This window comes from Pectinophora gossypiella, chromosome 11 (genome assembly GCF_024362695.1).
Source record: "Pectinophora gossypiella chromosome 11, ilPecGoss1.1, whole genome shotgun sequence".
In the NCBI taxonomy this organism is placed as follows: domain Eukaryota; kingdom Metazoa; phylum Arthropoda; class Insecta; order Lepidoptera; family Gelechiidae; genus Pectinophora; species Pectinophora gossypiella.
In genome coordinates, this window is record NC_065414.1 from 16,158,489 (window position 1) to 16,289,844 (window position 131,356).

Genomic DNA, 131,356 nt, shown 5'->3' on the forward strand with positions numbered 1-131,356 from the left:
AGATTTTTAAGACTGGATTTGTTACCAACGCTTCCTTTAATGTGATGAAACTCTTCCTATGCTCATCACTAAACTCAAATTGAACATTCTTCTTTAATAAGTCTGTTAATGGCTTCGCCACAATGGCAAAATTCTCCACAAACTTCCTGAAATATGAGCATAATCCAACAAAGCTGTGCAGCTGTTTTAAATCTTTTGGCTCTGGATATCTCCTGACTACCTGCGTCTTCTCGGGCGATGGTCGTATCTCTCCACATCCAATAACATGCCCCAAGTATTCAACACTCTTCACCACAAGCTGACTCTTTTTCCAATTAATATCCAGGCCATATTCGGAAGCTCTTCTCAACACTCGTTCCAACCGCTGCACCGCTTGTTGTTCATCCTCTGCTGGAATTAAAATATCGTCAATGAATACCAGAACAATGCCCTCCTCAATCAGATCACGAAATATTATATTTATGAAGCGTGTAAACACCTTCGGACATGTGGCAATACCAAATGGTGCCTTTAGGAATTCGTACTGTCCATTCATAGTTACAAACGATGTGTACTCTATTGAATCTTCATGCACACCAAGGTGAAAATAACCATTTTTTAAATCCAAAGCACTAAAGATCGTTGCATTATGACATTTATCCAGCAAGTTATCAATCAATGGCAGAGGATATTGATCCTTGACCATTTTTTGGTTTAGTTTCCTGTAATCAACGCAGACCCTCAAGCTGCCATCTTTCTTACGTACCAACACCAATGGGCTAGAATATTCAGATGTACTTACGCGGATAATTCCATCCTGTAACCACTGTTTTACTTGAGCATCAATTTCAATCTGTTCCTTTAACGCCACACGACGCGGTCGCTGCGCTACAGGGATATCATCTTTCAGGTGTAGTTTGAGCTTGATGGGAGCTTCCCTCGTCTTTACCGGTTGATATGACGTCACCAACTCACCCACTGCTCGCTGCACTCCCGGTGACACCTCACGTCCTATAATGTCAAAATCAGACACAACACATGCAACACATTGCAACCAATTTTCGTTTTCAAGCATAAAATATACATCCGAGCCATCCATTACCATAACTGTGTGCTGTAAAAATTGTTGCCCAATGATAACAGAACAAGGTATAGCGTTATTTTGCACTATATAAAACGTAATGTCTCTATAACAGACGTCGTCCACAGACACTGATGTTATTATTTGCCCAAGCGCACGAATTCTCGTCGAGCCGAGTCCCGTCAACACCACGTCACAGTCATCGTATTTGCACCCAGTTAAGCTTTTATAGCACTGCCACGACATTAGATTAACATCACTGCCGGTATCAATAAGCGCACTCAGTTCCTTACCAGCAATTTTCATTATTTTCATAGGTTTTCTTGTACCCGTCATGCGTTTATCGACGCTCAGTACATCACCTGTTGTTGACGTGTAGTCGCCATCTTGTTTGCCATTGTCAAATGACACTTCACGGTTGCGTTCCGTTTCACAATATAAAGTTGACGTCTCGTTATCAAATGTCACTTCAGGGTTACGTTCCGCTTCGCAATATAAAGTTGACGTTCGTCTATTTCCCATTTCTGCCACCGAGAAAGAGCGATGTCGCTGCTGTGCCGCAGTACCGCCAACTTGACGATTTCGCTCACGCCCTCTCTGATTTTCAAACTTGCCCGCCGCCGCTTGGACTCCAATTCCGGTGTTTGTTGTCGCGCTCGCGCCGCCGCCATTGCTCGATTCCGCCATTTTGCACTGAGATGACAAATGTCCGAATGAACCGCATCGAAAGCACTTCGAACCCTTGTTTCTATGAGGACAATCCACTGATAAATGCCCATTATCGCCGCAATTGAAGCATTTTCTTCCATCTAGGTAGTGTCCTTGCCGGGGCTGCGCCGATGGTTGTGGTCGCATACCGCCGCCGTCACTTCTTCTGTCGTCGTGTTTTATTTTCTCCTTTATACTCTCATAAATCTTCAATTTTTCTTTCAGCTCGCCGTACGTGGAGACACCATAAAGCATCATTTTGTTGGTTTCCTTGTCAATAATGCCATCGACTATGTATTGTACAGCCACGTAATCTGCCATTTTGCCGCGCCGTCCAAGTTCTTTCATTACCAACATATAATCGAGACAGCTTTCATCTCGTCTCTTTTTCCTCGCGGTCATTATTTCATGTACTTTCTTCACGTCCATTTTATCGGGAAACTCTTTCAACAGCGCCGCCTTTAGGTTCTCCCATGATTTATGAGGTCGTTCCGATTTTATCCACAACGCCGCCGTTCCCGTTAGAGCTCGCCGCGCCACTAATAATTTCTGCAATGGTGACCACGAAAATATTTCCGCGTTATCTTCCAGGTCTTCTATGAAATTTGACACCGTATAATCTCCATCTTGGCCGTTGAATGTAGGCACAAGTTCGGCCGTCATGAAAAGCATTTTGCTCCCAAAATTGACATCCTCTTTAATGCCGTCGTCGTTAACGCGTTGCTGGTCTTTAGACATGTTGGACAAGTGATGAAAACGCCTTTTCGTCGTCGTCGTTCGTCGTAAAATCGCCTTTTCGCCGTTTTCACCCACGCCGCCACGTGCCACGCCACGCCCAACCTCAAACCGCAATACTGTTCTTCAATCCCGTACGAGCCCCCAATTTGTAGAAATTGAGGTTGGGTAAAACAAATAAAATCCGTCAAGTTCACTGAGACACTGAGTTTATTATTATTTTCCACTATTTTAAACTATTTTTAACAGAAATATTCACTATCTCACACACGTCGTCCGTCACACACCATTCGCCATTACCCCCTTCCTTCTCTCCTTTCCCCTCTCATGCCATCTCACTCACATCATCTCACTCACACACAATCTGTACCGTTCGTTCCATCGTCCCAGTCATCCTACATATATATATATGTTTTAGAGATATATATATATATATCTCTCTAAAATTATTAAAAAAATTATTATTAGATAAAAGGGATTGTAAATAAAAATAAAAATACTAGAGGAGTTTTCACTAAAATGATTAAGTCTCTTAACCTCATTAATCAGAATATAGGCGTGTGGTGTGGCGGAGTGTCCGTCCCTTTCAGGGCCACAAATAGCCCGGGGACGGACGAGTGACTTGACGAACAACATCATTAGGAAGACACCAGCTCGCTATATTTAGTACGTATACGTATACTTCCTGATTTTTCCTTGTTTTTCAAGCTGAGGTGCGGTCGTCGATGTTTGTTTAGCTATTTTTATATTACGTTACTGCTCAAACAGAAATTTCCTTTTCTTTGTGATCACTAAGACTACTGAGACAGATCCAGGTCCCAGAGCCCTCAAAATTTCCCCCTTTTTCCGGTCAAGTAAAAATCCAGTATTTGGAAACTTTACTGTAAAGGCGTGTTTTGACCACATATATAGTCTGTTTTACTTATCGTTTTTGTAAGTAGGTTACGAGCGCAATGATTACATACATAGGTACGTATATAGATATGTAACTAAGCTTTCGTTTTTGAAGACTCATTTATAAGTAAACTATTTTACATTTCAAACAGTTTGGTTCAGTCAAAATGTTTTTGACAATATATACCGGCACAATTTTCAATTAGGACGTAACATATCTATACCTACATGCTAAAATATATCATTTCTTGTTCGACATTACACTGTTTTGTTTTGACTTGTAAGTAATGAGAATTTGTGCGAATGTTACAATACGGGAACATTCTATCGAGCGTTCTTGCTCATGAAAACGTTCATAGCAATGTTTGGCTCTATGCTTGACTCGGCTCGTTGTTCAGTTCGACAAATATAAAAACGGCGAATGCTCGATGTTATGTTACAAGTGAATGCTCAAGTCTATTAGCACCTTATGGGTATTTGAATTCAGAGAGATAGCAACTTGATAGTCAGCGCCCTCTTACGCAAGTAGCTCTTACCGCGTTCATTCGCATGCCTTGTCACAAGTTACCACCGACACGGCTCTCGTCTCTTCGTGTGCTCGTAGAGCTTAACGAGTCTGTGTGGAACGCTACGTAGTTCCAGTCAGTCACACTAGATGGCAAAATATGGTTGAATATAATTTGCTTCAAGAAATAGTACAAAAATGCATAAAAGACATCAACTCGTCCATTATATTTCTCTGTAACGTTTAGGAGACTCAAGTGTTTCTGTAATAACCTTTTAGTGTTAGATTGAATTAGGTACTCTTATTATTAAGAAATTAAACCGAGTTACAAAATAGTATACCATTCGATATGGTGCTTAATAAAACAATAATGGCAGTTGAACGATCGAAAAGTTTTCAGTTTGGAAGTTGAAAGGGAAGTCGGAGCGAATAGGGTGTCTTAAAGTCAAAATAATGTCTAAAGCACCCTGAAGTCTAAAAGTACAAGTACAAAACTTTAAATAGGTTTTCAACATAAGTATTAAAATATCCCTGCGAAATATATTAAAATATTATTCATAAACTTTCTCACACTTTACTTGCCTGAGATGAAAGTTATGAGGGCGTTGGAAGACGTAAGCTGCTATAATACCTACAAAGGTAGTGAATAAGCAAGTATTACCCAATAGTCGTATTGTACGAAGAATATGTAAAATCAAGTACTTAGTGAATAAAATAAAATAACTATACCTAACCCAACATAAATATAATCTCACACCCGCAATAGTAATTAGTCTATAGTGTATTCTCAAGATCGTAAATAAGGACATTGTAAATTTTCTTTTATCGTCTCTGATCGATAGTACACAAATAAATTGTTTACAAATTGTACTTTTATGCGGTAAGTACAATAATTAAGTTCTGTGTCTATTTTTGAAATACGAATACCTTAAGTACTTCCAATTTAAATAAAGCATGTAATACATATGAATGTTCGAAGTTTTAATTTAAATTTTAAAGTGTGCGGCGTACCGATCTAGGAGAGCTTACGGCGACTTTACACTTGATTTATAGGCGCAGGTAACGGCTGAAAAATTCAAATTCCCCGCCACTAGGTAGTTCCTATTAACTTGTGGGCGGGAAACTGAACACTGCTACAGTGTATATATGTGGTTATGTAGCTTATGGTTTTATAATAGGTTAGCTTTTCATCATGTTGTCACCGGGTTGGTCTAAGATGATATCCTAGATAGATATAGACGGAGCCAAAATAGCATACAGTTCAAACAAGTTGAAGTGGCATTTAATTATCCAGATTTAAAGCACTAATTCGAACTTCACTCCATTAAACGGACTAACGAATCGAAAAAAAGCTAAACTGCTCGAGTACACCAACAATTTTTTTTTAATGTTGTATGTTGTTGTTTATGATATCGACTTGGGATTGAATCGTGTAATGATACCATTTATTGTATAATGTAAATGTGAATAAATAAATTTAATAAATAAATTAATTGACCGGGGTAATAATTGTTACAAATTTTATTTACACCCAATATTTTGCACATTAAAATATACAAATATGTTGCTTAAGGCAGTACGTATATATAAACAGAAATCATTCAATCAAATAAAAAAAAGAAAATACAATTACACTACCATTCTATTACTACTATTATACTATTTTATTTTTTAGAGGTAGATGAATAAATAAATTTCGCCATGACAGCCTACCAACTCTTTGCTGGCACACTGTTTGTATATATTTATTGTGGCGCTGCACCACACCGCACTAACGGTCGGAGGTGCATAAAAACTCTGGTAATTACGACTTCAGCGACGGTGAATGGAAACTGTAGCCATCTTATACTGAGCTCCAGGTGGTGAGCAGGTTTAAAACGCAGACCAAAGCTAATTTCAGCTCGGTCTTAATTTCCGGACACCACCCCTTGTTAAGTTTTTCACAATTTAAAAAGTTTAAAGCGCTTCATAGTTTTGTGAAAATGTGTTTTGTTTCTTTACTAAAGGAGTCTACTTTATCTATTTTGTGTGTGTGTAGTAAATATAACTACTTGAAAACTCAAATAAGTATTCAATTTAGAAAATGATTTTTTAGATTTTCAAACGTACTTATAGATTTAAATAAACGCGTTGAAAACTTACCAAGAAAAAACCTAAAGATCAAAAAATACAATTACTTAATAAAAAAAACGATGAAGCTTGACGAAGCTTTTGTGTGAATTTCATTGAAAATTACATTTTTGACGAAGGCTGTGGTGGAGAGCCAAGTGTTTTCTTTCTTTTTTAAATTCAGTGTGTTTTTACGCAGAATAAATAATAATTACAGCAAATAATTTAAGTAAGTAAGTAAGTATATATACTTCGTGTACAGTGTTTCTATTTTCAAATTATCGCATTTCCATGAAATTATACGATTTTTCGTGAAAAAAAAAACTACAATAAAAATTCATAAAAATGGCTGCACTTCTGACCCAATGCGTACTTATTTCTTTTTAGAGTCATTTTTCTTATGGTCCTGCGGAAGACAGAAGCGATGATAGAATATAGAGGCCGTGACCTAGTTATAAACTCCATTTATTTCTATTGTTGGGCTATTGATCAAAGGCGACAGCTTTTAGTTATCGATTGAATAATTACTTATTAGAAATTCATTTCTCACTGTATAACGTTAATGACCGAAAGGAAGCGTGACTCATATTATTAATATTCTAACTTCATCATCATATCCCTAGCATTATCCAGTTTTCCACGGGGTCCGCTTACCTAGCCTGAAGATTTCACAGGTCTAGTTTTTTACAGAAGCGACTGCCAATCTGGCCTTCCAACCCGCGAAGGGAAAACCAGCCCAAAACCTGTATTGGGCTGGTTTTCCCTTCGCGGAAAGCACGTCACATCCGAAAATACATTTCTCAGGAATGTGGGTTTCCTCACGATCCCTCACCGCTATTGATATTCAAACGTGTATAACGTGTATTAGGGGTAAACATACGGAGGACGTAATATACGATCCCGACGACCCGATTACTCTAGCCATAGAGGCAGCCAATCAGCTCGCGACACCAAACACTTCAGGACCCCGATACCGACCCCGCCGGCGTGGACGACGATTTCCCTCATTCAGCGCTTATCGCTATCGACCCACTAGGGTCGATTAATTCTTTCAAATATTTTTCCTCTCGGACGACGCCCTGAGCCAAGGTTCGCGCCCAACTGGGCACCCTCAGGCCTGTTGTCTTAAACGTTGTACCGGGTGAGAGCCTTCAGCGCTCCCCATTTGTCCGGCCAAGTAGTTAATGCCATCTGCGGCAAATCTACAATAAGTCACGTCAAAAAAAAAAAAAAAAGGGTAAACATACGATCAGCTCCTAAAGCGTGCTCTTAATAATGAGCAGGACGGAACATTTTGGTTGTCACGCTTTTTTTTTTGACGTGACTTATTGTAGATTTGCCGCAGATGGCATTAACTACTTGGCCGGACAAATGGGGAGCGCTGAAGGCTCTCACCCGGTACAACGTTTAAGACAACAGGCCTGAGGGTGCCCAGTTGGGCGCGAACCTCGGCTCAGGGCGTCGTCTGAGAGGAAAAATATTTGAAAGAATTAATCGACCCTAGTGGGTCGATAGCGATAAGCGCTGAATGAGGGAAATCGTCGACCACGCCGGCGGGGTCGGTATCGGGGTCCTGAAGTGTTTGATGTCGCGAGCTGATTGGCTGCCTCTATGGCTAGGGTAATCGGGTCGTCGGGATCGTATATTACGTCCTTCGGACGCCGATACTTTTCAGTACCGTCCCTAAGCGGGATGTATTCGGAAGCCGCAACTACCAGGGGATTTGGGTGGTGCGGAGCAGAATCGAAAAAACGTTTGGAAGCTAATTTGAGCCATTGGGCAATGGTTGGCCCATTGGGCAATGGTTGGCGGTTGTCACGCGTTGCCGCCACAAATGTAACACTGGCAGACTGATGTGGCGGAAGTGTGCGATATCAACCTGTGTTGACAAGCCGCTTCATTTTAATAAATAAAGAGTTTCAACAAAATGTAACAAAAATCGTGTCAACTGCTTGATTCTGCTATTTTCTTGCCTTAGGCGATTATCACACGACACCACGCACCGACGTGGTTGGCGGCGAAGCGGTTCTAATGTCGCTGTCGTCGCATTGACTTGTTTATAATCCGCTGATGATTATAATTAATATCATCCGCGCAGCGACGCGGCTTTCGTGTGATAATCGCTTTATACTAAGAAGAAAAAAAAGATAACGAAAAACTTAATATCAATGCATGCAGAGGCGCTACTGGGAGCGTCATGATACCATCTTATATTAGAGGTATATCACTATAGTATATTTGTGATTAGGTAGTATAAGTAATATGAGTGGGCCCAGATTGCAGTGTGCAGTAATTTATGTGTGGCAGCTCACACGGGCTGTCTGCATGCTGAGGCTGTATCGCCAACTTTGTTGCCGACAAGCCTGAGACGATGTCTTAGAGGCCCTAGATGTGGCTTCCTAGTACAGTTCAAGCACTAACTTAAGTAGACAGACTTTAGGACAAGTGGATGCTTAGGTGGCACTAGCTATTCCTTGCTGGTTTATTAAGCTTTGAATCCGAATATGGCGTAGTTCGCAGTCGAACTTTATTAACTCCAGAAGTTAACTGACACTTGAACATTTTGTTCATTATTCACCGCTTCATAGTTCACACATCGCCAGCATTATACGGTTTAACATGTCATGGAAAGTAGATCTACCCAGATCTTCGTATGCAAAAATCAAACAATTTATCATCCCCGCGTCAATTCTGATGTAAGATACTAATATACGTAAGTATTCCGAAAATGTCCTTAAATGTCGTCGTCGATCTAATTGAAACCTTAAAACAAATCTTAATAAAATTTAAATTATTTTTAATTAATTACTCTATTTGTAACTGGATAATTTAAACCTAAGTAACAATGGAAACGGGCCGCGTGGATAAAAATGAAACAAGGTGCATCGTTGATGTTTCTTTTTTCCATTTATCCAAAGTGACAATTTAAGCGGCAACAACGACCTCCGTGGTCCAGTAGTTGAGCGTTGAGCTTACGATCTGGAGGTCCCGGGTTCGATTCCCGGTGGGGACATATCAAAAAAATTACTTTGTGGTCCCTAGTTTGGTTAGGAAATTACAGGCTGATCACCTGATTGTCCAAAAGTAACATGATTCATGCTTCGGAAAGCACATTAAGCTGCTGGTCCCGGTTACTACTTACTGATGTAAGTAAGTAGTCGTTACATAAGCCATGTTAGGGGCCTTTAGCGGCTCAATAGTAACCCTGACACCAGGGTTGATGAGGGTGGTACTCCTTACAACTCACACGATAGAAGAAGAAGCGGCAACAGTGCATCTAATAAATATGATCGTAGATTACCAGATGTTAAAATCAATCTGATTCTCAATCGTGACAAGTGTTGGTTGCATTTCTCCTTGCCACTTCCATTGCATCCAGTTATATCTTTGTATTTCTTAGCTTACTGTTATGCAGCGGGCTACTTATTAACTTATACATTCATATTACGTAACCAACAGGTGCCTCGTGTCACAGAACAACTTCCACTTCCTACAGGATAACTTGTATGGGGATGTCGGCTTTTCATTAGTTTGAACCCATAATGTTGTTTTCTAGAGCAATACAACAGAATAGATACCTATTGGCTATATAATTTATTCTCGGTTCCCTTTAATCAAACCTCGTTAGACAATCCTGATCGAAGAATGGTGCATTTATTATTTTATGCATTTCGTTATACGGACAAACAGTTGTTTTTTTTTGACGTGACTTATTGACTATTGTAGATTTGCCGCAGATGGCATTAACTACTTGGCCGAAACAAACAGATGCAGCACGGAATGATTAATATGGGTTACACCATTATTGACATAGGCCCGAGATATGACAAAGACATACAAATAATAATAAACAGCCTATACATACGACCCATTGCTGGGCACAGGCCTCCCCTCAATCAACTCACGCTTCTCCAATGCGGGTTGGTGGAGGTGTTTTTACGGCTAATAGCCGGGACCAACGGTTTAACGTGCCCTCCGAAACACGGAATCATCTTACTTTTTCGGACAATCAGGTGATTCAAGCATGAAAAGTACTTACCAAACAAAGGACAGTCTCACGAAGTGATTTCGACAATGTCCCCATCGGGAATCGAGCTCGGACCACTGGACCACGGAGGCTGTATTTTCTTACTGTATTGACATAAATATAAGATATAAAATGATTTAATACGACAAACAGCCTGCTCTAGAATGATGTATAAAAATAAACTATTCTCTCTGTTCAAAGACGGGCGGTGTAAAAACTAGTAAAAATCCGAATAGCATCGCTTCTCTCGACACAAAGCTGGCTAGATTTTCACTTCCGATACTCTCAGGTTTAAGTTTAAAACTGCACACAAAGAGAAGCTTTCGTTCCTGATTACTTAGGTAGAACCTTATTTGTCTTTTAGATTCGTTTAGCGAGGTAGTCACAAGTAATTGAGATTTTATATTCAGATTCATGTGCTGTCCAGGATTTGTGCCCGGTTAGTAGCAGTAGGCTCGCCCTATACATGTGGGTTAGTGTACTAAGGTCATAGTGAAAAAAGGTCACACGTAAAATGAGTGTATTTTGGTCACAACCGAATAATTAATTAATTTTTGAACCAAATTAAATAGTGAAATTTGGTCATAAGCCTATTTGGTTATTATTTTAAAGTGCAAATTGGTCACAAGTCGTAATATGTAAGAAAAAGATCTGTGATTATTATTCCCTTATTATATTTTTGTTATCATCATCATCATCAGCCGTACATTTTTGTTATATGTTGTAAAAATATCTATAAATAAAATAAACGAATGACATAAACCTGTGATTGACTTAAACATAGCTTACGAGAAGTGGGTGTAGTATATATCTCTGCCTACTTCTTTGTGGATATAGGCATGATGGTATGTTATATTATATCTGATTGGGTAAAAAACTCTGTTATTTGTTTAAGTTAGAATAGTAGAGAGTAGAAAGGCGTCTAGAGAATTGACACGTTTTATTGCAATACATTGGAGGAAAAACACGTTTCATAGTGAGATATAGGATGAGCCAGCGGATCCTGTAATAGTATAACATGGAAGCGTGCCCCCGGGAGACCGGACGAACATGACTTGTCCTTTACGTGAGACGTATCCTGGATATGGACTATGACGTCACATGTATTTTCTACGATACGTTTTTAAACGTAAACTGACATCAAATAGTTTTATTGTCATAAAGTAACAGTAGAGCATTATTATGGTTAAATAAACAGCAAGTCTCAAGTTTAGATCAAGAGACTACATCTCTTGTTACAATCAGAAACTGTCGATCGTGTGAACTATGTTAATGGAACATAAAAACCTTAATGAAGACAGTGCAGTATAGTTACTTAGATTGCTGATTCAAGTCCACATACCCACATGAAGTCTAAACTGAGTGTCTAGTAGCTTCAGACTACAGCTAATTAAGATTGTCACCTACCGTCGGTTTAAGAATAGAATAAGAATAAGAATAAAATAAATTTATTGCCAGTAACAATTTACATTTGCTATATAAACTAAGTAATTATGAATATTGCGAATACGGGCAAAAGGAAATGGCTCAGCTTGTGCTGCGATGGAGCCATGCTATGGCGCCATCCAGCGCTGGTTTTCAGTCATTTCCTCTTCCTGAGATATTGTGCGGAAGTAATTGTCAACGAGGGCTAGAGGATATTAAATAGAATTATACAGTAGCTTTAGGTAGAAAAAAGAAACAATAAAAAGACAATCAATTAAAATTATAAGTAGGTACTCTTGAGTGTGTGTGTGTATGTGTATGCGTGTGTGTGTGTGTGTGTGTGTGTGTGTGTGTGTGTGTGTGTGTGTGTGTGTGTGTGTGTGTGTGTGTGTGTGTGTGTGTGTGTGTGTGTGTGTGTGTGTGTGTGTGTGTGTGTGTGTGTGTGTGTGTGTGTGCGTGCGTGCGTGTGTAAGCGTGTTTGTTGGGTTAGATTGTGTTTGAATGAATATATATGTCAGAAGTAAACTATTTTAACAGTAATATAATGAATGGGGTTAGTATTTTATCAAAAATGATCTTTTAACTTGAGCATTTTCCAGTAGGAATGTTTCAATTTTTCTGCAGTTAATTGTTTTTTTAGTAAGGCTGATTTATATTTAGTTTTAAAACAATTTATGCTCATTTTATTCCTCATTGGAGGGGGGAGATCATTCCAGATTTTTGCTGCATTAAATTTGAAACATCCCGTGTAACGTGCGGATTTGTGTTTTGCGGTTTTAATGAGATTTTGTTTACGGTTTAATGTAAGGAGAGCTAATCCTGGAGTCTCAAGAGACAGTCGCACTCGATTTTCTCCAAAGCAAACTAGCCCGGGAATACGAAGCGACAGATAAAACGTAGAATCGGAAAAACTGCTTATTTTATTACCAGGGTGAGCTGCGGATAGGTTGCCCGGGGCGGATGGCCCAACCTCAATTAGGGGCCGACTATATCTAGGAACTCATTGGAACAATGGGACACTTTGTTTTGTTCCCACGGTACACTTTCTTCTACGCCTTTTCCACGCATTTTCTATGCTAGTTACGTTGGTACGTAGTTAGGACTAGTAATATAGTAGATCTCGGGAACGCTGAGAACCAAAATCGGTCGCATGCATAATATACTTACACGTTAACACTATTTGCAAGTTTATCTCTAGGTAACTTACCCACAATACCGAAAGAATACCCTACTCAGTTTATAGGTTTTTTCTCAAGTAATCAAGCTTCAGTAACCTTTCATGGATTGCGTCGACATCTCGGGAGGCAGTAGACTAAGCCGACTGTTGGATTCTAGTTCGTAATCACTGCTAATTATATTATCTTTCTGCTGTAACTAATAGTTGGGTCGTCTGTAGTTGATAAGTAGGTATTCTCGTAAAGGTAAAAAAAAGTTATAGCTTACTTACCTACTTATCCTCAAGCGGAGAATTTGGCGAAAACTGCCAACATTTGTCTCCGACTGACTAAATACTACATTTACTTAAACAAAAGATGATGACGATTTCTTGTTTCCTGGCTTATTATATACTGAGAAGATGTCTGAATTTTCATATTCTCACATAAAATACGGGAGAAAAGAAAATGATTTTTATATTTTTGTATTTGAATAGTATTTTCCGGGTAATTGAGGTCGTTTGTACCCTTTCGCGGGCTGTGGGCGCCTCGGGAGGTGGCGCTTGATTATCAGATTGTGGCTCGTTACGACCACAACACTTGCTTTTGTTTTTCTTATCTCCTTCGTTACTGCCAATGCCCAAAGCGGATTTGCTGCTGAAGTTTTGTTGACGCTGTAGTTAGGCGTTATCTTATTGGGTGTTCTAGCGAAGTTTGCGAGAGAAAAATCAGCGGCAAGCACAGCAGTGGGACCTCACAGAATAGGTAAGATAAATCTATGCTTAATGCTGTTTGTTTTCATTAATACAGTTGGCTTGACCACTCAGACGGCGATACGTCTCACCATTTAACATGTTGATCTAACAGAAAGCTCGGTGAGGTGTGGGTACTTAGTTCATTTTGCGATGAATGTACCTCTAACTTCCCCAATTGGGACGTAGTCGTGAGAATTTAACATTCCCTGCAGACATTCATTGCAGAAAACATAAATGTCTAAATACCTAAGGATAAGACTACATATAATACGGTGCTTTCTAATAGGTTTACAAAATGCAAGTACGATAAGGTGCAAAAGTCCAATCAGTTCCATGCAAAGTAATAAATTAACTGGTTGCACTTGAGACCGCCTGGTTACATTTCGTTTCTATAATATACCAAAAACCTGGTAGGCTCCTTTCTATCACTTCCAATGCCGTGGGCGATGATAAAATATGTTTGCAGATGATACGTCTGATTATAGACGAAGTGCTGCCTGTCATCACTCATCTGCTGGAGCATTCTTTGACTTCGTGCTCGTTTCCTACGGCGTGGAAAAAAGCCCTTCTTATTCCACTTCCTAAAACCTCTAATCCTTTGTCGTTTTCCCAATTCCGTCCTATTTCCATTTTACCCGTCCTATCCAAAGCCTTAGAGAGCATAGTTCATGGTCAACTTAGCTCATATCTGGTCAAAAACAACCTGCTTAACCCCTTTCAGTCTGGTTTTCGTCCTGGCCACAGTACAGTTACGGCACTGGTTAAAGTTACAGATGACATCCGACATGCTATGGAGCAGAGGCAGCTCACTCTGTTAACCCTTCTTGACTTTAGCAGTGCCTTCAACTCAGTTGACTTTGATGTGCTTCTAGGTATCCTCCAGTCTCTTAACATATCTCCTCTGGTAATAGAATGGTTTGATTCTTATTTGAGAGGTCGCTGGCAGTGCGTTTGCATCGATGGCATAATGTCTGACTGGTGTAAGCTATCTGCTGGAGTTCCTCAAGGTGGCGTGCTATCTCCCTTACTTTTTTCCATTTTCATAAACTCAATCACTAAGGTCATATCATCTCACTACCATCTATATGCTGATGATCTGCAGCTTTACTCTCATTTTATGGTTGACGAAGTTGCTACCGCTGTTGCTGCCATGAATGATGACCTGTGCTGTATTGGCAAGTGGGCTGAATCTTTTGGACTGATTGTTAATCCGACTAAATCACAGGTCATTATTATTGGTAGTAGACAGATGTACAAGCGTCTTCGCAATTTGGATCTACCACCTGTTATATTTAATGGTACACCACTACAATACACTGAGACTGTCAAAAATCTCGGCCTGCTGCTGGATTGTAATTTGTCGTGGACCTCCCACATCAATCAAGTCAGCAGAAAAATGCATGGCGCATTCCACTCGTTGAAGTGTCTTCAGAGTTATCTTCCCCTTAAAACTAAAATATCTCTTGCTCAAACCCTCTTGCTTCCTATCGTTGACTACGCAGACTCCTGTTTCCTTGATGCTACTGAAGAGCTTGTCAATAAGCTTGAAAGACTTCAGAATCTGTGCATTCGTTTCATCTTTGGTCTCCGCAAGTATGATCATGTCTCGGAACACAGAAAACTGTTGAAATGGCTCCCGATCAGGTATCGACGGCGATATCATATCCTTGTTCTCTTGTTTAATATTTTAAATAATCCCTTGACGCCTCAATACATGCGGGAGCGTTTCACATATTTCTCAGCATCTGGTCATACTCACCGTCCCTTTTACAACTTGCAGCTAAAAACTCCCACCTATACTACACAAATGTACGGTGACTCATTCACCGTGCAGGCTGTCAGGTTGTGGAATGCATTACCAAAGGGCATTCGAGAATGTGTCACTGTAGGTAGTTTCAAAAAAAGTTTAAAGAACCATTATTTAAGTCTGATCTGAGTTGCATTAGTTGTATATATATATATATATATATATATTAGGCATATATATTGATTGTTGTAGTATTTTTATATAATATGTACCTAAGTCTACTTAAATTTATTGTTTATATTTTTATTGTTATTATTATTATTATTTTGTCTTTATATTAGTAGGTATAATTGTTCTTGTAATTTCATAAGATTTGTACGCGTATGTAGGTATGTCTATCTGTAGTATTATACACTGCATGTATCCTTATCGTAGTAGGTCTGCTGGAAGAAATCTCTTTTTTAGAGATAAGCTTACCTGTACTGTCTGATTTCTTTGTGTGTTTCTTTCTGTGTTCTATTGTGTACAAATAAATAAATAAATAAATAAATAAACCTCTATAAAAACATACATTTTATAATTATCACAACTAATAGTTTATAATTTCACCACTGTTTACAAATAATTCGGTGGGCCCAGTGACTGCACTTGTACTCTTTGATTGTACCTAATTATGCTGACAAAGTGATTATGCTAATGTTCATTTTTATTTTTACATTTAAGTATATTAAACTTTTCTCTTGGTAAGTTTTTTTTAACTGTAATAAAACCAATTTAATAAGTATTTTAAAAAACGGCCTCCGTGGTCCAGTGGTTGAGCGTCGGGCTCACGATCCGGAGGTCCTGGGTTAGAATCCCGGTAGGGACATACCACAAAAATCACTTTGTGATCCCTAGTTTGGTTAGGACATTACAGGCTGATCACCTGATTGTCCGAAAGGAAGACGATGTGTGCTTCGGAAGGCACGTTGAGCCGTTGGTCCCGGTTACAACTTACTAATTATGTACGTAGTCGTTACATGAGTCATGTCAGGCCTTTGGCGGCTCAATAGTAACCCTGACACCAGGGTTGATGAGGTTGGTAATTCACCTCACAACCCACATGATAGAAGAAGAAGAAGTATTTAGAATAGGTATAAATAAAAAATGTATGAGTAGGTATCCTGTACACGATTGGAGCAATATTGCGCGTGGGTATGATAAGTGGGGATATTTCACGGTGTGGGAGGCCGGCAAATAGGATGTCCAATGCAGGCGGATGGAGAGCTCGTCACGGTAACAGCACCGGCTTTACATTTGCCGGCACGATATCGTTATCGGACGAGAGCATTATTATAGTAAGTAAATAAATAAATACATACGAAACTTAAGTGTAAACAATAAACAGTGAAACCTGGTTAAGTGAGATATCAAGGGACCTGCAATGTCGTTTCACTTATAGAGGTATTCCACTTACCCAGTGTCTCAGATATACAGGTATAAATAAATATCTGACTCATTTACAGAGGGTTCCATTAATAGAGGTGAGAATGCAGGTTATTTCAGTTATACAGGTGCGATCATTAAATAAAATAACGTGTTATGTATTTTCCAAATAAACATCTGTATGATAGTAAAGCGAAACTAAAAATGAAGGTAATTGAAGCTTAAAATTTGTACTTACGTACTTGGAATTACGTGTGGAATTTGTAGGTAGAATAAGAATGAGTAAACAAACAATGTTATCTCAGTTACAGAGGTTTATGCATATAAAATTTACTCGCTGTCTCAGTTATAGAGGTAACTATGATGATAAATCGAAAGAACGAATCCCAGATATAGAGGCTTACCTCGTCCCACTAACAGAGGTAATTCAGTGCCAAAGTGTTGGGACCGCAGCATGAGTTCCAGTTATGGAGGTTTCTCACTTATCCAGGTCCCACTTAACGAAGTTTCACTGTAAAAACATATTTAATTTTCACACATTCATCATCTCACAGAACCTCAGACACTCGCGACACACATACGTCCACTCAGTTACAAACAGATCACACTCTGGCGCTGTATTATCCCGTTGTTCACAGGGTCCGCTTACCTAACCTAAAGATTTGTCAGGTAAGGTATTTTACAGAAGCGAATGCCTGTCTGACCTTACAACTTGAAGGAAAAGCCAGCCCAGTACAGGTTAGGTCACATACCTCCAAAAATGAATTTCTCGGGAATGTGAATGGAATAGGAATTCGAAAACAAATTCGACAATCATTGGTTTAGGCCTGTGCTGGATTCCGACCTGCGACCTAAGAGAGAGGATACCAAAGAGAGATAACAAAGCGAGAGGCAAGCGTTGTACCAACTGTGCTACCACAAATCTATGGGACCTTGAATATTATATATAGTTATCGGACGATATGAGCGAGAATCTTCTTCTAGTGCGTCCTATTTGTCTAGTCACACATTGAATTCCGATTTCCGGCGAAGTAGTTAATGCCATCGGCGGCAAATCTACATAGGTAATAAATCGCGTCAAAAATAAATGAATGCCTGTTTGGTGCAAATCTATATTGGAAATGGATATCGAATTGCGATGTGTGATTAAAAATCACCTAATAAGTACTGCGTGTTCATCTAGACACGCGGGAGTGTGTCAAGCCAAGTTCAAGTGACAAATACCTTGTTTACTTATTACGTATTGCAAAACATTGTACTTGCTCCGTCATATTATGGGAACGTCATAATATCGGTCCGATATCGTATCCGGAAACGTGAAAGCGCTCTAAGATGGTGAGACGTGTCGGGGATTTATTGTACAATCGTCTTTTTCTGCTCTATGGTCTCTACAATGATTATTAAATCTGCTGGTTGTTTCGTTTTATTGATAACTTGCCATAAGTCAACCACCACCATGATAATTTAGGTACGAGGGTTTTCTTTTTGGATTCCGAAGTGTCAATTGGTTAATATAATTTTATTGCATATTCACTTTTGAACCATCACAGTTAGAATCTTTTTTTGCGAATTCAAATTTTAAACTTGTCTACCTAAAATATTTTATGAAATTAAATTATTATTCTAGGCAGCCAAACACGCAAAAACGACTAAAATACAATGAATTAATTTCATAACGTAAACCTAATTTCTTAATTAGGCTGTCTGAATAAATAAGGGACACACACAATTCGTTTTACCTTTATAACGAAGAGGTTAAATTTAATTTTCTATTGAAATTACATCTCAACATAAGCGTTTTACTGAAATAATACACCTTTACCTTTACACGATTGTGTAATCGTAATATCGTATAGCTCTATTTTATTTACTCGGTCACTTAGTGACTAGTAATATAATAATCGAGTGCAATAGGAAAGTTATAATTCTGATAAGCACACACTAAAAGTCGATTAAATCTAATCTCGCTAAAATGGCCTAAGTCACTAAAATACAAAATATGAAGACAGGAATCAAATGTTGTTGCAAATCTACGTAATTTATTAACTGATTTTCAGCGCTATGGAAACGATTCTGTGGTACAGTCATGAGCAAAATCATGTACCAACTTTAGAACCCTGTCGCACTATCATATTTGACATTTTAATGAGACTTACGGTTTAATTTGTAAAAAAGTATATGTGACATGGTTTCAGAGTGTATACATATTAGTACTCGTGACCGTACGATGTGGCGTTAGATCTGAGTTTAGTACTTATTTATTTTATCTAAAGGACTTGAATTAAGTAATCAGGTACTTTAGTACCCGGGGATTTCGGTACTCGTGACAGACTCTGTGGGCGTCGAGGAGGGTCGCCACTTGAAACTTAGTTCGCATAGACATGCAAATCACATCGCATTAACCTATATAAGGTTCTCGTATATACAAGTACAAACTTAATGTTAAGTGTCTTCACGGAATTGTGGAGTTGGTTATAGACTCGTCAATGTGTCCTAACATAATCCTTACTTATTTGGAGAAAACTTGCTTTTTTGACGTTACTTATTGCAGATTTGTGGCTTACTGTAAGATTAAAATTTGGTTCCAGAAATGCAAATTTCAGTTAGATAGTTAATAAAACTCCCAAAAGCGAACGAACTGAAAAGTTGATTCTCTATTACAATTGGAAAGTATTTCTGAATAAGACGTAAAGTTATCTTCTCACAGAACAAAAAAATGGCATCCAGTATTAAATAAACTTTTACAACTCCCGCAATAATTTCTGAATATCTTCCTTGGTGCTCTAACTCCTTTAATGATGCAAAATTCGTCACGTCGTCGCCGAGTCTCTTAAGGAAATTGTCTAACTTCGCTGCTACCTGGAGTTGCTAACTTGGAGATTTGGGGAGATTTCTTTACGTTTGTTATTGTTGTGAATAATTTGCGAGGCTATGATGCCGAGGTGTAGATTGGCCGGGGTAAACACGCCTGAGGGAAATTTCCCCGGGCGGGCCTCGCCGCTGAGCTAGCGACTTCAGTCCATTCTCATCGCCATATTCGCCTACTTTACTTTGCCAGCTTTCTTTTCGAGTTCCCCAATTTTTGTATTTCAAATGAACTCGTCGGAGGAAACTTTCAGGCGTAGGTAATAATAGCTGTCTGTGGGACTGTAGCTACGTAAGACAAGTGTACCTTGTATTTGAACGTTACATTCTTGTGGAATACTAAATTAGATATTTCCTCTTTGTTTAACGTTTGACGAACATGACTTGAATTTATAGATCAAATATAAGAATATGTTGAGCAGGATGCGCGCCATATAATGCGCGCAACATAGTATTTCTAATGTCGGTTTCAAACGTCGTAGTTGACAGGACGTGAGAATTCAGAACAAGACAAAACGTACTCCAGAACATGGTTCATCTAGTAGCAAACTACGCCCAAAAAAGCATGCTGCGGTGGATGTTCGAGGACTCGGTCTACTAACGATGCGTGTACGATGACCTGGTGGTCCCCGTCCTGACAAATATAATATAATATATATATAATCACTAATTTAAGAGCCACGCTCTTGTCGGAGTAGCATTCCTCTCCATGCTATTTTTTAGGGAAAAATACTTCAGTGGTTTCCCTCTTGCCTTCTATCCGCAGTACTCTTTCTGACGCGAGTGGGATGGCGCCCAGAAAAAATATACTACAAAAAATAAAAATAAACTTAAAAATAGAATAAAACAAACTATCAAAATACACGTTATTAATATTCGTTCTCCGTTAAATCTAATTTATTGTCAATTTTCGCAAAAACCATTTACAGGAGCTTATATGAAATTGTACCCACATTTTCTGGTATCAAGTGTTGTAAATCAATTTCGATTCATAAAAATATCAGGAGGCGATTTAGTAGATATCTTGGCGGGCCCTTGCCGTGGGAAATATGAAAATTGGAAATGCGCTGGGTTGCCAATAAATTCCATTCCTATTTGCGAACCTCAATATCCGATGTACTGGCTCTGCCGACGTGTTTGATTGGAACAACAAAGGATTGAGGAAACAATTTTGTTTCACTCTCTGTCTCGTCAATAAAACCCGCCGGCTTAAAAACTTTTGTCTGCTACAGATAGGTTTTTATTGCAACTGTCAAAACTCTTACTATTCTTGAAAATACACATTTTTGCAAATAAATTACACCTACATAAAAGTAAAATAATTCATTAAATTGCTTCGAAAATCAATTAAATACTTACCTAATTTATTTTAAGTGGGTTAAATTAAGGTGTCCCTAATTCGTGGAAAAACCTTGTTATTTTGATTGTGGAACGGGATTAAAATAAAACAGAAGACCTTGAGTAAGAGCTCTCTGTGGCGAGGGTAAACTGGGTAAATGGTAAGGGGTTAGGGTCGAGTGGGGTCAACCAGTCCAATGTTTTGCCGCGCCTAGTTTAATGTGTTCTGACCCGGGTTGCCATCGAAATTCAACTAATTACGATCTTAAACCTATTTACTCTTTGTACTTAATTCGCAAATCATTGTTAGTTATATTTATAGGGGTTAGTAGGGCGGTGTTTAAATTTAATACTCTTAACTTTAAGAATATGTAATAAAACATATAAGTAACTAATTAAATACGTGAATAAATTCAGAAAGTTTACAGCTAAGCTAAAGTTTGCAGCTATAATTTTACCAACGAATATGTGAATTATAATACGTACTTCACTGTCCCAGTTTGAAATAGAGGTCTCTGAGAAAAAAAAGCAATGCCTATTTGGTATTCCACACCCACCCGCCGCTTGGTCGCGGAATGACAGCTGTCTGCAATGGCCACACTTTTATTTACACCACATACCTACATGTGGATATAACACAGAGATTTTATAGTTCGAGGTCTACTTCTTCATCATGTCGATGGAATATTATCAAGATCTGTAGAGTTGCATGTGCCATTGCCTTGCCTTGGGCATAGGTATTTAGTGTGCCGCTTGTAATAGATATGTATTTTCTCAGAACAGAATATAAAGTACACTTTATGAAAATGGAATGACTAAAATACATTTTAGTCATTCCATTTCGTAATCCATATCAAAAGTGCTTGTTTAAGTACTTAAGTTGCTTAGAAGTGAAGTATGCACATAGACACACACACATACACAAACATCTACACCTTCCCCCCCCACACACACACACATACACAAAGACACGCGCGCGCGCACATACACACACACACACACACACAAACGTATATAAACGTAGGTACCTACTTTAGGTGAAAGTGAAGTGTTTTGTTTTTGGGTGTTAAAAGCAAACATGACCTAGGAATTATAAAGAAATAAAAAAATATGAATATTATAATTATTATCTTTTTCAGGATGGGACTTGTCAAATCTTCCGATTATGTAAGTGAACCCTGCGAAACTAAGATAACGCTAGGGAGATGATTAGGGAAGGATATTTTGCTTTCAAAATATTATCAGAGTAGCTAGCATGGCAATAACTAAGTACAGTAGTGCCGTTAATTATAGTATAAACGGAAATTCCTGTTCCGAAAAAACAGGTGACCTCGAAACAAGGAAACCTCGTTGATACGCAACTCCCTGTTTTTCACCGGGTAAGAAGTCACGTCAAAAAAAAAGCAACTCCCTGTCAATAGATGTTAATACGCACGGGTTATTTAACAGCGCCGATACGCTGAGAGGTGGGACAGCTTTTAAAAAGCACTGGGCTCATCAGCGTCTAAGCATGTATTATCATTATGTTGTATTGTGCCTTTTAAGTAAGTATTTTTCTTTTTTTTCCTAGCTGATGTGTACGTAAAATTGTCAGAAATAAAGTATTTTTCATTTTTTATTTTTATATTTTTATAGGTACTACTTTTTTATCATAATTCGTAGCGTGGCGTGAAACTCCAATTTGTCATCATTGGATGAATAGCAGTCTTAATTAGAAGAAAAAACTGTACTTACATGTTAATTGGGAGAGCGCTCTAATATTCAGAACTTCTGAAACAAGTGTCGGGTTCCAAAAAATAAAAAAAATAGTAATTTAATTTAAAAATTTCGCACGCCTGAACTTTTACGTGAGGAAACTTTTTTATTTTGTCATGTTTTGTGAGTACGTGTAAAAACTTGTTTCTGTTTATGGTTCAACATAGTTTTTCATAAACGTTTTAAATAAATAATATAGTATGAGATTTCTGTATGAAGTGTCCGGTGTGAGACGGTAGTCTAAAATTCGAACTCTTGAAATAAAATGCAACTTTTGCTACACATTGACCTAAATAGAATAGAACAGACTTTATTCCCAAAACAGTGAAGGTTACAAAAGTACTTACATAAATTAAGATTAATAATTTATGAGTAGTAGCTTACGTTGCCCAGGGGAATGGGATTGACTCAGCATATTGTTGCTAAGAGTATGGTAGGTACAAGTACCAACTTTTAGCAACATTGATATTGTGTCAGTACCCAAGCTACGCTTATTAATTGGTAATAAGTGTAGAATTAAATGTGCCAACAAAAACTGTGTCGTGACTTGTTTAAAAAAGAAAAAAAAAGTTTACAAAGTATAATATGAGCCGTGGTAGCCCAGTTGGTAGAACCCTTGCCTCTCACTTTGAGGTCGCAGGTTCGAATCCAATTATTGTCGAATTTGTTTTCGAATTCATGTTTGGATCATAAATGATTATCACGTGCTCAGCGGTGAAGGAAAACATCGTGACAAAACTCACATTCCCGAGAAATGCATTTCGGAGGTATGTGACCTTACCTGTATTGGGCTGGTTTTCCCTTTGCGGGTTGGAAGGTCAGACAGGCAGTCGCTTCTGTAAAAAACCGGACCTGTCAAATCTTTAGGTTAGGTAAGGGGACCCTGTGAAAACGGGATAATGCTGGTGATGATGATGAACAAAGTATAATGTGAAAATCGGTAGTATGCCAAGGGTATCATAACTGATACGATAAATAGAAATAGAGTCAATCGTCTGGGGAGGCATCGCTATAAGTGAGTACTTCCCTACAGTTTGAGGGGATCACAAGTAAGAACAGTTCTGAAGTAAATTGACTGTAGGTCGCTGCCTGAATGACAACACGCCACTTGTTCGACACGGCAAGGTAAATCAAATCATTGTCACTGATGCAACTTTTACGGAATTTGCCTTGCTAAGTTGCTAGAATGATTGAATCGAAATTCAAGGCACGTGTGCTTACACGCCTATATTTGGGTGTACGTCTTTTTTTACTATATTTTATAGAAGCGACTGCCTTCTGACTTTCCAACCCGAAAGGAAAACCACACCAATTACACGTTACTTTAGGTCACATACCTCCGAAAACAATTTTCTCGGTGATTTCCTTTATCGCTCCAAACATTAAATAAAAAACAAATATTTTCGAAAATCTTTAGTTTTGAACTTGAAACCTCACAATGAGAATCAAAAGTTCTACCAATTAGGTTACGGTTTTAGTATATTTTACGGACTGATTTTTTTATATTTGTCACGTTAATTGGAATACTGAATGGCACTGCTAAAAACATTTACGTGCCATAATTTACTGTCCGATTCGACTTATACATGTAAGTAATTCAATATATTTTTAAAATTTGTTTTTCTTCGTTACTTTAGGGATTATCGACTACTCTAAGTGATTTGGCGGTCTATTATTTCAATATAAACGGTTCTGTTATTTGGATGTAAACGTTACATGCAGTCAACATTATTTATTTCACGTAAGTAGCTCTAATTACAAGGACTAAAGTGAGTCCATAAATTAAACGCGTGGCAAAGCGGCGGCGTAGCTCAGGTGCGGGCCGGTTGCTACCAATTTTCATTGCACCGCCAGTTCTGGACGGAAAATTAACATTAGACGTTACACACATAATATATTATGGCGTCTGGCATCCGTAATACTATTGGAATAAGCAGCAAATCGTTCCAAGACGATCAGCAACTACGGTCAGTTCAGTGCCTTACAAAGAGAATAAAAATCATTTCTTACTTACTACCTTTTAATCGATTTTACAATAATCCTTAGATTTCGATCGTTAATTTGAAAAATTAAATTTGGAATCTAAGCATCCTGCCTAGATTCCAAATTGAATCCTACCGAATAATATGCTAAAAAAGGTCGTCAAGTCAATAAAACCTTTTTCTTATAATATTATTAAAATAAGGAAAAAACATAACATGCCCTTTATTTTTGCAAAAGAGTTCATTATTCATTATTTTTATTGTTGCATTTGCAGCATGGTTGATAGCTTCCAGTCAACAAAAACACAAAAAAGTAAAATATATTTTATACTTAGGGTAATTACAGTGCAAACTCAGAAGTAAAACTACTAAGTAATAAAAATCGCTAAGTATGGGCTGGGCTCGAGCTAGCGATACCCAAAGGGACAGAAATTGCTTACAAAAAGGCATCTTTTTTTTTTTTCATTTCGGGAGCTCAAACCCGACTCATACTTGACCAGTAATCCTAAAGTCAAATATAAAAAATAATAATAAAGTTTCGTCATATCACTTTCAATCACACCAGACACGTAATACTTATGTTACCGTATTTTCGATTATTTATGATATCAACCTGTTGAAATAAGTTTTTCTTTTTGACTAATAAGCAGTAATAGTTACTTACCGACAAATAAATTACACAGAGTCAATATTGTATGATGATAATAAATTCAGCTCAGTTATTAGGAAGTGGTTCCATAATCCAAATATCCAACATGTTTTGCTAACGTAAATTAATTTACGATCTCAGCAGTACTTATTTCCAGTCATTAAATCGAATTGCTAAATACGCAAAACCAATGGGCGGCGTAGTAATGCAGGCGGATTAACGTCTCAGCAAGAAATGTGAGCTACTATGAGCGGCAGGTCTGTACTCTGCAGTGCTTTGCAGGTTCTCGCCTTGCACGACTCGCAACGATCCGCAATGATCCGCAGCGGTCCGCAACGACCCGCAGCGGTCCACAGCGGCCGCCGCCTACCCGTTGCACGTCCCGCGATATGAAATGGGAATTAAATTGTCTGTGAAGAATACAACAGGATTACCATCTATTCACAATTTCCGCCGACCCGTTCTTTCAACTTTGCGTCTCGTACATCGAATGTTTTGTTACTAGTTACAAATTCTCGTCCTCACTGAACCGGCGATGGAGGGAGTGAACTTTGTGAAGGTCGCTCGCACTGCAGATATCTGCCAACGTAATCCTCAGTGGATATTCAGCGCAGGCACTGCAGCCGCCGGAGTTGGCACGCCAGCCTGTTTGCCCTAAACACTTGCCGGATTACTTCCATATGCAAAATGAATTTATACGATGAAAAGGAAATAACAAAAATGTACACATTTTTTTAATACTTATATAATTTACTTATTTTTTATGGATTTACTTATCAAAGAAGTCAAAGTGCTGAAGTTCGTGATGGAAATACGATGGTGCGACCTTGAGGTGGGTGGGTTTGATTTGTACTCGTATTGGAACAGGAATACCCTTGTGATGTGAATGGCGGTTGGTATTATCAACGTAATACCTGGGTTTGAAGTTATTCTTGTTGTTACGATGATTTTGGTATTTTAAATTGACTTGTTGCGGTAACAATTGTTGAGGTAACAATTGTTGCGTTAGCAATTGTTCAGGCAACATAGAATTTTTCTGATTTTCAATCAAGCTAGCAATTTTGGGCGCCAGCCATGGTACTCTAGGCAAACGGTTCCGAGAATTAGCAGCTTCACTCTTCAATTTAGCATCGACCATTTTTTGCAGATTTGCTATATTCGCGATATTGAAATTCCTATTATTATGATAATATGTCATGTTCCTTCTCTGTATGGCATTTATTTGATTTTGGTTAATATTTCTGTAGTCGACGGTAGGTGCATTTCTGAAATTGTGCATTAGAACTCCGCGCAATTGATTTTGAGTATTTTTCAGGTTTGGTGCAATAAAATTGTTAATATTATTGCTATTATAAACGGCAGTTTCGTATCGGTTGATAGCATGTGTGTTATTTTTTACTACGTCACCCGTTGTCCCTGTAAGAAATTCAAATAGTTTCTGTTGTACCTTTGGATTGTAGTTTCGAGGCAACAAGTTTATATTTAAGTTATCATCTTCATATCCATTAGTCGTTGTAGATGATATATGGTTTATAATTGGTTGACTTTGGAGTCGAGCTTTAGATTTGTCTATAAGGAAAACAACGTTTTCTAGTTCGTTTAAACTTAAAGGTTTAACCGTGCTCGCAATAGTCTCGATTTTAGACTCAAGATTAAATAAATTTTCTTCGTAGTTTCTCTGACCATAATATTCATCGGCACTTGGACTGAAACGTTTTAAAAGAGACCTTACAGATCTTTCCCAATACGAACGTGGCGCGTGACTGTTTTCACTGAAGACAGGTTGAGGCTGTGGTTGTGGTGATCCCTCTGGATTATCTCGATGATCTCCTCCGTCTATTCTACGTATGAGAGTAGCAATCTGGTGACCTAATTTTGAGTAGTACGTTTCATCAGGTGCTTCCAAAAATCGACGGTTGTTGAAATTCCTCCGAGTCGGCTCTTCTGCCACTGGCATTGTAAATAATTGGTTCACGAGGTTAGCTTGTTTTCTATGAGACTTGTTTGCTTCCGAAGTTACGGTCTTTTTATGTCCTTTATTGTCCATTTTGTGTATGAGCTGAGCTAAATATTTAAAATCGACATCTTCTGCTGGGGGCTCTCTGACGACGGGTGTCGGTTGAACCTGCGGCAATGGGAATGCTGAGTCCAATAAGGGACTCTCATAATCCGTGTCTATGTCAGGTAAATTATCTCTTGGTTTCATCCGTATTTTCTTCGAGATAGATTTTTTTGGAAATTTCATGTGTTCTTGTATTTGTCGAAGCTGTAATATTTAAAAAAGTAATTAGTTTTTGCAACTAGGCACCATTATTATAACGTAACATAACATAACATCACGCCTGTATCCCCGAAGGGGTAGGCAAAGATGTATAGTATATAATATCCTCTGTAAAAGTAGGCAAGCTTACTGCCATAAACCAGACATGCTGGGAACCACGCGATATCAATTATCTATCATCCGAACATGAATTCAAATACATAAAGTGGAATTCAGTGGTTTAGAGCCCGAGTCGGGATTCGAACCCGTGACACTACGATGAAAGTCACGCGTCCGGAATTGAGGCCTCAGAAAGCGAAAAGAGGTTCGTAAACTTACAATTTTTTTTTGCTGTCCATGCTTGCCTGATCTGAGAAACGACCTGAAAACGAAATAATAGTTTATTATTTGTTATGGAAGAGTGGAAAGGTATATTTTAAATTTCGAAATAGCGAAGTAATGTAGAATTAGTACAACATACAACTTCTTTTCAACCAGCGAGAAAAGTTTTATAGGTTCGATTATTAACTAAATGCAGCATTACAAGCCAGTCATATTTGACTTTTGATTCAGGCCTTTTTTTGTACGTGTATTTTTAGATATTTTACGAGTAACGTTTTTGTGTACAGCAAACATGATATTATAGTTGATTATGTGACAATTTTAATAAAGGAACAATAAATAGAATAATTTATAAAATTACATTTAAACAGATATCATGCAAAATATAAAATTGCGCGAGTTTCAGACATCGAAGATCACTCTGTATAATATTCCCTTCCCTTCAACGGAAAAATCTGAGTGAAGTATAAAATTAAGAAACTACTTTATCTCGGTAGTTGATAAAACGCAATTTTACATACTGATTTTACGTGGAAAAAGAGATGTGAAAACATACACAATTACGCAAGTATTTTTAGAAGTTCCTTTTGGACGGAGAACATAGAATTTGTACAATTATTTGTCACTCGGGAGATGCGGTAAAAGTGATATCAAGTGCGACTGAAAATTGTTTTTGACTTATTGCTTTGCCTACCCTTATCATGATAATCCGAAAGGTGTGCTGTTATTTGTTCAAACATTTTCATAACTGTTGCAATTATGTAATAATGTCTAAGATATGGGTCATCTCATTCGCATAATATTTGCCTGTGCTAGCCAATGTTTGCAAAATGGATCACAAATATAATAATATGTATTATTAGCTCTAAGCGGAGCATCACTTGCCACCTATTTCCCGATGTGGATCAGTTTTATACATCGTAATTTCGTTTTTTATCGTCCAATAATTGTCTTTAACCTTAAAAGCATAGTGTTGTTTGCTGGCACGTTGTTGTCCACTTGCGTGCTGTTATCCGGGGGTAAGTTGTTGTCCGATGGTGGGTTGTTGCCACCAGTGTCATTCTGCGCAGTCTCATTATGCGCCTCTGTTGCATTTTTAGCTGTATCACCATTTGGTTTTTGGGTAGTATTCTCATTAGGCTTATCCGAGCAATTTTTAGGCACTGTAAAACAACAAATTAACAAAAAAATAAAGAAATTACTTACTAGTATCCATGACATTAAGATTTGAATTATTTTTTTACTTACATGGAAGAGGAAATATTGGTGGAATTGGCATTGGTGGAACTGGCACCATTGGATACATTGGTACGGGTGGAGGAGGAAGTCCTATCGGAGGAAAGAAAGGTGTGTGGAACGCATGTGGCATGAAAATAAAAGATGGTAGAGGTGGCTTCGGCTTCTTGTTAAACATTAAAATTTTCCTATGACCGTGTTCCTTATCGTCCTTTTCCTTGTCTTTTGTGTCATCTTTCTCGTGTGAAGCGGAGGTGCCACTGCTGCTATCATCTGAAGAACTGCCAGAGTAGCTTGATCCTCCTGAGCTTCCACTGCTTGAGTCGTCGAACAAGCTGTCATCTTCGGTGATACGCAATAACTTTCGCCTGAGATCGCCTTTCTTTTTATTTTTTTTATTTTCAATATTTTTACCTTTCTTTTTCTTCCTTTTGGGTTTCTTTGACGGGAACTTAGGGCCGCCAAAGCCGCTTCTGCGCGTCGGTGGTTTGGTGCTAGCTGCAGTATCATCCGTGTTGTTAATGACTTGGCTTTCGATAGTCTTGAAGAACTGGTTATATAGCCAGTCACCGAGGTCGTCTGATTCTTTTGCTATTTTATCAACGTGAGCGTCGATCGGGTTAACAGTGGTGACATTTCCATACAAGAAATTCGATGGATCATGTTGGCCGAACAAGTCTGGCACCCGGGTGGGTTCCACGCCGGAAAAAAGACGTCTGTATTCATGGACGAGTTTAGCGCTAGAAAGTTAAATAAAAATTATGTTAGAAATCATTTCATGTTTGATTCATGCCTGCTACAGGTGAAGGTAGAAAGAATAACGATAGTCATTTGTTCTTACTATTATCAAGTTATGGGTACTAATCTAATAATAATATTTATGATGTTTATAAATATATACTTGGGTTCGCATATTTTAGATTCGGTATCGAAGTAGTATCCGGGGTGGCAGTGGCAGCCGACGATGCAGCCGGGGATGCCATCGATGCAGTATTCGAACCTTCCGTGTTCTCCGCACTCTGCAACCAAATTTTCTCTAACATTACCATTAGTTTTAGAGCCGATGCAACATTAGGGGTTACAGATGGATGTTTACCGTAGTGAGGCTGTCCTATCCCATACACGCACGCCGGCAGGAACAAAATTTTTAATATCCAGAACATTGGAGAGCTCTTGATTTCAATCACGTTACATCACGATCATAGCACTATGTTTAATGTTTACTTGTCAGGTCACTTTGTAAACGTTGCGCCCACCGGTTATGTCACATAGTGTTACCATTTATTTCATATTAATAATTATATTTTTCTCTTAATAATAACAATATTATTTTATAATCAATATTTTCCACTACACCTTCAAATTCACTGTGAGTACTGGGAAGGAAAACTTTTGTTAGAACAAGATCGCAGTTTTCTTTTTGTGTTACGTTCAATACAATGGGTGCATTCAAATGATAAAAGCGCTATTAGTGCCTCCAATTCGATTGTTCGCTGCGAAAGCGTTTAGATGTGTGTGATTCTGTTAGCTCTCAAGCCTTTTATTTTCAGAGATGGTTTTCAATGGGGACTCATATAAGTACAAAACGAGTGTGTCAAACACCCAAACATCGGATTACGTAATCTGTTACCTGCGGGTGGTGTTTGAATTAGACTGAACTTGTCTTAACTATGTTATGTTAGATTTAATAATTATGTATTAAATATAGTTTATATTTTAAAGCTATACCCATAATTATATTATAATTACAATCTTTATTTTGGTACTTAAGTATAGTTATAAATGTCTTAATCCATTTTTCAATCTATTCTCTCTATATTATAATATTAAGATAATTCTCTTATACTAAACAGTTCAATTTTTACTTTCTACATAGTTCATCGTAAATTATTGTCGTATTGTTTACTATGGCTATGATTTTAAAGTTTATCTTGCTGGATATGATTGCATCCATCGTATTTATGACTTGTTTATATCATCTTCTATGATTCGTCGCCCAGATCTGGTATTCCTTTGAGGCCTCTGCAAAAAAGAAACTCTGTAAAGAAAGCAAAATAAAGACAGATCTAAAACTAACGAAAACCATTTTCCTTTGTCTATTTAAGTTATTTATGAATTTTAATCGAGATAAACGTAATAATATGCTTTTTCATAAAAAACACCATAGTAATTTCGTGTTACTAAAAAGTTACTGATTTGACTAGTTGGAAACTAGCTTATTGCGATAGTCTCTTGTTTTAACTACTTGTATTATTAAATTATGTGTAAGTAATAATTATAAGTACTTCTCTTTGTATACTTGGGTTGGCATATTTTTAATTTATACCCATGAAATATAAATATTCTTACTTGGTGCAGTCGTCGGGTAGCACGCACTTGTGCGTCCTGTCGTCCCGGACATAAGGCGAGACGCACACGCAACCGGACTCGCAGAAGGGGTAGCAGGGGCGCAACCTGTCGCGCGGGTTGTCGCACGACACAGACGCGCACCCCGCGAAGCACGCCTCGTACCTTCGACAGAATACTCCGACATTGTTATTGTCTACCACAGACAAACGAAGATTAAATAGGCGAATCATGGTCTGAATCATCCCCCTCAGTATTTGTTACGATATCACTAACGCCCTGTATAATAATACGGCCTCCGTGGTTCAGTGACTGAGCGTAGGGCTCACGTTCCGGAGGTTCAGGGTTCGAATCCCGGTGGGGACATATCATAAAAATCACTTAGTGATGCCTAGTTTGGTTAGGACTAATGTCCAACACATATATATGTCATCTGTAATCAGGCTGATCACCTGAATGACCGAAAGTAAGATGATCCGTCGGTAGGCACGTTAACCCGTTGGTCCCGGTTACTACTTACTGATGTAAGCATGTAATCGTTACATGAACCATGTCAGGGGCTTTTGGCGGTAATAACCCTGACACCAGAGTTGATGAGGACGGTCATTGATCTCATAACCCACATTATAGAGTAAGGTACAATTGCAGCTACATTGATATTGAAGTGAACCATATAGTGACAGGATCCCGTAGTCGGTATTCACGACTACATGCCCGGGATTATTAGTAGCTCGACGCATTTCTTGTGACCTACTCCTTTATGCCTAGTTCAGCAGAGAAAAACACAGACACAGAGAGTGAGATATATATAGAGATTATATTTTGAATCGCATTGCTAGGTATCAATATAGCGAAAGAAGATAACGATATTATAATAATTATAGGTTACCTTTCATGTGGTCTGTCGCAGTTCATGACTAGCGCTGGTTTCTTGTCGAGTTCTTTGTCTCTGTAAATCACACGCACATTTTGATAATTTACAGTAATTATGATAAATAATAATGACATAAGAGTGGTCATAAAGTTATTACACGTAAGGGGAGTGTCCCATTCCCATTCCGATTTCATTGCTCTTGGTACCGGAGAGCGCCGCGTTGAGTTTGTCGATGTCCTCGTACCGGCGGCGGTACATGTCAGGCTCCCGCGGCTCGCGGGGCTCACGAGGCTCACGGGCCTCGCGCGCCCGCTCCGGCTCGAAGTTCTTGCTGTCCAGCTCGTCGAAGTACCTCGCTTTCTCGTAGTCGTGCCGCCTCCTTTCCTCCCACTCTTTGTGCTCCAGCCTCTCCTCAGGCTTCATCATAGCCTTCCTCCTCCACCCTCTCTCTTGCTGTCTCTTGTCATCCAACATCTGGTGTCGTTTCCCCATGTCTATGCCCATATCGTCGTAATCATAATTGCTCGGTCTCGTCGCTAAAGCAACGATGTCATCTGTAATATAATTGCGGCCTGTGCTGTCAGTTTTTTCTTGCAAATCAATTTTAAACTCTATATAAGCTAAACACTTACATAGGAGGAGTGCCAACAACAACAATTTGCGCATTTTGCTATGGTCGACTCAGTCCATTGTTTCCAAAATGGCAACCAAAACCATTCCGTTTCACGTTCCACCTCAAACCACACTATAAGAGTACGTAAAAACTTTGTTTGTTAAAAAAATTCACCGTTAACGGATGTGATTGCTTACAAAGCTTATCAAAGCTAATTAAAAAGCAAGAACCTAGTTGTTCAACAACAAATGTTTTACAGTTCGTTTTATGGAGCACGCGAGTTGAATTTAGAATTAACCTTCTTTATTCTTTTTTGTAACTGTTTTTATTTGAACTCATCAAAAAGCTTCGAGTGTAGCGTTAACGTATATGCGTCAGATGATACTTTTGTAGATATGAACCAAAATGTTTCCTGATGTCATCTACCAGCCGCAGATTCTGAATAAGACTCAGAAACAGATAGATCAGATTAATGTCTTGGATGCTTTTGAAAGTGAGCAGATGGAAATCACACAGGACAGAAAGGATTGAAAAAGCGACAGGATGCTTGTGTCCAGCAGTGGGATAGCACAGGCAGATTAATTAATTAATATTTTAAGTTTTTAGATTAGTTTAATATTTAAATAGGAGAAATTTTATCTTGTGACATTGATACTCCATATATTCGTATATGTATATCTGTTGAACAATTATTGTACTATTATAAAAGGCTTTTCTATTTTCATTTACAAAACCTTTGGAATCGTCAATATTATTCGACAATACTTGTAACAGTTTGTTAGGAAATTAAACAAAACACGTTCAATAAAACAAAATATACTTATTTGAAACTTTATTTATTTACGATAATCTTTTTGGTGAGTTTCTAAATATGTCGTTAGTTAAGAGTTTCCTAGGTTGCAGAGCCTTGATTGGTGGTGGTGCGATAACTATGTTGAAGTAGTTGCCCATTCGAGATATTTCTGAAGCTCGCTTGAAGTCGTTGCCAGACTGGGGCAGGTCGTTGTCACTCATGTTTTCTGGAGGGGAGAGCATCTCTGACCGCTTGTTGTGATTACGAGGTGGTCTGCTGTCGTACTTGAGGAGCGGCGCCGGCGCAGGCGGGGGCGCCGCGGCCGATGACAGCCCACTTGCCAGAGACGCCTTGCTCCCTCTCCTACTCGGCACCGGGATCCCCATTTGCGTACTGAAACTCAAAAAGAATATTATAGTTTACTTGCGAGTAAAAACTTTATGGGAAAATCATAGTCGATTGTGTGTGCAATAATAATAAGTTTCTTTGAATGTGTCTGTCACATTATCAATTCCCACCCTGAAGTAGCTTAAAATGATTGCTACTCGGCTGATCAGACGCACATCCAATATTTATTATATAAAATGTATATTGGATGTACACTATTGTACACGCCTCATTATTACCTTCCAGTGTGTTTCTTCTTTATAAGTAATTAGCACGATTGTTTCGTTCTCTGTAATGATCTGATATCAAAAATATATGTTTTGTATATATATTTATCCATATATTTATCCAAAAGTATCCAAAAGCATATGTTATTCACACCGTACCGAATACTTTGATTCACACCATGATGCCGAGTTGATATCAAGTGTTTTTAGTATTTCTTTTTTAATTATTTTCAGTTTCATACTTTCGTCACGGAAAAATCCACTTGAGACTCATGTTTTAGTAAATAAATTATCATTCTTTCTTTTTTTGATATCGACTCAGAATCGTAATCTGTATCGTCCCTCAAAATTTTTGTTACGGTGTCATTAACACCCTGTATGTTTTATGTTAGATATGTTTATTTTTAATTTAAAAATATTTATTGATACATACGGTGAGCAGTCTTGAGGCAACACACACTGGTGTGTGCGGTCGTCGCGGACGTAAGGGTCCTCGCACACACACCCCGGTTCGCAGTAAGGGTAGCATGGACGCAGGTGGTTGCGCGGGTTGTCGCACGAAACCTCCGCGCAACCACCGAAACAGGGCTCGTATAGCTCGTTCGGCCAGTAACATGCTAGAAAGGAGAAACAAAGGATTTAGGTAATCATATTCAAGGACGACCGACTCTCTTTAGTCCTCGCGGGATGCAGTAGCCAAATATTACGACTTCGTGTCGGCGGTATGTATAATCACAAGTGTGATTTCGATATGCTACTAAGTAGGTTCTTAGTAGTAACCTGACGACCTCTGTGGTCCAGTGATTGAGAGTTGGGCTCACGATCCGGAGGTCCTGGGTTCGATTCCCGGTGGGGACATATCACAAAAATTACTTTGTGGTCCCTAGTTTGGTTAGGACATTACAGGCTGATCACCTGATTGTCCAAAAGTAAGAGGAGCCGTGCTTCGGAAGGCACGTTAAGCTGTTGGTCCCGGTTAATACTTACTGATGTAAGTAAGTAGTCGTTACTTGAGCTATGTCAGGGGCATTTGGCGGCTCAATAGTAACCCTGACACCAGGTTTGATGAGGTTGATAGGTACTCCACCTCACAACCCACACGATAGAAGAAGTAGTAACCTTATTAGCCTCCTTCGTTCTAGTTCTATATTGATGATATTCATTTTTTTCATCATATTATTTCCCACCGGGGTAAGCAGAGGCTATGGAATTTCATTTGCTTCGATCCTCACATATTTCCCTTGCTTCCTCCACATTCATCAATCGTTTCATATGTATATGCGCGCTGAATCATAATTTTTACTTAATCTATCTTTAAAATACCACTTTAAATTCTCACTACAAAAGATTCATGGAAAGTTACAAAGTTTATATGAAGTCATAACTCTCGACTGTCGTCGGGACCGACGTTTAAAAATCCCAAGAAAATAAAGCGGGTGTTCTTACCACCTCTTAAATTTGGTGTAAACTTAGCTCTAGCTGGACATTATTGGGTGTCAGGGCACTAAATCTAGTTGCGGCCAGTTTTATCCTCTTTTTTTCCTTAGCCCCTAGACCTTTAGAGCTCCCAAAGGGGTTCTAGCCTAGACTTACAGTTCCAGAGGCGCCTGCATTTCCAACTTAGGTTTAAAGACTAAAATCTATTGTTCTAGGGTTTCGTGTACGTTATCAATGGCAGTCTCGGGGGTTTTTAGACTTTTATTGTAACATAGACTGTTTGTAGAGATTTTATTTTAAAAATGTTACTTTTGGAAGTAATAGTAACGCTTAAGTTCCCATTACTTTGATAAAAAGGAGTTGATACTTTACTTATTTTATGTGATAATGTAAGTTACCTTTCATAATTTTCTCCTCATCTCGACACAGAGCGTTGTTCAGCCAGCTCACCACTACTAGAGCAACTACAGTCCTCATTTCTAAATATAACCCTATCAACACAAGTCTGTATTCTACCTTAATAGTCCACTTAGCACTCAGTAGCTTTTAAAATCAGGCGTGTAATAAAACGGCACAAGAAGACGTCTTAATGCGGGCAGGATGATGTCGCTATTGCGCTCTGTAGTGTTTGGTAAACATCAAAAGCTGGGTTAAGCCTCCTCTGATTGAATTATTACCGCGGTAATTTCGAAGGTGCCATCGGGTCACGTTCCGAAGGTATTAACTATATTATGATACATTTCTCTAACGAATTTTGGACCGGAATTATGGGATATGTGGTACAAGTAAAGCCCATGTAATGAGAGATAAAATGTTAATTAAAATCGTAAGCGCGATAAATTTCTAAGTCTATAATTAAAATTACAAATATTAATGTTCTAAAACATATTTCTGTTCAAAAGTACTCGAGGTTAAAAAGGCCACATCAAAGCAATTCGTGAACAGTAATATTGGTATATGACATTTGTTTCCATTGCGCACTTACTTTTATATATGAGCAAATGTCAAATTGCAATATTATTATTAATAAGAGTCAATAAAATGCGTAATTACCATGCAGATTGATGAATCCTTCTACTAGAAACGTAGTCTTAGAAGTATGTTATAATGTCATCAAGAGGAAGAAGATAGCTAAGCTCGTTGTGACTTTTCAGTACACTTAAATCTTTGTATATAACATTGTTCTGATGTTTGGAAATTCCTAAATGGCTTCAAAAAAGGAACGTAAAACCTATCGTTAGTCATCTTATCGAATAGGGTTAGTTTACAAGTAACTATTCGGCGTATCACGAAGTCGTGGGGTATGCGACACGTGTGGAGGATCACCTCAATAAATTCGAACCCGGCCCGGGATCAAACCGGAAAATAAAACAACAACGCACTACGCACTCACTTACCTACTTACCTTACCTGGCCTGTAATTCTCATAACTGTTTAGAGTACGACGTCTTGTAGTTGACATAAATGAACAATGCTGCAAAGTGAGAGTATGCATAAAATAAATGAAAAATATAATAGCAGTAAGGAAGATCTTATAATGAGATAGGCATAATTTTATATATATTATAGTACTAGTTTTTTACACCTGGAATTAGCATCGTCGTAATTATTGACAGTCAATAAAACAATTATAAAGTAGATACCTAGGTATCTATATAAGAATACAAAAGAGGTCAGCTGGCAGAAATATATTCCTGAGAGGTAAGCTTACCAGGGGGGTTAAAAAGCTACATAGAAGCAGTTCATCTAATAAACCAATTTGACATTTGGTCATATAAAAGTAAGTGCGCAATGCAGACAAATGACAAATAGAAATATTGCTTTTTTAGGTGAATTGCTTGATTGTTGATTGAATGTGGCTTTTTTACAAATTGGGACCCAAGATGTCACTTAGAAATAAATTTAAAGAAATTAATATTTTAACTTTGGCATCACAATATATCTTTGAAAACTTAATATATGTAAAAAAACATATAGGATTATTTGCAAAAAATAGCGATCGGCACATTGTTAATACCCGGAATAAAAATAAACTTGCTTTACAAGTCAGTCGATTACATAAGATTACTAAATCTTTTAAGGGGCAATGTATACGTTTTTACAATAAGATTCCCATTGACATTCAGAATTTGCCTTTCAACTGCTTTAAGACAGTAGTTAAACAAAAACTTTACAAAAAAGGTTATTATAAAGTTAGTGATTATTTAGAAGATATGAATGCATGGGATTAACTGTCTGAGAACTGATATTAGGCAGCTAAATTACTCAATTGTATATCAATATTTTATGTTTATTTTTATTTTTTTTAAAGAACGTCTAGGGCCCTGTGCCACGGTTTTTCTTGCAGCTTCTTTTCCCCGGCTATACAGGTTGTGAGAAGCTGCAGTAGTTTTAGGCGGATGAGACGTTCGTTATGTAAAAATTGACGATTCAAAGTGTAACTATGTTACCTACTGAATAAAGATATTTTTGAATTTGAATTTGAATTTGAATTTAACCTCGGCCTAGTATGCCATCTGCGGCAAATCTACAATAAGTCACGTATCAAAAATAAAAAAAATAAAAAAAAAACTCTTTTTAACTCCCTGAACTCTCTGTATTCTTTGTCTGTTCTATTGTATACAAACAAATGAATAGTATAAATTAAATAAGAATATATAGAGTGTATAAATGCATAAATTGGTGAAGAGCCCTTCATTCTTTTTCCGTAGTCAGGTAAAAACAAAACACAACAGACAGTGTAAAGCCGTCAATGTATACATCAGTCACGCGACACACCTCGCTACCCGTAGGTGTAGCAGCATAAGTTCCGACAGTTGCTTCTGTCGGCAATTTATGTGCCGATGCCGCCCGTGCTGATACGTCCGTGTATTGTGCTGCGTTTGTTGTGTTATTCACCAACAAATAAACCGAGCTCCGGTTTTGTGAGGAAAACTGACTCAGAGTCAATATGAGAGGCAAAAAAATCGGCTTCGGTATAATAGTGTAGGCAACGAAGCAATTTTTTGTATGAAGACCGCAATATTAAATCCTGCGTCCCTGAAATTTTGCTAAGTCCATTCTATAGTATAGCATTAGGTAAACTTGTATAAAAAAAAAACAAAAAATATATATGCGGAAGTTAGGTATTTATGCCTAAAAAACTACAAATACCGCGGAATAATTTCTCGGTCCACATTATTTTACCAAAAGGGTTATTGGATTACTTGTATGACACATCATAAAAATCGAAAACTTTCTTCAAAAAAAACTTATTTTTTATAGATAAGTATGCCTGTTTTACCGTCATTTCTTTCGGAAAATTTCTGTCAAGTTGGTTACTCCTGGCGAAGAAAATTTTGACTGAGAATTTTTCCGAATCAAGATCTTATAAACGATTTATGAATTTACGTAAAAATATCTAACATCCGGTATCTATTTTTTTTAGATATCTATAAATGATGTCTATTTCACAATACTTTATCATGCTGCAAAGCTTCGTCGCCTGAGGAATCAATGTTGGGGTCCCTACTTCCCTTTCCTACACCATAAAGTATGTCAGTTGGACATCTGTAGTTTGGTCGATAACGATGTATTTTGAAAGATAAAATTAAATATCTAAAGAATCTCATTGAAGCTCACTAAAGTAAGTATGTTTATAACAAGATTAAACATATTAATAGACTTAGCGCTGGTAAATAATATTTATCAATCTTACCTTCCGATACAAATATACCTAAATAAGTAGAACTCTAACGGCCTTCGTAGTTGAGCGTCATGCTCACGATCCGGAGGTCCTGGGTTCGAATTCCGGTGGGGCAAATCACAAAAATCTCCTTGTGATCCCTAGTTTAGTTAGGACATTGCAGGCTGACCACCTGACTGTCCAGAAGTAAGATGATCCGTGCTTCGGAAGGTACGTTAAGTCGTTGGTCCCGGTTACTACTTACTAATGTAAGTACGTAGTCGTTACTTGAGTCACGTCAGGGCCCTTTGGCGGCTCAATAACAATCCTGACACCATGGTTGATGAGGTTAATTGGTATTCCACTTGTCAACCCACACGATAAGAAGAAGAAGAATTAGAACTCTATCTATTCGTTACAGTTAACAATGATATTCTTGTAGCTACTCAGTAACGCAATTCTAGGTATATTGGAGAACTCGCAAACAGAATAGTACGCTCATCTTTTTATCCAAGACCAACTTTGTCCCGAGTTCCGATTGACAGATATTGATGCCGTGATAAACAAATCGGCAAAGTTTAGTTCGCTGAAACGAGAGTTTTCAGTAAAATGTTACAGTTTCCAGGGAAACATGGCAACTCGATATGTATAAATGATGGAAACCCGAGGATAGGCATTTTTGGCTGTTCTAAAAACCTATACAGGGTGCTAGTGACATCGTAACGAGTACTGAGGGGAATGATTCAGCACATGATTCTGAGTTAATATCAAGTGAAATTTTTCGTCGCAAAATTCATGAATAATTTTGTGGTTTTTTAAATTATTTTCAATTCTATAGTTTTGCGAGGGAAAATTCCACTTGATATTAACTCAGAATAGTGAGCTAAACCATTCCTCTCAGTATTCGTTACGACGTCATTTACACTTAGCCATAGGAGTACGTATGGGTGTTAATGACACCATAACGCAAAATGAAGAGGATGATTCAGACCACGATTATGAGTATTCATAAATATTCATAAAAAAATAGTGCTTTTTATTATTAATTGCACTTGATAATAACTCAGAATCAAAATTATAGTTTTCGTTACGATAGCACTAACACCCTGTATCAGGCTACCTTTGAGATCTGAAATTTAGATTCCATTTTGAATTACGAGAGGCCTTTACTCGGCGGAGAATTATTATTTGTAGGCTTTCGTATTTCTATTAGTTTTTTGATACTAAAGGGAGGAATGAGACCTGAAAAATGTTTTTTAATATCACAATTCCTGCTTTATGTAATATTGGTTTGTGAAACTGAAAGAATTTTGGCGCAAAATGGTCACTGAAATTGAACAAAATGCTAACGATGCCGTTTCTATAGTTACCTCTCATTTAAAAAATATATACCTATGGAATATTAATGAAATACTCATGGGATGACGTAGGCGATTCGGAATCCACCCGCGTACTTCACAAATTACAAGTAAAACGATCTGTTGCCCTTAAATAGACGTCATTCGATGGTCCAGCCCTTTCCTATCAAAACCTTTCCAGCCGTCGCTTACCTTGCACCCTTTGCTATGACAATAGAGTTGCGATTCAGTCACTATCATACAAGTGCTATCAAGAGGCCGTTCAGTCTCTTGGGCCCAGGGTCCAATATGTTTGGAGACCTGTCGTGAGATTGGCCGTAGCGTCAGCAAATAAGACACATACGTGCTCTGAAAAGTAGATGCAGAATCTTCAGTGCTTTGTTGACCTTACGACGGAGTGTCCTATGTGGGTTAGGTAATAATAATGTTCCCTTTGAGGCTTCTCTGTTACTACTGAGTCTTTGTGTCGGAGGCAAGTTGCCTTGTATTGTTTTGTAAGAACTAGATCCAATATAATAGGACCAGGAATATAACAAGGATAAGCCGAAGTTGCAAACTGAGGTAGTAAGGTTGTTTGCTTAGCTCACTCCACTTTAATGAGTATTTTGATTGCTCTCCAAATTATATTTGATTGGATCATAATATTATTTATCCCTACTAATATTATAAATGGGAAAGTGTATGTGTGTGTCTATTTTTTATCCATCCTTCACGGCAAAACGGAGCGATGAATTGACGTGATTTTTTAAGTGGAGATAGTTGAAGGGATGGAGAGTGATATAGGCTAGTTTTTGTCTCTTTATAATCCCCCAATTCCCTAAAATAGGGGGTGGAAGTTTGTATAGAGCATTCTGCAATTTTCAAGGTAGAAATATAAAACTTGGTATGTGGACTATTTTGTAACTAACAAAAAAATTGTGTATATTTTATTTGGAAATCTGCGTAAAAAGTCTCCCTAGCATTATCTCGATTTTCTCACTGGGTCCGCTTACCTAACCTGAAGACTTGACAGGTCCGGTTTTTTACAGAAGCGACTGCCTGTCTGACATTCCAACCCGCGAAAACCAGCCCAATACAGGTTAGGTCACATACCTCCGAAAATTCATTTCTCGGGAATGTGGGTTTCCTCACGATGTTTTCCATCACCACTGAGCACGTGATAATCATTTATGATCCAAACATGAATTCGAAAACAAATGCGACAATCATTGGTTTAGGCCTGTGCTGGATTCGAACCTGCAACTTCATCGTGAGAGGCAAGCGGTCTACCATCTAACCTACGACGGCTTTACGTATACACGTATGATCTATTAAAATAAGTTTGAATTTCGAAGACAATGTAAGTTCCGAATAAACACTTGTACTAAGATTATTCTCACGTAGAATCGTTAATTAAGTCGAAGTGTGAATACAACAGCAGTAACAATGCAATAATCGTGAACCAGCGAGCATGGCAGTGCACGTAACGACAACAACGTGCACTCAGTGCACGCGCTACGTGCAACTTTGCACATTCGTGTAATTGGTCTAATCGCATCCTATTTATTCGCTGCGGTTGTACATTTATTGGAGTTTCGAACTGAGGGCTGAACAGTTTCGGGTACCGCAGGATTTGAATGTACCTATAGCTATACCTATATAAAGGTTAAAGGGGTAAAATATAAACTACTGTTTTACTGGTAAAATTAATTAAAAACGTTTAAAAATATATCAAATCAACATCAAATCATATATACTTTATTGCACAGAACTAAATTTCAACAATCAGACATAACATATGAGTACAGTACAATTTGGGCGGCCTTATTGCTCTAGAGCAATTTCTTCCAGGCAACCACCAAAAGGAAACAAAAATTTACAAACAACTTGGATGCGGGATGGTGCAACAAAAAATAAATACCTAAAAGTAAAACTAAAGTCTAAAGTTAAAAAATATATCTGTCTATGCCTGTCGGTTTTTTATAGGATACACTTCGGTGAGTGTGCGCATGAACTTGCGAGTTAATTCTACCCACTTCATTCCATCTACGGACAACTAGATGTCGGCAGGCAGTTCATACTTATGTTGTGGATATACCACCAATCCGCACTAAACGTTTTGCCTCTTCCTTTTTGATGCGAACAGCAAAGGACTGGAACTGTCTGCCGTTGTCTGTGGCTAACTCGTCATAATCTGAGAGCATTCAAGGCTAGATAAGCGTATTTGCTAGATAAGCGTGATCCACGTTAGACCACATCGTTAATTACCATCAGGTGAGACCGTGAGATTGTGGTCAGCCTATATTATATATAAAAAATAAATAAGTATATCTCTAAATGGTAAATGTATGTAACTTTCTTGAGGAGCTTGGTGGCGCAGCGGTTAACGCGCTCGGTCTGCGATTGTTGAAGTTAAGCAACTTTCGCAAAGGCCGGTCATAGGATGGGTGACCACAAAAAAAAAGTTTTCATCTCGAGCTCCTCCGTGCTTCGGAATGCACGTTAAGTCGTTGGTCCCGGCTGCATTAGCAGTCGTTAATAACCATCAATCCGCACTGGGCCCGCGTGATGGTTTAAGGCCCGATCTCCCTCTCCCTATCCATCTATAGGGAAGGCCCGTGCCCCAGCAGCGGGGACGTTAATGGGCTGATGATGATGTAACTTTCGTTTCGTTTTGTTTTTAATAATATGTGTGTTGTTATAATTGTAGTTGGATGGAATGTACTTGTTTATGTATTTATTATTTAATAAATAATATTTACTCTCACTTAAAAATTTGTTTAAAATAAAAATATATGTCTATTTTTCTCACATAAACACGATAATTGGTAATTAACATAAAACAAGATTAAGATACAGTTGTTGGTGACAGAGACTGGGGTCTGTGAGAAGCGTTAGCTTGTAGTACTTCTAACTGCGAGGATGCCCTGTTCACCACCAAGTGTAGCGTGCGTGTCCTGAAAATACTTAAATATCTCTAAATGGTAATGGCATATTTTTAATTTTTGAAACGATATGCAAATTGCACACCTGCTACAACATCCGTTATTATTATTTAGATGTACATCAATACTGAGCGTGTTAATCTTACTTTACAGAGACATCTAAACAAACACGAAAACGAAGGTACAAAAACAAATAGACGCTCTTTATCAACACGCCAAAGGAAAGATAATTACAGCACACTTCACCAATGAAAATAGGGTAGATAATGTGAGTTGGAGTAATACCTGGTTGCTGGTTCGTATGTGTAATTGAAAGCCGCGATGCGAGTCCCAATAACAATGCGCGTGAACACGCCGCGTATAAATTAGGGAATTATATTAATCGCGGATAACAGCGATGGTAACGGGCGACTCGTGTTCCCGCCGCCCGGGAAATTGCTCCTTACCCCGGCTTAAACACCAGAATCTGATCTCTCCCTCAGACATTCAAATTAAAACTGATTTGTTTGGATAATGAGAGCCACCGGAGTTATAATAAGCTATTTTTATGGTTATTGTTTCATTTTATATCACACCAAGCCACCTAAAGCACGAAGCACGTTTGCGCCGCTAGAATATAAATAGATCGAAAAAAATAGAATACGGTCAACGCGGGTTTATGTGACCGCGTGGGCGAATAAAAAGGGAAGCACATTTTTTTCACGACCATTAACGCGGGGAAAATATTTTTTAATTCAATTTCCAGTGATGCTGCGCCGGAGCCAGAACAATCAATTTGCGGGCCGACTATACGAGGGAAATTAACGCAAGATAACACGGAATTAGCGCCCCACCTGGGGAAGGATTAAGCGCCCCAGATAAGTGAATATATTACCGCAATTACGGGTAAAAAGAATTTAAATTTACACGAAAACACCCGACGGAAATTGCCTGCACAATCTCAAGCAGCAACGATCCCCGAGGATACATCTCGCAGGCTTTATCTGGGTAACGTACTGAAGGCTTTTGTTCGTCACCGACTCGATACAATGCTTAACATATTTTAATCTCATCGTCTTTGTTCGTCGGATGTCAGCGACAAATTAGCTGTGACTTTAACAAAGTTATCCGAGTTAGGAATATAATACGTTAGTAAGAAGTTAAGAGGATTTGAGGGGGTGTGATTAAACAGATATGAATTAAAAATACTGACACAGAATTTGGCACACTATCTTTATAGAAGCAATTCTACATATAACTCATGAAAGACTAAAGTGTACCTACGCAATTGTGTCTTTATAATAATAATGAAAAAATAAGTATTTAGCGTTGTTACGTACTGAACAGTCTTTCATTGATTATTTTAAGCAAAGTACAAAAATAATTATAAAACGTTACATGATTTTAATGTCTATCAATGTTTCCTCCATCACCAAGCAACAACCCACAGTCGATGACGTAACAGCTTCCCGTAACACAGTGCGCTCTCTCACTCGCCAGGAAGCAAACCAGTTCAGCCACATCTTGTCCCAGAGCCACCTTCTTCAGTGGAGCAGCTGCTTTCAGACCTTCAAATAACTTCTCATTCTCTTCCTCATTCATTCCAGCCCTTCTAAATATTTCAGTTTTCACAGGACCAGGATCCACCGAATTTACTCGAACGCCTTTCGTTGCAAATTCTAACGCGACACATTTTGTGAACATGTCCAAAGCGGCTTTGCTCATACAATATGGAGTCATGAAAGTTATCGCTTTAGTCGATAGTATACTAGATATATTAACGATGTTTCCTTTCGTTTCTATCAAGTACGGTAGCACCATTTTAGTAAGTAGGTAAGTGCCGCGAACGTTCGTAGACATTATTGAATCATAAGCCGACATGTCGCCGTGAATACCAGTTAGTTTGGAAATTCCAGCGTTGTTCACTAAAACATCGATCCTTTCATAATGTTTTATTGTTTCACTTACAATTCTTTGTAGATCTTCCTCAATAGTAACATCAGCAATAACGCTTAGAGGCGGGAAACCGTGGATGAGTTGACATTTTTCAGCGATTTTCTTTAAATTATTTTGGTTTCTTCCCACGAGGGATAGTTTTGCTGATAATTTCGCGAAGTGCAATGCACATGCAGCACCAACACCCGAACTCGCTCCAGTAATTATTACGACTTTGTTGGAGAACTCCATACTGTACCAGTGGAAATCCAACACTGAGTCAGTCTGAGGTAACGTAACTAGGAACCTAACCACGAATAATGAAAACATGTAGAAATAGAATGTTGGCGAGGAATAAATATTTTTTAAGATTTTTACCAATATTATCTACTAATTTTACCCACTCAATCATTACTAAAATATTTAAAGGACTTTGTTTATGATGCGTATAAATATATTTATTTGTAAAATAAGTAATAAGTAATTTTATGTAACTTCATAAACAAAGCTCTTATTTGATCTTTTACGAAATGTATTAATATTATTTTAATATTCGTGTATTGTAAAGATAAAGAGTACATTTCTATATCATTGTATTATCTTCTTTAACGTTCGTGAAGTGATCAGTGACTGTAGCATAATGTAATAGAATCGGTTGGTAATCCAATATTGCGTGCGGTTACACTCACTGGGTTTTGCCATATTCTGAGACTGGTGATGCCTCGTTTTCACGTAAACTGTATGTAATCCTTGCAATAATTAAATTAATATCTAAGTACATGAAATCCACAGTGTTATTTAAAAAAGATGAGTGTTTTGAGTTGTGATTACACAAAATGACAATAATTTTATCTGTACTGCAACATACAAATAATAACGCGTTTTTTCGATTATATGTTCTATTTCAATTTACACAGATTTTTATTTAACGTGATATATTTAACATCTCGATGACTTAAAAATTTAATAAGTATACTTACTTACTAAATAATGTATGTGTGTAATATAATTATGTAGTTTTGTTGTGTAAGTAAGTGGTATTTATTTTTATTAGAGCATTTCATTATTATTACGTCTGCATGTTGTACACTATGTGAAGAAAAACAGCGTGAAGAAACCCCCATACACTCCCGTAGATTGCCCCTAGAATACGTCGTATGTAAACTGAGAATCAGACCCGGAATTAGCAAATATGCACTCGCTTTACTAACATAGTTAAACGGTTGTCAAGTCCAGTCGGTCCACCTAATGGCTTGTCTCTGTCCACATTGCGTCTTGTCAATCAACCTCTATTGTGTCTAGTAGTGTATACAGACTATGATATAGTATGTCATATATTCTTTTGAATGGTTCATTAGACGGCCTCTGTAGTCCAGTGGTTGAGTGATGTGCTCACGATCCAGAGGTCCCAGGTTCGATTCCCGGTGGGGACAAATCACAAACAATATTTTGTGGTCCCTAGTTTGGTTAGGACATTACAGGCTGATCACCTGATTGTCCAAAACGTAAGATGATTCGTGCTTCGGAAGGCACGCTAAGCCATTGGTCGCGGTTACTACTTACTGATGTAAGTACGTAGTCGTTACAAGAGTCATGTCAGGGGCCTATGGCGGCACAATAATAACCCTGACACCAGGGTTGACGGGGTTGGTAATCCACCTCACAACCCACACGACAGAAGAAGATTAGACGTAAGTACTTAACATAAACAGGCTGTGTACGTCTCTCTGCTGGGCACAGGCCTTCCCGCAATCAACCGGAGGGGGTACGGAGCATACGCCACTACTGCGGGTTATGTTAGGGTGATGTTTTAGGGCTAGTAGTTGGGACTATTGGGTTACCATAACTTCCGAAGCACATCAATTACAGTTTCTATAATGTTCTTTCCAATAATATCGCAATAAACTGTTTAAAAGAATAAATATATTTATGAATGGGTTCTTTTGTATATTGTGAATTAGGGCGTGTAGGTACTAGGTTCAAGATAAATTATGAAATTCTGATTACTTACTAAATAAAGAAAACAAAATTTGGGTTTTTTTAATTATTTTCAGTACCACACTTTTGCGACGGAAAATTTCACTTGATATGAACTCAGAATCATGGCCTGAGACATCCCTTAAAGTTTTCGTTACGATATCACTGACACCCTGTATAACATAAGCTCCCGACTATATCCCAGTTGGGGTAAACATAGGTACATCCATCGCATGATGAAGTACCCACAGTCCCACACCTCACCGAGCTATCTGTTAAACCAACGATTACGTTGGTTACGCCTATTAAGGCGGCCTTTCTTGATGTTAGTTCCAGTTATAGATGTAAAACAACCGATTTAAAACGTTTTAAACCAAATACTGCCGTTTTAAACCCCAAATAAATCGTTTTAAACCGTTGAAAACTCGCCTACAACAATACTGTGTGTTTTAAATTTCATTATGGGCAATTTTTGGTCACTTGACGTCATGTTTCGTATTATTAGTTTATAGAATATCAATAAAAAGTATCTATAGAACTAAACACGCTAAGTATATTATTATCAATAACAGCATACTTATTATACATTCAAAATTCTTTACACAGTTTATAGGTACTCCGTTATATCCCTACCTCGGTAAAAACAAGAAAATGTAGTTATAATTAAGAAAAACATAGTCATCAACAGCAGCCGTTTTAAACCGAAATAAATGGTTGATTTCAAAAAGGTTTTTTTCGTTTTAAACGGATTGTTTTAAATAGTTTTAAAGCGACCTTAAATCTATAGTTTTAGTACTTACTCCACGAGTGCATGCTAGAGTCGCTGTGTAAATATTTGCTCTAATGTGTAAGCATAAGACCTAATTCGTCATGTACACAATATATGTATTAAGGTTGGTATACAACGTACGCATACATTGTTATGACATTTAGGCAAACATTGTTTCGACTGTAATCTACAGGTTGCGTGTATACCTCAAAGGTAATTATCATTAGGACAATCAGATATCTGGATTGGGGGATTGTTTTTTTTTACGACAGCTAATATGGGTGGTATGGGAATGTACGTAGCTATTAATCAATATTCAAGTCGGAATTGATATTTTAAACCGACTTCAAAAAAGAAGGAGGTTTTAAACTTTACCCGTATCTGTGTAATATTGTTGGAATTGCATAATATTCGTATATGTTAGTCTAAGGCTTCTTAACGCGCGTGCCAAATTTCATAGGTGTATGTGTGTACAGTCATGAGCAATATAATGTACCCACTTTAGGACTCTGTCGCACTAACATATTTGACATTTAGTGACACTTACAGTTCAATTTGTCAAAAAAGTTAATGTGACATGGTACCAAAGTGTATACATATTAATGCTCGTGATCGTATGTATCAGAATTTAGATTTTCATTGTACTTATTTAACAAAATATTATTTCTTACATTTTATTTGACAGATTTTAAATTCGGTTATTTTTTTAAAAATTACATACTTTCTTCTTATTTTCTAGCCAACGTGACGAATATTGTATATCTATCTATTTATAGAAGTGTTTGGGATCCATCATACCACAGGGGCTACGGCCAGTTGTACGAGTGTGGTCGGTCCGCTATGTTTAAATCTCATTAAGACACAATTTGAACCTGTTCAATGTGTTGTGTTTCTCATTGGAATTCACAGGCTGTGAATTGACATTACAGGCTGATCACCTGATTGTCCGAAAGTAAGATGAGTGCTTCGGAAGGCACGTTAAGCCGTTGGTCCCGGTTATTACTTACTGATGTAATGTACTCGTTACATGGTTTTTGGCGGCTCAATAGTAACCCTGACATCAGGGTTGGTGAGGTTGGTCTTCACCTTACAACCCACACGATAGAAGAACAGGCTGTGACTTGCTTACTGATTACTAGAGCCACTGCTTATAAATACAATGTAAATCATGAATAGCGGGCAAACGGTAAGAATGAGCTTTTTGTATGGTGTGCCCGGGGTGTGACATAATCATGGAATAGAAGAAAGAGGTTGGTATTGCATTTTTTTTTAACGTGAGTTATTGTAGATTTGCCGCAGATGGCATTAACTACTTGGCCGGACAAATGGGGAGCGCTGAAGGCTCTCACCCGGTACAACGTTTAAGACAACAGGCCTGAGGGTGCTCAGTTGGGCGCGAACCTCGGCTCAGGGCGTCGTCTGGTTGGAAGTGCTCTAATGCGCATTTTGTATGAGAACCGCTGTCGCCGCCGGTGCAACCCTACTCTCTTTTACTACTACTCTTGCAAACAGATAACTACGACAACTCTACTGCTTCTCAAATTCCATAGCTACTGATACTGATATGAAGGCTGCATAACATAACAAAACACTAACCGGCCAAGTAGTTAATGCCATCTGTGGCAAATCTACAACAAGTCACGTAAAAAAAAACTAACACTGTTATTATAACTTTTCGTAAGATATTGCATACTAAGGTTTTTAGCTTTCCTGTGAAGTTTGACTTATTGTCCTGCAGGTTATAATACACAAGACGTCCTTCTAATATACTATCGCGGAGCTTCGTGTGTCGTAAAGTTTGCGTACGAGTGGAGTGCAAAGTTGAAGTATGTTTGCTCATACTTGTATGCCGCGCGTTTCGCCTCTCTTCTCTTTCTTCCATTCCATGGATACAATACAGGTAAGTAAATAAAAACACTTTTATTTTCGTACAATTTATTCGAGTCGCCCCGAAATACGAAAGACAACATTAAAATTTGAAGCGATTTTATGTACAACATCACCTTATCACGTACGTCGATAATTGAAACTTACAATATGAAGCTCCCTAAGTCGTCTTTGGCACTTGCTTTATTATAACTACGGTAATACTGGTGCCTTGTGGTGGTTACAATAAAGAATTATTGTATTGTATTTTGTACAAATAAACATACTTGTGTATTACGAGTTACTACTCACTTGAGCGGTAATTAAGTTTATCATTACAACAGATCTAGAGGGTTAAAAAGCCTTATTCAAGCAAATTGGCTACTTAACGGTTTTCAGAGAAGTATTTAAAAAATTACAAACGCTCATTTTATACCTCTTAAAATAATTTATTTAAAATTTCGCGCGGAAACGGTTGGTCACGTGATATTTTGCCCGGTGACGTCACATTTCAGTAAACACAGACTCTGTCAAACAGAAGTGTATAACTTGAAACCTGACAGATAGTTCTTGTTTATTTTGTGACATGTGACGTTAAAGGAAACTCAATCATGGCCGCCCGTGTTTCGGCTCTTGTAATACACAGATAAAAAATCGCATATTTATATTGTAAAAATAAAATATTTAAAAATGACCTTACTAAGAACAAACTATTGGATAATTATCGTTAAATGATAAACTACCATGTCATGTCCGAAATATTACATATTTTATTGTTACAACTGTCAAGTAGCCAATTATCTAAAAAAAGCAATATTGCTATTTGAAATTTTGTTGACATTGCGCACTCCTTCGCTTACATGCGCAAATAGCAAATTGCAATATTGCTATACTTAAAAATAAATTGTTTCTTTGTTTAGACCCCCTGAATGGTGTTAATATTACATTTTGGCAATTTGGAAATAAAGACTTCAAAATCCCACTGACAAATTATTATTAAGTACTATTTAGTTTTCATTACAAAGGCAAAGGAACCTTGATTTATGAAAATAATTGAGTTTGTGTCTTCCAGCAGGGTTTTGTTTTTTTTTTTTATATATTACTACGACAGATTTAAACTACAAAATTATACTTTACAGATACTCTAACGACAATTTTTATTGTTTAAGAAACTCCATACTCTGGCAAAGATTTTCACGATAAAGAGTCAAGAGATAATAATACTCAACCAGAGGAAGATATAACTTCTGCATCGATTATTGTAAAATGATTTTTATATTTAAGCAAAGAAAAAAGAGAAGAGAAAAAGCTTTTCGCTAATTTTTAAACAGAATGCGGAGCTTCCTAAAAGCGTTTAAGTATTATGACTAGTAATATGAAATTCTTACAGCCGTATAGGAGCATTAAGATATCGTAACTTTGTACAAAACTCGTGTGGACACACTGGAGGGAGCGCGATTCTGGACGTTTGTTACACCCTTTACAAGTAACTTACCTACCTTACACCTAACATCTACTTACTATAATACTTTCCTCTGTAGGCGAAGATCACGAAAATTGATAGAATACTGAACAATGCACTGAACGAGATTTTAAAATGATTAGAAGAAGCCCAAATTATAAAGAAATGACTCCGAAATCCTCCCCAGAGATGAAAAAGAACACGTTTTTAATTCGCGTATCAATTTATATTAAAAACCCCATCGACAAAGATCTGAAGAAAAATTGTTATGCATGAAATTTTGGTATGAGGTAAAAAATGTATGTGGGGCAGGTTATGTGGGGATCAATATGGGACGCTCACCAATATATTATTATTTTGTCCGGCCAACCGTGAACACTCCAACAGACTGCTCACAGCCATTTTTAAAACGAATTTAAATTTTGTTTATCGAACATTACCGATGAACAGGAAAATACCATTATTGGGAAAATAAATACACTTTACACTCTAACGAGCTTAAACAAAACTGCTCAGGTACATCCGACTCTGTTATATCCATGTACAAAAAGGGTCTTTCAACCTCTAACTTACGTACTATTCTAGGTGAATTCACAACTACACATTCAAAATGGCAAAATCTACGAGAGGAAAATTTGCTCGTAAATATAAAAATAATGATGTACCTACTTCTAACGTGTACTATACTACTAAGCGATTCCTGTACATTGAAATAATAATATTTACATCTAGTCTAACACAGCTCGACAATACTGGAAAGGAATTTCAACTTCCGACACAAATATCGAGATCACAATATCGCTTGGCAATATATTCTTAAAGCTAATTACATTAACGACTAGCAATTATCTGAGATCTTTCACAATATTCCTACATTTTAAGTAAATATTTACTAATAATAAGCACAATATCAGCTCTGCTATTCGTCGACAAAAATATTCCCAAATTCTTTATACGATCAATATTTCCAAATGTGTCTTATAACCACCTACTTGTTGACATTTATAAGTTTTCTGGAAATTGCCAATAAGGCTTTTACAAATATTTCTACGTTGATGTGAAATCGTCGTTCTGATAAGTATAATAATTCATTATGAGTAGGTACCTATGTCACATACAATTTCGATCTTTAGAAAACAACCTCTTATTTACGTCACCGTACCATTGATTTACCACTACCGTAGATACAGCGCTTGATACAAAAATGCGGCGAAAAATTGGCGCTTGTTTAGCTATACATTCGTACACAGCGGTATATACATTCAATAAAATCGTGTCAAATTAATAAAGTAAGTACGCATAATTTTATTACGTATATTACCGCGTGGTGCTTTGTAACGCGGTCGGGTCATACTGCGATTCGGAGACCGATATCGGATTGACCGAGAGTACTTGTTTTAGTGTATTTAAAAATAAAATAATAATTTTGGTGGGTTGTACTGCGAAAATTAAAATGTTTATACTAAGATAACATGCACAATGTCATTACTTATTAGAAATATGATGTTCCATCCGTCTCTTTTCGCTATGAGCTTCTATTTTTGCAAGTTTTTACCGCGGACTTCTCCGTGTTGCCAGTTCGGCGCCTAATCGTGCACTGAGTTAAAGTACTGTCAACGTTGCTATATTAACAGTAACTTTGCGTCCCACTTTTTGAGCGCTGGTGTTCAATCTACGGTAATAGTAAATCTATGCACCGTACCCATTATTTTCTGTAGAAACTTGTTTCTTACAATGAGATGTACTGCTAATGGCACATGTCCTGTGTATCGTGTTCGTATCCATCAATTAAGCTAGCCTAGCTAGGTTTCTAAATCAATTAGGAACAACCTAAATCGAGCGAGACGTCCTTATGTATATGTATAATAATAGCACTAGTAATCTATCAATCCATATATTGATTGATAGATTATATTAGGTACTATTACATTGTATAGTAAAATACGTAACATTTATTTACTCAGCCTGCATTTGAATGTAAAGCAAAAATAGTCTGACATAACTTTGTTTTCAATGGAAAGATAATTTGCGGTTACACTGTTATACTAGGTAAGTTATGTTCTTCATGGTTAAACAAAAATGTAGCTATTTTATTTAGTTAAAAAAAAAAAAAAGGGCCCGGTGAGACCTGCAGGGCTAATATGCGCAACGTGATAAAATTATCGATCGATTAAATAAATTTTGTCGAAATCGATAAATTCGTTTTTTCCCTAATATGCCTGCCACGTGATTTTGTCCGTATTTTGACAGAACGACATGACTTATTTGGGTTCACATATATAGGAGTTCATATATAGAATCATATATAGGAGTGGATTCACATAGGAGCAATCAATAAAACGGTATAATTATATCGTCAGAATCGATAAAATTATCGTGACACAATTTTATCACGCTGCGCATGTCAGCTCTACTGGCGACGCTCGTTTGACAGGGAATTAAATACTGTCGGAGCAAGCTACGGCAATAGCAAAAGATCGCGAGGAGTGGAAATCTGCTATTCGAGCCGTATATCCCAACAGGGGATAAAAGGATTAGAATAAGAGAGCTCACTCGAGCTGTGATCGCGTGCTATCTTTGTTCGTTATTGTTTTTTACACTGTTGCGGTTTTCTTTCCACTGGTTGCCTGGAAGAAACTGCTGCTTAACAATAAGGTCGCCAGATTGTACTGCATCTTTCGTCCATGCGCGTAAAACTTGTTTTGTATATTGTGTGCAATAAAGTATATTTGTATTTGTTTTCAAATAAAATTACTAGGTAAGCGGACCCTGTGAAAAACGGGATAATGCTAGGGTGATGATGTTTTCAAATGCAATTACTAGGAACACTACATCATTGTTATAAAATGTTTCGCGTTTACATGGTAACGTCTAGGAGTTCTTGAGATGATGTGCGTCGTGGTCGCACCGGCGGAGTACTGCGAAGTGCGTCATCTGGAAGGTGTTGGTGGACTTGCAGCCGCGCTCCAGGGTCCCCGTCATCGTGTACCCCATGTTGAAGTCCGCCTGTGTCACGTTCGTCGTCAGGTATAGCTGGGAACAACATATAAAACGTACGTTACTATGTGGTTTCAGGTTTACGCGGTTATTTATAAAGAAAAAAGAAGTAAATAAAGTCTTATAAAGTTCGGTGAGTACTTAGATCCTTACGACGGATGTACCTCTGTCTACCCCATTGGGATATAGCCATGACACGTTGGACGTCCAAATAGGAGATGTCCTTAGAAAAGGTTTAATACGATCTACTCTGAACCGGCGTGCGTGTATGAAGCGATTGATGTATGTGGAGGAAGCAAGAGAAGTGTGTCAGGATCGAAGCATTGGAATTCTATAGTCTCTAGCTCTCTGCTTACCCCGGTGGGAAATAGACGTGAGTTTATGTATGTATGTATGTACCACAGTCTCACACCTGCATTGTGATTCTCTAGGACACTGTCATCATCATCAATTTAAGAGCCACGCTTTTGTCGGTGCAGCATTTTCCCATGCTACTTTTTAGGGAAAAATAGGGCAGTGGTTTCCCTCTTGTCTTCCGCCCCAAGACACTGTCATCAGGCATCATTTAAGGAATCGACACCAAGCACTCTCAGCGCCATGAGCTGAAACTAAAAGGTGAGGTAGTTTTCTTTGATGACATAGACAAGCTTTTATTGCTGAGGCTGAGCGTTAGTCGAGGAGCGGACGGTGATAAAGTTGCTTTTAGAGGAGTACTTATATCAAAATGCTGTACCGATCAATACAAAACTAACGCATCTTTCTATTGTGTGTTTTTTTTTGTTAAATCAAAATGGATCGTGTACTAGGTTCAAGATAAATTATGAAATTCTGATCACTAAGTAAAGACAGATGTAAAACTAACGAAAAACATTTTCTCTTTTCTATTTAACTTATTTATGAATTTTAATCAAGAAAAACATAACAATAAGTCCGACATTTTATCACATTTTTCTAAGACATCACCGCGTGCTTTTTCATACAAATTCCGTAGTAATTTTGTGTTTTGACGTTTAGTAAAAAGTAACTGATTTAACTAGTTGGAAACTAGCAATTTGTATATTTTTACACAATAGAGCAGCGTGGTGGAACTCTATTCTCCGGTTGATTGAGGGAGGTCAATGTACGCCCAAAAGTTGGATATATACTTTTTGTCTTTAACTAGTTTTCCTATGAGGCAGATAAGCCAATATGTTACTAGCCTATCAATAAGATCAATTAGGCTAATAAAATAATCATCATCAGCCGTACGACGCCCACTGCTGGGCATAGACCTCCCCCAAGGATCTCCACGACGATCGGTCCTGCGCTGCCCGCATCCAGCGGCTTCCCGCGACCTTCACCAGATCGTCGAAAATAATGACTGATCTTTAAATCAGCCTATCTGCACTATAATCTTGCTGCTCCCATAGCTGTCTTAGTTGATTCCGAACAGTGTCCGTGTTCTATTTGTTTTTATTTATCAGTATCAGTTTTCAGTGTCCGCGTTTTCATACTTAAGGGACATAAAGTATGAAATGTACTTAACTAGAAAAAAACTTGTGATACTTGTCTACTTCACCGTGTAAGAGGAACAAGTTTTGCAATCTCCATTAATGTAGTCCCCAAAGTAGTTTGTAAAACAATTAATAAATAATGAAGGTAAATTAGAAATGCATTCTCAACAGGAATAATTTTGTACCAAAATTATTATAATGAGGAAGTGAAGGTGAAATTAAAGACTTATGAATAATTAACACAGAAATAGGTCAGTTAATTACGTCGGAACAAGCTGCGAGACAGGTTGGAATTCTTGGAAATTGTAAACGCGGTGTGCACGAAACCCCCTTGACCTCCTGCGCTCAATATAGAGCTGAGCAATATAGAGTAGAATAGCGTAGAATACAGTAGCGTAGAGTAGAGTAGTGTAGAGTAGCGTGTACGTATACGGACGGGCGTGGTTATATTGTCTACAATATACACAGATTTCATAAACAGTGGTAGAACACTGGTACAGTTCCTATAGGAATGTCGAAAGTTAGTATATAAATATAGTGGTGGGTCAGTTAAACATCAATGAATGAACTCACACTGTTGTAAACAATTAAAAGGAAACATACTGAAACTAGTGTTGTGCGCATTGGCAGCCCTTCAGACGTTCTTAGTACCTAAGTTTTTATTTTTTTTGGCGTGACTTCTTGTAGGTTTTCCTCAGACGGCATTAACTACTTGGCTAGACAAGTGGGACAACAGGCTTGAAGGTCACCACCTGAGAGGATTATAGAATCTTGACTTTTAATAAGGCAAAGGAGGTTTCACGACTCCACCCACTGGTGGAGCGTAAGCACCTATACTATACATCTCGGCCTACCCCTTCGGGGATATGGGCGTGATGCTATGTTATGACTATAAGTGTTCTTGGATAATTCTACATAGAAAATTTACGAATTTTATTTTCTGTTTTGACTCGATTACTTTAGCCATAGAGGTAGCCAATCAGCTCGCGACACCAAACACTTCAGGACTCCGATACCGACCCCGCCGGCGTGGTCTACGATTTCCCTCAATCAGCGCTTATCGCTATCGACCCACTAGGGTCGATTAATTCTTTCAAATATTTTTCCTCTCAGATGACGCCCTGAGCCGAGGTTCGCGCCCAACTGGGCACCCTCAGACCTGTTGTCTTAAACGTTGTACCGGGTGAGAGCCTTCAGCGCTCCCCATTTGTCCGGCCAAGTAGTTAATGCCATCTGCGGCAAATCTACATAATTTCTGTTATGATTGGCTACACTCTGTTTGTCAACGACCTTCCTCAAATTTCAAATATAACATACGTCCAAAAAGCCAGAAAAAGAAAACTTGATAAGCAAAAAGATTGCGCTGCAGCAAAATTTACGCTGCAGTAGGTACCTACTAGTTTTAATGTAAGTGTGAGTGAGTACAGTATAATGATAATAAGTGTTTACCTTAAAATCAGCATCAGCGCCGAGGTGTTTGAAGGTGCCCACGATGTGCACTGCGTTGCCGCCGCTCACCACCATCTTCGCGTGCGTACTGTGTCTGGACAAAATAAAAAAATAATATGACATTTTTCTTATAATTATCATGTGGGTGGGGTGCGCTCGTGAAGAATTTCCATTGTGCGATGATATGGGGCTCTTTAAAAATGCATTCGGGCCTCTCTTAGGCCGGCGACGCATAGACAGCACTTTTGTTGTTGCAAATATCAACACCCATGAAGTGGCGCATCTGATCGTATACACGTTTGTCTTCTTACACATCCATACGTAAACAACCTAAATACGTCCCACTGCTGGGCCAGGCCTCCCCTCAATGTAAAATTCTCAATCTGTCTTCTTATACTTAATTAAAAACAAAATCCCCATTACCTTTTATTATAGCAAATCGAATTATAGAAACAGAACTATTGAGAAAGTCTATGTTATCGGCAGCTAGTGTTCAAAATTACATACCTATAAACAAATCTATCTAAACTGCAGGGTAAGTACCTATCGGTAAAGTTTGATTGGTTCGTACTGTCCATGTATGGTCTGATAAAATATAGAAACTTGAGTAAACTCGACAAGTTCATACAACTCAATATTATCGGATGAAGGCAATATCGCGGAGATACTCAACGGCTTAAAAACTTTATACTCATACGGATGCATTCTAAAAACAACTCCTTTTTAAGTAGTTTCAGTTACGTATACATTCAAGTGTAGAATAAGAGTAAACATAACATAACGTGAACTGCCTAGAGGCATATATTATACCTAATATACCTATCCACATCCCACAGCTAAGCACAGGCCAAATACATTATTGAAACTTGTATTTACTTAGATTACTTACATTTTATCCTACTTAAACCCAAATTATTGCTTGAATTACCTACTGAATAAGGCCGTATATTTATATTGAAGTGTATATTATATATTTTTTTATATATCTCTTCTGGAAATGATACTTTCAGAAATTTTCATTGTTTTAGGTATTTCTTTTTGTCATCATCATCATCAACAGCCCATTAACGTCCCCACTGCTGGGGCACGGGCCTTCCCTATGGATGGATAGGGAGATCGGGCCTTAAACCATCACGCGGGCCCAGTGCGGATTGATGGTTATTAACGACTGTTAATGCAGCCGGGACCAACGGCTTAACGTGCCTTCCGAAGCACGGAGGAGCTCGAGATGAAAACTTTTTTTTTTGTGGTCACCCATCCTATCACCGGCCTTTGCGAAAGTTGCTTTACTTCAACAATCGCAGACCGAGCGCGCTAACCGCTGCGCCACCGAGCTCCTCATCATTACGAAAAACATCGTAATAAGTTATCATGAACGCTGCAGTTTGAAACCCTGGTAAAGCTATGAAAACTGATTTCGCGAAGTTATGCGGCGCAAACCGGCGGTCAGTGAAAATAAAGTGAGTTGCAGAGTTGCTCTAGCCCGCGGCAAATTGTTTGTAAAGCCACAAGAACTCTATACCTGGGTACATCACCATTACCGGATACCCAGACATGGAAAAATTGCGACAAAAACGCACTTTAGAGACGTGACAGCTACCGCTGCTAATGGGCTGCCTAGCTGTCTTCTTATTTCAAAATTGTTAGGTATTTTAAATTACAAAATTAAAAAGCATAAATTAATATTATAAATATATTCAAAATATACATGGAAAAATGCAGAAAATATTTTATTGTAGACTTGAAAATGTATTTGGAATGCGTGTATCTTTGTCTCATTTTAATTAATGTAAAAATATTTTCTTTTTTGTAATTCCTTAATAACATTTACAAACTTTATTCACATGTCTACTGGACACTCGTACGAGTAATACACTCACCTCGTTAATTACATTGTCGAAATTAAAGTAAATATTTATTCTCCAAAACGAGGGAAAACATTTTAAACAATTTATTTTAGAACTCATTCGATGTTTCCCAACAGAAATAAAATGTCACAGCCATTGCGGGGAGACGAACTCATCCCGTTTTTTTCTTCAATGCGCATGTTCTCAGGCTACATTGAGAGTCCAGACACGTATACCAGTTTGTAGGGCGCGAGCCTCTTGCCCTAACTGCCGGCGGAATGGCCCCACTCCGTTATAGCCCAAACATTCACGTCCTGCCCCCTACTACTTCGCGAACAAATTAAAAACCTTTATGCGTACTTTTACACTACATAGTAGAACATAATCGTTGTGTTTAAACGGTCGAACGGTCTTCGATGGGTAAATAAACGCGGCCTGAAAAGGTTGGTTACCCGGGGAATTGGTATTTTGTGGAACTATTCAAGTTGTATTTTTTTTCTCCTGTTTATTATTATTAGTGTTTTAATAATGTGTTGATTTTTCAGAGAAAATGTATTTTATGTGTACTTTTAGTAACTATAAAGGAAACCTATAATGCTATTTACAGTGTAGTGCGCTTTATGTACTCTTAAAGCAGCTTCATTAGCATTATACAATAAGTCCTTAGTTTAATTAAATAGAGCCTTATTATTGTACCAAAATTATCTATTCTCACATAAATATTCTTCCCGAACCAAAGTACGTAGATTTTAGACATTCCAGTAACTAAAACAAGTAACTATCGCAGATAAAGAAAATGGAGTGAGTCGCAGTAGAGTTGTGCAACTTCAATAGGTACTACTAAAACACATATATACATATACATAAGCTAACGCCCGTTATTTCTAATCGGGTGGACAGAGACACAAGTAAGGAATTAGAAGACAACTTGCAGTTACTGGGGTTCAAAAGGCCACATCGAAGCAATTCATCGAAGCAAAATTACTATTTGACATTTGCCCATATAAAAATAAGTGCGCAAGTCAACAAATGCCAAATAGCAATATTGCTTTTTAGATAAATTGCTTCAATGTGGCCTATTGGCCCCCCCAGCCCATATGATTATATTAGAAAGAACCTAAAGAACAAGGCTTTTGATAAGCAGCAGCTATTCTATTATACGCCTAGTAAAAATAGAAATAAGAGCTAGAAAGAGATCTCCCGGTGTTATCATGAAATACGAGACATTTAGGCAAAATAGTGGGGCGGGAGGCAATAATCGTTAACGTAACGGCCGCCGTTTAGCCGCGTCCAGGATTCGACGTTTTTCCAAGCGGAATCCTTTTTAATACCTTCGTTTTACAGGAGAAACTTTAATACTGCGAGTTTAGGAGACTTCAGTACCAGCTGGACTTCTGGTACAATGTTACATTTTGTAACTTTCTATTCGATTAGAATGTAATCGAAGTTTTTTTATGTAACGATTTTTTACAAGCTATTATTATCTAATCTTAAGCATTTGCGAAACCTAAACTGCATTATTTTATAATTATCACGGGTAAGATCCAACTTATACAACTTTTATTGCCATATATGTACCACATTTTTTGCAATAAACGAATTTGAATTTGAATTTATCGTCGGTTACTACTTACTGATATAGGTATGTAAGTTTTCTTTTTTAATCTATTATTTTATAGAGGGTTTTTTTTTCTATACAGAATATGCCACCCTCATAGTTTTTACAATATTATAGATTTAACCTTTGTTTTTCCGCTATGTTAAATAACTTATAAAGTGCCTTAGCGTTGTCCGAAGTAGGGGAGGCCAAGACACTATAACATATACCAAGCTCGCAGTTGTAATTGGTTGACATAAAAAAAATTATCTCAGCTTCATTCTGAGTACGTAAGTACGTATTAGTTACATGAGCCATGTCAGAGGCTTTTGGCGGATCAATAATAACGCTGACACCAGGGTTGATGAGGTTGATTATCTACCTCACAACCCAGACTATAGAAGAGAAGCTGATAACATTGTTGTTTTCTGACGACGTGTATTTTTACACACAAGTAGTAAGTCACAACTTTAAAATAGATATGAAGTCGACGACTATCACGTACAAGGTAGGAAATACATAAGGCTCGTAAATAAAGTATTCTGGGTCGTGCATTAGAGGTGTTGGAGTAATAAATAGCCTTCATTCGTGTTAAGCTGGGCGCCATCTTTATTTCCCGCACGTCTGAGATCGCAGATAGCGGCGCCATCTAGTTCTTCCGGGCTTGGAGATTACGAGAAAAATGCACTTGTTCCTTTTTTTTTAGATCCGGTGTGATACCCCCGAATTATTCAGACATGTGAATAAAGCACAACATACAACATGAAAATATAATAAAAAATATAGAATATAATTTTGCTACTATGTTACATTGTCCATAGCAGTTCGATACAGTTTTTTTTTTAAAGATTTAAACGTATTTTCACGTCTTATTCTCAGATAGACCGCAACAGCAGAAAACAATTTATGTATTTTAGTAAATGCTTATCATTTAATCCTTTTTTTAAGGGATTAAAATCACTTTGTGACACTGCAGAACGCAATATTAGTATTTTAGTAAGTAAGTCTTCCTATAAATGGAATATCATTTAGTCCGATTTTTTGGGTGCTCAGATTTGTATTTGAGTTTGCGTTTATAAACTCAAGTTGGATGCGTGTTCACACACAGTGGATTTACTCAGCTCGTGGTAACCATTTCGGGCGTTTCTAACGTTTTGAGAGCTTACATTCGACCATAGACAGGGCCGGAGTTCCTAACTCGGCGTGAGGGGTTTAGCGGTGTTATTTTTATTGTTTTGTTAATTTTTCGTTATATTCAATAATAATAATAATAAAAAACTAGTTTTGAAAGGGGGGGGGGGAGCATTCTAGGTATAGTGGTACTATACGGATCGAACAATTCATACAATTCAAAATATATTAGATGAATAGCGACAAACTATCGTCTATAAAGGATTTTTTCGTCTTCATAGCAACTTTCTCACAGAGAAAAATAACTCAAAAATAATTCTGACTCGGACGCTATTTGAACCCTCAGTTCTTGTCAAGCCGGGACGAGCGTGTCAACCATTACACCACCGGGTTCTCCTCCTGTCGATGCGAAATTAATTGCATGGTTGACAAGAGCTGCGGAATCAAGTCCCGTCTGAGTCAGATTTTTTTATCGATTCAATTTTCTCTTTATCACGTATAAATACTTGTATAAGTAACAACACGAAAGATGGTTTAGCAAATTTATATAAGGACAAAATCACAAGCTACCAGAAGAAATATTGCAGCTACTCTTGCTGTTCTAAGATGGGTACAATGAATCAAAGGATCTTTTTTTTTTTTTTTTTTTTTTTTTTTGACGTGACTTATTGTAGATTTGCCGCAGATGGCATTAACTACTTGGCCGGACAAATGGGGAGCGCTGAAGGCTCTCACCCGGTACAACGTTTAAGACAACAGGCCTGAGGGTGCCCAGTTGGGCGCGAACCTCGGCTCAGGGCGTCGTCTGAGAGGAAAATATTTGAAAGAATTAATCGACCCTAGTGGGTCGATAGCGATAAGCGCTGAATGAGGGAAATCGTCGACCACGCCGGCGGGGTCGATATCGGGGACCTGAAGTGTTTGGTGTCGCGAGCTGATTGGCTGCCTCTATGGCTAGAGTAATCGGGTCGTCGGGATCGTATATTACGTCCTTCGGACGCCGATACTTTTCAGTACCGTCCCTAAGCGGAATGTACTCGGAAGCCGCAACTACCAGGGGATAATCAAAGGATCCCAACCTATCGCTCATGCTGTTAGTCCATAATGTTGGGGAGAGCATACTTTCTAAGTCAGTTTTCATGACTTTCCCGAGATAATATGCCTTAAGGAAGAATATAGTTTGTACTATAGGTGTAGTACCTTACAACGGCCCTGGCAGTAATGGCGGCCCAGTGGACAGAGAGGGACTTGTACTCCGTCCATATAACAATACTACCATGCGGTTATAACTCGCGGTTAACATCCATTAACATTGGTTTCTATAGCTTAGAAGTACGACGAATACTGGACACTGTACTAATATTTCTCGTGTTGGCAATACGTGAAATATACAGTGTTAGTGACATCGTAACGAATACTAGGGGGGATGAGTCAGACCACGATTCTGAGTTAATATCAAGTGGAATTTTCCGCTACAAAATTCATGTTTTTTTTAGTTTATTTAAATTATTTTCAATTCTATACTTTTGCGATGGAAAATTCCACTTGATATTAACTCAGAATAAAGAGATGAATCATCCCTCAAAGTTTTCGTTACGATATCATTAACACCCTGTATTTCGTTCATGTTGAATTGCCACAAGGACTATAAATCTAATATTATTTTGTACAAAGTTTACTTTAATAAAGTAGACAGTCTCTAAGAAATAACTTCAACCCCTAGATAAAGAAAAATATTTTATGAGGTTGAAATGAAATGAAATTCTTTTTTCTTGTCGCGAATAACAGGTAATCAAGCTGGTAGCAGCTAGTGCTGGTAATAAATATAAATAAATAATGTACAAACAAGAGACTTCAGCTAAATATAATTTTATAGAAATAAGATCGTTTGTTTGTTTTGTGTGTAATGAACTTGTTTTTATGTCTTTGTTTTATGTACCAGTTTATTGTACAAATATACTTCATTACTTACATCAATTGAAAAATTACAAAAGTAAATGAGGCTTTTCTACGAATATCTCGTAAATATTAAACGTTCATCCTTTCAACATTCATACCTTTTTGGTTCTAATTATAGATTTGCTACATATGTCATTAACTATTTGGTCGGACAAATGGAAGGCACTGAGGGTTTCCACCCATTACAATAATGTAACAACGTATGTACCCTATCCATATTATATTCTCTCTCCTTTTCTTAATAAACAGGACAGCGATCTTTTTTATTAAGTATTCATCTTATAAGCGAGTGTTTATCGACGAATACTGTAGACGAATTTTTAAATGATAAATTTTAATTTCGCGGACACACTTCCTCTCTTCCCTTCAACGTTGCTGTGCCCACTAGGGTCCATGTAACACCCCATTGTACTACATGGAATGCAATAAATAATTGAGTATGAGTAATATCGCCGTCGTCTTAAGCCTCGTCACACCCCGGACACTTCATTCTAAACACCTCGTTTTACACAGATCCTAAATATTGACGGTATCGTACACGCGCATCTACGTATTTCTGTAACGTCTGACGCCCATACGATTGAAGACTAAAGTAAGACCGAGGGGGTGAGTTAAATAAACCTAAGCTCGGCCGCTGGTGGGGAGCGGTAGCCGTTCTTTAGGTAGTAGTATTATTCCTTATTCTATGGCCACGTGTTAAATATTAAGACGGCACTATCTCGGGTCCTTCCGGCCGTTACTCACAAAGTCACCTGAGCAGCGGTTAATTGCCCCGTTGCGTCCGCCATGATGAACCGTTTCCGCTACAACGCTCATTTCGTGGCCCGCCACCGGCGAAAACCAAATTATGCATGGCTTTTCTAGGCGAAATTAGCGGTAATTTATTTTCCTCCTAGATAGCTTTTTTATGGTTGTTTAAATAAATTGTGAGGAAAGGTAACATTTTTCAGTCACTTTCAGCGCTTCAAGTTAGATGGCGTTAACCATATTTTTTTTTATTTTTTATTTATTAATTATCATAATCTAAGCTCACGACTATATGCCAGTTGGGTTAGTCAGAGGTACATCCATTGCAAGATGAACTAAATATGTACGCACACCTGACCGAAGTTTCTGTTAGACCAACATGATAGGTGGTAAGCCGTATCGCCGTGTATAATAATGTTTGTGCCAACTGTGTCAGTGAAAATGCATTTAAGAGGAAGTAATAACTAATTAGTGCAAGTCCGATGACAGGATTTGAACCGGCGCTCCCCGATTGAGAAGCAAGCTGGTGTACCACAGGACCTTAGTGACTATTTTTTTTTATTTATTCCAAAAAAGGTACAATTTTTCTTAAAAAAATAATTTCGGCTGTCTATTTAAATTGAGAAATTAAGTGACTAACCTTTGGTCACGTGGAAGAAGGGGAGAATTTTTTGATAGATTGATTGTGCTTCTCTTGTCACTTTTGTAATTGTTTTTAGTGTTGTTTATATGTTTAATAAAGATGGAAGAATCTGATTCTAACTTCTCCATTTACCTCGAAAGAGATAGAAAGACAAAGTTTGCAAATAAATATAAGTAGGTACTTAACTATAAACCTGGGGATTAATCCACTTTAGAACGGACTTCATGTAAACTTACATTGTATGTTTCTCAGCAAAAATTGTAAACAGGTGAACATTGTTAGATTTGGAGCTATATTTATGAAACAAGTTTTTATTAATTTAGTCTACATGTTTAAAGCAATGTTTCGATTTAACATTTCTTTTTCAAGAACGTAAATAAAGGATATGCCGATGTTATGGTAAAAAAATTGTAAGAGCCTTTTTAAAAAATACGTAGTAGTAAGTATATAAATATGATTTTTGTTTAAAAATTGCGCAATATACGAGCTAGTTTCATTGCAATAAGGGTAAAAATGTGGTTTAAATTTTTACCCGGAATGAAACGAATTAAAATAAATTGAGGTTTTGTTTCAGAAAATGTCATATAAGTAAATGTAATTTTTCATAGAGGCTCTTACCAGGTTATTACTATAAGCATAGAATAAGGAATAATACTACGTCTATAAGGTGAAGATGAGTTGATTCGTATAATTTTGACCGTGTAGTTATCTTCGAATTATTTTCGTCAGTTTATCCCGCATCTTTTGTCCGGCCAAGTAGTTTATCTCATTTGCGGAATCTACAATAAGTCACGTTAAAAAAAAACCCGGATCTCCTCCCAACATTCGACCCAACAAATCCACTTTCAACCCAACAAATTGACCAGTGATATTGTAATTAAGTTTGACGTATAAAGGACCTTCCGACATGGAAGTGCTGGGCTCTGATTGGCTGAACACCGGTGCATTCTCATCGCTACACTAATCCCCTTATTCAATTACTGTGTTATTGTCCAACATCCAATTAGTATAGAATCGGTTAATCTAGTTTATAATAGGTGTATTGTGTTATGTACAGTCATGAGCAATATATCACGACCCACTTTAGAACCCTGTCGCACTATCATATTTGACATTTAATGAGACTTTCGGTTTAATTTGTCAAAAAATTTAATGTGACATGGTTTCAAAGTGTATACATATTAGTACTCGTGACCGTAACTTACGATGAGCCATGAAATACCTAGGTATAATAAAAAAATATCATTATCATTGTAATCTTATAATAAGGAATAAGAGCTCTCAGTGCTTCCCATTTGGCCGGTTAAGTAGTGTATGCCGCCTGTAGCAAATGTACTCAAAAGCGAAATAGAAAACTTAAAAAATAAAGTCGATTTTTCATAACGTAGACAGTATTTTTTTACGACTGGTTTACTACTTTTTTAAGAAGGTTATTTTTCTATTTTAAAAAGAAAGTAGTTTATGTTTTAAAAGTCAGTTTCCGTTGAAACAAAAGTAACGGTGCAACATCAAAGCTCTAAGCTTTGAAAACCTACGGTTACGAGTCATCAAAATTTGAACTAGGTAAAGCTCTCTAACGAATGTGTCTGATATTATAAAAGTTTATATGAAACAACTCCTTTGTAAAAGCCAATTCTCATAAACATGCCTTTATTTCCTTTGCACATAAGAGTACATTATTGTTCCGTGCATATTTTTTTGTGACGTAGCGTTGTTGCCAACATGCGGCTTTGGGCACAGCACAAATAAAATACTAGGTATCTAGTAGGACGCTGTCTCGGATGGACGATCGCATTTTGTTTATAACTTGATGGATACTCAAGTGTTACACAAATGTTTCAGTTGTTGAGCGTTGGGATCGCGGTCCGGAGGTCCTGAGTTCGATTCCCGGTGGGGACATATCATAAAAATTACTTTGTGATCCCTAGTTTGGTTAGGACATTGCAGGCTGATTACCTGATTGTCCTAAAGTAAGATGAACCGTGCTTCGGAAGGCACGTTTAGCCGTTGGTCTCGGTTACTACTTACTGATGTAAGTATGTCAGGGGCCTTTAGCGGCTCAATAATAACCCTGACACCAGGGTTGATGAGGTTGGTACTCCACCTCACAACACACACGATAGAAGAAGACTGCAAATGTTAAACTATTGTATCTCTATGGGCGATGGGCTAATGTCCAGAACCCTGTTACAATGCGGTTTCTCATGTACATTTTGGAACGAATATCAGAAGTGACTGTGAATGGATGACTTGTGATTCTGTCCACAATGAGAAACTTTTTAGGGTACGTTCCCCAAAAATAATATAGCTGGGGCTGTCAAGATTTAACGCGGTAATTACCCATTTTCTCATTACGCGGATACTTACATAATTATTACAAAATATAATGTAACTATTTAATGTAAATATTTGGATCACATTATATATATAATTATATTGCTACCTATATTGCTTTTCTTTATTTTGATCAGAATAGTAAAGGGTGAAAAATGTATTTGTGCCTGGGTGTAATGCAATAAAAAGGGTCATCATTTATACCTTAAAACAAAGACAAAAGATGCATGGTGTTATCTATGAAATTAGAAGGTTAAACGAAGGAAAGTCTTTACAACGCCATCTATATTGTTATTGTGGAACTTATCCTGGGAAGTATCTCATTATAGAGCAAGCTGACTTTACGTGTACATAACATACATCGAAGGATGTTCATGGACGTAACCTGAGGAACTGTAATAGGCTGAGAGGTGTTCAACACAGACTTGCCAAGTCTGACCCGCTGACCCACGTCATGGGTCCGGAGGTGTACAACAAACTACCGACACATATCACTGACGCAACGTCATTGCCCTGTTTTAAAACTCGACTCAAACGCTGGCTTCTTGAGCATACGTTCTATAGTTATAACGAATTTATTTCATTTATCTCATAATTTTATTTTAATATTTAAGAATGATTTCTTTATTACTGTATTGTATTCATTTTTTTTTTAATGTGTAATGAATGATACCTGATGAATTATTCTACTAGTAGAATGTAACCTAGATTATATACGACATATGACATGTAATACGAACTATTACGAATAAACCTATATACATTCCACTACTGGACATAAGCCTCCTCCAATCAACCGGAGCAGGTACCGGGGGGATACTTAACGTACTTATGTGTTTATTTATTTAACAGTTTACTGTTCACGCCGCAGAACAAATTACATTTAAGAAAGATTGTTCATTTCTCACAAAAATCTGTTCTAGCAGAGCGGGAAAAAGGTTAAACTATGTTGAGTACCTTCTAGTGCCGGCGACCTCAACGACTTTGCATCGCGACCTCTTCCACCAGCACGGCTGCAGCGTCCAGTAGGAGGAGGACGCACTGCGGGCCCAGCCCTCCTCCGGGAACAACAGCACCTGCAACAAACCATAACCACCGTCATTCCTCAAGTCAAATGAGAAACTTTTTACAAACCGTCAAACACAGTTATGACGTCATCAATAGATGTAATCAAACATCTAACTCTTAATAAAAATTGATTGATTGATGAATGTAGTGGATGCAAGAGAAATGTGTTAGGATTGAAGCAAAAATAATTCCATAGTCTGTGCTTACCATGGTGGGAAATACGAGAGATTATGTAGTCTTGAGCAATATAATGTACCCACTTTAGGACTCTGTCGCACTGTCGGATGAGACGTTCGTTATGTAAAAATTGACGATTCAAAGTGTAACTTTGTTACCTACTCAATAAAGATATTTTTGAATTTGAATTTGAAACTAACACATTTGACATTTAGTGAGACTTACAGTTCAATTTGTCAAAAAAGTTAATGTGACATGGTACTAAAGTGTATACATATTAATGCTCGTGACCGTACCTATGTGAATATGTACTTTACTTAATAAAAAATCGTAAGGAAGTCAAAAGGCGAAATACAATTGCTTTTCGATAATTTTATTAGACTTGCTTCATAACACCAAGTTACTCTTACACGTCCGAATCAACCCCTTGATGCGGAGTACCAAGTTAATTTGCACGGAATATATACCAACGATTTTAATCCACAAAATATATGAAAATTCACCATCATAAATTCTCATTTCCATTAGCGGGTAGAACTTCAACGACCCCTCCGCCCATAACCATACTACGGCCGCACAATTTGCATCGATGTTATCTTAGCAATCGCAGCCAAAATTCACAAGGCAATATTTTACCAACTGCTATCTTCAATCTAACGGAAACTGGAGCGCGCTTCGAAACGTCGAGTATGAATTAACTAAATTAGAAAACTTTACAAGCCTTTCGACGGGCGCCGGTTGAAAAATAGCTTTTTGACTAAAACTAATATTGCAGGCCAGAAACAAAACAGCCGAGTTGTAACGAAGTTGTTTCAGCGAGTTCAGTGCCGCGGGCGGCGCGTTTACGTTCCCGGCCGAGACACTTCCGGCTGCAACGTCATCGATAACGTAAACGCGGGGCTCGAGCGGCGCGGGACTCGCTCGATTGCCTGCTGGCATTCCGATCTCATTTTCTTCCGTCGCCGCTTCTTGAGCAATATTTTTTTTCTCGTAAAGAGTTTTCCTGCCTTCGACAATATTGCGCCAGTTTCAAAGAGGCGGAGTCGTCGGGGACTGAAATCGCTTTCACATTGAGTGAGCACACTAATGATCGAGTTCCGCACACGGCGGCGGTGCGGTGACGGGCTGAGGGCGGAGCACCCGCGCGTAGCACCGTGCGACGCCGGCGGGGGCGCCCACGCCGCCCGGCCCGCGTCCGCTCACTCATCCGCCGACGACCCTTTGACGACTCTAACTACTGTTTAATGGATTTAAAAGCATTGTACTGTTACTCATTTTCATTTAAAATTGATATGGACTTCGGTGCGTTTGGTTCGTTATAATCGATTGCTTTCTGATTCGATAAATTCTATACTCTACATATTTGATTAGGTACAATACACAAACTGGTCGTAAGGCGACTAGACTACATATTATATTGATAGTTATTCTCATCCATTTTTGTTGGCTTTTGTTCAAAATTGTAAAGAAAAGAAACAGCGCTGAAATCGTAACTACAGCATAAATCATTATTGCTCTTGACGTTTTCAGATTCCTCAATGATTTATATTCTGGTGTGCAATAGAGGATTGAGAAAATTTGTGCCAGTGGAATTAAGAGTGATGGGGCTATAAAGGGTTGCATCGTAGTGTAGAAGTTTAAAACTTTTGTTAGTTGTAAAGGGGCAGTATAAAGTGTTTCGGCTTGCTAGTAAACTTGAGCACTTAAAATTTGTGAAGGTTCTAAGTACACTTAGTGAAAATTAATAAGGTCACACATAAGGTGTCCATAATAAAACTTTGTAGTTAATTTGGTGGTTTGATCATCACCATCTTGCGTTTGCCGCTGCAAAACATAACATAGCATCACGCCTGTATTCTCGAAGGGGTTAGCAGAGGTGTATTTAATATAGTACACCCACTCCTTGCCACCTATGTTCAAGTCCCATGTAATAGGGGTCCCCCCCGGCCCGGCCTCCCGGCTATTGCCATTAACCGGGCAAAAATCCTGAAACCCATATGATATCTATTATCTACTGTACCTTATTTATTGTTTGGTGATAATAAATTAGATTGATGGAAAGCATTACATTTTTAAGCTTCACTAAAATAATAACATCCTTACATCTTAAAGTTTGGCAGATCAGAATACTAGCAGAGGTATTGTCACAAAGCAATATAATTTTGTGGCAAATTATTGGAGAGCATTTGGTTGGAGCCCACCGAGGAATTGTCGGATTCTGGAGTCACGTGCTTCCCCAGGGTGCGTCCGGGATGTCCACTTTGCGTTCCAACTACATATTTCCATTCCAGTCCGTAGCTACAGGCGAAGTGGCATTAAGCTACCACTTTGCCTTTGTTCGGAGAAAAGTTCGGGACTTTATTTAAAGTTTTATGTGTTTGAAAATAGTAGACATTTATAATTTAAAGCGATAACAAGCCTTTATAAAACTGAAAATTACGACGATTTTATGACCAAATATCTGATAAAGTTATAATGATATCTCGATATACAGCCAGAAATGTCAGGAAGGCAGAAGCTGGTGCCGCAACTTTTTGCCACAAAGTCGAGGGTCACTTTACCTATATTAGCTGGCACTGAAAACTGAATTTTAAAGCCAGTAGCCAGACAGGTACGTTATAATTACATGCTCGATGTGTATGGTGGTCGGGGTTGAAGCATTAATATTCAACGGCCCTCGTGGTCGACGCGTCAACACCTTTTAACGTGCAATCAATCGTGTGTTGAGGGCCTGTCTGTGGGAGACTATTCTGTTCTATTGCGGTGAAAATATGATTCGTTTTTGAGGTTTTGAGTAAGTTCGTTTGTTTTATGTTATTTGAGTAAGTTCGTTTGTTTTATTTTATTTGAGTAAGTTCGCTTGTTTTAGTTTGGTAATATTAGGCAAGGAAATTTTCCGTCATCCTCTTTGACTTTAGATCTTCTTCTATCGTGTAGGTTGTGAGGTGGATTACCAATCCCATCAACCCTGGTTTCAGGGTTACTATTGAGCCGCCAAAGGCCCCTGACATGGCTCATGTAACGACTACTAACTTACATCAGTAAGTAGTAACCGGGACCAACGGCTTAACGTGCCTTCCGAAGCACGGATCATCTTACTTTCGGACTTTAAGTGGAATTTAGCAAGAAAGTACGCCACATGGCTTTAAAAAGAACAACTATGTAACTAGAATACAAAAGACAATTCAGTACTCTAAACATTCCGGCACAGTCGATTGATCAGAGGTGGCGGGAACAGAAACAGTCGCAAATTCTTGTGTTAGAGGGCAAGTTTCATTGAGCCAGCCCAGTAATTAAGTAAATATTTCCACCCGACCATCCGAGGAGAAACTCAAGCCCAGTTGGCGAAATATTCGAATAAACGCGAAATATTCGGATAAACACAGAATCGCGCGCGGGTCGAGAGTCGCCGTCCAATTACCAGCTTCGTAAACGTTCGTCGTCATTAATTACTCCGTAAACGCACCCGATGCAATCCGACAGGTATTTTGAATTCAAATACCGAATGACGGCTAACTGAATTTACTGGTCCTGTCAGCTTAGCAGAGGGTGTGCGGGATACACTGAACATTGATACGTGCCGAAGCGAGTTGTTGAACTGTAAAGTCGAATATATGAGCAGATAAAACGAGGAGACTGATTATAAATTACTTATTAAATTTGTGAATATATTCATTAAATCACGTGGCTAAATTGTAATAAGACAGGTGGATTCAAAAACCTTTAGTAAAAACGTAAATTTCCCGTCTATTACTTACTTGTAAATGCGTCCTTCATGTTTCATGATTCTGAGTTGATATCAAGTGGAATTTTCCGTGGCTAAAGTATGGAACAGAAAATAATTAAAAAAGAAACACAAAAAAATATCATGAATTTTCCGACAGGAGATTCCACTTGATATCAATTCAGAATCATGGTCTGAACCATCCCCTTCAGTATTCCTTACGATGTCACTAACACCCATATGTACTTGTATGGTTATTTGTATGTACTTGTCCAGGGTCAAAGTGACATCGTAAAGAATACTGAGAGGGATGATTCTGCTCATTATTCTGAGTTAATATCAAGTGGAATTTTGCATCGCAAAAGTATAGAATTGAAAATAATTTATGAAAACTAAAAAAAAACATTAATTTTGCAACGCAAAATTCCACTTGATATTAACTCAGAATCACGGTCTGAATCATCCCCCTTAGTATTCGTTACGATGTCACTAACACCCTGTATAATCAACTCATAAATATAGAAAACTGCAATGGAAAAGCAATGCAACGTCTGGCCCGGGAAGGTGTAGTGTAGAGTCAACAGAAATCAGATGAGAAACAAGTTAGTCTGCTGTGAAACATGTGGAGAGCTGAAATGACAAGACAGTTTACAAATTACATATTTACGCTGCAAAGCTGAACTCGAATCGAAAATTTTTGCGAAAATAAACCGTTCCATCATACAGAAAATAAATATACTATGAAAACAATTTTATGTTAACTACACATTAAAATAATAAAATCTAATAACTAAATCATTTTTTTTGCTCTAAGTGTACTTATGTCAAAACACACTTTACGGGAAACTAAAGCAGTAACGATGGGAAATATACGTCTTGATGCTAGGTGTAAAGTAAACCTCGGATGTAATGTGACACGTGACCAGTGAACCGTAAAACTTTTAATATGAAGAGATAAATCCTTGACACTGTTTACAAGTTGCACATATTGTAATAATGTAAAGTATCTTCGAAGGTATTTTTTTATATTTTTAATTAAAATGCTGTTATGAAAAACTAATTTGAATATTTTTGCTTTTCATGCAGTAGTTTTTTTTTAATATCTCCTAAAGTACGCTGAATGACGTTTATACCTTTGCCTTCGTTAGAGTTACGCGTTCAAACTGTGGGCGGTCCTTAAGAGTACTCAGGCTCAATAAGGTAGATACAAAAAAACATTAATTATTATATGTTTGTATATATACTTCTAATAATATTTTTATAAATATGTTGTGTTGGTGACCCTCATTATTATAGAAGTTATTTTATTACGCTTGTTATATTACATTTTATTTATTATAAATCGCATTTGGCAACGACAATTTCGGTAAACAGGCTACCTATAGAAGTCACATAAAGAACAAATAAATACACGATATAGCCGTTGGTCCCGGTTATTACTTACTGATGTAAGTACGTAGTCGTTACATGAGTCATGTCAGGGGCCTGTGGCGGTTTAGTTATTACCCTGACACCAGGGTTCATGGGGTTGGTAATTCGCCTCACAATCCACACGATAGAAGAAGAAGAAGAGTACACGATTATTGCTAAAATAACCACCATAAAGCTTTATAAAGATTTGTACCTCTATTTTTAACTCTCAAATCAGCTGGTTGGATTAATTAGCTAATTAAGACGTAATCTCGAAATGGTTTTAGAATTAGCGTATTTTTTTTTCCTTTACATACCGAATTAGTCATAGGTTTCGTATACATTGATGTATACTATGTTACTATAGTAACGCAAAATGTATATAAGTAGCATAAGACTCTTGTCGTATTTTTGTCGCGAACATCTTGGTCGAAGCCACAGTCGCGTGGTGGAGTATGCTCCATACCCACTCCAGTTAATGAGGACTAGGCCTTTGCTTTGTCTGGACATATATAAAGTTCGTGTTATTATTACATGCCCATTACATTACTTTCTAAGATAAGTAAGTAAGTAAGTAAGTAAAATCTTTATTTCCTCTACAAATTATAAAACACATGGATACATAATTACATACAAAAATACAATATTTGTAGAGGCTGGAGCCTAAACTAGGATACCCTGTGTTTTAGGACTCCAGGCCTCCACCCCCAAAAAGTCATGGTCAAGAAAAAATAACAAAATATAAAAAAATTAAGAAAAATTAAGTTAAAGAAAAAAAAAAGAAATAAAGAAAAACATGATGTAATAAGCGATGTAAAGAAATAAGACATAGACGTTGAGAAGCATTATAATCTACTCATCTGTTCTTTCTTATCATTTGTCCGGCTAAGTACCAAATACTTAAAAAAAAAACATAATGTAGGAGCACAATATAAATCAATAGGTTGATGCCATCTGCGGCTAAGGACAATAGGTCACGTCAAAACAAAAAAAGGTTAGATTCTGTAAACTCAATAAAGTTTTATAAAATTCTGGGCGTAAATTAATTCTTTGTTGACATCGAAAATACTATTTAAAGGAAACAGATATCCCCGTTGCCTTCTCAAATATTAAAAAGGACCAAATCAAAAGCATAAAAAAAATGCAATTTGATATTTTCCATTGAAGTAAATGCAGATGTGGAGTGCAGTCGATAGTCACGTCCCGACTCTTGCTGGCACTTCACAGCGCAGCATTTAGTGTGCTGGAAGCGACTGCCGACTACGCCCGGCCTCTCGTAGCCCGTGCCAACCACTTTATACACGAACCTAACTTCGTTGGTACAATATATAAATAGGGATTTTATGACTAGTGCTTATCCCTGTCGAGCCACTAGGGTCGATTAATTATTTCAAATATTTTTCCTCTCAGACGACGCCCTGAGCCGAGGTTCGCGCCCAACTGGGCACCCTCAGGCCTGTTTTCTTAAACGTTGTACCGGGTGAGAGCCTTCAGCGCTCCCCATTTGTCCGGCCAAGTAGTTAAAGCCATCTGCGGCAAATCTACAATAAGTCACGTCAAAAAAAAAATAAAGGATTTATGTCAGTTTTGCTGTTGGTTGTAAGTATGAACAAGTATTTATTTATTTATTTAATGGATCACATACAGCTATGCACCTTATAACATTTAGTTAGGACATAATTAAACAAAGTGAAACTGTACTAATGTGTAAGCCAATTACAAGTGAACACAACATTAATCATCAAAAACAACATCGAGTCTGTTGAGACTAACTTCTCAGCAGCTAAAATCTCACTATAAAATACAAAAGCAAATAAATTATACTAATATACGTATAATTATTTTTTAATGGAAATAGTGTCTTGGGTGAATTTCAACAAGTCTCATTTTTTTATCATTTCGGTGAGATTTTTTATTTCAATACTTTTCTTCACATATTTGACGACAAATTAAACTTTAACCTATTTTAAATTATGTGCGTGAGTGGGCATCAAATACGATCGAAACTTACTGAGATATTTAAAATTGAATTTTTATGAGTCCACTGAAATGATAAGTACCCACTGAAATGATATAAATGTACACCGAAATGATATAAATGTACACTGAAATGATAATGAGTCCACTGAAATGAATTTAACCCACCGAAATGATACAGTCAAGAAAAATTGTGCTGCTTAGCTAGGGTTCCGTACAATGTGAAGTTCGATTTATACATAAATAGCCTATACATATATGTCCCACTGCTGGGCCATGGCCTACTCCCAATTAACCTTAGGGTATGGAACATACTCCATCACGCTGCTCCACTGCGGGTTGGTGGAGATCGATTTATACATTCTTAGATAAATAGTTCATTACTTGCTAAATAAAAAATAGTGTAATACTATTTACTAATTGTAATAGATTGTTGTTCGTTTCTTTCATCGTGCAATAAAAAATGCATTTAGTTGTTGTCAATATGTGGAGCCGTGGTAGCCTAGTTGGTAGAACGCTTGCCTCTCACTTTGAGGTCGCAGGTTCGAATCCAGCACAGGCCTAAACCAGTGATTGTCGAATTTATTTTCAAATTCATGTTTAGATCAGAAATGATTGTCACATGCTCAGCGGTGAAGAAAAACATCGTGAGGAAACCCACATTCCCGAGAATTCCATTTTCGTAGGTAAGTGACCTAATGTGTATTGGGCTGGTTTCCCCTTCGTGGGTTGGAAGGTGAGACAGGCAGTCGCTTCTGTAAAATATTGGACCTGTCAAATCTTCAAGTTAGGTAAGCGGACCCTGTGAAAAATCGGGATAATGCTAGGGGGATGATGCTTATTGTCAATATGTCTTTTTTGTGACTATTGTCATTGCTTCTTTATTACTTACCTACAATTTTTTTTAAAGAATATAGGTTCACGTAGGACCACAATCTCACCTGATGGTAAATGACGATGTGGTATAGGGTGGATCACACTTACCTAGCAAATGCCTATTCACCATAGTCTTGAAGTCTCCTAGATTATAACGAGTTGGAAGTTATATCCATACCCAAGAGCTCGAGATAGTTCGTAATTCACTCCGGAAAGTCCCAGTCAGGAGGAAGGGACTCCGTTTTGCGGTGAACAGACACGCCTGGGTCTTGGAAGCGTTGAGTCCAATCTACTTGTTATCACCCCAGTCTGAGACGGACTTAAGGGGCAGTTTCACACGATTCACAAGATCCTCTCTGAGGGCACTATCATCTCTGGTGCTTACGCGTGCATTGGACATATATCTCTCCGTCACTGTGCTATCGTCTGCATGCCTAAAAATACCGATCATAATCAGCAGATCATTGATAGAAAGAACGTGGCGGAGAGAACAGATCCCTGAGGGACTCCGGCATTAATAGCATGTAGATCAGACAAGCACTCATCAACTACTACCCGAATCAATCTATACCTATCTATCCAATTACATTCGCCTTGATTCTAGATTGCCTCACTCCATAAGCGTGTAGCATACACAAGAAGAACATCAGTTGACCTATCTCTGAGTAAATTGTTGGCTTCAAGGTACGCCAGGAGGCGGTTGTTCAGGAGGTTACCAAGATGGGGCGGTAGTTAGCAGGGTTGGTACGAGTGCCTTTTTTGGGCATACACTGTACATTGGCAAGGTTCCATGGTTTCGGGAATTGTCCTGAACCCAGAGAGAGCAGGTAGAGGCGTGTCAGTAGGAGACTATTCAGGTCAACAGTTCCGCAGTACTATTGCTGGGATATCATCAGGACTACTGACCGTATTCACGTCTAGAGTGCGAAGCATTTTTAGACGGCAGAAGTTTGCTTCGACCGATTTGGCAAGCAGCTAAAAGGTTTTACTACCAGCTCAGTCAGTTTGACATCAATTTGGCCAATATGGTCGAAACGTGCCCTGCGCATTGTCTTCTTGCAAGACTTTGCAGCGGTATTCAGGGATTTTTTCAGAGCCCGCATGTTAGGAGCTTTGCGAGTACTAACTTCAGCCCACATCCGGTATGCGGATTGATTAGAGCTTCTGCACTAGCATACTCCGCGATATACCATGAGCGAGCCTTATCGTCAGATGATATGTCAGAAAATGGGATAGAGTATTCCATTGCCTGACAACTAATATGGCATCTCCGCAGCTCGTCGAGTCTTCTGAAGAAAAGCAAACCTCACGCTAAGGATAGGATGCGAAGAAGTGCCGCATCTCATCCCGGTCTGCTAACGTGTGTCACCATATTTGCCTCGATCCTCTGGGGCTATAATCAGGTGGGGAATAGACAGACACATATCTCACCAGACAATGGTCGGATGTTCCCAAGGGGGAAGTCACTGATAGAGATTGATATCGGTCCGGACCAGTTATCAGCAAAAGGTCCAAGCAGTTGGCGGTATAGTTGGCAACGTCAGGTACCTTTGTAACGCAATTCACCAGATGTGAGAGATTTTGCCACACATGGCAAAAACCTGCGCCTCTTTGCCAGCATGGTTGGTCTTCTGAAATGGGAACAACCACTCTTGCTGGTGGGCGTTGGAGTCCCGGAGAAGAACAAGTTGCGCTGAGAGATACCTCCGCCGTGCCAACTCCACTGTCCTACTGAGGTAGGTGAATAACCTGGTTGTCTCAGAGTTACCGCTGTGCGATCGGTAGACACTGGTGTAAACTATTTTATCCAGGCCAGTGGCCACCAGAATCCAAAGAATGGATAAGTCTGGGTATTCAAGGTTACCGAGAAAAGCAGAAAGAGGAGTTTGATAGAAGGTTATAATTATGACGTTTTCCAATCACCCAAAATGGTTTTGGAAAAACCATGAGATCAGCTTGAGGAAAAATAAAATAGCTCCACAGAACTGTTAAAAAGGCCCTTAAAACAATACTTAATTCTAAACTAAAATTTAACACACGGATCTCTAAAACTTAACGGTTTTATCATTTCAGTGTTACATATCATTCCCATGGACTGTTATTGGCATTTCAGTCCACCGAATCCACCGGAATGATAACACCGAGATGATAAAAAAACAGGTTATTTTTGTATAAACTGTGAATTTAAATAACTATCGAAAAATCGACACTTCTCAAACAAAACAGTACTTGCAGCCGATTTAACACATCAATATGAAATAAATTGAACTACTCTAACACGAGTTATAATGGCTACCGAAATGATTTTTTACTGATTTTTTTTTGTCCCCCTATCACCGAAATGATAAATTATTTTTTTTTGCGGGAAACCATTACACGCTGTGACGGGTATGTCCACGTCTAGCAGTCGAGCCGAACCAATGCGAGATGTCTGCAGGTAAGGAGGCGTCATAGACGCAATGTTGACGGAGTTATTTTACCAAAACTTACTGTCCTCTGAAATGATAACTTTTTTTCGGACAAAATTTAACTGCCTGTCAAATGTATGAGAAGGAAGGTAAACAGACAGAAATAGTTTTTGTTGTTAGATTATTTAATAATTTAACGAAATTCTATCAATTTAAATCCCAATAATAGAAAATAATTGTAGAGCAAGACATTTTATAAGCGAAAATGGGTTACGGACAAGCTACCGAAATGATAAAATGACACTTTAAAAATTTTTTTCAGCGTGTTACAGTTGCTGAAACTCAATGATTTTTTTTGCCAAGGTAGAGGACTACTTACTTTACCCAGAAAAAATATTCAAAATCATTTAGCAGAACTTTGCACTACCGTTCTCAGCCAAGACAAGTTTTTTTTTCACTTTTGCAATTCACCCTCTTGTCAGCTTGCTCTTCAGAGCTCGTTGCGAATCGAAAAATATCCAAGAAAAGTATTAATAATGTGTTGCGGTTCCTGTTCTGTCGTAAATTTAGTAGTTTAAAGTTTCATGAGATTTTAAATTCTGATGCGATTATCGCTGTAAAGTCCTTGTTTATCTCAAAATGTAATGTTACATTGTCACCAGGTGGTCGTGATCATCGTGGCCACCATGACGGTCACAAAATATGACTCAATGTGACATTTTAAATCGTTTTAAAGAGCTTTATTATCATTAAAAAAAACTATACATAGAAAAAAAATAACTAAACTATAAATATCTATTCATATTTCACGCACGATCTTGCGAAGCGCACCAACGACACAAATCAAATCAAATTATTTATTTCATCCCATCAGTCTGTATAGAGTGTTAGTGACATCGTAACGAATACTGAGAGAGATGATTCAGCTTATGATTCTAAGTTAATATAAAGTAGAATTTTCCGTCGAGTAGAATAATAGAAAGAGATAGATCTCTTTCTAGCCTGTCAAACTAAAGTACATACCATAACGTAAAAAAAAAACAATGTACATTAACTTTGTCCGCTAGAATCGGCATCAAATATCTTAGGCGGCCTTATTTAGACACCTCTTGGCTCCTCGCCGGGGCCTCATTCAGCGAGTTAGCTCCGCGGCATGCTCCGACGACGGTACTCATCGTAATTGGATTTAGTCTGGACTATGAATACGACGTGAGGATTACCGCCTAAGGGATTCTACTAATACCTTTTAGAACTTAGAAAGTTTTGATTTCTGAAATATTACGAGAAACGTTTTCGGTATAAATTGACTAGTTCCCTAAATGCTTATAATTATTAAGTGACCACATTAGAAATATCGTAGTATTTTGAGCCGTGGTAGCCCAGTTGGAAGAACGCTTGACTCTCTCTATGAGGTCGCAGGTTTAAATCCCAGCACGGGCCTACCAATGATATTAGAATTTGTTTTCGAATTCATGTTTGGATTGTAAATGACTATAACGTGTTCAGCGGTGAAGGAAAACATCGCAAGGAAACCCACATTCCTGAGAAATGCATTTCGGAGGTATGTGACCTAATCTGTTTTAGACTGGTTTTCCCTTCGCGGGTTGGAGCATCAGACAGGCAGTAGCTTCCGTAAAAAAGTCGGACCTGTCAAATTTCCAGGTCCATTAAGCGGACTCCGTGAGAAACTGGATAACGCTAGGGGGTTTAATGTAGTTTTTTAGTCCATCTCTAGAGCAATAAGCAGCTTATTATTTTCACTTTGTAAAGTTTTCTTCAGACAGAATTAGGACAAGTTAACTTGGCATAGTCAGTCAGCAGAGGGATAATCGGTCAGCGTACAATACGCATTCATGAATTAATACGATTTAAGCGGATTTCAATCGAGGCTTATTTATTTTACACGTTCGTAATGCCAGCTATTTATTCTATGACCACGAAAGCTGAAATGCTGGGAACGGATTAAAACAAACGGGATTATAATCCATTTAAATTGTTGCAATATGCTAATAATTGGCTACAGTTCGTAAGTTCAGCGTGTTAGTTATTTAAATAATGTGTATTGCTTTGCGGCTTCGATGATATTATGAGAGGGAATAAAAAACAGACTTTACAGCTACTTCCCGGGAATTTCCTTTCTAACAATCATGTTAGAAAGGAAATTCCCGGGAAGTAGCAGTAGGAAACTAGTAGTAGTAGTAGTAGTAGTAGTAGGAAACTATCCAATTATCCATCAGGATAATTGGATAGTTTCCTAAGTCAAAGACAAATTACTAAAGGTTAGAGAAATTCTGATTACTAAATAAAGACAGATTTAAAACTGTCGAACAACATTTTCTTTTTATTTTAATCAAATAAAACGTAATAATAAGTCCGACATATTATCACGTTTTTCTATGACGTCACAGTGTGCTTTTTCATACAAATTCGTTTTGACGTATAGTAACAAGTACTTAACTGATTTGACTAGTTGCAAACTAGCCTTTTGTGTTTGGCGATAAGCTGATCCCTTGTCATCGTAAGATTTACCATCATAGGATTTCGTATCAACAGTGGCTGCAGGTTGTCCTTGATTACTTGTGGCTCTAGCTGTCACTAGATATAAAACATAAAGTAAGTAGTAAATGTCATTATGTCTATCTTCGGAGATCTATATCAAAATTACACGCACAATATATATTTCTTTCTTTGTAAATAGGTAATTAAGATGTTTCTATTGGGTTTAGTTCTAAAACAATTCAATTCTACCAATTAAATAAGTACTTATGAAGCAAAAAAGTATAGAGTACTAACAAGTCAATATAAAGCTTTATTTTAAATTATACTTGTGTAAATTAAGTTACACCTGTCATCATCTCCGTAGCATTATCCCGTTTTTCACAGGGTCCACTTACCTAACCTGAAGATTTAGACAGGTCCGGTTTTTTACAGAAGCGACTGCCTGTCTGACCTTCCAACCCGCGAAGGGAAAACCAGCCTAATACAGGTTAGGTCATATACCTCCATAGGGTGTAATTAAGTTACACGTGTATACAAATAATTTCGCTCTTTTATTTCTGGATGACTTTCGTCAGGTAATTAATTATTTAATAACGGGCGATGTCGCGTGGGAACGTTAGCACGTGGCTCGAACTAACTCGGACATTGAAATGAGGCATTCAAGATGATTTTCATCAAACCCTCGTAATATAATTTTGTTAAATTTGCCCCGAGAAGGAGCAGGCAAAGGAACATAGCCATACAGCCTGGTCATAGTATAAACCATAGAGCAACACGAATCTTCGCGGTATAAACACAACTACAACTGTACAATTGTTTCGATTTAAGACTTTTTTTTAATATAGGATACCAACAAAGGATACCAATGACTCGACATCCCCGACATAATGTCATAGAGGAAGAACATTATTTCCACGCTTCTTTACTGTAAGTAAGTCGAGTTCAAGTTTCATCTTAAAATACCAAGCATTACTTAATACATTGGCTTGCAAAACTCAGTAAACTCTAGAAGTCTCTAAATTCTAGAGTTTTTTCTTAACTCTAGTAGTTAGAACATTTAAAATAAAAAATAACGTTTTATAGATAAGTTTATCAGCTTTCTTTGTAATCGTTAATCTACATTAGTACCATTTCGAGACCTTTACATTTCGAAAGTTTATCTTGTGTAAGTACTTAAAAAAGTAATTAGATATAATTTTAAAAGTGTAGTACAATACAATACACTTTATTGCACCAAAATAAAAATAAATAATTACAAAAAGTCTCTTAACATGGCAAATGGCAGCCTTATCGCTTAAAGCACTTACTTACTACTTACTTAGTTTTGCAAACCAATGTACTTATAATGTAATGAATCTGTAGCTACTTATTCCAGGTTTATGCGCATATTACGCAAAAACAACTGAATATATTAAAATGAAATATTGTACGTTATTACATTAGAAGAAGCTTGATCAACATCCTCGCTGTAGACTTATCCTAGGTTCACGGAGTCACAAAGAATAACTTGTGAATGAAACGCTGATGCGTAGTGTCTACTGGGACTTCAAAAACTGAAGAATAAAAAGCAATATTCTTTCATCAAAACAATGAAGTTGGCTGGTAAATGAATCCTGTACAAAGGAGTAGGCATTAATAATGCAGGACTCGTATATTATACCATGTATGTATATTTACGTCACATATTTCTACGTCAGACACGAGGACTGTACTACGAGAACAAAAAAATAGCCTATATACGCCCCACTGCTGGGCATAGGCTTCCCCTTAATCAACCTTTGGAGGGAGATTACGAGGAAAGGTCAGCAAATTACGGAAACGGAAGTAGGTTCGGTAGGAAGGGCAAAGAAACGAAGTTCACGTCAGATAACAATAAAACGGATTTAGAAACGGATTTTTTTACTTCTAGAGTTAAATAAGTACTGATGTTTATTATTAATTGTATTTGGAGTTGGGATTTTTGTACCTAATGTTCGCGTATGTACGAAGACGTTTACACAGATAGGATCTATCGTCTAATGTTGGAGTTGTATAGTTCTTTTTCGTGACTTATTGCGATTTATGCGGTAAATCATGAAATTAACTATTTGGCCGAAACTAAAGTAGAGCAACTTCCGATTTAGTAACGTCAGCTAGGATGACAGCGGGGTGTTCGGAATTATGACTTTTGCACGTTGCATTGAGAGATTAGGCTCTAGACGAAAACAAAACTGAAAAAAATGTCGACAACAGTAAGTTAAACGCTGAAAAAAGTACATCATATACATTAATAAGATCATGAATATATGCCAATTGAGGTAGACAGAACATCCATCGCAAGAAGAAGTAAGACAGTGCTCACGTTTCAGCGAGCTTTCTGTTAGGCCAACTTGATAAGTAAAAAAAAAACCAGAGAAATTTACATCACTTTGTTAAATTGTCCTCCGTTCTACACTACACTCAAGACGTGAGTCAATGTACTGGTAGAGTAAACATATTCTCATCGCTGTCCATTTTAATCCTGGACGTTGAGGGAAGTTTGTCCGGACATTATCATTCTTTATATCGAGATCCTGTTTGTTCGATTAAACGCGTTTGCTTAGGACACCGACCAAATTGATTTATGATGAGTACTTGACCGAAATATGGACGTGCTCCTTTATATTTATCGCTTCGAATTAATATAGAATTATTGCGTTCGGAAAATTTTGATAGGTCAGTAAATATACAAATGGTTTAATTGATCTAAAATCATGTGACATAATTGGGCCGTGTACTAGGTTCAATATAAATTGTGAAATTCTGATTACTTAATAAACACAGGTCTAAAACTAACATAAACCATTTTTCTTTTTAACTTATTTATTATATACTAATTTTAGTCAAGAAAAACGTATTCGTAAACGTAAAGGAAATAAGTCCGACATATTATCACGTTTTTCTGTGACGTCACAGTGTGCTTTTTCATACTATCCTATTGATCTACTTATTTGTCTTATGTATCGCATAATCAGAATTGAACTTACAACTAGTATATACCTACTAGTATTGGTAGACGAAAATGTAGGTAATTATCTAAGCATGCATGTGCATCAGTACCCATATCAGCCTGTCTAACGAACCATTGAGCCCTGTTATTGAATAGGGCGATTAAATTACGACATACGTTATTATTTTACTCACTACCCGAATTTTGTTTATAAGCACAGACTTGTCGGACGTGTGTACCCAAGTTCGAATCTAGGTGGGGCCACATCACAAAATTCACTTTGTGGTGTGGCATATTTGGTTAAAGTAACATGATCTGTGCTTCGAAGGGCACGATAAGCTCATTTACTTAAGTGAGTAAGTAGTTGTTACATGACCAATGTGAGAGGCCTTTGGCCGCCCAACAGTAACCTTAACATCAGGGTTGATGAGGTCACACGAGTGAAGTACAGAAGAAGAAGCGCAAAACTCTAGTTACTTACTTAATTAATATTTATTTTAAACTGGATGGAATCAGTAACTTGGACACTGACACAGAAAGACAGAGAGAGACTCGAGGCCTTGGAAATGTGGTGTTGGAGGAGGATCGAAAGAATAAGTTGGCTTTGTGTCCAACTATGGTTACTAATGAGGTAGTACTAGTAAGGGAAAAGAGGCAAATATTGAGAGTTATTGAGGACAGAAGAGGCAAGATGATTGAACACTTTATAAGACACGACGAATTTATTAAAAACTTCATGTAAGGGAAGCTACAAGGGAAGAGAGGAAGGGGGAGCTTACGTGGGACAGATTAAAGAGAAGGTGAACGTCGTGTCGTATAAGGAAATGAAAGTATTGGCCTTTGATAGCCAAGCATGGAGAACGCTGCATCGACAAGAGCGTGGCTCAAATTAATGATGATGAGAATATTATCAGTATATTTCGCGATTTTACTGTTTACGTATATTGTTTGCTTTGTTTATTCCTTTCACGGGCAGAGACCATGGGTCATTGATGGTTCATAACAGATAGTATGACACCTTGGAATCGGAACGTCATTAGACGTTCTGTTCTGTCCTTGAAAGTGTTATATTATGTTTTTTGTTTCACAAAGCCACGGAATACGTTATTAGAGACTATAGCGCAGAATAATTATAAACCGATACAGTTGTATCACTGAGAGTTGTCGCCGTCCGCGAGCGTGAATATCGGATCGCAATACATATAAACAAACAATCGTACATATTGTTATTGGAAACTTGTTGGAGCAAATTGCATTAATTTCTCATTTGGCAATTCAATCGAATAGATGAAAATTTCACAGATGCGACATGCATACATAATATCTAGATGAAGGGGAGGCCTTTGCCCAGCAAACAAACAAACAATACAATATAGTACAAACATATATATTGCACAATTAAAAACGCCGCATCGAAATAATTCATCTAAAAAAGCAATATTGGAATTGACATTTGTACATATAAAAGTAAGTGCGCAATGCAAACAAATGCCAAATAGCAATATTGCTTTCTTAGATGAATTGGGTCGTGTACCAGGTTCAAGATAAATTATGAAATTCTGATTACTAAATAAACACAAATGTGAAACTAACTAAAAGCATTTTCTTTATTTTATTTAACTTAGTTATGAATTTTAATCAAGAAAAACGTAATAATAAATTCGACATTTTATTACGTTTTTCTATGACGTCACAGTGTGCGTTTTCATACAAATTCCATAGTAATTTCGTGTTTTGACGTTTAGTAAAAAGTAACTGATTTGACTAGTTGGAAAAAGCCTATTGCTTCGATGTGGCCTTTTTAACCTCCCAGAACGTGTTAGACACTATTGTGCATTTCAACGATATGTCCGTGAAGATATGGCCCATTCACTATGTGTACAATATTATGTAGGTACATTTGTTGTATGTCGCTGTTTCCGGGTAGCAGGCGCTGTGATAGCCGGGTAGCTCACCTCGAAATTTAATTAACCTGCGCCACCGGCCGGTAATGCGTCGATCACTACATTCGTTAGTCTCTATTTTGCAACATATACCCTAGACAGAGTTGACATAATTGTTGTTTAAATTTCCATAATTACACAACAGCCTATGTGGTCTAGTGGTTTGACCGTAAGGCTCACGATCTGGAGGTCCGGGTTCGATTCCCGATGGGGACATTGTCAAAATCACTTTGTGAGACTGTCCTTTGTTTGGTAAGAACTTTTCAGGCTTGAATCACCTGATTGTCCGAAAAAGTAAGATGATTCCGTGCTTCGGAGGGCACGTTAAGCCGTTGGTCCCGGCTATTAGCCGTAAAAACAACTCTACCAACCCGCATTGGAGCAGCGTGGTGGAGTATGCTCCATACCCCCTCCGGCTGATTGAGGGGAGGCCTGTGCCCAGCAGTGGGACGTATATAGGCTGTTTATGTATGTATGTATGTACACACATACGGTAGCTGGTTGGTTTGTTTGTAAACGTCACCTTGTTTAAATGTCAGTTAAATAAGTTCATATTTACTTTATGATGGTTATAAACTAATACAGGCGGGTTAAAATGGCCACGTCGAAGCAATTCATCTAAAAAAGCAATATTGCAATTTGACATTTGTTTGCATTACGCAATTACTTTTATATGCGCAAATGTCAAATTGCAACATTGCTTTCTTAGATGAATTGCTTCGATGTGGCTATTTTAACCACCGTAGTTAATAAAATGTACGTAAGACGCTCTTTTGCACCGATAGAGCGAATACAACATTATTAAAATGAGTTTCAATAAAACGTGATCTAACTTCCGGTTCTTCTTCTATCGTGTGGGTTGTGAAGTAGAGTACCAACCTCATCAACCCTGGTGTCAGGATTACTATTGAGCCGCCAAAGGCACCTGACATGGCTCATGTAACGACTACTTACTTACATCAGTAAGTAGTAACCGGGACCAACGGCTTAACGTGCCTTCCGAAGCACGGATCATCTTACTTTTTGGACAATGAGGTGATCAGCCTGTAATGTCCTAACCAAACTAGGGATCACAAAGTGATCTTTGTGATATGTCCCCACCGGGATTCGAACCCGGGATCTCCGTATCGTGAGCCCAACGCTCAACCACTGGACCACGGAGGCCGTTAAACTTCCGGTAGTACTCTTTCAATCTACATGTCTTACCATCGACAAAGCACTCATCTACTCGTTTACCTAAAAAGGCATGCAAAACCCAAAAACAGGATAAAACCAGTTCTTTTTTTGAATTCTCCGTGTACAGTTCACCCGCAGCATCGTTGATGGAACTAAACTGCCAATTTACCGGCCGCACAAAGGTGTTCTGTTCCAACCGGCGAACGCCACCGGACGCCCGTATCGCCGGACCGACACCCGTAGATACACTATTGTGCATTTGATGGTAACTGAAACAAAGGACCTCGCCTACCTAAACATCCATTAGTTTGTATGGGGTCGTTTTTGATAGTAGTCTGTAGTGTGATGGCTGAAAATTATTTGATATTTTCTAGGTCTGCACGGTCCATTGCTGATTCGTTAAGATATATTTCAGTCGTAAATAGATAATTTAATAGATATAAAAGGAAATGTTCTAAAATGAGGACACCTTAATTTAATATAGGATTTATAGTAATAATATTATTTTAATCGGGTTTGAATGCCGGCTGGGACTTTTTGAGTTTAAATTCTTGTTTGGATCACATGTAATTGATGTCAGGTGGTTCCAGGATTTATACCGGGACCACGACTTAGTCTTGAAAATACAGACAGACACAAATCGATTATCGTTATATTTCGGTTCATTTATACAATATATTCATATTTTTTTCCCATATATTATATTATTCTGATGTATGAACTAGATTATTGAAAAGTTTCGAAAAAATATTTAAATGATTAATTAATTATTCTTTATTTGTGTGGTTTTATAATAATTATGTTATTTTATTTTTATTACTTTTAGCAGTGTGTAAGGAATGTTATATGGACTATGATGTCTGAATTAGATTTTTTTATTTAATTTTAAAATCAATAATGAGTAACGAACATCAAGATATACTGACTCCCACACGGACATACATCCTCACAAACTTTCGCGTTTATAAATCTTGCATCCTTTCCGTTTTCCGCACTTACTCAGATGAGTAAGTGACTATCACCCTCTATCTACTGGTCCCAGTAGATCTAACCACGATCGGACGCCAGCGAGGCTATCAACGTGTTATCAAATCCAAATCTAAACGTAATATACTCAAATCTAATGCTTCATCTTTTAAAATAAGTTAAGAGTAAGTACATAATATAAGAGAAGAAACAGTCACAGAAACCATTTCATATTCATTTTATATCATTGTTTCGTTACTTTATACTTCCCCTGTGTATATTTGTGTACGCTTCCTGTACACGAATACACAGAAGAGAAATAAATGAAATACATTTTTTATGATTGTTTTTTAATATAACAAGAGGCGAAATGGTAAATCGTAATGTACCTGTACGTTACTCCACATCGCAACATTCTTATATAGCCTTTTACGTGGAGATTAGTAAATGGAGCAAGAATATATTGGAAAAGTCGATTTGATTTCTTCTGTACCACGCGCGATGGCAAATTCTATTATTCGTCAAACGTTGTAGCCAGACAATTGTGTTACAAGCTCCAGATTTAGACAACAAATCAATTTCCTTTACTTTAATTGGAATGAAAGCGAAATAAATTGCCTGTAATGATTTTATTTTCGGTTTGGTAAGGGGTATTTTTCTTGATGTCACGTTGTCATGGTTACCGAGTGGCAACACTGGACAAGAGGGCTCAAAGGGTCTCAGTGAAAGGGAGTCTCTTGAGAGTAGCGCTCTGGCTCTGCGGCCCTCACGCAGAGCCCAATGTAACTTTACAAAATTGATGTTCAAGTAAATTAGTGCTCTCTTTCTTGATTGAAAAATATATGAAATACTTAGGCGTGTTCTGACTTTATTCGTTTAGTTTTGACCGCGTCGATAATATTTGATGCTTTGAAAAATTGTATTCACTGGTACAAAAACGAGCCGTGCAAGTAGATTGAGTAAGTTTTAGAGAACTTACGGTTAGAAATCTATTCATTTATTAAAATTATTTACATATTATAAAACTGTATATTTATGAATTTAGTTATTTTACTTAGCGCCAGAATTCGCTTGTATCTCTAGGGATTTCATCCGTAATCCAGTTCTGTAAAACTACCTACATCTATACAGCCACACGTCTCGTAGGGTAGCTTATCAGATAATTGACTGCAACAGCGACACGCCAGGAATGCATTGACGGATCCCCAGTGCCGATTACTGGCCGCGCTACCTGATCGCACGACCCTGGCATACTAAGTCGACGACGTTTGCTATGGAAATTGGAGTATTAAGCAATCTATTGGAAGTAATGGGATTTGATGTCAGGGAGATAGAACTTTACGAAAAAAGAAATACATTTTAATTAACAATTAACTTTAAAAAACTATATTTTTGTTATAAACCTAAATTAAAAATATTTAGTATACCTATTTGACCCATACCTATGGGAACCTTTGCTTAGGGATACGGGTGAAGATCTCAACGGTTTGTTTTTAAAAGCGGACATGGGAATCATCGGTACGGCAATGCAGGACGGAAGGAGCAGGTTACAGAGACTATAACCAGGGCACCTGACAGAGAGCAGCAGTAACTGTCAGTACTATTCAGAGCCGGATGACAGGAGTCGTAGTACGGCTTTGAAATAGACTACTCTGGGCTCCTTCTCAGTCACGTCTGACAGAAAACTGCGAGGCGGAAGGCAATTGGAAAACCACTGCTCTATTTTTCCTTAGAAAAGTAGCATGAAGAATGCTACACCGACAAGAGCGTGGCTCTTAAATTTGTGATGATGGTCTATTTGGGATAAAAGTATCAGTTTCAGAGGGAGCTTCAGAAATTAGTTAATGCCTTAACATTTTATTGTCTACGAGTAGTTATAACAGGCGCAGTCATAGTGCAGATTGTCCATTCACTCACAGTCCTATCAAAGCCCACTTTCAGTTCAACATCGAAAATTAAAGTTTACCTAGTGCCGAACCGCAAACAAGCGATGCGGACTTGGTAATTCCAGCAAACGTTTTCATAGGTTAGCTTTAAAATTGCACTGTTTGTTATGATTCCACAAGTTTCGGAAACACGTACCCCCTCGTGAAATTCAAATTTACCCGCTTATTATGCGCACTATCATCTTCATTCAAATACCAAACGCATGATGATACGTTATAATATTCTCATTTAAAGTTGTTCGGTTGTTCGGCACATCAGAGATATTGTAATGACAGTACAAAGATATGGTAACAAGCCGTCGCGAACTAATATCGACTCATCATGCATGCATAAACTTGGAGGGCGAACACAGGAGTATACACCCTCCCTCGAGTGTTGTCGACTTTAAGCGACTATTAAAGGTGGATTTACCCTGTCGAACCCTTTTTAAATGACTTATTATAGCAGCGGTTAGTTGGAGGGCGAAGGTAGTTTCCAGTTTACGCATGTGTAGCAGCATATCGCTTATTTTAATTTAGAAAACTATTTGAGGCCTTCGTAACATTTTCTCAGGCGACGGGCTGGTCGCCTATTGTCACCACAATCATGGCGCATAATAATATCCAGGTTTAGCACAAAAATGTTACATAGAATAGCATTACGCCTGTATCCCCGAAGGGGTAGGCAGAGGTGTATATACTAATATACACCTACTTCTCGCCAGCAATTATTAAGTCCAATGTAATAGGGGCTATTATCCAGGCACAAATCCTGGAAACCACATGATATCAATTTTATCTATGAATCAAACATGTATTTAAACTCACAGAATCGAGTCCAGTGGTTCAACGGGTCTAGCACCGTAGGCGCGCGACTCTTTCTCGCCTCGACATACGTCACCCGTCACTCTCTCACAGTACTGCACAGAAAGAGACAGACGATCTCTGTCGCAGCAAGAACGAGTCGCGTGCTTCCGTTGCTAGGCCCGCAGAGCCCGAGTCGAGATTCGAACCCGTAACACTAAGAACGGAACAGAACTGCGCAGCAAAAATAGCTATAAGTCGTTTTCTGATTACTCGTGGCTCTTCCAACCCTATTACGAATTGTAGGAGTTCGTTTAATGTATATAGTAAAATAAGATTTTACAAATGTTTATCCTTTTTTTTTTGACGTGACTTATTGTAGATTTGCCGCAGATGGCATTAACTACTTGGCCGGAAAATGTTCATCCGAATGTTAAAACTTAGTAAGATACCTACTAAAATATTTGTAATCGCAACCATTGAAGCAGATAATCCAGAATCCGGACATAGCCGGTGTGGATTCACCCGGTATTCCCGGGTGTCAATCGCCCGGAGCCGAGCCGGGTAATGCACAAAGGCACCGCTCCACAAAGGCGGCATTAGCTCAGTCCGGGAAAAATTCAATCATATTTCCACATTCGTACAGTTCGTTTGCGATGCAAAAAAATCAGCATTTTTTGTTTGTCTCGAGTCTCCTTGGATATAAATGCGGTGATGTTCTATAGGAATTACTCACCTCGAAGTAACGGCCACCGTGGTCCAGTAGTTAGAAGGTTGAGCTCACGACCCGAAGGTCCCGGGTTCAAATCCCGGTGGGGACATATCACAAAAATCATTTCGTGATCCTTAGTTTGGTTAGGATATTACTGGCTCATCACCTGATTGAATCCGAAAGTAAAACGATCCGTGCTTCGGAAGGCACGTTAAGCCGTTGGTCCCGGTTATTACTTACTGATGTAAGTATGTAGTCGTTACATGAGTCATGTCAGGAGCCTTTGGCGGCTCAATAGTAACCCTGACACCAGGGTTGATGGGGTTGGTATTCCACCTCACAACCCACACGACAGAAGAAGAAGACCTCGAAGTCATACTCGGTTTTGTTCGTATCTTGGTTGATGTCAAATTTCGATGTCTCGACTAGATTTATTTTTTTGACGTGACTACTTGGTCGAACTACTACTAGATAGTTGACGATCAAAATCCATTGAGTAACCTTGAATCCATTCACTTACTACGGTCATTATTTATTTATTAAAACATTTTGTCCATTTATAATGATTCGTTAATTGATACCATTAACATATGCCCAATGCTATGCAACAATACATTAGCATATATGGATGTTTGATTACAATTCATCTGCATTGAACTATTGTTTTATTCTATTACCGGCTTTCAAATGGAAATTCCCTAATGTATAAAATATTTCGTCATCGACGATATAATTAGTGCCTAATGTCCAAATTAAGCCTACGGGATTAATGCAATATAATATTGTTTAAATTACACATTCATTAGGGATTGATATTTTGTGGCGGATAAATAGAAATGAAATTAGCCTAATTCTTTAAAAAAATATTTTATTTTGAGTTCTGTTTATTTGTTTTAGTTTTATTTTAATTTTATTTTTGTTTTGATTCATATTTTTCAAATATTTTTGTTCTGTAACTGTTTTGTTTATGGTGTAAGTAAATAAAGTTTTTTTTGTTTATTCTTTAAAATAAAGTTAAATTCCAGTAAACTTCTCGTGCGCTTGCACTTCTTAAAAAAGAATCACAGCTCATATATAGCGCTCATTGGCTACTCTCATTTTCGGAAGAAGTATAAATTAAGTGAATAATTTTGAATTTAGAGCCTCCGTGGTCTAGTGGTTAGAGCGTTAGGCTCACGATCTGGAGGTCCGGGTTCGATTCCCGACGGGGACATTGTCGAAATCACTTTGTGAGACTGTCCTTTGTTTGGTAAGGACTTTTCAGGCTTGAATCACCTGATTGTCCGAAAAAGTAAGATGATTCCGTGCTTCGGAGGGCACGTTAAGCCGTTGGTCCCGGCTATTAGCCGTAAAAACACCTCCACCAACCCGCAGTGGAGCAGCGTGGTGGAGTATGCTCCATACCCCCTCCGGTTGATTGAGGGGAGGCCTGTGCCCAGCAGTGGGACGTATATAGGCTGTTTATGTTATGTTATGTTATGTTAGAGCTTAAAGTGTGGACAGAAATGGTCAATGGTCATCCTATAATCTGCAAGCACAACGTCGACAATAACCTATTGTATGTGTATAGAATAATATCAGCGACCTTTGTGTACAAAGAACTAAGTTCTATTTTAAACTACGTTGTGTAGGCAAGGCATACAAAACACGTTTGCATAGGACTTCAGCTGGAAACCAATACGGGACTATTTTTATTTGAGACTGATTTCCTCGATGCAGTTTCTAGAGTATTGGAAAATGGGTTGAGGGGACGCGGATTGCTTATTACAATCCCTATTCCGCTGAAAAATCTAACAATACAAGCTTTTCCAATATCTAGGTACAGTATCTATTTATTATTGTTATTTTCCACTGTTAAAAGTCATGGAACTGAGTTGCAATTTCGTTGGACTTTTGCTGCACAGCAATTTAGTCATATTAAGCTTAAAATAAACTCTCATTATTAAATTTTGCAGGGTTATTGATTTCAAAGACAAAAGAAACAGGGAACTGAGAAATAAATAAACTAAATTATATTGCAGATTTTGAAGAGATTTTTTATTCCTTAGTTCTTTCAGTTTATTGATTTTAGCAAGGTTTTTTGTGTTATGTTAAAATCACATAAGGTTCAAGGACAGCTGCAACACCTTTATATCAACAATGTGTTAATTTAATGTAATAGTCTTCGACATTATATTTGACTTGCAGCATCTTCTTTACTTTACTACAGTCTCAAGACTATTGATATTCTCTACAGAATATCGCAGTTTAATACAACTTAAGATGTCAGACAATAAGATAATACTAATAGGTATTGGAGAAGTTAGAAACTTCTAGTCTTCAATAGACTGCAGCCGTTTTTGGTATTTATTATATTCAGTATAATAGTAATAGTATTGTATTCAGTTGGATATAATGAACTGTATTCAGATAGGTGGAGTCCCATCATGTTAGATGCGACCAGATCGATTAACCAACCTCCACGTTAGGTACGGCTGACTCATAAAAATATAGAAAGTTCCCTATGTACACTATTTGCAAAATATGTGCCTGTGAACCAGTTATACAATACAAGAATTATCCAGGCACTATCTACCAAGATACTTATTAAATATTTTCACCAAACCACAGAAAGGATAGTAGAGATGCTGAAGTTACAAATAGCAATTTTCCTACTCTAAGTACGTGTAAATTGCTGCACTAACAATGGAATCTAAAATTGTGAAGCGTGCACGGGTTGAACTAACAACATAATTCAATTGTAACCAGTCGTTGGAACTCAACATCGTGTTGGCACCCGGCTGGCACGCCTCTGGTCTCATTCGTCGCTTCAAACATGTAAGTACATAGTTCTGATGCATTATTCTCCCCTTATGAGAGTTCAACTTTAATTAAGACTAAACAACCACGCTTTTCGGCTTTTCGCGCTAAACTTTGAGATGCAAATGTTGGAAGTTTTGTTCTGTTAATAATTTTAATTGGTTATTTATCTAATACGAGTAGAGTTGCTAGCTTAGACTTTATTTTAGTGGTGGGATATGTTATAGTAGGAAACGACGTGCGATGTGAAATTTAAATACTTATTCCACGTACTTAGATGTTTTTGAAGCAATTTTACAATACAATATAAAAACTCTTTACTGAACTTAAAAGAAATATCAAAAATATACAATTATAAACAGTTAGGTAGCAATTTTACCGCTTTGATATGAAAGTATCATTTTATCTGTATTTTCGGCTAGTTTTCTACTACGGTACACTTAAAGTTCGTTTGATTTCAAATATTCACTGAAAAAACTAAATTTATTTATTATTCTCATGTATCAATATCATATTAACCTTCCATAAGCCACAAAATGATACGACTACCCAATATCTACGGAAAGCAAAACAAACAATAATACATAACGACCAAACGATACCGTCTTAAATTAGCTTCGGCCGGAGAGGAATCACGTCTCATTTTCCCGTCCTCACAATATCATTAGAGCAGTCATCAAAACGAAATTGGGAATGAATGGGCCTCTTGTGGCGGCGATATCGAAAATATTGGACCAAGTGGGGACGAAACAAATAACCAACGGGGATATTGCCGAAGTGAAAGACGCGCCAGATGAGATAAACCGAGTGGAGTCTTGTTGACATAGTATACACGCAAGTGGATGTGGCCGTGTCCGTGATTACGTGGATTGTAAAACAATATTGTGTATCGTAACATAACATAAGCTCACAACTATATCCCAATTGGGTATGTAAGTACGGTATTTTTGAAGTTTTAAATGAAACGTTACGCAATTATGAAAACATTGAATAGTTGTGCTTTTCATGCAGTTGTTAATTTTTTACTATTTAAAAAAAATATCTCTAAAAAGTAGGCTGAATGACGTTATACCTTTGCCTTTGCTTAGTTTGTATTAAAATTTTAATATTGACAGTTTGTTAGGGTAACGGTGGGCGGTCCTTAAGAGTGCTTAAGCCCAATAAGATCGCAAAACGAACTAAGCGTGGTATTAATAAATTAATCTCAGCTTTGAGACTGCCCTCAAGATCATGTCATTGTGACAGTTCTAATATAAAAACAAAGTCTTGAGCATGGTCTTGAGGGCAGTCTCAGCTGAGATTAGTTTATTAATACCACCCTAAGTACCCACCCTCACCGAGCTTTGTGTTAGACCAACGTGATGATGAGCTGTATCGCCGTCTATAATGGCCGAGACAACTGTGTTAGTAAAAACTGCAATTAAGATAAATGAATAGCTCATTGGTGAAAATCCGGTACCGCGGTTTGAAAGCGGCGCTTCGCGTTTGGGAAGCAAGCCGGTGGTGTTCTTTATCTTAGTGATGTGTTTTATGGTATTTTATTGACTATAGAAGTGTCAACTGCTCAACCGGATTCTTCTTCTATCGTGTGGGTTGTGAGGTGAATTACCAACCCCATCAACTCTGGTGTCAGGGTTATTATTGAGCCGCCATAGGCCCCTGACATGACTCATGTAACGACTAGGTACTTACATCAGTAAGTAATAACCGGGACCAACGGCTTAACGTGCCTTCCGAAGCACGGATCTTTTTACTTTTTGGACAATCGGGTGATCAGCCTGTAATGTCCTAACCAAACTAGGGATCACAATGTGATTTTTGTGATTTGTCCCCACCGGGATTCGAACCCGGGACCTCCGGATCGTGAGCACAACGCTCAACCACTGGACCACGGAGGCCGTTACCGGACCGGATTTATCATGATAGAAAACGCACCCCCTACATACAGTCTGATATTAATCAATTTTCTATCAGCAAGTTTTTATAATCGGATTCTTAGATATTTTCGTAGATTATCCGCCTTTATAGACTAGTATAATAAGGAGGTGTGTAAGTATTCAGTGCAAACACACATGTCTTGGGATCTAGGGGGTTAAAATGGCCACATAGAAGCAATTCATCTAAGAAAGCAATATTGCTATTTGACATTTGTTTGCATTGCGCACTTACTTTTATATGCGCAAATGTCAAATTGCAATATTGCTTTCTTAGATGAAGTTCAAAACAATTATTTTGTACCTATTTTTCGTGTTGTAATCCCACCTTGTTGAGTGAGCCTAAATAAATGAATAAACATCTCTTGCCAAAAATAAAACACTGTAGTAGTGGCTAAGGGACCGCATTTTCGTCTCGTAGGTATCTTATTCGTATCATAAGCGTTGGCCTGGCAAATAACCTGTCACTATGCAATTCATATGATTTATCTCGAGTATCTCGACCTTAGATCTCGACATATAGTCTAGTAATACCTGCACGATCGGGGTTACTACTGTTGTTTAGATAAAATAATCACTCGTTTAGAGTTTCTTTTTCGCTTTTACGCCCTGATAAAATGTTCTTTCTTTGTATTTAACTAGTGAGATACAGATAGCTAGTAAGTATGTATTAAAAAAACAAGAAAGATTAACGTGACGTAAGGCAGCATTGGGTTGTCTAGATAGCAATATGACTAACTACATTAAAAACTATATCGCAAAATAACTAGAGATATCTAGAAACATTGGGGTACAAATTAATTAATTTATTTATTTATTCAAGTAACAAGACTCATTAGGGTTAGGGTTAGGATAGTGTATAGGGTTAGTTAGGGGTAGTAAATGGGGTACTCTGAGGACATAAAGACCTAAAGAGAATAGGGTAGTTTCCAGCTAGTCAAATCAGTTACTTTTTACTAAACGTCAAAACACGAAATTACTATGGAATTTGTATGAAAAAGTAACCTCGTCATAGAAAAACGTGACGAAATGTCGCACTTATTATTACATATTTCTTTATTAAAATTCATAAATAAGTTAAACAGAAATAAATAAAACGTTTTTTGATACCTTTACATCTGTTTTTATTTAGTAATCAGAATTTCATAATCTTTGACCTAGGGAAGTTATCAATTATAATTAATAGTCAATGGGTGTTTAGGTATGCAGGTCAACCTTACTCGATGTTGTTGTTCGTGTTACGTCCTTCATTACTACGTATTCATAATTCACCGCAGGAATAACGGGTGGGTTGTTGACAGTGTACAACAAGCCAACGTGCATGGATGGCGGTATTCATTTTAGAACACATGAATAACTTTATAATTTGAAAATGTTCTAAAAAATGCGACAATTTATATTCCAAAATATAACTTAATAAAATATTTTATGCGTTACTTATGACAGAGTTTTACTTTAGTTTACCCGGCGGCTAGTAAACTTTTATTTTTAAAAAACAATAAATTACGCAACGTCAAAGATGTCAAATAGCAATATTTTTTTTTTTATAATGGCTTCGCAACGCATTTAGCCAAATATAAGAAATGAAAGTTAGGGAAACGTGGATATGGAAAGGAAATACGGTAATAAAATGGAGGGAAACAGGATTGGAATTTGGGATATTCTAGTTAGATATATACATGTTATTTACAATTACAGATTTACAAATACATACTTTTATAAATTAATATCATTTTTATCAATATATAGGGCGATAGTTTTATATACAATAGAACAATTTAAATAAAGTAAACAAGAAATAGAAGTAGGGAGCGGAACTTGGATATGGAGCAATTGGGTAATAAAACTGGAACGGTCATTTAAGGGACAGGAGAAGAAAATATGATTGACATCTCCATATTCACCGCAGGAACAAGATGGGTCGGATATAATATTACATTTATATAGATGTGCTGGAGTGCAGACGTGCCCTAGGCGAAGTCTGCATATGACAGAGGTTGCTCTTTTATCAACAATTAAGCCCGATTTAAAAAACCAAGGTTTACTTGGGATCGATTCTTGGATAACACGGTAGTATTAAATAGCAATATTGTTTTTGGAATAAACAGGATCGTAGAGTCTACACTAAAAAGTTTGAATACTTAGTAGTTTTGATCGAACTGCCGGTATGTATGTTCAATATTCGTGGTTTGATTAAAAAAAAATAAACTAAGGGAGGGTATTCGGAACATCACCGGACAATCATTCTCGTTAGGGCCCCCAGTTGGGCGCCAATTACCACCAGACTCGGTTTGATTGCACGGAAAATAACTGTTTGCGAATACCAATACCGCTATTTTGAGGCTTATTTTGTATTTGCAATACGGGGATTATTTAATATACGTACTACATTATGTACCAACAAAAAAAATATTAAATAAAAAAAAATACGTAAGAACCTATTTTCCTCAATTAGTTGAAGATATTTTCCTGTAGTTTAGTTTCGCGGTGTTAAATAGCTGGATTAATTGGATAATCCGTATTTAGATAAAAATTTTGTCATTTATTTAGTGTTTTTTTTCGTTAATTTTATTTTCGCGCTAATTCTAAGTAATTATGTAGGTACTTCGGTATTTTTAAAATCCCAAAATAACCTTAATTGAATTAGCTTTTTTGTATTTGTATAAACACTTTAAGTTATTCTTTATTCGTCTATGTTTTTATTTAGTTTTAAATTCTTAAATAATTTCCACTTTACCATTTTCGTAGATACTTTATTTTTTAGGAATATGTATCGAAAATGCGAAATGAAAATGCAGCTCTAGTAATTTATTTAATTAGAATCATAAAGTAACTTTTTATTTAAGCGGTTAGACCAAAATTCGTCGCATATAATAAAACAATTTATATTCTGACATCAAACATATAAAACAAAGGCACAATTGTACATTTTTTCGCTCCACTCCACAGTGGGGTGAGCATCCACATTACGAACCACATATATTGGACCAGGGTCGGATTAAGTAGTGATAATGTGTTAAATTAAAAAAAAATAACTAGGTAATTAGTTTAAAAGTAAATCACAACAACTTTTAGGAGCAATATGTAATGATAGACTGGGAGAAATCAGAACGGAGGCGACATATATTATGTACTTACATTAGATTCAACACATACATACATAAACAGCCTATATACGTCCCACTGCTGGGCACAGGCCTCCCCCAATCAACCGGAGGGGGTATGGAGCATACTCCACCACACTGCTCCACTGCGGGTAGGTGAAGGTGCTTTTACGGCTAATAGCCGGGACCAACAGCTTAACGTGCCCTCCGAAGCACGGAATCATCTTACTTTTTCAGACAATTAGGTGATTCAAGCCTGAAAAGTTCTTACCAAACAAAGGACAGTCTCACAAAGTGATTTCGACCATGTCCCCATCGGGAATCGAACCCGGACCTCCAGATCGTGAGCCTGACGCTCTAACCACTAGATTCAACACAAAGACGCCTAAATCACACAAGCGCTTTATTGAAAAATCACATTATCTGATTTCCTTCAACATAACCTAGATTTCGTTAAATTAATTTCAGATAGGAACCTTTGGGCAGAGCGCGCTCAGCGGAGGTCTTTTTTAGTTATAGATGGACAAGGGGCGTAGACCTGGATATATTAAAATAATGTGAAAAAAGAAATGTAAATTGAATATTAAGTAACAATAAAATAGAATCGAAAATAAATCTATGTAAATGTAAATTGTTACTGGCAATAAATTTATTTTATTCTTATTCTTAAAATCTGACTCGGACGGGACTTCAACCCGCGGCTCTTGTCAAGCCGGGACGAGCGTGTTAACCGTTACACCACCTGGTCCTCCTGTCTCTGCGAAATTCTTCCGATCTATTGTATCGTCATTAAGCCGACGCTGCCGGCGCCATCTATCTAGAATATTGTTTACTAATATCTTTGTGAGTTTCCCTAAGTGTAAACAGGTAAATGTTACAAAAACTAGGACCCCAATACCGACCCCGAAATATTTTCCTCTCAGACGACGCCTTGAGCCGAGGTTCGCGCCCAACTGGGTACTCTCAGGCCTGTTGTCTTAAACGTTGTACCGGGTGAGAGCCTTTAGCGTTCCCCATTTGTCCGGCTAAGTAGTTAATGTCATCTGCGGCAAATCTACAATAAGTCACGTCAAAAAAAGCTATAAAAACAAAGATCATATAATGGTTATAGATAAAAAAGTACCTGTATTGAAACTAACGCGTCTATTGCGAGGTTTTGTTAACAAAAATCACATCCGAATGTAATTTTTCAAAAAGCTACTTATGAGGTTTTCTCTGTAAGGCGACGATAAATAGCATATTAGTTTTTCTATGAGCACTGTTTTCATACACCTAAAAAGATACATTTAAATAAAATATGACTTTCCATCGTCGTTGGTAAATCCGGCCCTGATGTGGCCCCAACACGCAGAGGTGTAGCGAGTAATGTCCAATTTACAATTCACGCGTTCCGTAATGTGATTTATCCAACCCTTTGTGAGCGAGTCCTTCGCCCCACGCTCCTAGGGCTACATAGTGTGGACAGTAGTGCAGACAATAAAACTATTGAGTAGATTACATTAATTATTTTCGATAATAAAGGTAAATACCAAAAACATTTTTTTTTTCAAGGTTCATTAAAAAAGAAATTAATTTCAACTTCAATCAATTGGTTGTATTGTATATCTCGCTCACATAGGGAAGGCACACTGCATCTATGGAGTGTCGGAGTAAAAGAACGATTTTTGTATGGACTGACCGGGCTGCGCTTCATACAAATATAAGTAGGTATATTCCCTAGCTGAAGATATGTTTATTCTTTGTAAATTTCTCAGACTTTCACATCTTTATATCATTCTTATTTTAAAACTTGCGCATAGTTTTCTAAATCCGTATCTTTCACAAACCAACTATCAATCAGCAGGTCCCAGGGCATCCGTGGATAAATTACCGTGACAAAGTATGGAAAATTCATGCCGGGACCGTGCGTCTGCCCAGACATAAATCGCAGGCGGCCTCTTGTCAACAACTTTACCTACTTGACATGTCTTGTATTATTTTGTTGATTGTTACAAAATTGTAGTTGAAGGTAAGCAGAGTTTGGTGGTGCAAAAGAAAAACGGCAGAATGACGTTTTATTTTAACATTATAAGCAGTATTATAGTATGGGTGATTGGTGGGTCACCTTTATCTGCTTTAAGAATCATTATACTATTATACTAATAGCTGTAAGAAATATATAGCACATTTCTTTCTTTGATACGCGAAGCGTTCAAAAACGCTATTGGTTTTGTTCCAGTATTTGATTGCCTCCAAGGATCGCCTAATTATACGTGTAGCCCGTAGTAACGTCAAAACATCAACATAAGAAAAAGATCGTGATTCTATTTCAAAGCCAGTTTTCTAGATCCATGCGCGTCTGAACTGAAGTCAATTGAGCAATACGCCGGGAGAAAGCACATTATGCTTCGTCAACAGAGTTTCTGCAGATAAAAAGAGACGAATATATTTTGCCACGCTAACGAAATAAGTATTCAATCCTCGAAAACAAAACAGAATCTACCAGGAGAATTCAATAAATATTGCTAGGAGAAAATTGTAATACATTACAGAGATGGGATCCAGACGGCAACGTGGTACTTTTCGTAAAAAGAACAAAGTCACTTTATCTGAATCGGCAAATGGATCCCAACGAGCATTCCTATTCGTTATCTCAAGAATGAGCTGTTGAATCGGATTACGTAAAAGTCTTTGCAAATTCCTGCCATCCCCGAAGTTTCGTACACGCCTTGATCTCTTGTAAATAAGTAAACCGAGGGATAAAACAAACTACTTGAATGACCATCTTACAATAAGATTAGGGAAGTTTTTAGCGAAAATGGGCGTGTAAGGTACCCCGTACTTATGTAAAAGAAACGCGAAGAATTCGATTTGACCCGGCCCACCGTCCTTCCTGAATGTAAATCGAGGGTAAATTCTCCTTCCACTAAATTTTCCCCTAACATTTTTAAATTATAGCAAAAATTGGTACTGTCTCATCGTTTCGCGAAGTTCATTTCGTAAATAAAATTATGGCGCGTTCGAGGGACAATTCTGTTACAGTGTCATGTCGGGGTTACCGAAAAATAAAATGAAAACATCAGCGTATTAAAAAGTAAAAAAAGTTTTGCTCCATCTGTGCGACCAGTGGTGCGGAAATAGTCGAGTAAAACGATCAAGCTGTGCTCCGGAAAAATCTGCGATATTTCGTCGCATGGTGGATCGCTCCTGTGAGCGTCGTTTCGGGAAAGGTGTCGTAAAAATGACCTAAAAACTTGTGGAGTAGCAAGCCATGTAATTGAACGATAAAATTATAGCTTACATTGGTAACACACGGCGCTGAAAACTGATATCCTTGGGCTTAGCTTATAAATATATACTGTATTCATGCTGTATAATTACTTCGGTCTCTGTGATTGCGTTTCCGTGTAATTTGTATGTTACTACTCACAACCGCTCTATAATTACCACCAAAACCCCAGGCCACAACCGTGTCAATTACGATTTGATTATTACCACCCTCAGTGTGTCACAATATTCTTCTATGCTATACGTAATTAATATCATATTATTACTGTTTCAATTTGTACTTCGGATCAATAAAGTAATTGGTACCTCTCGATATTATAGTACTTATATATTATTGATGAGACCTAATATATTATTAAACAGATAACAAAATTAAATTATACTTACCGAACCATCACGTTCCGATTGGAGTTTGAAAATCAAAGAAACATTTTGGTTAAATTGCTGCGATTTATATTCTATTCGTTGCTCATACTTTTAGGAAGACACAAACATGTTTACAAAATGTTTGTTTTCGTATGAAATTCAAGTGAAATCAAATTGTTATTGTGCGGGTTCTATTGTTGCGAGTTTCTATCCGTATTATTTGGAAGTCTTCGGTTTGAATACGCCAAATAAACTGACTTCAATGTTTTGCTTCGTACTTATTTACGTATATTCGCGTAATTTAAGTTATACGTCTGACTACGTCTGCTGTAGCATTGCTACGCGCTACGGTTTTCGTAGCAACGCTGCGTTCATAAAGTTTTAAACTGTTTGTTTCTTTATGAATATTAAATAACAAACTAATAGTGTTGGAAAGTTTATTTGATTTAAAACTTAAATTTACACAACATATCACCAAAAACTTGTGTGAGTTGTTAAAAGTGTTTTTGTCTCTTTCCACATACAAATGCGCACACGTTGTTAAAACGACAACGAACGTGCTAAAACGAGGTAAGTTTCATCGTGGGTTTTGCAGCGAGGACAATGTTTTCATTTGTTCCGTGGCTGCGGCCGTGTAATAGCGTTCTTTGTCGCGGAATTAGTAATCAGCAGACGACGGCCGGCGGCGCTGAAAAAACAGCCTCCGAGGTTTTCCTAATTGCCCCACAGATAAGCTCACAGCACAGCCCTCGCCACCACAAATTACTATTATTTATCTAACGACTCGACCAAATGAAAATAAGAAATATGCTCTCCCCTTTCTGACACAACGACCTAAAGGGTCAACTAAAATTAAGAAATATCACAAGCAAAAAACTCCTCAAAATTATTAAAGACTTCCCTGGAAAATTTAACCACTGTATCTCATTATAAAAGACGTAAAACTTTACATTTCTTTCGTAAAAATGAGGAAGGCCGAAGTTTTCCACTTTGCCGCCGTCAAAATGAACTTCGTTTAAGGACCGAATTGTATTTGGAACTTGTTAATTCCCGTCTTAGCGCAGTTACTTAAGTAAGTCTTTCATTAGCGGTCGTCACGTGCGCTGAATTATAAGCCGCAGTTTAAGGTTTGGAAAAATTGTAAGACAATGTCGGCGGCCGCGATTGGTAAACCCTTCTGCGGGCGCCCTGCATACCAAGCGCGGTCCCGATACCTATATTTTTTATTAACCCGACATTTTTGGAAAAAAGTTATGCGGGCTATTACGGCATGTGAGTGCGCCGCCGGTAGTCGTTTAGTCGCCCATACCAATAGTAATTTCGTTTTATTTACATATTCAAAAAGATTTTATTGACGTATCGTACATTTAGGTCAGCAGTAAAAGCAAATTACAATAGCGAACTTTATTTCTACTGGGTCTAAAGTTGTGTAACATTCTGTGTTTCGATGTAGAGAATTAGGTGTTCAAAGAAAGAAATTCAAACTTGGTGGGCCAATTACAATAGTTTCTAAAAAAGCTGTCCCGGGAAGGTTGAGTGAATACGGGCATTGAGTGGCAGGCGGCGGGCGCCGGGCGGCAACAAAAAGGAACGCACGTCACTCACGGCCGACGGGCAACGCAGAGGACAATGAAAAACACTTTCACCCCGCCGCGCGTGAATGCAAAATAGGGTGAAGTACAAGAAAACGAAATCGCTGGCTTTTACTACCGAATAGCCCTTGGCGCGCACTTGTCGCACAGTTCATAAAATGGATAGCTTTCCCGCGCAGGGTGCAAATTAAAATGTATTTTTATTCTTAGTGTGTCTCGTACGTAAAGGAGTACTCACAGGGTAGCTTGGAAAAGAAACTGACAACAATTTCTTGGCCTACAAGAAAATCGGTGCTTATTTAAAACAACGAATAAGAGTTGAAATTTTCAGAAGCGAAAATGTTGTGAAGTGAAAATAAACACTACATCCTTTCCTTGAAAACGGTATCCAAATTTTCCTTGCAAAGAGGACAAATTCTGAGAACCGCAATTCCATTTTCCTTAGGGGCAAAGTTATGCGCACGCTACGAATTTTTATTACACATGTAAAGATTTTATCGAGGGCCACACTTGTTTATTAAATAAAGGAAGTTGTGCACGAAGCGCTTTGTGGCAGTACCAACACTAACAAAGGAATATAATGTTATTGAGTCGATCGCTGCAATGAAAGGGACCTTTATAAATTTCAGGAAATATTGCTACGAAACATTTTTATTGGAAAGTTGGTAACACCCTGCGTCCTACGCGGGTTTTTTTAAGCTTTCTCACAGAAAGCGTTGTTAATTTTGACTTTTTTTTTGGTGCGTAGTTTCAGCTTTTTGCAGTACTGTGAAAGCTTTGATGTAGGGCAAACACTCAGTGTAACTAGAGTGCTCAAATAAGTTGGACTTCATAACAGGATTAACTTTTTGTGAGAGTTATTATTTCTCGCTTTCATAACGTATTGCGCAAAGTCCTAATGGGTTTCCTTTGAATAAGGTAGCAGGTACTTGACTTAAAACTTTGAGTGAAGTGCGCGTCTATACATGGTTTATACATATTTTACGTTTAGTCTCGCTCAAACACGCGAGTTAATCTCAGCAGTATGTACTTCTAAGCTGGCAATAATCTATCTGAGTGCTCATCTGCCATTATTCAGATTGCCAGAGCCACTTCTCTTGCATTAATTATCGTCTTCTCAGCTCTCAACCGCTTCATCTATTCCACTATGTAAATACATTCATTACCATGGAAAAACTATTTGTTTTGTCTTTAAACTGCTACTTTTATTTATGTTTGTTTCCAACGGGATTAGGGGTTAGATGGAAAACTGATAATTTTCAGTGTAAGTATTGGTTATTTGTAAACTGTTTCATAATATATCGTTATGGAACAAAATAGAGACAGAATTCGGAATGTTTTGTTGTGGCTTAACATAGACATACGGAACAATAAATGGATTTATAGCTCAATTTCTTTTGGGTGACCAGTACAATAGACTTTTTAACGTTATTTATTGTAACTATAAAATTTGTTTTATATGGAATTCACTATTTGGTCAGATTGTGGAATTGACGATACTCTAGGTAAATTCCTGGAATTCGATGCTACGCATCGTTACGAAATCAAACAAGTACATTTCCTAAACTTTTAGCCGCTCCCATTATTATGATTCAGCTATTTAATGTACATAACAACGCCGGATTTCCTTACAGTATCATGCAAACACAAACTCGGGGAGAATTTCAGGAAGTTTAGAAGGTTCTACATCCAAACAATATATGACAGGTCGGCATAACACGGGCTGTTTCATATAACACAGGTAGCGAATAGTTGCGAACTGTGTCGGATGAATGAAATCACAGTTCATTTGAGAAGAAGATGAGCATGAACGTACGAGGAAAATACGTGCTTCAGTGCATTTTCCTGTCATAGCAAAATACCAACATTTGAAAGGATTTATAACAGTAATACGGGTCTGTATATTACATATTGAACGCTTAGTATTTCAGTGTAATTTATGCTGTTCTAAAACAGTGTTAATAACATTCATCCTCTGAATGTAATAAATAACGAATTTTTCAAACTTCTATTAGTAAAAAGACCATACGAAAATAGATGTTATGAGATAACAGTTTAATGTTACTCATGGTTGATGAAGTTGGTATGCCACCTCACAACCCACACGATAAGAAGAATGTTACTCACAAAAAGTGATAAAGTAAGTTATTGAGTATTGAGTAATTCGGTTATTTCCCAAACACAAAAGATAAATTTTATTGGTCGTTGAAAAGACAGGCAGATTATAATGGGTAAGTAGGTACTAATATGTGGGTTTTACATATATGCATATATCTAAAATAGTAAAGCACGACTAGGTATAAGCCCTGTCAAATTAAATCACTGTTCGGAGGCTGGATAAGAGATTAGCTTCCCGTTTGTGTGGGTTGGCATGACGATTTTTTTTTTTGACGTGACTTATTGTAGATTTGCCGCAGATGGCATTAACTACTTGGCCGGACAAATGGGGAGCGCTGAAGGCTCTCACCCGGATTGGCATGACGTGTTACTCATATCTGCTGTACAAAAAATGGCTTTACAGATGATTTTAATTACCGCAACACCTTCGTACACTACGTTCACATGCAAACAGCGGTGTTCATTCCAGTACGCACCGTATTTCCTAAGTTATACCTGTCTTTTTTTTTATACACTGAAAAGGAAAGCGACGGGCAATCGACAGGCATAAAATTTATGGAATACGTCAATTTTAGGCAGAAATATAAAAAACCTCCCAAAATTTTATATTGGCCAATAACCCGACAGAATTAAATTGACACAGCACGTCAAACAGGTTGAATTTCAGCTGGTTGCCTATTTTACTCACGCGTGTTATTCCTTCATTAATTTAAAGAAATATACGGTCCAATTGAGAACCTCCTCCTTTTTTGAAGTCGGTAAAAATTATCACTTGTCAATCATCCGTCCCTTTCCTTTTCGGCGGATAAGAAAATGACGGATATAACTTAAAATAAAATTAGGAGGTGTCTGAAGGAATCGGGACCATTGCAATGTTGTAAATAAGTTTAAATGGATTGGATACAAAAACTGACACATTAAATGTTCATGCTGCTTTATCTGACTAGTCTACGCCTACGTTTCGTCTTATTAAGTTTTCGCATTTTATTATATTAAGTAAGTAATATCTTAAGGCGAAAATACCAAAAGTTAAGCTTATCTCAATAGGGATTATAGGCGTGAGTTTATTAAGAGTTTGTAATTAACTTGGTAAGTCCGAGATGAGAATGGATAAGAATAAGGTTTCTTTCATCCTAAACTTAAAGACAACCAAATACTTACTGAAATTCAAACTTAAATGACTAAATATGATTTACTGTTTTGTTTTTTTCTATTATAATTTATATTTTTTGTGTGATAGTTTACTTTTTAATTTTTAAAATGCTATTTTTTTTTTAGTGTTTTTCATGTTTTTTATAGTTTTATTTTTCAATCAATCAATCAATCAATCAATCATTTATTCTTTTTGTTTATTTTTCCATTCATTGTATATTTTTTTGTATATTAGTTTTTATATTTTTTCTCGTTATACAACGCATTGGGTTACACTGTAATGTTGTATGTACCTTTATAAATAAATAAAATAAAATAAATAAAGGTACAGGAAATAATGTCAAGACAGCGGCAGTTCGTTACGCACAAAAATCAAGTTTATTGTTATTGTGTTATACATTATTCATCCAATTCCGTGGAGGTAGTAAAACACAAGATTTTGCTTCTCGTAAATCAGAGAAACATCGATAAGTTGAAAGAGAAATTCAAGTCATCGCGCACAATAGGGAAAAGTTCTGTATTAGATTGTTTGTAACTTGGAAGATCTTACACCGAGAATATCAGTCCTTTTCAATTTGTAGAAAAGAAATCAACGTGGAATTAGAGATCTTCATTTCAGGAAGTTCAATTCTCTGCTAGATTAATTTGGAATCTGAACATTTAACAGTTGTTTCTGGTGGGTTGCCTTTACTAAATTGCAATCAGTCGCAGTAAGTGGAATTCCGTGAGCTCTGCCTACTCCAAGAGGAAATAGGAGTGAGATTATGTACGTACCTATGTGTATTACACCTAGGGAATGCAATCCCGATCTCGCGAGATCTCGTCTAATTTTTCGGGATCTATCCCGAGTCATAATATGATGAGATCCCATTCGAAATTGACGGGATTGGGCGAATCTCCTTGAGTTATACTTTTTGTTTTGATTATGCTGAATTCCAAACAAAACGTAAGTAATTATTTAGTTAGTAATATTTAAGAATAGAGGTTTTGTTTGTTTGTTTGTTTGTATACTCTTAATTGCTCTAAAATAAAAAGGAAATTTACATATAATTTTATCGTTAATTAAAGCATAGGCAAGCTTATCCCTAATTGGGATTTCTTTTAGCTAACCTAAGCTGGTTTTTGTTTTCTTTCAAAAAATATTTTCTTTTAATTAACCTCACTATCACAAAACAAGCAGTTTTCATCGTTTTCAGCCATCCTAACTTTATTTTTTTATGAACTAGACGAGATCCCGAAAATTTTGGGATCTCGCAGGATTTATATTTTTGATCCCGCGGTATCTCGAATTTGCGATCTCGAGTCAGGATTGCATTCCCTAATTACACCGTTACATATCTCTATCTATTAGAACTAAGAGATAGGGAAAGGAAACACGGAATGGTATCTAGAATCCATGATAAATAAATAAATAAATAAAATAAAATAAATCCTTTCTGATTTCTCCGTAAGGGAAATTATATACATGTAAATTCATGTAGGTAACGTTATCAAGGTACTTACCTGTTAATGTATGACGTCTACTATTTCACAGCGTATTCATTATGAGATAAGGAAACCCCGGGAGGGAAACAACCATTAATTATACATGTTAAAAATAGTTGCGTAGTAAGCAACAGGTCATAAATTTCTTTATCCATCGTATCATTGTCCGTACTAAAAGAAACTGTTTATATACGAAAAATAATGTAAATATGAGATTATATAGACAAAACTATTGAAAATATGGAAAGTGTTGATAGAAATTACTTCCTAAAAAACTCAAATAAATATTTCTGGTCAAAAGAATTAATGTTCTTTTTCCTTTCACTTTTCGTATTTGAGTTTTTAGCAACGTTTACATTTCACTTACATAATATATTGTATTTGCATTGATTTGGTGTTTTTTATTTCGTAACATATTTCAATGTAATTCTAGTGCAATGCATCATTCAGCCATATGCTATGTAAGTTTTGGTTGTGTGACCTCATTTATAATCTAGATACATACGTACATACAAAATTCACGCCTATTTCCCACTGGAGTAAGCAGGACTATGTAATTCCATTTGCTTCGATCGTGACATACCTACATCTCCTACTTTCTCCACATTTAACAATCGCTTCCCATATACCTTTATGTTTTCCAACTAAATATTAATGTTAATGTGTGTATATTTTAATATTCTAAATGTATATGTGTGTCGTAGATTTTACCTAAATAAACTTTTTTATTATTATTATTATTTTCATACACACACGCCGGCGTCGGTTCAGAGTAAATCGTTGATAACATTTACCTAATTTGTCAATGGTTTTGATCTATAATCTATCATCATCATGTCATCATCATCACTTATTTAAGAGCCACGCTCTTGTCGGTGTAGCATTCTCCATGCTACTTTTTTGGATAAAATAGGGCAGTGGTCTCCCTCTTGCCTTCACCCTTATAATACAATACAAATACAATTTATTACACCAAAATAAAAAGGAATAAACTGTATCTTAAAAAAAAACAGGTACAAAATTAGAAATACGAGTATTTAATACTAGCGATGTTAGGGAGCTCCGTAACCGTAACCGAAATTATCGGATATCCGATACTAAAAATCATCCGTAACCGTAACCGAATCCAAAATAAAAGTTTCGGATAATATCGGATAGAGGCGGAGTCTAATTGAGACACGTTATGGCGAGTTGTTTTGATCGACTGGCCGCTGCTGCCATTGCCGACACACAAGCCGCGCGCATTGTTTGTTTTTTTCTTCTTTTGTCGTCATAACATTATATTATAACTTGTCGTTATAAATAAAACCACTTTATTACCTATTTGTATTTTACTTTTGAAATTCATTAAAAAAATAATATCCGTGACCGAAATTAATTTATTAATTAATAAACGTTTCTTTCTTTCTTCTTTCTTTAAATTATCCAAAACTAACGGATAATCCGAAATAATTTATTATCCGTATCCGTAACCGTATCCGGTATAAAAATCATTCTTAAATCCGTATCCAATCCGTATCCGAAATTTCATATCCATAAGATACCTGTCTGATACTCAGTAAGCTCATTCGCAACCCATTTGGACAAGCAATAACGCGATGTCTGGTACCCTGCCTCCAAGAGGGTATATCGAGCCTGAGTGTTTGCCGTCGCCCGTCCACGTCCGATGGGATAATGGCTTCGGGGTGACACTCACTCGAGTGCCAGTTCGATTCCCCGGTAGGTAATGAATTTCTCGCTGTATACCTATATTGAGGCTCGATTTGCAAGGCAGATTTTGTGGTTATTGGAGAGTCAATAACGTGAAATGAAAACGGTTAAGAGCGCTCTGACTTTTAGAGTGTTGTGCCCGAATCTTTTTAGAGTAAACACTTTCAATTTACTGCTGCAAATGTTTCACTGCTGTGGTAGTCCGGGTGAGGTCACAGGTTCTAATCACAGCCTTAAACCAATGATTTTCGAATTCAGTTTCGAATTTATGTTTGGATCATAAATGATTAAGTATCATGGCTTCAGTTGTGAAGTACATTGCGAGGAAACCTCGAAGGTGTGTAGTATTGGTCATAAAATTATAACAATTTATCCTTTTTCTTTTCACTGGAGCTAGCCTAATCTGTCCTGGATCCTTTAATTAGGGGAGCCTTGCAAATAATTTTTAATTTGATAAATATGTTGTAAATTTTAAAACATAAATTAATCCCTTGAAAATTTATAATTACGAAGTTAGTTCTTCGTATTGTAAATTTATGTTAGGGAAGTTTTCTAATAAGGACTTCAGATTGTTTATTAATTAAACCGTCCATCAAGTGTTTTTCTCCTGTAGACATTTTGTATATTTACAAATAGCTAGTTTACTTTTAGAATGGAAATCGGTATATGCTTATTCAATTTATATAAAAGCTATATTTGATATTTATTGGATAGACATAATTAAAGCACATAATAACGGATTCTTACCGCGTTTAAATGGGGATATGAGACTCCCCATTTAAACGCGGTAAGAACCCGTTATTATGTGCTTTAATTATGATAATAACCGCGTAAACTTAAAACAATGGATAGACATAGAAAAATATATAACATGGGACTTAAATATATCTGGCAAGGAGTGGGTATTTATACACCTACTCGTCGTGGATACAGATGTGCCACTATGTTACTTATGTTAAAAGACAAGCTTATCAAAATGGCTCTCATATAGCTAGAAAACTAACGGGGGAATAAACAACAATTTTCACCTCAAAGCATCTATCTGTACCGCCCGCGTCCGTTGCAGATGCCAAAGTAAATATTATTTGGGATTTCCTTGAACAGATCGGTTTTAAAGTCACGTACATGCCAGTGATTTTCAATTTGGTGCGAACAGAACGATTCTCAAGGAAGAACCTCCCTGGAGGAAAGCGAAAGGTAAAACCTACGAAAATAGCTTTCGTTTCGTGTGCGTATAGCACAGGGAGTTTTATTTAACAGCCACTTAATGCGCTTACTGAAAAGGGAATCGATGCATTAGGCGGGGATGTCTACTCTTGTCTTGCTAGAGTGGGAGTTTGAGTCTGCGGCTGGCTGAGACGTGGTTGCCTAGTTGGTGCGATTTGGGCAGGGATTATGTTCTGTGGATAATGTTATACTGAAGTATGAGTATCGCTAAGTAGCTTAGTGACTTTACAATACTTATAAGAACAAGAACCAAAGGGAAAAAAAACGAATGTAGAGTTTCCATTTCAATGAGTGATTTCTATTCCTTATTTGTTATTCTATACAAGAATACAGCATAAAATACACAGAAAAGGAATATTTTGACGTCCATAAAAATAAATATACTATGATGAGAAAAGAATGGCGACTATACGCTTCAGTGAGAAGAATTTAAATTGAAATATTGCAAAAGAAAGTTGCAAAGTTATTGGGCTTTAAAATGCTAAACAGAAATATACCACCAACGGTTATCCGCAGGACGATCGAACAAGTGCTCGTTTAAAACTCTATTTACCTGTTCTTTTAGCATCTATCCACTTCGAAGAAAAGGAACGGTAAGTTCTAGTACGTACTTGTGTGCTCTCAATACATAGGGGTGGGGCAAAGTTGGGATTAAATGATAGGGTGCATAGAGGTGGTGTTATTATACGTAGGTACGTAGTTAGATTTTTAATCTGACGTTACGTTTTCCTTTTGTATCTGTTTCAAAAAAACACTCGTCTTTTTATTGAAGTAAAAGTGTCCATTTGAAACAACAGGGAATGAGTGCATTGCGGCCGTATTTAACTCGCAATGTCTGTTCACTGTCTCCGCTCTGTCTCGATTTGAAATCTTATTGAACTCTTAGTTCAATTGAATAACCCTTTTTGAATTCTGATATTGAAATAGTTGAAGAAGCATAGCCCATACTACAATATCCCTGTTCATATCCCGACATCAACCAAAGCTAGTACCGACTCGTATCGCTGGATCTCTGCGCACGTCGCAAGGGAATGCACTCGAGGCGTATTAACCCGCGCTTATCTTCGCGAACGCGAGTAATATCGCGCGAGTCTTGAAATCTTACGCGCCTAACTTGCCATCGGATGCGGAAACGCTTGAGAATTGAAATTCTTCGAGGTTTTGAATGCAGTTCTGTTTGAAACAGTCACCACTTGTATTCGAAATTAAAGCTGTTTTACAATTGTGTTTCATTTTATTTTATTAAAAAATATCATTCCCTTTAGTTTTCGTTACGATGTCACTTACACCCCGTACAAGTACGTACAGGTAGCGATACAAGTAGGTATGGGTGTTAGTGACACCGTAACGAATACTGAAGGGAATGATTCAGACCACGATTCTGAGTTGATATCAAGTGGAATTTCCTCTCAGGAAATTCATGAAATTGTTTTTTTTTTAGTTTTGGTTTTGCGACGGAAAAATCCACTTGAAATCAAGTCAGAATCATGGGCTCAATCATCCCTTAACGTTTTTGTTACGATGTCACTAACACATAGGGCTAGGTGTACTTACCTACTAGCTCAAGTAAAGGATTTCAAAGTTCGTTACATCCTGTAAGAGAGCCGTTAAATTAAAGATGTAATGGCAAGAGTTATCGCAACTGTATCGACAGGTCTACTCAGGAATTGCCAGCTAACAACCAGTCTGGTAGCCAGTGATATACAGCAAAGGTTATACGCTATACGAGTGGCATTTTATAGGGGCCAGAGCAGAGGCCTCTATAAATGACATACGCTAAGCCCGCTTGAGCGTGTTCCGTATATTGACATATGTCAAACACGTTAAGCGTCGCCATGGAAACGGCTCATGACGTCCTCTCTGTATGTCAAAACGCGAGCTCAACTCGGCTTAACGCTTGTCATTTGAAAAAGGCTTTTTATCTTCATAACTACGTCCGTTCTCAGTGTTCCCTATTCACATTTTCATTTCCAATACTCGTACCATTACACATAAAAACACACACATACATAAATGTGTTTCTATTGGGGTAGACTGAGTCTAACTCTGAGAAAAAAAAAGTCTAATGAGGAGCGGGTACTAGTTCATATTGCGATGGATGTACCTCTGACTACCCCAATTGGGATATAGTTGTGAGCTTATGTTATGTTATTAGGCTAAATTAGAATTAATAAGTAAGAATCATGAAAATACACTATCTGCAACGTAGTTTTTTTTCTAGTGAATTTTTAATTCATACCCAAGAATGAAAAGCGTTATTTATTCAGATTTCCCTTATACAGCGTTTTGTTTCATCGTAACATAGCCATTTGGTAACGAATAATATGTTGTTATCAAATTGAAATGCTGTACGTTTATTAAATTGGGGAGTCAATAAGTTTTATGGCTTTGGCACGATGCCAAAATTGGTGAGCCAGTACCAGCTTAGCGAAGGTCTACAAAATCTGAAATTGATGAATTTTTTGCGCTAGGTATGGTCGTTTTGTTATATAGTTTTCTTTTCTTTATACATTTTATTTGTATAAGTGTTAAAAAGTGTATCGATATAAATGGCTAAATCTATATGGAATCTGTGATCCTAGCCCTGTTTTTCCTCATCAAGCAATATCAAGAGTAAGTCTCACAAAAAGCTGAACAGCTGGCGGAACCGATCGCGCCAAAAGAACTTGCCAAGAAAGAACTTGCTAAGTAGTTAGCAATAAGTTCCATGTTTGAACTTGCATCGAACTTGCATCAGGGCTGCTACGCTGCGATGCATTTTAAAACGGTCAACTTTCGATACAGTAAAAATAAAAAGACAAAAATGAAACTCGATGCTCGGTGATCCGAATATCAAACATGGAACGTGTCACTGGCAGTTTTAATTTTTATTGGAGTGTTGCTGAAACTCTTACTACGGAATACGAAACTTGCTCGTAAAACTGCAATCAGGGTTCAGAAAATAGAAGCTTAATTCTGAATCGTGGGGCGTAAATACGAATAGCATAAACCTGAACACAGTCCAATCGCTGCCGATTCTTTGGGTCTTTTAATGTTCCCTTTCCGACTTAAATGAATTGAGGAATCTAAAAACGTCTTTTATCCCGGGATAACTGTAGTAGTGGAATTATATGTTTTAATTATGGGGCGCTTCCCATTTATTGTCAAGACTATTAGTGACTGCCGTCCGAGACAATTCTACAAAAAGTCACATCTAAAAGACAATAAAATAATGTAGTAACTGAAAGGCCCATATAATGTACCTATACATAACCGAAGAAGACCTAACGTAACAGATGTTGTTTATATTATGAAACAGTCATTTTAAAACTTTTTATGCTAAAATACAATGCCACGCTCTTTGAAATTATTTTCTTATTCCACATTTTCTTCTCAAATTACGCGAATTACGAATCCAAAAGCATTTGTGGGTCAGGCTCAGTATTTCGCGAATCCAGCGCTTGAAGCGTAAAATCTTTATATCCCAGTGGCTTTCAGCCGACGCGAATTAACACTCGTTCAAATACACGGAGCATAAATATTTTGTTAGGGAGGAGAAATGTATCTTTATAAATTTCTATATGCGATGCCAATGCTAATTAATAGGCACTTTATTTAAATTGAAAGATTCTTCACTAGATTTCTAGATCCTAGTTTTAGGAGGTAGTCATCAAAACTTGAGTAAAACTGTCTGAAACACAGAGTAGTTAAATATAAATACCCTCAAAGAAAGTAAACAAAACCCTCTTTTTGTGTAACTTAATAAAATAATGATTGAAACGTTTAGAACTCATTTATTCAAAGAAAATATGTGTATATATGTCATAGGATAAAACAAATTGTGTTTAGTTCAGTCACGTTTAAATCCTTTAAAACTTGAAGAAAAGTTAATATATATCTCTCTGCACCGTAGCCGCATCTTCGCAACGTCTTGAAGCCCCGACCTCTCCTCGTTCACTAGGATAAACTGTGAACGGATCGTTTAAATGCCGCTCAGGAACGTAAATTATTACTCTTCCCGTTGTTTCCCGCAATTTATAACGCTAAGACACACCGGATACGAGGCGAGCACCTATATATCCGCGGCTGCGGGCTCACTCGAACACTAATTTTCTCTAGGTATTTCTCATACGATGCTCACCCGGTGTTATCTCACACCTGTACGGAATATAACGCTTCTCTAGTGCCTTGTCAGACCCAGAATTGTTCTCATCTCCTCTTAATTTTCACTTTGTAGCTAGCTCTACACCACATAGCTTCAAGCACGCCATTTTATATTAAAAATAATAAATGCGCAACTGAATAAAATGTTCGACTGTTTCACCGTAGTGTTTCGAACCAAAACAGAATGGAACAAAATAATTTGTTTTCGACGACAAATGCAAAGTCGTTGACCTGACTAGAAGTCGCAAGATTTGTAGACAAAGAATTTACGGGCTCTATAACTTGTTACTTTGATATTTACTTACTTACTTGTTATTTTTGCAAAATACTTTCACGTACTTACTTACAAAAAGCTTTTTCATGGAAACAAACTTGGTTCACGTAGAGTAACTAGTTAGTTAACAAGCTTTTATCGGAGATAAGAAAAGGGATTTAATCTTAATAGAGTCCAGAAAGTTCTAAGCTGAAAACTACTGTTCCTCTATTAACTTTGGTAAACATAACGACAAAGCAGGATAATCCGGTGATTATGATAATACGACACAAATTATTCAGGGACTTTCGAGTTTAAATCGGAAAAAGTATGCTAAGTGGAACAGTTAATGGCTCAACTTGTGCCGAATATTGTACCCGAAAGGTGAAGGTTCAATTTAATAATAATGGGGTTCGATTTTATGTCGCTCTCGACCACTCACGAGTTACAATATGGCTTGTCACGCGATTAGTAACGTTTTTTACTTGTACTATATACACGCCGTCGACAGACGACAGAAGACACTTCTATCAACTTATAGCTCCACTTTAACTCCTTACTCTCCTTACTCCTTTAATAATAAACGCCTACCAAAATAGAGTCCCGGACTCCTTAAGCCTGAGATATGGAAACGACATACAAATAATAATAAAAAAGTTTATTTAGGTAAAACCTACGACACACATTTTCATTATGCCTTTAACTCCATTAAACCATAAGTCCACATCACACCTGCACTATACACACACATACACATTACATCTTCACTTACCATCAGGTGAGGTTGTAATTAATCTCAAACTTACCTTATAATAAAAAAATATACTAACGAAATGTATCTTTAAAAGTACCTACTTTTAACATAAATCCCAACCTCATATGTTGTGTATAAAGCAGTGTTTAATAGCTGTTTCTTTTTAACGTAACTTATTGTAGATTTGCCTCATGTGATTACTACTGGCCAGGTTAATGGGGAGCGTTGCGTTGAGGATAAAACTTAATTAACAAAATCAAAGAAAAAGACAATTAATTTATTCAAAATGTAACCAGTAAGTCGTCAGCAACTTTACAAAGGATTTCAGCTTCTTCATAAAAAATTGGGATAGTCAGCAATTTTTAGGTAGCTAACAGTATTTTTTTCGCAATCATTATGCAAAGCTTAATTAACTGAACGCAAATGAATTTTACCGACAAAGAAAATTCGGCAGTTTACGTTTTAATACATTTTCTTAGGGATTTTGCTAATTCATAATTGGACGGGTGACATTTCCCAACGTTTTGGATTAAATAATTTTTCCGCCTGCGAATAAGTACAAAACAAAAATGCGGCAAAACGTAGCTAATTATGTTTCACGAAATTATGGGAACAAAACCTTTGATGTGAAATTTTTGTTGCTTTATTTTTAAACAAGTAAATGTTTATGCTGAAATATAAAGTGGGGTTACTACTGGCGGTTATAAATTAGACTGCCATTTCTAAAAGAATTTAACGTTAAATATGATTCCAGTTGTTGAAAAGAGGTCTAGATACTTATCTCATTACAAGGATTAGGTATACAATGGCGCTTACGCATTTAAACACCAAAAAGAAAGGGACGATGATTCAGTACGTGAATGAATGAATAACCCGGGCGCATCAAATTCTCCAACAGGTATAAATGACTTAAAAAGAAAATTAGATGGTGTCTATAGGAGTTAGCACCAATGTGAATGCATTTAAAATTGTAATATTTGCACGTCTGTTAACGAGCCAGGACAAGATGAATCACATGTAACATGTCTGTATGTTACTTTGTTCATCATGATCACTAATTTAAGAGCAACGCTCTTGTCGGTGTAGCATTCTCCATGCTACTTTTTAGGGAAAAATAGGGCAGTGGTTTTCCTCTTGCCTTCCGCCCAAAAATTAAAAGAAAAAAATTTGGCATTTGTCCATAAATGAGAGATTTCTGATTCTAGATAACTAAAAGTGAGTACGCCATATAGCCGAATAACTCTCATAATATTCAAACGCGTGCATGAAACTCATATCAATGCACTAGTTTCAATTTGCATAGCTAGTAAATCGAGTGGAACATGGAAATACTCTGCATTGCCAGTATCAATACCACACTAGTACATATCCCCTATGTCATAGAGTATATATAACTAGCATAGAGTAGATAGTAGCGGACACATTACACGGATTGCAACCTCTTTGCCAAACTTAGAATTGCAAAGTGCGAGTGACTGAAAGCACTCTCGAATGCCGTTTGGTTCTGTGAAAAACGTATCGAGTACTTTTGTTCAATATAAACAAGAGCGACTACAGGCTATTTGTTAAAACAAGTATTGTAACAATCCTCTTTCTTGAAAAATAAATAAATGGAAATGGGAATTCACCCGTGTGGTTTATACTTTATGTTTTGTTCAGTTACACTAGACTAGTAAGGTATGTCTCCAGTAGTTTATATAATGCATATTAATAAAGAAGTTATAGCTGTTGTTAGTTTTTGATTAAGTACTTGTCTTTGAGAATATTATATACAGGGTGTTAGTGACATCGTACCGAATGCTCAGGCATTTAAACCATGACTCTGAGAAATTGTTTTTTAGTTTTTTTAATTATTTTCAATTATATACTTTGGGACTGAAAATTCCACTTGATATTAACTCAGAATAATGAGCTGAACCACCCCTCTCAGTATTCGTTACGATGTCACAAACACCCCATACGTACTGGTAGCCATACAAGTACAAATATGGTTGTTAGTGACACCGTAACGAATACTGAGTGGAATGATTCAGGCCATGATTCTTAGTTGATATCAAGTGGAATTTCCTTTCGGAAAACTCATGAAAATTTTAGTGTTTTTTTTTATTATTTTCAGCTCCATACTTTTCCACTTGATATCAACTCAGAATCATGGTCTGAATCATCCCTCAAAGTTTTCGTTACGATATCACTAACACCCTGTATAATATCGTGGGATTTATAACAATCTAACTCAATTAGCGTTACTAACAATAAGCGCAGCAATTTAAATAGGAACAGAGAGTCTTACGAAGGTGATTTCTCACAAAGGCTCCCTTTGACAAAGTTCCGCTTTCCCTCTAATTTCAATTTGCAGATGGCATGATGACGGTGGCAATTCAAATACATATTTCTGTGTCTAATTATGTCTGTCGTTTCGTTTGTTTTCCCTGAGGGTAGTTCATCAAAGTCGGAGAAGCGACGTCAGCGCCAACTAATTTGATCTAAAGTTGGCGGCTTCGCGGGCAACTTATTTGCCATAGTAGTTACGATCCTTAACACAATGTACATAATATTGTCTTCCATCGTCTCCAACTTCGGTAATAAGACTGGATATGTCCTGGAACTAGTGCAATGTATACTTATGATGTATTCAGGGCGCCAGCGAGTCAACCGCCGTGGCGCAAACTTGTTTCAAACTTCGATTATATTGAGCTTAAGCGCGCTCTACCTTGAAATATGAGGATACCTTTTGAATGGCCGCATTCCGTCTTGATGGCTGACGGTGATATTGAAGCCCACCTTTAATCATGGCCTTCTTGAATTGAAGTCGTCAGGCGTAACAACGATTATTAATCGAAAAGGTGGTTAAGTGGCATTTTGTAGGGCTATATAAAGGCGTTCGGGGCATTGTGCCAGAATATTCCATGTAGATTGACGAATCCATTACCACGACAGCATGTGATGATAGAAGAATCATAGTAGTGAACTCACCTTCTTCGGCTTGCCGTTCTTCCGGAGCAGCTTGGCACAGCAGAGGCCGCGCGTGTCGGCTGGCGGCGCGGGCGGCCGGCGCGGCCAGCACAGCCGCCGCGGGCTCGGGCTCGCCGAGCCCCGCACCTCCTCCTTGTCCTCACACATCCCCCGCCCCCGCCTCACGACCACCCCACGACTACCCACGAAAAATCACAACCTCAAGATACCGATGCTTTATGAGAACCTCCGGCATTGTTTTCGCCTATAAAACTACGAACACCCGTCGATAACGCTATCTCCCTCTAATATATTACAGTAAATAGTGGCGATTTTCCCTTTACTCGCTAGACTAAGCTATTTTAAGAGGTTCTAAAAATAAACTCATCTGCTTAAGCGTGTAAGTTCGACTTTTTGTACTATTTTTACTTTGAAATTAAAGTTGAGAATCTGTATTTCTACACTTAGCCCTCGCAACGTCCGATTTAGCATCTGAAACAAGATTAGAAATAAATTCACGTTATAATTTTACTTATATTTTGTATGTGAAGCAAACAAGTGAGCGAAACGTGTGCGGAATGTTTGACTTGTAAAGAAAACAGGGGATTTGCGTGTGCAGATATTTATTCTGGCTTTGAATCTGAAGTCACATGGAGGACTGATTTAACTTCACTCATCTACTGTGAAATGTTTACGTGTAACCCTTTCTGTATGAGAAGCATTAAATGCTATTTAGGTGGCAGTACTTGAGAGGAAGCTCATACCGACTTTACCCAGGTGAGGCGCGAGGTCTTTGAAAATCAAAGCTCTTGGAAGTTGGACGACTCTTTGTTGGAGCTCTCAAAACGAACTTTGTCTAATTTCCATGTAATTTGTGTTCGCAGGGATTTAGCAAAGTGTCACCAAGTAAAAATGTTGGTGTGCGGTGCTTGTACCTACATATAGGTAGCGTAGGTTCCGTCGGTATTTTAAGTAAGAATTGTTTTAAATTAACATAACATAGCGCACGATTATATCCCAATTGGGGATTCACCTTCGACTAGGTGAATCCATCGCAAGATGCAGTAAGTACCCACACCTCACCGAGCATTCTGTTAGACCAATGAAATAGATGGTAAACCGTATAGCCGTTGTTTTAAATTAAAAAAAAAACATTAATACAGAAAATTAAAAATTTACACTTAACATAAAGTACTTACATCACATACATACACACACATTGATGATTTTAGCTACACGAAATATAAGATAAGTACCTTCTGTGCACGACAACCTTTATTTTAACTTAATTTTGTAAAATCAGGGTACTTGAAATAGGGGAGCAAAATCTTAATCATTCCTTAAGAATTTTCAAAGTTTGATTGGCTAATAAATAAGATTATGTTCATTAACCTTGTTACAATTTTGCAGCGGATCCCTAAAACGTGAGGTTGTCTCTGATGAATATTAACCGAACACTAATGAATGCGCCAACTTAGTCGACATAATTACTAGATCTCATTGAATACTTCTTACTTCGCAACTTGGCTGGTTAAAATTCCGGACAGGCCGTTACTAAGCGAATTTTATGTATTATTTCTTGTTAAGGATTTATTAAGTTTGATATATTTTTGTGAATATATTGATGACAATTCTTCACAAAAATATATCTAAAAAAATATTTAAAAAAAAAGTTGGGTCCTAATGTAATTCTAAATACACTTGGAACTCAGACGTCCCCATTAAAAATAATGATGGTATCAAATATTATACAATATATTTAATTAGAAATTACATGTTATTATATCACCGAACACTTAATAAAGCTTTGACAATTTAGATCAAAAGATAAAGTTTTGGTGCTACGCCGTAGCAAGTTGCTACGATCGCTGCGCATTTTATAAAATCATCGAATTCAATCCCATTGCCTATCTAAAAGGGAAGGACAGGTTGATATAACTTCTCGGCCGGTGAGAAATCTTATTAAAGAGTGCTTAAACATTCCCCTTATTTTATTCAGTCAGAAATGAATGTAAAAGGTGTCAGGAGGCAGATGTTACCTCGCCGCATAGTTCAGTTCACATCGCGTTTTGGATTCATTCCAACAGCTAATATCCCATTCTGTTTGTCTTTGGAGGCAATAAAATGACTTTTATGCAAATCATGCGAATTCTATACATTTTTGATGAGCTACCGCGACGCATCCGCGCAGTTTAATTAATATATTTTTCCATCAAAAGTTTGTCTCCCAGATTATTTTTCTTAGCGACTGAAGTCACTTTAAATATTAATTATGGAACGGATTTTTGTAATAGATATACAACCGATTACATAGACAACTTCGAATAAATAACAAGTTTGATAGCTCATCGATTCCTGGGGGGATTGATTTTATTTAAATTCACGAAAGCGTTTGGATATACTTATAACGATAAAAGTCTACAAAAAGTGAAGCAAATTAATTTATCCCGCTTTTCCTCGCAGGTATGGAAAGGCACACAACACAATTAATGGCTCAATAAGGTAGGTAGCTGTATTTAAAGGTTTCCGCTGAACACACGTGGCTGCACAAACGAGCCACTCAGGATAAAAGAACTCACAATTCACCCTCATTAATGAACACAAATAGCGCTCGAGAGCCGGCAGCCGTCTGCGCAGAGGCCCAGACCAAGTTTGTTGACGTGCAGTGAAGCCACGCTTTTTATTTCTCCCTTTCACAAGCGTCTCGGCGTCAACGTACAGCCGCTTTTTATTATAAAATCAAGCGCTTTCAGACTAAAGCGATATACTTGTCGGCGCTTCAACAACATGAAATACCAGACGTGAGAGGAAAAATTAACTCCACATTGTTTGTGAATAGACGTAGACTGCCTTCACACGCTCCGTGAACAAGCAAAAAAAAAACTAAACAGCTTATAAGGCAGCTACAAAAGCGAGTAAAGTACTTAGTGATAGCGAAGTATTCGACTTGAATTTATTTGAAAGTCAATTGAGTTTCTTCGTTTCTATTCTGTGTAGAGCGCACTTGATGAAGTGAATTTTTCCATAAAATGAGATTTGAATTTTTAAAACGAGATTTATTTTACATGTAAGACGGATAATTTCACTTATTAGAATATTATAAAGCTGCATATTATTTACTTAAATGATTCTTTATCAAGTAATATAAACACATACGTAAATACTTACGGAACAAAAAAACAGAACTGAAAAACATTGAAGGCATATAAACATTGTATTCATTGTAATCTTACCAAATAAGTTCAGCTAGGCAGGAACGAGCACGCATTTGGAAATCTAAACTCAGTTTTTTAAAGTCTAATCTTAGCGACGGTTTCGGTAAAGTTGGTGAAAAGTTTTCACTAGCGTGCGGGCACGACACGACGTTACCACGAGAGAGCCGCAATCGCTCTGAGCGGCGGCCGCTCGCGCCTGGCTTATATCCCGTGTTTCCCGCCTAAAATACACCCCCCATCCCCTTAAGGTTTCCCAGTCCTCCACTTACAAACATTGAATTTGGACAGATCCAAAACAGACCGATTTATAAATGCGTGACGTTGAGAAAAGTCTGCGATGCAAACAAATGATGCGTTGTCGGCAAATTGAAGTGGAAAACGGTACACGTTATCACTTGTAATTTGGGAGGAAAAGTTGTGAGTAAGAAAACGTATTTTTTCCGCATCATAAATTTGTAATGAGTGTATTCAAAGATATCGCTTATACCTATCCTCTTTTATCATATCGGACGGAACCCTGCCATATCATAACGTAAAATAAAATTTCACTAAAGAACCATAATCATAAAATCGTTTCTATGATAAGGGATACTTATATAATTGTATCCTTTCTATTAGACAACATGTAACATAAGATAAGGTCACGACTATCTGAATGGGGTAGGTAGAGGTAAATCCGTACCAAGATGAAGTAAGTAGTAGTAGTAAGTGTAAATAGAAAGGTTGCCTGGAAGAGATTGCTACCTTAGCAACAAGGCCACTTGTTGTAGTAGTACACGAACTGTTTATAATAATTGTCTATTTTTAATGTTTTTAAATAAAGAGTTTTTGTATTGTATTGTATTCATTGTACGCACACCTAACCGATCTTTCTGTTAGACCAATGTGAACAAATAAATGTGTCAATGTGTTTTAATCTAAGCAAGGATGTAACTTATATGTTATCATCGATATTATCATAAACGGTATCCGTATCTTCTAAAGGATTTATGACGTCATCGTCTACCAACATAAATATTCCATACGTTCATCTTATTAGTAGGTAAGTAAGCCTCTTATTATCTCTTATAGCAGAGGGAAGGACACGGCCTTTTGCTGACAAACTAGCAGCAATATCAGAGGCCAAAGCTTTGTAAAGAGCACTATAAGAAAAGGGTTCTCGTTGGCTCGTCGGTGCAAAACACTCGACCTTTATTGCGGATTCCTATCCACACCGAATACCGGTTGTCTTCTACGGATTATGATTCGAAACGTGAGCTTAAGCATAAAACGTATAGAACGGCAACTCTCCGCTCCCCACCAGTGTCTGAGCTAGGTTTACCTCACACCCCCTCGGGCACAGTTTAGTCTTCAATAGTATGGCGTCAGATGTCACACACACACACAGATGCGTTACTAGTACGATAATGATGAGAAGCGCTCACGATCCGGAGGTCCCGGGTTCGAATCCCGGTGGGGACAAATCACAAAAATCACTTTGTAATCCCTAGTTTGGCTAGGACATTACAGGCTGATCACCTGATTGTCTAAAAAGTAAGATGATGACGTAGTCGTTACATGAGTCATGTCAGGGGCCTATGGCGGCTCAGTAATGACCCTGACACCAGGGTTAATGGGGTTGGTAATCCACCTCATAATCCACACGATAGAAGAAGTACGATAATGTCAACGTGTGGTGTCTGTGTATAACGAAGTTGTTTGTATTCAGTGTCCGGGGTGTGGCTTAAGTTAAGGCTTCTACTGATTTCTATTAGAATCAGCAAATACTCATTGACCTCTAGACGTTAGCTCAATGATGTGACAAAAATGCTGTATAAAACAGGTAAAGTTAGACCCTTTAAAAAAAAAGGTAGCATTTTTCCATGAGTACCTAATAAACCATCATCATCATCAGCCCATTAACGTCCCCACTGCTGGGGTACGGGCCTTCCCTATGGATGGATAGGGAGAACGGGCCTTAAACCATCACGCGGGCCCAGTGCTGATTGATGGTTATTAACGACTGCTAATGCAGCTGGGACCAACGGCTTAACGTGCCATCCGAAGCACGGAGGAGCTCGAGATGAAAACTTCTTTTTTTGTGGTCACTCATTCTAATAAACCAGATGATGATGACCTAATAAACCACAAACATACACAAAATTAGGGTCGTACCTGACTAGGATACCATGGTAAGGCCACTAGCGGGAAATTATTCGGGACTCGCTTGCCTGTGAGAAATTTGTTACCCAACAAGGTGAGACACCCTGTATACAACTGCATACTTGTCTACTTACATTTCGCAATCGTTGGCGCCACAATGGTGTCCTAGTGAGATAGGCCTCCAATACAGTAAGGCTAGAAAAATATAAAGCAGCTAATAATTCAATTTTAAATTATTTCCAGAAAATATCTCCCTAGCGTTAACTCGTTTTAACTACCAAACCTAACCTAGCTTAACCTGAAGATTTGACATGTCCGGTGTTTTACAGAAGCGGCTACCTGTGTGACCTTCCAGCCCTCAAAGGGAAAACCAGCGCAATACAGGTTAGGACACATACCTCCGAAACGCATTTCTCGGGTATGTAGGATTCCTTATGATGTTTTCCTTCGTCGCTGAGCAGGTGATAATCATTTATGATCCAAACATGAATTCCAAAAATGATTTCGAATATCATAGGTTTAGGCCCGTGCTAGAATCGAACCTGCCACCTTACAGTGATCGAGTCAAGCGTTCTTCCAAATGGGCTTCCAGCGTTCAGCGTTCGGTTCGGAGAAGTGTAGCAGTAAATCAAAGCTGTAAGTAAATTAATGTCAAAGGGAAAACTCCTAAATAAATAAAAAACAACAAGAAACAAACATCAGAAATTCAAAAGGCTATAATGGAACGTCTTTTATTTTGCAACTTTCTTGAAAGTTGCTCGGCGGCTTGAGGAAAAGGGCACGAAATTGGAACCTTATGAAGACTGATCGTTTTGGAAATAAAAAATATTTAATGCCAAGTCTTTAAAAATGTATAGTGTTAAAACGAGACAAAAACGCATCCTAAGGTCGCCGGTTCAATCCTCGTATTTCAAATTGAAATAAGTACTGTGATTTAAAAATTATGAACTCTACGTGATCTAGAAGCTTACCAAGTGCTTCTACAGAATTATGGCTGGCAGTGAAAGATTACATCACCAGCCGCAGGTGAGAGGACGAACCCGGTGATGGATTTCAATTTGGGAGACCCTTGGTTTAAAACTGCATTGCCATCCTACCTACGAACAATCTCACAAAGTGATATTTTGTCATGTCAAACACTATATAATACACAGGTATATGTTACCTAGACTGATCATGCGAAACGATGTTAAGATTATGTTACCTAAGTGGGCTCTGTTTCCCGCATTTAGATTCTAAGATGGCCCATTATGCGTGCTATTATTAACTACGTAAGCCAACCTAACTCCTTCCAGAAGCTCAGAAGCCTCCTGGGGTATTCAAAGACTTCGCGGATCGACCCTATTCCTTTGAGGATTTGTACCCGTTGTGCTGACACTCCCGTGCATTCTGGATTGCATAGGAGGCAGTTTCTTCTGCTGCACAGCCTCTACAGAGTGGGCTGTCTGTTATTCTTAAATTGAGTAGATGTTTATTGAGTGGGCAGTGACCCGTGATGCTGCCCACTACTATTCTGAGGTCTAAGCGAAGCAGGCGACGAGTAAAGCTCTTAGATATCATTTGACGATCTTCTTCTATCGTGTGGGTTGTGAGGTGAGTTACCAACCACATCAACCCTGGTGTCAGGGTTATTATTAAGCCACTAAAGGCCCCTGACATGGCTCATGTAACGACTACTTACTTACATCAGTAAGTAGTAACCGGGACCAACGGCTTAACGTGCCTTCCGAAGCACGGATCATCTTACTTTTTGGACAATCAGGTGATCAGCCTGTAATATTCTAACCAAACTAGGGATCACAAAGTGATTTTTGTGATATTACCACTGGGAAACGAACCCGGGACCTTCGGATGGTGAGCCCAACGCTCAACCACTGGACCACGGAGGCCGTTTTGACGATGTTAAGGTATAATGCTTTGACATGCGAAGAAATAGGACCGCTGGACCTAATGACGTAACGTGATTATAAGAACTACGGAAACTGACAAGGGCATTGTTACACGTGTAACTTAATACTGTTACATTGAACTGTACCTTAACGTGATAAACAACCTCTTACAACGATATCGGATTCCATTAATTGTATAGTGACGCTAAGGCAGATAGGATATTGGTTGATGGTTTTATATGACCGAAGGATATTCCTGTACACACCACCTAATGTTATTATAAGTTATATCTGTCATTTTCTAATCCGCTGAGAAAGAATGGGAGGGGTAATCGACAGGCATAAAATTTATGGAACACACGACAATTTTAGGCAGAAATTAAAACCCTTCCAAAATTTTATATTGGTCAATAACCCGACAGAATTAAGTTAACAGCACACGTCAAACGGGTTTCATATGAGCGAAATGCCTATTTGATTCACCCGGGCTTTTTAATTAATTTTAAAATTAACAGTAGTCAATCATCCGTCCCTTTCCTAACAAAAGAAGACAAAAAAAGTTCACTCTGTACCACTCTAGCTTATGTCGTAGAAGCCGTTACTAACCCGCCTTTTTACTATTTGAGTAGGTGTACTAAACCACGCGAAAGCGCGAATAAAATCTAAGTCTATGGGTTTGCCTTATCATAATAATGCTGGCTACACACAGACCTAGGAGAGCGGGCGGGGCGCGGGATTCTGTATAAAACATACATGAACTCACGCCTATTTCCCGCCGGGGTAAGTAGAGACTTTGGAATTCCATTTATCTCGCTTGCTTTTCTTGCTTCCTCTAATTTTAGCAGGTTTAGAGTAGATCCTATTGATAATTAAAACACATAATAACGGGTTCTTACCCGACACTGTCGATATTTCGACACTGTCATGGCACTTGCAACAGTGTCGAAATATCGGGAGTCTCATATCTCCATTTAAACGCGGTAAGAACCCGTTATTATGTGTTTTAATTGTGATAATAACCGCGTAAACTTAAAACAATGTATAGATCCTATTGAGCCTTTTCAAAGGACATCTCCAATGGTCTGTCTTCCTCTGCCAGCCCTATCACCAACCTTCGCTTTATATACCGCTTTCGTAATCGTATTATCCTTCATCCACTCTACGTGTCCAAACCAACTTACATTCCCTACTCAATCTTAGTCACTATACCGTCTTTTACACCACATCTCTTACTATAATATGAAACTGTAAACAAAATGTGCTTGTTCCTCTTTCCGGCTGTACGAGTCAAGCTTTATTATGTATAGGGCGCAGAATCCAAAGGTAACCATGTTATTGTCATATAATTGGATCTACTAAGCTGCCTAATGCCACAGCCCGGACAATCTGTACAAAAATCTTATTCTTCCCGTGTGCCGCTTTACTAATATACCTAATTGTAAAATAAATCACAACAATAAAAACATAGGTAGATAGGTATCTAAATTACACACATAAAAAATCTAAGTAATTTATAAACAAACGCGTCTATTTTTCTTTTTCTAAATGAATTTTCTGTCACGAATCAGAAGTAGAGACAAATTGAAATAAGCTTTGCTTACCTTAAGTTCCTCACGCTTCTCGTTTCACATGATACTAATCTAAGTCCTTATCTAGCCAGACTACACTGAACACAACGAGGAACTGGTGTTTATATTATTTAAATAAAATTCTAGTTTAGAACACGGTATAGTTTGTTTGTTTTTGCAAAATAATGTATGAAAACATGGTTGTGTCAGGGCGGGACGGTAGCGCCGTCTAGCGTGGGGTGTAGGGAACTAGTCGGCGAGGGCTTAGGGCGGGCGACCCGGCTCGGAGACTCGGAGGGTCCTCCCTCCCTCTCGCACTCTCGCGAGTGACACGAGCCTCCGCCGTTTCACGGGAAAACGACGCTTTTATCAATGACATAGGAGGTATAATATTGGTACCGTGCGTAGCGTACTCTGGGAAACGAGGGTGAAAGTAAAGGAAAGAGGACTGAGTGGACGTAAAATATTGTTTTTTTTTTTCAAAAAAGAGGTTCTCAATTCGACGCGAAGGTATAATTTTTTATTAAAAAAAACTTTCATATTTTACACAATCTCGCTTATTTGGACCGTATTTGTTCAAATTTAATTTTGCTTTAATTAAGCCTTTACCCTGGTTAACGTCTACCTTGGATACACATCGTTTCCTCTGTATTTGCAAGCAGAAAATTACCGTATCGGTAAAAAGGACCTAAAGTAACGACATTTAATCAGGGTAGGTAGGTATGTATTTTTTTCTACTCTTAACTTCTACAACGTCAACAACATAATGTGGATGGGCGGGACAGATGGTTCCAGGTACGTAAACGCCCTCCTTTGTCGGAACACCAGCCCCAGCCGGTATCAGTCGCCCCCAGCGAGCGCGTGGCCTTGAGAGAGCCTGATGTTTTCATCCCGCGCGTAATAAACCGTTTAGGGGACTGATGCTGAAGGATTTATTGCGGATGCTCCAGTATTAATTCGCCTGATTGTGCCCCGTGACACGAACGAACATTATTTACATAATTGAAATAAGCCTCCGCTGATTTGCCTTTAGTATAATTAGAACGGCTGTCTCATCTCGTCGCTGTCGCAGCAATGACATTTTCAATGACATATATTATACTCGTTCGTTGATGAAATAAAATATAATATTCAATTACGTACCATTAATATTTTTTAAGAGCGACACGTTCCCTCTTTAGCAAACGATTAATAAAATTTTGAGTTAGCCATCTAACTCAAAATTGAATGATTACCTCCTATGTCATTGATAAATTGAACACTGAACGCACAGC

The 131,356-nt window shown here is 37.6% G+C and overlaps 4 protein-coding genes across 4 annotated transcripts; all 4 read right to left on the minus strand.

Moving 5' to 3' along the window:
* Nucleotides 1–30,953: 30,953 nt before the first annotated feature.
* Nucleotides 30,954–32,857, minus strand: LOC126370939 (uncharacterized). Its single transcript, XM_050016073.1, has 5 exons — nt 32,824–32,857; nt 32,349–32,745; nt 32,207–32,266; nt 31,321–31,482; nt 30,954–30,993 (listed from the first exon to the last, which is right to left on the minus strand). Exons 1-5 carry the CDS (start codon nt 32,855–32,857, stop codon nt 30,954–30,956), a joined length of 693 nt encoding a protein of 230 aa, XP_049872030.1.
* Nucleotides 32,858–33,644: 787 nt separating this feature from the next.
* On the minus strand, nt 33,645–36,125 carry LOC126370940 (uncharacterized). The gene is made up of 3 exons (XM_050016074.1): nt 36,047–36,125; nt 34,645–34,828; nt 33,645–33,990 (listed from the first exon to the last, which is right to left on the minus strand). The coding sequence occupies exons 1-3, from the start codon at nt 36,123–36,125 to the stop codon at nt 33,645–33,647; spliced, it is 609 nt and encodes a 202-aa protein (XP_049872031.1).
* Nucleotides 36,126–44,977: 8,852 nt separating this feature from the next.
* LOC126370941 (3-oxoacyl-[acyl-carrier-protein] reductase FabG-like) lies at nt 44,978–45,760 on the minus strand. The gene has a single exon (XM_050016075.1). It carries the CDS (start codon nt 45,758–45,760, stop codon nt 44,978–44,980), a length of 783 nt encoding a protein of 260 aa, XP_049872032.1.
* Nucleotides 45,761–54,453: 8,693 nt separating this feature from the next.
* LOC126370890 (uncharacterized) lies at nt 54,454–121,436 on the minus strand. The gene is made up of 4 exons (XM_050016004.1): nt 121,290–121,436; nt 68,737–68,855; nt 57,522–57,615; nt 54,454–54,615 (listed from the first exon to the last, which is right to left on the minus strand). Exons 1-4 carry the CDS (start codon nt 121,434–121,436, stop codon nt 54,454–54,456), a joined length of 522 nt encoding a protein of 173 aa, XP_049871961.1.
* Nucleotides 121,437–131,356: the final 9,920 nt, after the last annotated feature.

What these genes read in the sequence shown, in the direction of transcription:
- LOC126370940 (XM_050016074.1), bottom strand. Translation starts at nt 36,125, where the DNA reads ATGAGGACTGTAGTTGCTCTAGTAGTGGTGAGCTGGCTGAACAACGCT. An exon ending in TGAGGAGAAAATTATGAAAG is followed by an intron (nt 34,829 to 36,046) that starts GTAACTTACATT and finishes TCTCCTTTCTAG; the next exon opens with CATGTTACTGGCCGAACGAG. An exon ending in TTGCCTCAAGACTGCTCACC is followed by an intron (nt 33,991 to 34,644) that starts GTATGTATCAAT and finishes TTTGAGTTTCAG; the next exon opens with TACGCAAATGGGGATCCCGG.
- LOC126370890 (XM_050016004.1), bottom strand. Translation starts at nt 121,436, where the DNA reads ATGTGTGAGGACAAGGAGGAGGTGCGGGGCTCGGCGAGCCCGAGCCCG. An exon ending in AGAACGGCAAGCCGAAGAAG is followed by an intron (nt 68,856 to 121,289) that starts GTGAGTTCACTA and finishes GGTTTGTTGCAG; the next exon opens with GTGCTGTTGTTCCCGGAGGA. An exon ending in GCGCTGATGCTGATTTTAAG is followed by an intron (nt 54,616 to 57,521) that starts GTAAACACTTAT and finishes TGTTGTTCCCAG; the next exon opens with CTATACCTGACGACGAACGT.
- LOC126370939 (XM_050016073.1), bottom strand. Translation starts at nt 32,857, where the DNA reads ATGCGCAAATTGTTGTTGTTGGCACTCCTCCTAT. An exon ending in TGCGACAGACCACATGAAAG is followed by an intron (nt 31,483 to 32,206) that starts GTAACCTATAAT and finishes ATTCTGTCGAAG; the next exon opens with GTACGAGGCGTGCTTCGCGG. An exon ending in CTACCCGACGACTGCACCAA is followed by an intron (nt 30,994 to 31,320) that starts GTAAGAATATTT and finishes TCTTTTTTGCAG; the next exon opens with AGGCCTCAAAGGAATACCAG.
- LOC126370941 (XM_050016075.1), bottom strand. Translation starts at nt 45,760, where the DNA reads ATGGAGTTCTCCAACAAAGTCGTAATAATTACTGGAGCGAGTTCGGGT.